Source organism: Polistes fuscatus, unplaced genomic scaffold (assembly GCF_010416935.1).
Source record: "Polistes fuscatus isolate 324 unplaced genomic scaffold, CU_Pfus_HIC Scaffold10, whole genome shotgun sequence".
Lineage (NCBI taxonomy): Eukaryota > Metazoa > Arthropoda > Insecta > Hymenoptera > Vespidae > Polistes > Polistes fuscatus.
The window spans coordinates 2,508,981-2,653,159 of record NW_025112998.1 but is presented as its reverse complement, the minus strand read 5'-3'; the positions used below and the strand labels follow the sequence as shown (position 1 = coordinate 2,653,159).

The 144,179-nt window shown below is 33.0% G+C and overlaps 8 protein-coding genes and 2 long non-coding RNA genes across 21 annotated transcripts; 5 read left to right on the top strand and 5 right to left on the bottom strand.

Annotated features, from left to right (window-relative positions):
- The first annotated feature begins 8,515 nt into the window (after positions 1 to 8,515).
- Positions 8,516 to 9,110, top strand: LOC122525344. 2 transcript variants are annotated; one of them, XR_006305762.1, is made up of 3 exons: positions 8,516 to 8,844; positions 8,923 to 8,983; positions 9,032 to 9,110. It is a non-coding gene; the product is annotated as an uncharacterized LOC122525344 (long non-coding RNA). The 2 variants fall into 2 exon arrangements; XR_006305763.1 differs by having other exon boundaries at positions 8,516 to 8,854.
- A 38,687-nt stretch (positions 9,111 to 47,797) lies between these two features.
- On the bottom strand, positions 47,798 to 49,492 carry LOC122525441. 2 transcript variants are annotated; one of them, XM_043648268.1, is made up of 3 exons: positions 49,407 to 49,492; positions 48,076 to 48,471; positions 47,798 to 48,000 (listed from the first exon to the last, which is right to left on the bottom strand). In XM_043648268.1, the coding sequence occupies exons 1-2, from the start codon at positions 49,413 to 49,415 to the stop codon at positions 48,106 to 48,108; spliced, it is 375 nt and encodes a 124-aa protein (XP_043504203.1). In that variant the 5' UTR covers positions 49,416 to 49,492; the 3' UTR covers positions 47,798 to 48,000; positions 48,076 to 48,105. The 2 variants fall into 2 exon arrangements, with proteins under 2 accessions (XP_043504203.1, XP_043504192.1); XM_043648257.1 differs by having other exon boundaries at positions 47,798 to 47,983.
- A 7,622-nt stretch (positions 49,493 to 57,114) lies between these two features.
- LOC122525435 (uncharacterized protein PFB0315w-like) lies at positions 57,115 to 62,872 on the top strand. Its single transcript, XM_043648245.1, has 6 exons — positions 57,115 to 57,333; positions 60,209 to 60,316; positions 60,424 to 60,633; positions 60,757 to 61,956; positions 62,033 to 62,200; positions 62,577 to 62,872. The coding sequence occupies exons 2-6, from the start codon at positions 60,250 to 60,252 to the stop codon at positions 62,762 to 62,764; spliced, it is 1,833 nt and encodes a 610-aa protein (XP_043504180.1). The 5' UTR covers positions 57,115 to 57,333; positions 60,209 to 60,249; the 3' UTR covers positions 62,765 to 62,872.
- A 5,147-nt stretch (positions 62,873 to 68,019) lies between these two features.
- LOC122524040 (serine/threonine-protein kinase meng-po) lies at positions 68,020 to 77,494 on the top strand. The gene is made up of 2 exons (XM_043646087.1): positions 68,020 to 68,592; positions 72,810 to 77,494. The coding sequence occupies exon 2, from the start codon at positions 72,810 to 72,812 to the stop codon at positions 73,971 to 73,973; it is 1,164 nt and encodes a 387-aa protein (XP_043502022.1). The 5' UTR covers positions 68,020 to 68,592; the 3' UTR covers positions 73,974 to 77,494.
- Positions 77,495 to 86,547: 9,053 nt separating this feature from the next.
- Positions 86,548 to 87,510, bottom strand: LOC122524516. Its single transcript, XR_006305562.1, has 2 exons — positions 86,715 to 87,510; positions 86,548 to 86,582 (listed from the first exon to the last, which is right to left on the bottom strand). It is a non-coding gene; the product is annotated as an uncharacterized LOC122524516 (long non-coding RNA).
- An 89-nt stretch (positions 87,511 to 87,599) lies between these two features.
- On the bottom strand, positions 87,600 to 90,001 carry LOC122524491 (mitochondrial cardiolipin hydrolase). Of its 2 annotated transcripts, XM_043646819.1 has the most exons (4): positions 89,756 to 90,001; positions 88,467 to 88,543; positions 88,117 to 88,301; positions 87,600 to 87,964 (listed from the first exon to the last, which is right to left on the bottom strand). In XM_043646819.1, exons 1-4 carry the CDS (start codon positions 89,834 to 89,836, stop codon positions 87,708 to 87,710), a joined length of 600 nt encoding a protein of 199 aa, XP_043502754.1. In that variant the 5' UTR covers positions 89,837 to 90,001; the 3' UTR covers positions 87,600 to 87,707. The 2 variants fall into 2 exon arrangements, with proteins under 2 accessions (XP_043502754.1, XP_043502745.1); XM_043646810.1 differs by lacking the exon at positions 89,756 to 90,001 and having other exon boundaries at positions 88,467 to 89,633.
- A 77-nt stretch (positions 90,002 to 90,078) lies between these two features.
- On the bottom strand, positions 90,079 to 91,615 carry LOC122524507 (ciliogenesis and planar polarity effector 2-like). 2 transcript variants are annotated; one of them, XM_043646826.1, is made up of 5 exons: positions 91,597 to 91,615; positions 90,973 to 91,097; positions 90,599 to 90,864; positions 90,375 to 90,511; positions 90,079 to 90,289 (listed from the first exon to the last, which is right to left on the bottom strand). In XM_043646826.1, exons 2-5 carry the CDS (start codon positions 91,067 to 91,069, stop codon positions 90,082 to 90,084), a joined length of 708 nt encoding a protein of 235 aa, XP_043502761.1. In that variant the 5' UTR covers positions 91,070 to 91,097; positions 91,597 to 91,615; the 3' UTR covers positions 90,079 to 90,081. The 2 variants fall into 2 exon arrangements, with proteins under 2 accessions (XP_043502761.1, XP_043502755.1); XM_043646820.1 differs by lacking the exon at positions 91,597 to 91,615 and adding an exon at positions 91,180 to 91,223.
- On the top strand, positions 91,330 to 97,491 carry LOC122524469 (heterogeneous nuclear ribonucleoprotein U-like protein 1). Of its 4 annotated transcripts, none has more exons than XM_043646783.1 (10): positions 91,330 to 91,837; positions 92,174 to 93,285; positions 93,382 to 93,571; positions 93,673 to 94,412; positions 94,491 to 94,619; positions 94,765 to 94,933; positions 95,081 to 95,371; positions 95,470 to 95,749; positions 95,879 to 96,161; positions 97,170 to 97,491. In XM_043646783.1, exons 1-10 carry the CDS (start codon positions 91,708 to 91,710, stop codon positions 97,314 to 97,316), a joined length of 3,471 nt encoding a protein of 1,156 aa, XP_043502718.1. In that variant the 5' UTR covers positions 91,330 to 91,707; the 3' UTR covers positions 97,317 to 97,491. The 4 variants fall into 4 exon arrangements, with proteins under 4 accessions (XP_043502718.1, XP_043502731.1, XP_043502725.1 ...); XM_043646796.1 differs by lacking the exon at positions 97,170 to 97,491 and adding an exon at positions 96,356 to 96,811 and having other exon boundaries at positions 95,876 to 96,214; XM_043646790.1 differs by lacking the exon at positions 97,170 to 97,491 and adding an exon at positions 96,356 to 96,811 and having other exon boundaries at positions 95,876 to 96,219.
- A 4,166-nt stretch (positions 97,492 to 101,657) lies between these two features.
- On the bottom strand, positions 101,658 to 111,953 carry LOC122523968 (histone-lysine N-methyltransferase ash1). 4 transcript variants are annotated; one of them, XM_043645971.1, is made up of 14 exons: positions 111,424 to 111,953; positions 110,555 to 110,928; positions 110,228 to 110,439; positions 109,844 to 109,966; positions 106,294 to 109,748; positions 105,881 to 106,213; positions 105,506 to 105,786; positions 104,940 to 105,436; positions 104,436 to 104,857; positions 104,025 to 104,351; positions 103,771 to 103,943; positions 103,494 to 103,660; positions 103,203 to 103,406; positions 101,658 to 103,109 (listed from the first exon to the last, which is right to left on the bottom strand). In XM_043645971.1, exons 2-14 carry the CDS (start codon positions 110,724 to 110,726, stop codon positions 102,966 to 102,968), a joined length of 6,510 nt encoding a protein of 2,169 aa, XP_043501906.1. In that variant the 5' UTR covers positions 110,727 to 110,928; positions 111,424 to 111,953; the 3' UTR covers positions 101,658 to 102,965. The 4 variants fall into 4 exon arrangements, with proteins under 4 accessions (XP_043501906.1, XP_043501914.1, XP_043501931.1 ...); XM_043645979.1 differs by having other exon boundaries at positions 111,449 to 111,953; XM_043645996.1 differs by having other exon boundaries at positions 111,857 to 111,934.
- A 1,112-nt stretch (positions 111,954 to 113,065) lies between these two features.
- On the top strand, positions 113,066 to 139,737 carry LOC122525909 (protein enabled). 2 transcript variants are annotated; one of them, XM_043648947.1, is made up of 9 exons: positions 113,066 to 113,291; positions 132,239 to 132,560; positions 133,570 to 133,802; positions 134,333 to 134,512; positions 137,308 to 137,369; positions 137,508 to 138,682; positions 138,771 to 138,959; positions 139,312 to 139,564; positions 139,660 to 139,737. In XM_043648947.1, exons 1-9 carry the CDS (start codon positions 113,287 to 113,289, stop codon positions 139,686 to 139,688), a joined length of 2,448 nt encoding a protein of 815 aa, XP_043504882.1. In that variant the 5' UTR covers positions 113,066 to 113,286; the 3' UTR covers positions 139,689 to 139,737. The 2 variants fall into 2 exon arrangements, with proteins under 2 accessions (XP_043504882.1, XP_043504883.1); XM_043648948.1 differs by lacking the exon at positions 134,333 to 134,512 and having other exon boundaries at positions 113,067 to 113,291.
- Positions 139,738 to 144,179: the final 4,442 nt, after the last annotated feature.

Below are 144,179 nucleotides of genomic sequence, written 5' to 3'. Positions count from 1 at the left end.
AACATATATAACGAGTTTTTTAACAACAATAGACACTTCTATCGATTAATTAACAATTATTATAATGTACTAATGCACTCTCTTTATATTTCATATTATTTAGACACATATATGTACTAGTATAGGTATTACATACTTATTAACATATTTTAAATATTAAATAATTTCGATCCGATATTTTATTAGATGCAAATTTTACCCCACCTCCTCGAAGTCATCACTGCGCAGGAACGTTAAAACAAATATATATTAGTTAAACAATTATATAAAAATGTAAAAATGCTAAAATCATAACGTTACAATTTAAATTTTATGTATTAGATGTATGACACCCTTTATACACATGCGTAACGTTCGGAAAGTCATATAAACAACTTTCAATAAAAGTAATTTACATAGAGGACAAAGGCCCAGTCTGAAGGGGAATTTCGAAGAAGACGGAGCTCCGAACATATATTACGAACTTTTTAACAACAATAGACACTTCTATCGATAATTAACAATTATTTTAATATTTAAATGCACTCTCTTTATGTTTCAGATTTTTTAACTACATATCTACTGTTTTAAACATTACATACATATTAACGTACTTTCAATAGAAATCATTTTAATATATTTTTATTTTATGTTTCTTTATTTGACATTTTTAAACTTAATTTCGTTACTGAGCCAATACATAAACATAAAATTTACCGATTACTTATATTGTTTTTTAATCAATTTTTGGGTCTTCGGAAGCGGTTACCTCCTCGTGGTTAGACCCGGGCAATGGTATTTTACTTTCAGTATAATGTTTAACATGTTTTACATGCTAAACATTCCATTGCAAGTAAAATCCAGCTAAAGACCGCTTACCATAAACATTGTAATGATAATTAGTTTCTTTCATTTTCCTAATAATTATCATTTCATTGTTTTCCCTTTAATATTCCCTTCATATTACATTCCACATTATAATACTCGATTTATTTTATAGGAATACTAATCATGTGCATTCTTTCAGTCGTTTTTGACGTGCAGTGCGGTCGGTAAAGCACGTCCGGTCGCGTTGCGTTCGCGTCGTGGTCGCGATAAAAAACTTTTTATAGTTTTTTATTTTCGTTACCGTACTACCATCGTCATCCTAAGGGTAGGAGACCCATCGGGCATTCATCATGAAGATTAAAAGTAAGTATAATTTTTCTATCACACATTTTCTATGATAATTTCAATGTTTTATTACGACGAGATATTAATGTTCTTTTTCATTTTCTGTTTCAGAACATCATTGCAATCGAGCGCGTAGGCAATGAGGTACTCGAGTGTTTGCATCGTTAAAAAAAATCGGAAATTTTCGGGTAAAGAAACTCCGAAAGTTTCTTTTATTCGGTTTATACGTGTGCCATCGTCATCCTAAGGGTAGGAGACCCATCGGGCATTCATCACTGAAGATAAAAGGTAAATTAATTTTTCTATTAAATATTTCTTTAATAATTACTTATAATTTTTAAACGATAACAATGATTCTAATCGTTTTGTTTTTTCTTTTTCTTTTTCCAGAAGGCTAAGTGTTTATGTTAGTGTTTGAACTGCGTGCAATGCAGTTGTAAAAATTAGAATCAGTGTCGTGGTCGCGATAAGAAACACGTAAGTTTCTGATTTTCGTTGGAACCGTCTACGGCATCGTCATCTTAAGGGTAGGAGACCCATCGGGCATTCATCAATCAAGATAGAAGGTAAATTCATTTTTCTATTAAACATTTCTTTAATAATTACTTGTAATTTTTAAATGGTAACAATGATACTAATAGTTTTCTTATTTTCTCTCTTTCAGAAAGGTAAGCGAGTGTTGGTGTTTGATTTTTGAACTGCGCGCAATGCAGTTGCAAAAAATTAGAGTCAGTGTTTGTACGAATAATTAAAAAACAATTTTTATCGCGAAGTAGAGTCATGTTTTTCGAATAATTAATAAAATTTTTATCGCGAAGTAGATCATGTTTGTACGATAATTAAAATAAATTTTATCGCGAAGTAGAGTCATGTTTGTTCGAATAATTAAAATACAATTTTTATCGCGAAGTAGAGTCATGTTTGTTCGAATAATTAAAATAAAATTTTGATCGCGGAGTAGAGTCAGTGCATTCGGTCATCGTCACCCTAAGGGTAGGAGACCCATCGTGCATTCATCAATGAAGATTAAAGTAAGTATATTTTTCTATCAAACATTTTCTATGATAAATTTTCAATAGTTTTTATTACGACGATGATATTAATCGTTCTTTTCTTTTTCTGTTTCAGAACATCATTGCAATTCGTGCGCGAAGCAATGTACCGGGAGTGTTTGATCGTTTATAATTATAATTTAAAATCACGGATTAGAAGCACGTTCGCTCGTTAATAATAAATTCGGTCGCGTTTCGCGTTCGTGTTCGCGTTCGCGTTCGCGTTATTTTTGAGATTTATATATTCAATTAACTGCGAGCAATGCAGTTAATTGCATTAGAGTTTGTTCGTATAAAATTATAGTTTTTTAATTTTAAAACAGTCGTACAGACTGTTCGCGAAGTAGAGTCAGTGAAGTGCATCAGTGAAGTGACCGCCTATCGGGAGTGAAATTTTTGTGTTTGCATTGACTGCGTGCAATGCAGTCTTTGAATTAGATTGTAGAATCAGTGTTTGTACGAATAATTAAAGTAACATTTTAATCGCGAAGTAGAGTCAGTGACCGGGCGTAAATTAAATTCAAATCGTATCGCGTATGTAGATTCAGTGTTGTTCGCCGTATAAGAAAAATTTCGGTTTCGCGATAAGAAACTTTTTTATAGTTTCTTATATTCGTTTACCGCGATATTAGAGTCACGGGAGTGCGAGGAAAAGTGCATCGAATTCTCCGATGGATCTGTGGACGAGGGATGCAGCTGGACCATTTGCTACGAAGTAGGAGTGTTTTGGAGCCACCGCAGAACTTCTAATGCTAATTGTTCATATTGCATACATGCGTCATTTTATTTTAAAATGCCACATATATGTAATATAACATTTAGCAGGTCGTGAGTTAAAATTTAAAGTCCCTCCGGTGCTCAATCATGCCGAGGATGAAAGGTCCCAATCGGCACGAGTTACTGGTTGTAATTATTCCAAAAAATTATTGACGAGCACATGAGTGATTCCAAAAAAGGATTAGTCCTTTTTTGAAATTGCTCATGAAAATTGTATATTTTATTGTATGTTATATTATTAGTTCAGGATAGGTCTTCTTGTCTCATCGGTTAAATTCATTTAATTAACAGTGCAATTAATTAATGCACTTTTCTTTTTTATTACGTGTTTCGTTCGCGTTTAGTAGTGGTGAAATCGAGTATTAATTTACTCGATTTCGTCCAATAAAGCATGTAATAAATGTCTTACATGCATTGCTTCGTACTTAGTTTATTTAATCGCGATTTTATTTTTCGATATAATAAAAAATGAGCAAGAAGACAAACCCATTCGCGACGGATAGACTCTGGCTGTTATATGGTGGCTCAAAGCCCAGTTCTTTCATTAGAACAGCCATTTAACGAAAGAGTCGTCCGAGATTTTTATTATTTTTTTAAATTCTTAAAATCTTTTTAAAAGTCATTATAAATGACTTGTAGAGTCATAGCCCGCTTAGATTAATGAGAGAACATTTTTATATATTAATCAAATCTTAGATTAGGATTTTCAGCAATTAATTACTAATCCCCGTTTCTCCCCCCTATACTTTCTGCGTTCTCATTTATGCGTGTGCCCAGGTGTTACACGTATGGGTGAGAAACGGTTAGTATGGGTTTAGTTTTAAGTTTTTCTCCCCCCATTTGGCGTCTGTCATTGTGCTAGTGATTGCACGGTGTACATTGCACATGTGTGTGCGGTTAGGAATGTGCATTGTACATCGTTTCGCGATACGTAATACCGCGCTTATTATTTTTAAAGTTATTGAATAAAAATAACTTGTAGAGTCACGCGTACGATACGAAATTTTCTTTTTTAACAATCGTTTTGCATAGTAGAGTTACCGCATTTATTTGTGGAAACTATGATATACTCGTATATAACTAGTATGCATATATACTAGTTTATACTTGTATTTTTGCATTAGTCATTTATGCAGTAATCACTAGCCTTTACAGACGATTACAGCAATTGGTACGTACTCCCATAAATTTAGAAAACGCGTTTGAACTAGGGTGTCGGAGGTGCCCCGGGGCATGCTCTCTAGTTTAGGCTTTTGCACCCTGGTGGTATGTGTGAGAACCGTGGAGTGTGTGGGTGGGTATGCATGTGTATTTTTTTGAGAGAATGTGAAACTTTAATTATAAGTAGGTAGGACCCCGGAATGGCACGTGGCATACTTGCACTTTTCAGTGCGAGTCCCCACCTCCGGGTTTTATACGGAATTGTCACAAAATTATTTTTTTTATTCTATCATGCTTGACTTGTAAATCTTTTTTGTGACAATTCTGTAATATGCATTATGTATCATGATTCAAAGGGATTTGCAACCATTTAAGAAATTCATTTCTATTTCGATTCTATCTCGAACGAGATAGAGTCGAAATCAAATCCGCAAAACCTTTGATGAATTGATACTTAGTTTTAAGTATTATAACTAGCACTTCGCACTATCGCGATTTAGTCTTTGAAATGTTTCATATAATTCAATATAAAGAATAATTAAATAAAAATATTGCAAAGAAATGCATTGCATTTTTAGTATTATTTTTATTTCAATTCGATTATATTACTCGATAGTAAAGTGCGAAGTGTTATTAGGTCATCGATTAGCATAATTAACTGCTCGGACATTCGATTAAATGTGCTCGTGTAATATGTGCACAGTCGATGAACTTTTAAGTTCGTTGATTGTCCACGAGCTAGGATAGCTAACGGGAAACGCGAATGCATTTTGTAATAATTAATAAATAGAGTCACCCCCTTAACGAACATCGGAATTATTTGCATAAGATGTATGATGAAAGAAAATAAATGGAATTATTTCATATATATATTGTAATGTGAAATGTATTTCATTTATATTAGTGTTATAAGCAGTTGAGAGTAATTGGGTGAAAATGTCTTGAAGTCGTTTCTAAATTGTACGACCATAATTTGGCATATTATAACGGTTTGGTATTAGAATAGAATCGATACTTTACATAGTTAATAATATTCCTTTCGGCGATGAGATATCTCTCGACCAAAAGGTAATAATTATTTTCAATGTAAAAAGCTCAGGATGTTTTACTAATCACATTTTTTTTTCAGGGTTGTGTTAGGGTCGGTTAGGTTTTTTTTATATATAGAATCAGGGACGATTCTAATTCTATATCATTAATCGTTGTAATATGCCAAATTATGCGAATACTTTTTGGAACGATTGACGTTTTTGGTCAAAGATTCTTTTCATGCTCGCACGTAGGGAATGTCCGACAGTAGGCTTGAAGAAAGAAGAGGCTAAAAGCCGAAGAGGCCCCCACTTAATTGTGGCTCAAGAGGGCAACTACAGACTTAATGAGTTATTTTCAAATTCAACAGCATGGTTGAATTTTTGAGAATAGCTCGTTGGTCATTTGATATTTTTATTGTTTTATTTTTTTGTTTTGCTCGTCAATAATTTATAATGGTTATTAAGAATGGTAATAATTAAAATAGTTTTCTTTTGTTACAGGTGACCATCGTTGGATTTGCCATGCCACCCACCAAAGACCAAACATAATTTTCCTAAAATAAATCGAGTATTAGAAAATTTGATTTTATAAATGATATTTCATTTAAAAGATAGAAAATACTTTAAAATCATGATAGAGTACAATACCATTCCCGAATTCCCGCCCAATATCATATCATTTTCTAATTTCCTATTACACAATTTCCCCACTTTTCATTCTTCATTCTTCATTTCATTCGTAGAAACTAATTATCTTATAATGTTTTTTAATGTCTCTTTTATTGTTTTAGGTATTAAGATTTAATCAATTATTATATTATGTATTGAATTAATTTTATTTTATTTTGTTTCAGGATATGATTAATTCCAATCTATTTGTAAGTATTGGATTTTGATCTAGAAAAGGAATATGCTTTCGATGCATTCATTGGTTCTTCGCAAATCTAAACTAATCTTTCTGTTTTCTTTTTCAGGTTCGTTTCCAGTATTTTTTTTAATGGGTAGCGGGTAGATTCTTTCTTTCCGAAGAAAGGTCTACTTCAGGGATGCGACCCTGCCCACGCGAGCCTTGATTCTATCTTACTCCCAAAGATAGAATCATGTCCTTACCTAAAATTCCACCCACTCCAAACGATCCTATTTTTAATATTTTATTGGTAGGATGAATTATATGAAAGGGGGACCAGAAGTCGACTGAATTATGGTAAACGGTAGTATTTTAATATGTTTATTACTTTAATATTGCATCGCTCTCTCTCTTGAGAAAAATACTTGTTAATGCACTTTCATGGTTTTACAGATACCATGGATCAGTGCAAATTATACTGTAATTAATACTATAATTTAGATGGATTGGAAATTATTAAATATAAAATATTCGTAACTTTTAATCCCCGTATGTGTATTTATTGAAAATTATACTATAGGGTGTTACTTTTCAGTAAAATCACCGATGTTACTTTAATTCTATTTAGATGCATTCATCGTTCTTAATTTCGTTATTTGGTATTCCAACTTTTCTCTTCATTATCGATAATTAATATAAGATTTTTTGGATGTAACTTATAGGGTGGGGCCTAAGAATGAGGTTCTTTAAAAACCGTTTTCTGTTAGATCATTTTCTTTCATTTCAATTTTATTCGGATGTAAAAAGTTTCACTTTAAAAGGCCCACTTTTCCTCTTCTTCCCTACTCCTTTGTTTTTTTTGTTGCCGGTTACATAGGAGGAGGACCACACGAAGACCAGCCAAGGACCAGCCGAGGACCACACGAGGACTTAGTGATAATAAAATATAATATAAGATAATTATTAGTATAATTAAATGTATAATTTTAATTTATTTATTCTTTTCCCTGTAGCATCGTACGCGTGTGATAATTATTTTTAATGTATTTTCTTTGTCGTAGGTTCCATGAAACGACCCATAATTTCATACTTTTTTTATTATTTTACTTTATTTTATGTAGATTTAAAATTATTATCTATAAAATATACAAAAAAAATGTAATTTTTGTATGTGCATTTATTGAAATTAAATTGCAGTGTATTAATTTTCAATTAAAATCATCGATGTTTCTTAAATTCTTTTCAGATGCATTCCTCGTTTTATATTGATGCGACAAAAATCATTGTTAGTGCATTTCCATGTTTTTACAGGTACCATGGATCATTCATTGAATCATTGCAAATCTAAAATAATCTTATCTTTTTCTTTTTCAGGTTCGTTTCAAGGCCCACTTTTCTCCTTCTTCCCTACCCCTTTGTTTTTTTTTTGTTGCAGGTTCAATAGGAGGAGGACTAGATGAGGACCAGAGAAGGACCAGACGAAAACTTAATTATAGTTATGGATGGTATTAGGAAATTATTATTTTAATAATTAAATGCATAATTTTAATCTATTTATTCTTCTCCCCTTAGCATCGAAGGCCTGTAATAATTATTTTTAATGTATTTTTAATGTATTTTGAATGTATTTTATTTGTTCACAGGTTTCATGTTTTCTCGATTCTATTCATGTTTTACTCCTCGTTTATCATTTTTTTATTCAGTATTTAAACTTTTCTTTTTATTCTCCATAGTAATTGTAAGAATTTTCCGAATAAAACTCTTAGGGTGGGGCCTAAGAGTGGGGCTCATTAAAAAACGTTCTCGGGGTTTTCATTTTCTATGGTTTCGACTTAATTCGGATGGGGACATCTTCAGGATGCACATCCCGGGTCTTCAGAAGCGGTTACCTCCTCGTGGTTAGACCTGGGCAATGGTATTTTACTTTCAGTATAATGTTTAACATATTTTATATGTTAAACATTCCATTGCAAGTAAAATCTAGCCAAAGACCGCTTACCATAAACATTATAATTGTAATTAGTTTCTTTCGAATCCCTAATTAATATCATATCCTTATTCCTTTTTCTCCTTTGTTCCTTTTATCCATTTAATATACATAAACTAATTACTTTATAATGTTTCTTTAATAATTCTTACATTTTTATAGGTATTCCTTACCTTTAATTTCCCCCACCAATCATCATACCTTCCCTATTTCTTTCACTTTCTTTCTTTTCCTTTATATTAAGTATGTTCACGTGAATTAGCATGCATTCAAGTGAGTTTACTTAACTTTTGAGGTGGAACAACTTTTAGATTTGTTTTTTATTCGCGATTTGATATGCATAAAATATGCATTTAGCATGGGGACCGAAGCGACACTTAGTCGATTCGGTCGCTATCCGTTAGTCAGGCCTCACCGGTCCTGCCGTTGGCACGATGGTCGGTCGTCTTGTGAAGCCTAGGTCCCTCGTAATATATAATATTAAGATGCGTTGTTTTTTAATTCGCGATTTGATATGCATAAAGTATGCATTTAGCATAGGGACCGAAGCGACACGCGTTGGCGATTCGGTCACTATCCGTTAGTCAGGCCTCAACCGTCTGCTGTTAGAGTAATGGTCGATCGTTGCGTGAAGCCTAGGTTTCTCGTAAAAAAAATTAGAGTCAGTGGATTAGTCCGATCGGGGGGAAACCACTTAAAACAAAAATCGTGAAAAGTTCCACCTCAAAAGTTCTACTTTTCCCTATTCTATTCCTATTCCTTTTAATATTTTCTTTGCAGGATGAACTATGATGCCAAATTCCGTCCAAGAGGAGGAGGAAACGAGTCCAAAGAGGAGTAAGTTATGGTAAACGGTAGTAGAATATAATTATTTTTATAAGTAAATGAACTTTTTTAATTCGTTTATTGTTTCAGATAACCATTCCGTCCAAGAGAAGGGGAAACGAACCGTAGGAGGACTGAGTTATAGTAAATGGTAGTAGAAAATAATTATTTCTATAAGTCAATGAATGTTTTTAATCAGTTTATTGTTTCATATGACCATTCCGTCCAAGAGGAAGGGGAAGTGGATTAGAAGATGACCAGAAAAGGACAGAGTTATGGTAAATGGTAATATAATGCAATTATTTCTCAAAGTAAATGAAATATTTTAATCCATTTATTGTTTTTCTCGTAGCATTGTACATGTATGATAATTATTTTTAATGTAGTTTCTTTTTTTTACAGATGCCATGGATTAACCAAAAATTATATACATTTATTTTTATTATATTATAATTTAGGTAGATTGAAAATTATTAAATATAAAATATTCGTAAAACTTGTAATTTTCGTATGTGCATATATTGAAATTATACTAAAGTGTATTGTTTTTTAATAAAATCATTGATGTTACTTGAATTTTATTCATATGCACTCCTCGTTTTCACTTTCTTATTCAGTTTTCAAACTTTTCACTTCATTCTCGATAATAATTACAAGGATTTTCCGAATAAAACTCTTAGGGTGGGGCCTAAGAGTGGGGCTCATTAAAAAACGTTCTCAAAATTTTCATTTTCTATGGTTTCGACTTAATTCGGATGGGGACATCTTCAGGATGCACATCCCGGGTCTTCAGAAGCGGTTACCTCCTCGTGGTTAGACCTGGGCAATGGTATTTTACTTTCAGTATAATGTTTAACATATTTTATATGTTAAACATTCCATTGCAAGTAAAATCTAGCCAAAGACCGCTTACCATAAACATTATAATTGTAATTAGTTTCTTTCGAATTCCTAATTTATATCATATCCTTATTCCTTTCGCCTTAATTCCTTTTATCCATTTTATCTATAGAAACTAATTACCTTATAATGTTTTTTAATAACTTTTATGTATTTACAGACACCAGGGAGTAGTCCAAAATTATTGAAATTAAAGTTGCGATGTATAAAACTAATTGCATTCGATTCATTTATTGCATCTTTACATTCGTAGAATAACTTTTTCTTCTGCAGGTTTTTTTTTTAAATCATAGCTTCAATGGATAGATAATAGGCCCTTTTTTTTCTAAAGAATCGTTAATAAGATATCACTTTATATATTATTGATAATATTGCTTACGAATTTATAATATATTCTTGAAAATTTTTCATATCTATTATCCTACTTTAAAATATTACATATCTATTATTCTACTTTGAATATTAATTAATTTTGATCTTATGTTTCATTATATAAAAATTTTACTCTGGCAAGAGATCGCAACGTAGTATTGTCGTCCTGTTAATCTCAAGTAATTAAAAAATATTTTCTAACGTGAATAATTTTTCTATTTACTAACCGATTCTTCTAACAAATGATTTTCAAATGATATAATCAAAAGATTTCGATAATGCAATCGCATACACCTGACTTAGCTGAAATCTTCTAATCCCACTTTACTGAAATTAAATTAAAAATTCTATCCTAGAGAGATTAATTGAGCCGTTTAGTTTAAAAGGGGCCTAAGTCTTTGCTTTTAAATATTGTTTTATTGACCGTAATAATGTGTACAACTGGAAATTATCTGTCAAAAAAAATATTTTGCGGAAAAAATGGACTTATTGGCAATTTCCACATTAACGAATCAATGAGGCAAAACACCTGTAAAACTGTTTAGTATAAGTCTTCGTTCGTCGAGAATTATAATCTATTTTAAATCCGTGCGATCATCATTGAGGTTTCACCAAAATTTTGTATAAATCAAAAGAGAAAGAAATCGGTTATCTTTTCGTGTCATAAGACAGTTTTCTTTTTCTTTTTTCTTCTTTTTTCTAGCTCTTTTTCTAGCTTTATTCTTTCTTTCTTTTTTCTACCTCATCGATTATTCTCTTCCATGACATCCATCGATTTGATAAAATATCGAACGAAGGTATGCATTTTTTAGTATTAAATTTCTTCCTTTCATTTACTTCTATATATATACTTTCCTCATCTATTATTTTGTTTGAATATTCTTTCTCTCTCTCTCTCTCTCTCTCTCTCTCTCTCTTTCCTTTCTTATTTTTACAGATATACATGCACATATATACTTTTTATAAAACATTAATATTCGAATGTAATATAAATATCAAAGCTACGATTAAAAAATATAGATATTATCTATTCAATACTATCTCTTTACTCGAGAATAGAATATTTGGTTTATTATTAGTTTAGTTTCAACTAAATCCGAGTTTCTTATAACCCGGTTTTCACATAACATGATAGGAATTAATCTGATTTGTATAATACTATAGTCAATTCTGAGTTTCTTCCAATGCGATACAAATTAATCGGATTTGTACTAGATAATTCTGAATTTCTTGTAACACAATTTCCATATAACGCGGTACAAATTAATTGCGTTATAGAATGGTTTATTTCGAATCTCAAATTTCCATCTTCACTTACTTTATTCATTTATTTCTCTCTCTCTCTTTCTCTCTGTTTCTCATAAAAATACATACACATAATAAATATTTTTTACATTTGAGAATCGAATATCCGATAATGTATGCCCATTTTGTGCTTAATTTTTTGTGTACTAAAATTTTCCCCTTTAACTTACTTGATTCATTTATTTTGTTCTCTTTCTCACTCTTTCTTGTACAGTTGCATACATAGACAGACACACACGACACACATAAACGCATAGACTTTAACAGAAAAGGCAGGTCTCGCCGGTACGCTCATTTTCTCTCATGTCAGCACGCGCCAGGCGTTGTGCCGACGGGCTCGATGGACGGCGACTATTTGTTTTTCGTTACGCGAAATTGCGACCCGGTATTTCTCGAGAGCTCGGCAAACTAAGCTCGCCATTGACCACCAACTTGCAACAAGCGAGAACGCTTCTGCTCCTACTCCCGCTCCTGAAGAACATATTTGTTCTTCGCACGCAGAGCACCATTCTGACATGAGATAGACGAAAAAGTAAAAAAGTAAAAAGGAAAAGTAAAGAAACGAAATGAAAGAAGGTAAGAAAGTAGTAGTAGTAGTAGGAAAAAGAAATAGAAATAAAATAGTCTCGATACGAAAATCGATAAAAGAAAGTCAAATTTCATTCAACGAGCTCGTCGTTCGTAAAAACGTAAATTCCTTCAAAAAATCAAATACGCATCGAATGTATTCGAATAACGTTTCGATGGGTATGATGATAGACGATCTTTTCATCTCTGTGATACCCGAAAAAAAGAGGAAGAAAAAAAGATAAGTAAAAAAGAGTGACAGAGAGAGAATCGATGACAGAGGATAAGACGTCGAGGATGTCGGCAAGGAAGATACGATTCATCCTTTTCGGTCTACTGGCAGCATCCGGGATCCTTAAGGGCTCGCCTCGAGCCGTCGAAACTTCGATTTACCTTTCGGAAGAGATGGAAACGATGCACGTGATAACGCGAATCTTCTCGTTTGCGAACTAGGAATTTTGAATTACGATCGAATACGAAACGCATTTTCCAAAATACGCGATACCGTTAAATGATTTGCCATTGACGAAAGTGAGATTGAATTTGTCGAAATAAATTACTATTCTTTGATTATGATATTACTCGTGTATCTAAGAAATAATAATTAAGAGTAATAATTATATTATGTTGTCTATGTTTTTTTTTTTTTATATCGAAATAAATTACTATATTTGAATAATTAAATGTTCGTATATATCAGAAAATAATAAATCAGATAAATAAATGTGTGTACAAAAATAATTATAAAAATATCTTCTATTCGATCTAAATAATTTCAAAAAAATCATAAACCTAACACACGTATTTTCCCTGTTAACGCAAAGACGATCCTTTATCGTAATAAATGACTATACCGTTCTAATTGAATGTGCATATATCTAAAAATAATAAATCAGATAAATAAATGTGTATATAAAAAGTAATTAAAAAAGTATCCTCTACGATCTAAATAAATGTATGTGTAATGCAATTCATAATAAGGGGTAGCTCGTATATCAGAGAATAGTTTTTTTTTTTCTAGTCCTATTTCCAGGAGACTGCATAAACTATGTTCGCACGATTAACGTCTGTAGGCTAACACGAAGAGTAGGATTAATGAAGCGGTTAATGAATATGCATTGAGTAGATTAGAAATGTAGTGGTAGCAAGCAGGTGGTACAGAAAGTATGCTCGTTTGAACTACGATATTCATAATGATAACTCTCGTATTATATACAAATATATGTATATTTCTATGACACATTAACGTTTCTATGTATTAAATTTATGTATTATATATATATGTGTGTATGCGTATATAAATTTATACATATCCGTCGAAGTAGCAAGTATCAGTAAGAGATATTAACTTTATTTGAGAATGAAATATTCGATTGTGTATATGTAGAAATGTCCAACTCGAACGAATTCATATATATTAATACATAAACGAACAAGGATTCAACGTTTTGGAGGACTCTTTAGAATCGACTTTAAATAAATATATCCTACCTTTCAAACTTTATCGGAATCATAATATCGATACAAAAGAGGTAATAATATACATATATATTCAATAAACGATCAATTCTTTTTATTTTTCTAAAGTATCAACTTCACTCTATAGGACTGAATTGTCCAATAAAATGATACGCATATATGTATATACATATGTATATTTGTATGTAGAAATATATATGGGGGAGGGTGGGGGGAAAGAAAATGTCAATAGATCGGTAGAGTAGAAGAGAGGATTGAGGGAAAAGTAAGGATAAGTGGTTGGGTCGAACGTAGAAACGGAAAAATTTTCTTTTGACGAAACGAAGGATGTAGAACGTAACGAAATCGTTGAAAATACCTGGAGAAAACGTCGAGTGCTCTGGCAGATTGCCATTGTCGCCGGGACAATTCAATCGCGAAGTTAGCTCGTTCCCTATAGAAATCACATAATGTGCGGTTACCTAACTTTGCTCCTCTCTCTCTCTCTCTCTCTTTCCCTCTCTTCCAACATTTCGACCTTCTCTTTCTCTTTCTCTCTTACTCTTATCATCTTTCCTCGTTCGTAGCTAACGTCGTCGTCGTCGTCGTCGTCGTCGTTCACAGACCTTTTACTTTCTCTCTCTTTCTCTTTCTCTCTCTGTTACTCTCACTTTCTTGCTTTCTTTTTCTCTCTTTCTATTTTTCGTACTCTATCTCCCAGTCGTTTCATTTTTTGTCTTCATTTTCCTTTTTTCTTTCTTTCTCTTTCTCTTTAGTTCTCTGTTTCTCTGTCAGGTATCTCGCGGGAGCTAACAAATCAAAAACACCCCCAAAGAGCCACCCGAAATGTCTCTTTCCCCTTTGCAAACTCGCGAAAGGTTATAAATTAAAACGCATCGCGGGACAAGCATCGTCCGCATCGAATTTATGTCACTCGACATGTTCGACGAACCCAAATTTTATTCTACGTGTGGGTATTTATAATTACGAATCGACGAGAAATGAATTTTTTTTTCTGTCCTTTATTCTTTTTCTATTATACGAAAGAATAAAGATGGATGAGATGGGAGTTAGACGATAAATTATTGTCGATCGCATACCATCGAGATAACAAAAATAAAGAAACGCAAAATGTATTTACTTTTCGTTACGGTTAGATTTTGTTATTTTGAATATTAAAATTCTCTAATTCCGGATCAAATAATTTGCAAACTAATTTATGGAAACGTGTGTTACGTACTTCGGATAACTACCGTTAGCGAGAAATTTCATCTACACTCAACATTTTCGCGTGTAAGTCAATAATTCCGAGATATAGGGAAAATAATAATTTATACAGAGGACGCCTCGTCTCTCCTAATTCCAAGTTGGTCAGTTTGTAATTAGTTGAAATTTCGTCGAGGGGGTAACCCGAACGAAATGCTGACCCTTTTGTTAACGTATGAAAACTGAGTTAATAGTAAACTGGGAAAAAAAGGTAGACGCGAATTGTATGAGAGGAAACTCTCGGTGTCGCCATTGGTTACGAATATAGTAATAAACCATTATGCAGTCGCGTTTAATTAGCAGCTATACGATTCGACCCCGTTTTCGATGCTGGAGAAAGGGAAAAGGGGAGACGGGGGTAAACGGGATGAGAGAGTTAATGGACGCGCTATTAATATCGAAGATTTAAATCGAGCTGGTTTGCAACAACTATAACAACAACAACAACAACAACAAACAAAAAATTATATACAGTTAATCAGTCCCCGGGAAAATAACGCGGACGAAATAATTTAGCAAAATTTATAGTTGTCGCTGTATTTCATATGCATTATCGTATCACTCTCTCTATCTCTATCTCTATCTCTCTCATTTTTCTCTAACTAGTGTCAAAAGTATTTTAAACAAACGGAGTATAGAAGAGTAAAGTATTATATGAAGCCATTAACAGTTAAATCGTGTAAATCTTTGCAAGTTGTATCGTGAAATATTGAAGACCCGTTCGTAATTGAAAATCGTTCAAAATTCTTGAGTAGTAAATTTGCATCAACGGTAATTTCAAAACTGACAACTTCGGAATGAGAGCGAGAGAGAGAAATTTCGGATATAAATCTATGGAAAACGTTATCTCAATCGGAACGTGTCGATAAAATATTAAAATATAATCGAGTATGACAATGAAATAGGATAAGAGAATTATTGTCATGTGTCAATTAAGTTTCATTTAATCGGCAAGATAATAACCCAAATATATGAGAAAGTATTTCTGATCAAATAATTCATTAATTCGTTAAAAACGTTCAACGTACAAAATCGTACGATTTCGTTTATTGCTTCGTAGGAAAAGAAATATCGATATGACAAAGAGAGAGAGAGAGAGAGAGAAACTATTTGGAAATGCACGATGCGTAAACCACTACTATCTTACCAGCAGAAAAGAAACTATCGTCTCTAATAAAAACTTGCTGCTATTTTCCGCGACAGTTAGAGAAAAACTTGGAGAGAATAAGTCTTAAGATACCATCTGGAAAGAGTCTTTGGGGAGTCGCCACGACCGTATCTTTCTTCGTTGCCTTGGCAAAATGTGTGCCACTGGAATAGGAAAAGAAAAAGATAAAAGAAAAAAGAAAGTAAGAGATTCTGTGAGTACCCGTCCAATTAAGCGAACCTAACGCGCTGAGGATAGAAGACAGCGAGAAGATAGGTGGATGAGATTGGGGGAGTGGGAAGAAAATGAGAACGAAAAGAGACTGGAGACAAAGAGGAAGGGTGAGTAGTGGTGGAGGAGGAGGAGGAGGAGAAAAGAAAAAAGTACAATAAAAAGGAAGAAGACAAAAATGCGTGCCGTTTGGAGAACAAGTAACAGACAGTGGAATAAGAACAAGACTAAGAAACATAAGAAAAAGTAGACGAAAAAGAAGAAAAGGAGAATGCAAGTTTAGTAGCGGGAGATCTGCAGAGTGGCCAGTGTAGAGATAGAAGACACTGTTTGACTGAAGCAGGTGTTTAATTTAGCGGTACTTCGAAGCACACAGCGGTACTGTAAACGCGAAGGAAGATATCGTGGGTAGTAGCATAGTGGTAGTAGCGGTGGTGTTGGTGGTCGTCTGTTGGTAAAGTGTATCATGGTAAAGGAACGAATAGTGAGAGGGAGAGAGAAGGACTAACAGTAGGAAGAAAGACAAGGAAGGTGAAGAGAGGAGAAGAAGAAGAAGGAAGAGGAAAAGGTGAAGGAGGAGAGGAGAAAAGGGGAGGGTGAGGTGAGCTCTTGGCTTTAGCGTGCAGAGTCTGCCTACTCATGGTAATTAAATGCCAGGCAATTTACAGGGTATGCATTTGCTAAAGGCCGAAGGAAGGAGCTCGAATCTACCAACTAAGAGTGAGAGTGAGAGAGAGAAAGAGAGAACGAGAACGTGAGTAAAGGTCTCTTTCTCTCTATTTTACTCTCGTACTAGTTACTATAACTACTCGTCGCACTAGCAAAGCAAGCTCAATACAGCAAACTCGGTTTGGCTCTACGCCTAACCGAAAGCTGACGCCGATAAAGCTGGTATGGCCGGCCACACGCGTTCCGTGCACACGAGCCGCGTGCGAGATACGCATGACTCTGTCGTTCTGTAGCTTATCCATCCATCCTTTCTCTTTCTCTCTCTCTCTCTTTCCTCTCTCTCCTAGCTTCCGTAGTTCTCATCTACGAACTATCCTCCTGTAAATACCCGATGCTCCTACCTCCCTCTTCTCCTTCACCTTCTCTTCTTCTTCTTCCTATTGCGATTAATCTAACAGAATTTGCCCATGGCAAAATTACCTAACCGCTAGAATGGACTATGTGGACTGGCGTTTATCTAACGTTTACCGTTTATACTAACCAAGCCTTTGGATTAATAGAATGATAAGCACCAATGATCGTTTCTTCTTTGCGATACCCTAACTTCCGTCTCCTTCGATCATCTATACTTATTTATTCGTATAAATGCGAATGTAATATACCCAACACGTTTTCTTCAATATTATCATTCCGAGTTTGTTTCTCGACATTTCTCGCGATCACGTTTTTGATTATATGGTCGGTCGCAAAAGTCCGTGATCAAATTTTAATTAGATATTCATGGAATGTCTTTCTTATTGAAACAGCCGGACGAGCAAGTTTATTTGATTTTACCGTAGCACGCTACCGACACGCCAACACTCACCACGCAACTCTATTAGCTTCTCGTACGTTAGCCCTTTCTTCCTAACTTCTCTCTTTCTCTCTCTCTCTCTCTCTCTCTCTATCTCTCTCTCTCTGACCCTTCCTCCTTCTCTTTCTCTCTCATTCCTTCCTTTGTCGGGTAGTTTCATCGATGCATAGTGCATACACATGCACGCTTCCCACGTTACAGGTAAATACGCGATAAGGAAGTTTCCGCGTAAAAATTTTATTGACGAGCTCAAAAGAAGAGATCTATCAATGATCGATCGAATAAAAACTGTTTACACGTCTGGTATAATCAAATAGAGATGCTCTTACAAACGAGTTGCTTTCGAAGGAAAAAGAAACGAGATAATAAACCCAGTAATATAGAAAATGTGACGACAAAAAATAGAAATAAAAAGAAATGAAAAAAAAGAAAAAAACCAAAAGGGAAAAGTATCGACAGGAGGTTTTAATAGAAGCCATAAACGATCCTTTTTACATTTATGATCCTATTATATTATACCCACTATTCTTATCTCGTACTTATCTCACTTCGATCGAAAGCACTTTCCTTCGAGTCCGTGTCACTTGTTGATGCACGAGAAAAGAGGAAATGAGTGATGGGACTCGAGAAAATGTTTTCTACCCTCTCCCCAACAACAACAACACCAACAATAATCACGTCGACAACTAAGATTGCACTCTAACACCGTTACTTTTTTTTATTAAATAATAAAAAATAATAAAAGATAAAAAAAAAAAGAATTGCGTTCGAAGAAAGTACGTTTTTCAGCTCGACTGGATTCGAAGCTTGCACACTGGGTAGGAAGTTTCGATCATCCAGGGTTGAACGTTCTTCCCCTTGACTCATCCCCCTTTTTTCCCAAACCACCTCCCTCCTCCCCACGATTCTCCAGCCAACAAGACTTATCTCCGCCATTACCTTCGGATAACTTTTCGAGACTCCTAGACGCGAGAGTTTGAGGCGGAAGGTTCGCCGATAACACGCACAGGAGGAGGAAAGCTTCCTTCGCACGTTCCGTAACTAGGTGTAAAACGCGCACGTGGAAATGCTGACAACGGATTCTCGAACATGATAAACTTTATCATTCGCTTTAACCAGAAATTATTATTATTTCCCTTTACGACAATGGTTATTACTCTCCACTCGTCCTCCTCGTCCTCATTCTCATCCCCGTTGTCATCGTCGTTGTGAAATCACGCTTACCGTGCAACATGAAATCGGAAAAAAATGAAAAAAGAACTTTTTTCAAAAATGAGGAGGAAAGAAAGAAAGAAAGAAAAAAAGACAGTTCGCGCGAAGAAGGTTGAAAAGTTAATCCACGTTATCGTGCACTTTCCCGAAGAAATTATTTCGAAATTTTTGCATAGGGAATTTTTTATACCGTCGAGACGATTTCAACGATTAAACTACTTACTTATAAGCGAATACGAAGTAGAAAGGGATGGGAAGGGAAGATAAGGGAAGGGTAGGGTAGGTAGGGTGGAAGGAAGGAAGGAAGAAAGCAATGTGCTTACCCCATAGCATCTATGCATGCATGCGAAGCAAATCGATTTAAAACGCGTATTCGACCAAATCTTCAATCTATAATGCCCTTTACTCTCTCGCCTTTTCCTTTTCGATTCGGCTTAAGTAGATAATACCATTTACATTACACGACAAATCAATTTCCTCTTTCCCATCCCCGTCCAAACCTTTCCAACTTTATTCACTTTTTCGTATAAATTTTGTTATTTATTTTATTTATTACATATACATATATTTGTCGGTATAATTTCGCCATTTTTAAATGACAATTTTATTCCTCCGTTTAATCCATTAATAAAACAATCAATCAAATATATTATTTCTAATAATCTTAAATATAAAATACTTTTGAAATCATTTGGCAATTTATTATACTGTCGAATGAATTTAAAGAAAAAAAAAAAAGAAAATTAATAATACGTTCCAATCTTGAAAGAGAACTTAACGGCGCGACGTATGGGATATCCAACGATAAACAACCACCGCATCCAATTCGATAAAATCGCAATTCGTCCAGCGACCACCGACGCGGTTTTCCGCATCAAAACGAAAAAAGAACGAAAGGGAATGAGTTAGAGAGGTAGGTTGGTAGTTGAGGTAGGGGAGAAGGGGGAGGGGGTGCGTAGGGGTACGAGAGAGAAAAGATAAGCGTATAGCGCAAGGTTTAGGGGAATGTAAAAAGAAGGATAGAGAAAGAGGATAGAGAAATAAAATAAAAAAAGAAACACGCGCACTTACACGTACACGCGCGCACACATTCACAGAGAGGGTTGGGGGGAGGGGAGGAAAAAAAGGAAGAAGAGAAATGGTGTTAGCAACGCCCTAAAATTCGATAGCGTTCAGCGAGCGTAACGAAACTGACGAAAGCATAGGATGCGCATTTTTCCATCGGACGAATTCCTTGCCCCTACCCGTCCCTCCCAGTTTCTAGAATTCCTGAAAGCGAAACTTTTTATCTCGTTTCACTCGTCGTCAACGAGAGGGATTCGACGTACGACGACGACGACGACGACGACGACGACGACGGTGACGGTGACGACGACAGTGACGACGACGGTGATGTCGAAACGAAAAAGAGGGGGAAAGGGTGAGGGTGTGTATGGGAAGAGGAAGAAGGAAGAAGAGGAAACGTGGCACACGCTTATCCTTTTTTCCGGCGCTTAGTCAGTACGGGGGGTAAAAAAGGAAGGGAAAAAAAGAAAGAGAATATTTTCACATAATAACGCTTTATCCATGATGGATTCCATGGCATTTCGCCGTAACACAATGCGCCTACTCGTCCGACGAGAAGCTTTTTTCGACCATTCGAAAAATTCTCGATACTTCCGCTACGTCGAGCACAAATTCATCGACGCGTGCTATTGACGACGTTTGGTTACTATATTACCTACTACTACCATACGATACGATATTTTTCCCTTCTTTCGAACGATTTTGCTAAATTCTCGATACTGTTCAATGAAATCAAAACTTATTAGATCTATCATCCAACTCTATATTCGATTATTTTCTTTATGGCAAATAAATATCTAGATCTACGTTATACGTCACTTTAAAAATAGAAAGAATTTTTTCTTAAGTTCCTTTTCTTTTTTATATTTTAAAGGTCATCCCAATATATACATTAGTAGATGCAACATATTCAAATATTAATTAAATCCTTATTCATATATCAAATATTCCTTTCACTTCAAAAATAATGAAAATAATTTTGATAAGTGTTAACTTTTTCGTATCGCATTTCTTTGAAAATTTCTACTCGAATAAGACGAGCGAGAATCACTTATACCGTATTAAATAAAAGTTAAATATTTTTGTTGTTGTATATTCCTTTTTTCCCAGGCTTAGAAAATAGCATGGTCAGTTTGAACGTAGTAACAACAATGGGCTCTCCCCTTTCGATTTCCTGGCCAAAAATGCGAGTAAAGCTGTTGCCGATTAAAATGACTCGACGCCGTAACAAAGTTAGCCGTAGTTTGAATAGAACCCCCGAACACACTGCTCGCGTGTCAGCATTTTCCAGAATGACACGCAACGCGTCGAATCCCTCCCCCGTCCTTCCCCCTTTTTCCTCGATCATCTCCTCTTCCTCCTCGTCCTCTTCTCTTCTTTCATCTCGAAACGATTGAAAATGGTCAAACGCACGTCGAACGCGTCTCATTCGGTGTCGATAATGTTCATTTTCTACGGAAGTTCATTTGAATTTCCCCTAACGCGAGAAATTTCGTTGGTTGGAGGAGTGTCACTTAAAATGCTGATTACAAAAAAAAAAAACAAGAACCAAGGAAAAGAAAAGAAACAAAATGTAACGTTGAGGAACAAAAAGGAAATGGTTGTGTTGTATTGTACAAAGGATCGCAAAGCTCCCAACAAAAATCCATCTACCTAAAGCGCATATAGAAGTGTGGGGAAAAGGGAATGGGGTAAATACTTTCTCATCCTCTCGCAAAAACGAACTAGCGTAAAAGGGAAAAAGATATCTCGAAGGATTGCCAGCGTCGTTTCTCTTAAACGTCAACAGCAGAAATGCTGAAAAGTCCAACGGTTTCTCTATCTTCCAACCAAACCACCGAACCACCAACCAACCAACCAACCAACCAACCAACTTCGCACAAAAGTTAAATTTCTCATGAAATTGTGTAGCGCGTCGTTCGAGAAAATCTTCTGACCATTTTTGTCATTGAAAACTTTCCTAGACTTATTTTTCATCTTTATTTCGTTTGGTAAGGTAAGGAAAAAAAGAATGTCGAAGTTTCCTTGAAATATTATCTAATGAATATACCTAATTTCAAAATATCTCGGACACGTTTGTTTGAATTTTCAAGATAAAATATGCTTACTGTGCAGGATGAATCGTGTGGTCCATATTTAAACAGTAGGTCGTTTCTTGAATTTAAAATAATTCATGAATGACCTTGAAAGAACGACAGATTAAGAATCATTAAATTTGTCACGTAACCGACTACATTTTTATCCAAATAAAATAATATATAATTTATTTGAACAAATACAATGCAAATATGTCCCCCCTAACCCCAACGAAAGGAAGTAAGTTAAAGCTTAAGCAATTTGCTCGAAAGACGGAAAATATAATAAATAGGTTTAACGTTTCGAATGAGACACCCTGTACATGTACGTGCATCTAGTCATCAAAATCGTCTGACGTTGTAAGAGAAACACGCCAGGAACATGGTACGCCTCGCGAGCACGAAAGTTCGAGCCTTTGTTGAGCTTTATCGATTTTCTCGAACGTTACATCAACCGTTGTACGTGCATGAAGAAACGATCAGGGGACTCTGCGATTTTCGTAACAAGATTCCACGAGAAGGAGAAGAAGAAGGGAGGGGGGGAGGGTCTGATTTTCTTTGGTAAGAATGTTAAACGTGTCAACGTTGTTCTTCGATCGCATTCTTGTTTGATATTTTATTAAAAACAAATTTTTTTGAAATAGTTCGAAGATATTTTCTATAGGGGTATACGTTGCGGAAGGATAATCGATTAGTCGAGCTAACGAAAGGTCGGGGTCAAGGTCGAACTCGAGAGATTCCGACAAAGTTGGAAAGCCGTGCACGCAGACAGGTATCAGGCAAGGGTGCTGATTGCACCCGAAGGCCAAAGCACACTCGGCAATTTCGTGTCCTTTCGTATCATTTTTCGTGGCGTCCTTCGTAAGAACGCCCACACCAGAACGCCTAGTTTCTTGTTCAACGGAAAGGAGGAACTGTTTGCCGCAGTGACTGCAGCGAGAAACACCAATTTGGCGCAGTCTACCTGTTTAGTTCTCCTAATATAACATTACTCTAAAATCCTGCTAATCGCGATGTTTCGTTTATCAAATACTTTTTTCTTCTTTTTATTTCTTTTTTCCTTCTTTTAACAGAACTTCCAAGAGACTTATCTGAATAATTATAAGAACAATAATATCCGATGATTATTTTTTTTTCTGCGACTTAAATATTTTCAATCACGAACGTGTATTTCTTTTCAATCGATCTAACGTGAGTTATTTTTACTTATTGTTAGTTTATTTAAATGATTGCCTTATTTCTATTATAAAACCTTAAGAAGATTATAGATCGTGACGAGGTCACAAGGTGAAGAGTCAACTTTTTCGATTTTATCCTTCCGACCTAGATCTTTCCTATACTTCGAAGGCTTTAAAACTTAGGAGTCTTAAGATCACGATAAAGGCGTCCGGCAATTTTGAAGATCTCCAATTTCGAGAGAATACTGCTCGAGATCCGACTAAAAGCCTGTAAGAGTAACAGTCGTAATACCGTTTTATCTCCAAAGGAAGCACAAAGGAAAGAATCAAATCGACGACTTTCGATAATCGAGAAGATATAAGAAGGTAATACAAAAATGGTTAAGATCGATTGTTCCCGCCAATAGTATTGGTCCACGATTTTTCCAAAAGCTCATTCATCTTTTATTTTCATCTGAAAGAAATAAAAATAGGAAAAAATAAAAATAGTAAGAAAATAAGCAATTCTAATTTTATAAGGGTACTTAAAAAGCTGAAATCTATTGATTCTCAACTTGGACTTCTTCAATCGCGAAATAATCCATTTTCTAAAGTTCACTGTTGATCAGAAATAAAAATAATCATATTGATCTTACTTTTGTATCTACAAGGCACAAAAAACCTTGAATGACAATCATTCCTTTTTTATTATATGAAAAACAAAAATGGCCATTTTAATAATACAAAGAATCACAGGAAAGGGGAAATAATTCGATTAACAAAAACGATTCTTTCAACTTCAGAGAAACACCCTTTATAAGCTTCAAGAGTATGGAAGTGGTGATGATCACTCGAACGAGGAGGAATGTTTCGGTAACGCACTCGACGTACGTTAACAAGGGCTAGGAACAGAGGGACAAGTGCAACGCAACGAGTAGGTAATCTCGAAGCAAGAGGCTACATATCTGAATCCTTGAATTCAGAATATCTCGTCCGAGAGAGAGAGAGAGAGATCGGTCTAATTCGTTATTCGTGGACTAGAATCCAGAGTTCCTTGCTGAACGGCTATTCAACGGTGATTAAGTTCTTGCTATGTCGATAATTACCTAAAAGCAGAAGCACGAAAAGATAGATAACCAAGATTTACCCTGTACGTACATTTGTGTTATCTGTAAACACGAGGGAAATATCCTAAGGTTTCCATTTCTGAACTTTTCATTCATTTTCGAGTACGGTTATTAATAATTGTGTACACGAAAAATATAACGCCAAGTAAAATCGAGGAGTTTAAGAGAAAGAGAGAAAAAGACAGAGGGGGAAGGAGGGGGAAGGTAGATATGCAGATAGGTAGGTAGGTAGATAGTTAGACCGAGATGAAAGAGGATAAACGTGCGCTGCTGTTATCAAGAACCGCAGCGCACGAATATTAAACTCACTCGCTGAGAAACGAGAAATCTTCGCTTGTATTGGTGTTGCACAGCTCTCATTCATTCTCTCCCTCTCTTCCTCTCTCTCTCTCTCTCTCTCTCTCTCACCCTCTCACCCTCTTTCTGCATCAAACGTTAAACTAGTCTGGCATTCTAGAACGTCCTATTCCTGACTAAAGGGAGTAAAACACACAGACCCTAGTTTGCACGGAGGCTTGTAAAAGCGATGATTCTCTTCTTGTATATTCCGGCCTTGCATGGAAAGGGCCTTAAGTCGGCTCTTAAAACGTTTTCTCTGGGATCGAAGGCAACGCCCGCGAGGAAATTAATTGACGCGGTAAAATTAACGAACGGTTGGTACAGTTTAAGAACGCCCTTTCTCATTCGAGCAGCGTTGCTTTCATCGTTTCGTCGCATGATTACTATCCCCACCCATTTAGCTTTTCTTCTTTCTGAACCTAGTCCATCGTTTTTATCAAAGTCTCTTATTCTTCATCCGTCTTTTCTCTATAAATGTCGTTTTTTTTTTCTTTTTTTATTTTTGCGGGATTATAATTTCAATGGTTCATCCTCCTTGATTAACGATTCTTAGACTTTTTAACGTGAATGAAAAGAAAAAAAAATTCAACAGAAAAGAAGACATTTTGATTATGCAGAATAAGAATAAAGAGGAATGAAGAAAATGACGGTAACGTAAAGGTTAAGTTCCTCATCCTTAACCGGTGGCACAAGCCGCACACGTTGCCGTTACGTTCGCGTAATCGAGCAAGAAACGAAGAAATTGAACGCGCTTGAACTTTTCGTGAGACCCGAGAGAACGTTTCGACGGAAATTGGTGAACACAAGAAAGAGTGAGTGAGTGAGTGAGCAAGAGAGAGAGAGGGAGAAAGAAAGCAAAAAGAAAATAGAAGAAAAAAAAAATGAAAAAAGGAAAGAAACCGTGAGCGCCTCCGGGTCTCTTTAGCGAGAACAGAAATTTCGTAGTTTCTGGATGCACTCGAGCTCATTGCTCCTCCCCGATGCCGTTATTAAAAAGGACAAAGCGGTCCTTTTCCTTAGAAGAAATAGTAGAAGAGAGAAAGAACTATTTCCCCCGACAAGGAGTTGTTCCGCGTAATTTTATAAGACCGCAATCTACGGGACGAGAAGGGACGAGATGAGAAGAAAACTGAGAAGAAAACTGAGAAGAAAACTGGTAAAGGAAGAGAGGAAGGATAAGGATGAAAGAAAGAAAGAAAGGACAAAAAAAATATGAGAAGAAAGTATCACGATACAGGTTCTTTCTTTGAAACCGGCAATAGTCTATGTCAGCCAACCGGAAAGCAACAATGTTGCCCTGGAAGTTCATTTCTTCTGCGCCACAAGATCTCCCTCCCCCTCCCCCCTAACTTCTACCCACCTTCCAACTCACCCCTTTTCGCTATCTACCTTCTGCTTCATTGTTTTCGACACTCTCTCTTCCCTCGTATAGTCATTAGGATATTATATTAGAACTAGAACGTTGTTCTCTTTCTTTTATTCATTTTCTTTTTCTTTTTCTTTTTCTTTTTCTTTTACATCACGTCACTAACTTTCTTGTCAACGGACACCCGGCTAGATCTCTTTGAATATTTTCCCTTTGATAATAGAAGAAAGAATAGAACAGGATGAATCGAGAATGAAATTTGTTCGAACAAAATTCTCTATCTTCTTTAATTTATTTTTGCAAAATGATTTGTTTGAACGTGGTTATTAAAAAAAAAAAAGAAAATTCGTTTGTCGTTTATTGCAATTTGTTATTAGTTCGTTTATCTTTATTTCCCCGTAATACGAATTCTTCTATTGTTCTCGTCAGCGTGAGCAGCCTAACCGAGGGATATAAGAACATTTTTTTAAATTTCGTATTCTTAAATAATTGTGCTGAAAATAAGAAAAATCTTAAGCGAGTTTTCGGCACTTTATAAAAATCCTCTTTAAATTAGTCGACCCTTAACGTGGTATATTGTTCGCGAACGAGTCCGAAAGAAACGCTGGCAGTGCCATTTTATGTGCACTTGTCATTTAAATGGACGTGCAGTCGTGGTGCTTAGCAGCGGAAGAACAGTATACTCTTTTTCCCCTTTTTTTTTCCATTTTCTCTCGAGTTCTTTTTCTCTCGGTCGACTTTGGCAAGACCACTACCAAGCATTGCCCTTTGTTCTCCAAGAAGAAGACAGAAACTTGGTTAGAGGTCGTGCTCGTTTCGAGCTTCTCGCAAATCGTCCAAAATCGTCGCGCGTTGTCCTCTTCAAATGAAATACCACTACCTTTTTCATTGTTCGTTTCATTCTTTCCCCTCAACCAATGGCTGCTTTTTCATATTTTTCCCTTTTATTTCATTAATTCACTTTGAATTTTCATTTTTAATCATTTTTTTCAGTATAATTTTTATATAAAACAGACAATAAAAGTAGACAGGCCACTGTACATTCAACGAATCAAGCTTTTCTAAGACAACACGAATATTTTATCATACCTCTTCCACACACACACACACACACATTGTTTTTTATAATTATTATACTAATACATTTATATTAAAAATCAACACAACCTGGCTTTATTAATTTTTTATTTTTTATTTTTTCAATAATTTATTTGTTTTCTATAATTCGTTTGTTATTTTTAGTATACTATAAAGCCGAGTATACTATAAGAGTATACTATAAGAGTCATTGTGATGCACTCAGCCAATTAAGCTTTTCTGAGACAATACGAATATTTTTCCATATCTCTTTTACCATTGTTTTTATAATTATTTGCCTCAAACTAACAACCAACTTGTACTATATTTTTCAATCTTTCAATAATTCATTAATCTCTTTTCTTTTTAAGGAATTTCTTTATTGAAACAACCAGGCACTGTACGTTCAAAAAACCAATACATTTATTCTCTTCCTTCTATTGTATTATATTTTCACATTTTTAAAATCGATATCAAATCTTGCAATATATCGATAGCATATAATGTTACTTTTTTTCCAATAACAAAATCTTTAACATTATTTATTTAACATATTGTATTACAATTAATAATGTAGAAAATACAAATCTTTTTCTTTTCACATACTTACTGTAGGAATACTGTCCCCCATTGTATATAAAAAAAGAGAGAAAGAGTTAGAGAAAGAGAGTATAATAACCATAACTAAAGCATATGTGTTCTTACAGCTTAATGCAACAATTACACGTGGAATGTGGAAAGCATTAAAGCCAAGAGCAAAGCTAAGTAAGACATTCCCTCGACCCTATCTGTATTCTCCTTGTCTTTAACAATTCGATGCAACCAAATATATTCCGTCTCTGTTTCGTGTTTAAGTGAGTTAAATGCTAACCTACACACCTGTATATAGGAATGTTGACGTAATTCGGACGATAAACGACGTAACTGTGCAAGATATAAGATGAAATTTGATTGGGGGTCTTCTTTACCACTTGATTATTATCTCGATTTGAACACACGCATACAATGACAATTTAATTTCCGACTGATGAACATTTGATCTGAATACGATCGATAGATAATTTCTGTCGTTTAAAACGGAAAACTAAATGAACCGAAAAATAAACGAAAGAACATAAAGAAAAAGGGGAAAATTAAAAGTATAAAAGTATCAATAATATTTTGTTTGTTATTGTCGACAAATTTGATAAACCATTGTGGAAAGAACAAACGGTAACAATGCGAAATGCGAAGTGTATATAATCGTACTACTCGTTAAACCGTATCGAACTTGAAAAAACATTGAAAATTAATCACGCTCTAATTATAAAGGTTCGCTGAGCTCAACCTAATCCCCTCAGCAGCCTATACCCTTTCACTCACTCACTTTCTCCCTTATACTCATTCACTCATTCGCTCGTTCGCTCCCTCTTCTGTTAACCACCCCACGTACCCACTATTCACCAAGTAGCACCAACCACCAACGATTATTTCTCGACCGTCGTCGTCGCCGTCGTCGTCGTCGTTTCCTCGTTATCGAACCCTCGAAAGGCTCCACGAGAAAGCTCTCTTCGAGAGAGAAACTTCAAGAGCGCAAACGGCAGAAGAAGCAGTTTTTGTCTGATTAATCGCCTAACAGTACATTTTGTGTAAACGTGAAATGGAGTAGAAGAGAGCTCGATTACTGATAACTTTCTTTCTTACGTATCAAGACACATTGAAGGGGCACCCTTCAACGTTCATTTAACGCTTACGTACAATATTAATAGAGCTATTATTTACAATATATCTTACGAATAATAAATAACAAACACGTTATTTTAATGTCACGAATTACTGGCCTACCACTACAGGAAGGGGGTTGAAAATATTCTAATATTAATTTGAGAGCATTTCCTTTTTCTTTTTCTTTTTATAATTATTAATAATTAAAAAGAAATATTTCTATCAACAAAAATATGTTTATCGTTGTTCTTATAGGAACGACATTATTCATTTCTTTTCAAAATAATTTATTTGATATATTTATATTTCAATGAGACAAGCTTTTCTGTCTCACGTTATAAATTATTATTATTAAAATTATTATTCGTCGACATAAGGGGTTACATCGTCTTGGCGGTTGGAAAAACAAGCATAAAGAGAAAATTTTAATAATTTTCAAGTAGCGTCAACCTGCTCCCTTCGGACCTCACCTTTAATCCTCAGACCCAAAAGTAAAAGTGACTTTGACGGAAAGAAAAAGAAAAAGAAAAAGAATGGTTTCTATGTCAGGCTCAAAACTTTTCAACCCACCCATATAATATATCTGAATCCACATTTACACGCGCACAAACCATATCGATAAATAAAAATTGATGAGAACTTTAGCTTGCTACAATATCTTTATTCATTCAACTATTTCCTATCGATTATTGATCTATTCTACTTACAGGAAGATTCGACTATATTCTGACTTAGGTTGTAAGATAAACGAGATGGAAAGAGTAAAGGTAGGAAAATCGTTAGTAGTTGTGTTGGTGTAGTGGTACATATGCCGTATATACACCTACGTTGGATAGCTTTCACACCCTCTGCGACAACGTAATGTATTACCATTTACATAATAGAGAAAGAGAGGAACGGAAAGGAACGAGGTTGGAAACGTGGAAAGGCGGCTGGTGGTTGGTTTCCCGAGGAATAACGCAAGTACACAGAACTACTACTACCAAGAAGCTTCAGACTTCTAAAACGCGCTGCCTTCCTACCTACCTACCTACCTACCTACCTTCCTTCCTACCTACCTTCCTTCCTCCCTGTTCGTTTCCCCTCCTGGGAATATTCCCTACGAATAAAGGGGTAAAAGGAGAGAAGATCCTCAAAAGCGAATGGAAGAGAGCGCCTATCGAGACCGAGCCGAAAACTTAAATTTTATTTAACCTTGTGGTGGTATTAAATTTTCTACCTAATTAAATTCTGATCAATTTTACCTGTGTTTATAATACCAAAGTGGGTTGAATAGTTTCGAGCCTATTATTTTTAAATTGTTCTTTTGAAATTGTTCAGACCATGTCGACAAGTGATAGTGAGTATGACCGAATAAGAACACAATTGTTTCTATGTTAACATTTAAACAACCGAATGGAGAAATCTTTGAAGTAATTATTAAAACTTTTACCTTAGCAATGCGTGACTTTCATTCTGTTTTAATTTTTTTCTTTTCGTTGTTATCAATCAATCGCGAGCTGTAATTCTTCGCAATTCATTGAATACTTTTTTCTGATTTTTTATAAATTGATACATTCAAATAATTTATATACGTTCTTTGTATTTTAAATAATAAATATTAGTCCACGTTTTACATACGAAAAACGTGTGGTGTACAGTGTCTTTTTCCAAATAAATTTTGAATTATTCCCTCCATATATTTTCCTTTTTTTTTTATAAAATAACAAAAGCTATTTCTAACGAAATATATCTCATGGTGTATAATTTTACAATTATTTTTAAGACATTATCATTATAAAGTATAATCACGAGAAAGAGCTTAATGAAGTACATATACTCTTTCTTCTTGCTAGAAAAAAAAAAACTAAAATAAAAAAAAGATATAGTACGAAGTTCGCGAAAGAATGAGAAAGTAAAAAAGTAAGAACCATGCGAATCTTCCGCCATAAAATTCCAAACACGTACGCATTGCGAAAACCCACGACGACTTCCAGGATTTCTCCCTCTCTCTCTCTTTCTCTCTCTTTCTCTCTCTTTCTCTCTCTCTCTCTCTCTTGCATCTTGAAATACTCTCGTAAGGCAACAAATGCCTAATGGTGCATGTCTTAGAATTGTAATTCTAATCGTCCCGTGGCGATTTCCACGCGTATTTCTCCCATTAACTTAAATTCCCACGCGTTCTTGGACTACTAAACGAGAGAGGCACACATTATTTTATTATTATTCATAATTTGTCGTTAATTAAAAGAAAAATTTGTTAATACGTTGATTGCCGCGTGAGTTACTTAGGAAAAACATTTGTTCTTTCAACAGGATCATGGGAATCATCCGTGACCGGCATTACTATATCATTTTTACATTTAATTTGATAATTGTGGCATCTACAAGAAAACATAAAATTTATTTGACAATCGACGTGTGTCAATCTATTCTTTCTTTCCTAATTTGATAATTTAAATCGTAGATTCTTATGATAAATAATCTAATCGAAAGTATTTTCACGTGAAGAAGATTCTTCAATGAATTTCGTAAAGAAATGTTATGCGAGTTTTGAATAACTGTTTTCATTTGCCAAATTACCGATCCCGTTTCCTCGGTCGGATTATACACTCGATAAACCAGATAGGCAGGGCGACGTTGCAACTGGCTAGCGGTGCAATCTAATCTAATCACAGCTATAGCAACGCGAGCTTCGGTCCTTCTCCCTTTCCCTTCCCCTAGATTCTCGTGTTGGATTATTGGTACGAGAATCCTGGACATTCCTACAATCCTTCGCGATCTCCAAGAGATCTCATCTCTGTACTCCCCTCCTTCTCCTTCTTCTCCTTCTCCTTCTCTCTCGATCATCTACGTACAGGGTGTCCTAATCAAAAATGTTCGACTGAATTATTACAAAATCTAATGATTTTACTCCCCCACAATGCTAAGGAAAGGAAAATGGGCAAATCTTAATTTCAATTATTTTTCATTTATTCGTTAAACGGGCTTTCAATCCCATTAAAAATCTTAATTAGTAATAAGAGTTAAGTGGCATACCATTTGAAAAGTATTTTAATTTTCTTTATAATGGTGTAAGTTCTTTTTATTTTTTCTTTTCTTTTTTTTCTTTTTTTTTTTCATTTGATTTAGTAGTTTCCAAGAAAGTCAGCGTTAAAGTTTCGGGTACAATAAAATGTTAATTCGGTTAAAAGAAAACAACAACCCTCTTAGGAGGTTAACTACGAAGTTTGTAAATTTATGACAAAAAGTATTCCGAAAAGTTTCTTTAGAAAAAAATGTCTAGATCTCATAATAATTTAAGTAGACACTTTTCCTTAAGACACCCTGTACATAAATTTAAGGTTTAACCCGTTCCTTTAGGATCCTCCGGATGAGCGATTATTTCCTTCGTGCGACAAACCAACGAGGCAAATATCTCGCCAATGAATGCACTTGACGTGCAGATATCTCACCGCGTTAGTTATATTTATATATTTATATTATTTATATTTGACAATAGATAAAAGAATGAAATGAAATAAAAATGAAATCAAGATTAATTTTCTTCCTAATCATATTAACGTCCAAGCTAGTAACAAACGAGGTTTAACGACCTATAACATTCATATAGTAAATTTATTAGGAAACTCTTCTAAAGAAACTATGAATCTTGTTTTTTCTCCGATCCTAGGCAGCTATCTCTATGAAAGCCGTTCTTTATCCCGTTCATTTTATAGTAGAAGGTAAAGAACACAGACACGCGAATTCACCATCGTTCACACTTTTTTCTCTCAGGTGCAAAGTGTAACACGTAGAGAACAGAGAAAAGAACTTTTTTCAACTCGGTCTTCTTCTTCCTATTCTCCACTTCGAATTTTTTGTTCGATTAGAACAATAAAGGGACTTCTATCGGACTCATCACAGATCGTTTTTACGAATCGATTATCAACTCCTGAACATCTCTTAATTTTATCTATTTTAGATCATTTTATTGTATTTGTAATGAGTTCTTACACATTTGTACGATGTTACCGATTAAATTGACGAATTCATTTAGAACCGAAGTAATACAAATTATTTGAAAAAATCTATAATAATCTGTTATACAAAGAAAATTAAACACTTTAATATTCTTACGAAATTTCTTGTATAACAAAAAATGTGGTCTGTTGAATTTTTGTTTCGTACTTAAAGACTGAGTTAATTAAAAAAGAAAAATAAGATTTTTCTAATTTGGTATATGAATCGGCTAATTATTAAATAAATTTATTTAAATTGTCAAAATTAAAAATATATCGAGTGTACTATAATAATCATATTCTTTCAAAAATTCTAAAATACGAATTAATTGCTTGAACATATGACTGGTTCTAGTATTAAGTAAGTATTACGTGTTCATCAACTTAGCAACAGTATACAATCATGTTTAAAGCAACATGAAATAGTATTAGAGATTGAATAGATTTCAAATCCTTGTGATCCTGTGATGTCAATAAGTAATACGAAATGGGAGGATTTCCAATTGTCGAATCCGTTAATAGGCTTTTCAATCATTGACGTAGGCATATTCGTGGTTCATTGATGCGTTCAACGTTGAACTGCGGTCAAAGACTGAACGCCATTCCGCTAGTTGCATCCTGTAAATCTATGGAAAACCATCTCACAAACAGAGAAATAACCGTCCATTTCTTTGACCCATGGTAAGAACCCTTTTATGACTTTTTTTACGATGCCCTCCTTTCGAACTACTGCTGAGAAGTAAAATATGACCGACAACGAATTCCCTCGCGACGAATCAAAAGTAATGATTCTCTTACACTTTCCGATCTGAAGGATATAATAAGATTCTCTCTCTCTCTCTCTCTTTCTTTCTTTCCCCTTTCTTTATTTCTTTCTTTTCTCTATTATCCTCTATGAGCCCCATGTAACTTTGAAATCATATATCAATAAATATAATACTATCTTTTTAATTAAATTTTCTTCCCCAAGAATAAATCAAAATTTAAATCAACGTCCGAAGTGTCTGTTGCTAGAACGTTAAATGATTTTTTAAGTTTTACAGACAAAATTTTACTAAATGCTTGTACGAAAAACTTAGTTAATTTCCGAACAAATTCATTTGCAATATAAACGTATCGAACACTGATTGATATCTTAATAAATAATCAAAAATAAATTTTTAAAAGTAACATAACTTCTTTCTCTTTCTTTTTCTTATTATCTCATCTGCAACAAATATTACATATACAAGATTGTAAAATAAATAAAACCACATATAGATCGTAAAGAAAATTTTGTAAATATACTTTTATCTAATTCAACGATTGTTATATTCAATAATAATCAAAAATAAAATATTCCAATTGATATATAGGGTATCATCATTCCACGTTTTCTTGATCATTTGATCTTCAAGAAAGTATTATATATAGATATGCAATATAAGAAACATTCTGTTTTCTTCTTTTTCTTATTATCTCATCTGCAACAAATATTACATATACAAGATTGTAAAATAAATAAAACCACATATAGATCGTAAAGAAAATTTTGTAAATATACTTTTATCTAGTTCAACGATTGTTATATTCAATAATAATCGAAAATAAAATATTCCAATTGATATAGGGTATCATCATTCCTCGTTTTCTTGACCATTTCATCTTTGGTAACGTAAATAAATATGCAAGATCGTAAGAAAATGAAATTTTATACAGTTGTAATCGATATATTCTCTTATCCATTTTTGTGAATATAGCCGGAGCTAGGAGAACGCGTACGTCCATCCTAACATGAACGTAAACTACAAATATTTTCTGGCCACTTCTACTCCGTGCCGTAGAAACGACAATTTTATCGTACTTTTTACGATTACTACTCTCCGTTCCGAGGCGACGCAACGTACGTTCAATAACATAACGAGAATGTTTCGTAGACGGTAACGCGCAAATATCGTCATCGAGGACACACAAGAGAGAGAATGGTCGAATGAAAAATTGAAAGAAATGTCTAGAGACTGTTTTCATCCTCTTGATGTTGATTGAACGTTTCTTTCTAAAAAAAAAAAAAAACTGAAACAAAACAGCAACAAAATTATAAACGAAATAACAAGAAAATATCCCAACATCGTTGAGAACGTGAAACATTTTTATACAATTCCTTTGTTACCTTTTCCTTCCTTTTTCTATTATCAACAAGTACGAATAATACATCAATCAAATATTCGTACAATCAATTTTTTTGTTCCTAAGAGATATGAGATAATTTTAATTTGACGAACACCATTGACCATCGAATTTAATCACTAACAAAAGGAAATAACCGTTGAGAATAAAAGTTGGACGTTTTTAGCGTTATTTCGGTAGATAGGATAATCCATGTACTGTTTCATGACCGTTATTAACGCAATCATTATCACTTAGAAGTAGGAAGGTAGACGTTCCTGCCGTACCTAGGAGTCTAATTATGACATATAAACGCGGTTCATCATACGAAACGTGAAACTACGCAGCGTGTGTAGCAAGCTTGCAGGAAGACTACGCGGCGGAAAAGGGAGTAGCAAACGTAGACCCAGGTGGACAAAGAAGGAACAATGAGAATGTAGAAAGAGAGAGAGAGAGAGGGGTAATAGAAAGAGGCAACAGAACGCAGGTGCAGGATGGCGAGAAATGAGCTAGTTAAGCAAATTAACCGACTAAGCTCTAGGCGACTAACTTTTAGCCCGAAAACCCTGAACCTCTGGCCCCCGATGCGGCCATTCTGTTGCACGGAGAGGACAAAAAAACTTTTCCCTTTTAGTTCTAACCTTCCCCATCTGTTTTTCCTTTTCTCTATTCATTCCTTTTTTTTTTACTTTGTTTTTTTTAATTTGTTTTTTTTAATTATTATCGTTATTATCCCCAGGAGTCCTCAACGAGACCGAGGCTCCTCCTGTGCACGAATGAGGATGCGTTCGCACTGGGGACACCCCTCTTCCTCGTCGAGGGCTCGGTAACCCTCCAAAGTGGACTTTTCTCCTATTAACGTCCCTCTGCGATCAAATTTATGATTTTTTAATAGAATTTTTCTATATAATGATCGCGAAAAAATTGTTCGTTCAGTTAAATAACAAATGAAATGGGACCAAAAAAAGGAAGGGCACGAACAAACGGCGGAAAAAAGTACCGAAAAAGAAGAAGGAAAAAAAGAACAGTAACTCTGATTCTCGCTGCGTGCGTGTTTTTTAATTACACTCACGTGAAAATTGTATTTTTCCCAAAAATCGATGATCACGCAAAATGACTGGATTTGTTTGCTTCAAAAACCTTGCGAAAGGAGAAACAACGTCTCTCTCGATTCTTAAAACAATGGTAATTTAACTCGTTTAAAGCAAACCGGGGGGTGTTCGGGGGAGAGGGGGAATAGTGGTATTCCTATTCATCGAGAACGCTCATTTTCATTTTATTACAAGTTGCAAATGCAGTAGAAGAATAAAGGAAACTTGAGAATCCGAGTCAGCTCATTTTAAGATCTTCAAGGGTTCTCTCTCCTTTAAAACTTTCACCCTTCGCCTCCTCCTTTAACTTCTAACCTTTCGCTTCTTCTTCTTCTGCCTTCTATTATTTATTTTCTTTTCTTTCTTTCTCTTTTTTTTTTTTGTATTTTTTATTTTAAACTTTCTTACCTTCGTCACCGCCGCAGTTACGAGAAACTCGTAACTTCTTAGCCCCATGTTGCATTTTATTTTTACGTTTCGTACCGCTAGAACGCAAGACTTCGCGAAGAAGTCGTCGTCGTCGTCGTCGTCGTCGTCGTCGTCGTCGGTAAAATAGAACCAACCAATGAACCTTAACTGCACCTTCTTCTTCTTCTTCTTCTTTTTCTTCTTCTTCTTTTTCTGCTTCTTCTTATTCTGTTCTGTATGAGCATCATTTTTCTTTAACTTTTCTATCTTTATTCTTAACGACGAAGAAGATGGAAAACTGTGCGTTACCGAAATTTACTTAGAAAAAAAAAAAATGACGAGATGCTTAAACAGTTCTATGAACATTTAACGTTAGTCACGTTATATTCCGAGAGTTATAACGCTAAACTAAATGGGGAAACTTGCTTAATTGGTTAGCAAAAGTATCGGTAACTCTTGGAGAAAGTACAGAATACATATATATAGATATATATATAGATATAGATATAGATATATATAATAGATAGATATAACGAAAATTTAACTTTCCTCGAGTGGAAACGTATCGCGGAACAATGGACGACTTACGCCAAGTCGTACGGCAAAATCTTCAACGATGCGACAAGTATTACGTTTCTGTTATTCGATGGAGTGTTGAATCCTTCAGACGATGAGATAGAGAGAGAGAGAGAGAAAGAGAGAGAGAAAAGAGTGGGTGGAGGATTTGGAGGGTTGTACGTGGAAAGATGGTTTCCGTGCTTCATTCAAATTGACAGATACGGAACGACAATTTATCTTAAACAATTGACGGGAATACGACTGCGAGTGGTAGAACTCCTTCTGTTCTTTAAAGATTCATCCTGCTTCAAACAATACCAACGGGAATTGACTCAAATTTTATTCGTATATGAATGCATGTATGCGTATAACTTTCTTCCAGCCGTACTATTCAATTATTCCAACGTTTCTTTGACGTATCGTTTGAAATAAACGTTTTCTTTTTTCGTAAAGAATAAGAAGAAGAAGAAGAAGAAGAATACTAATACAACTTTACAAAGGTAATTAAAATGAATACAAATTCTCTATACCAACGGGGAAAAATAAAATTAAATTCTATCTTTTTGACACGAGAGATGCGAGACGGTTATAAATAAGTGTAACATATGTACGTACATAAGCGTAACGATACTCGAATAAGTTCTATCGCGTAGAGAGTAAAATTCAAAGCGAAAGAATAAAAAAGGAAGAAAAGTGTGGGAGGAAGAAGATACGCTATCGGTAGAAATTATTACGATGTATGTTTCGCGAGAGGTTGCGTTACGTTGCGTTGCGTTACGTTGCGTTGCGTTACGTTGCGTTGCGTTACGTTGCGTTGCGTTTTCGAAAAAGAGGAGATGCGTGTCGCTTAGAAACGACAAAATTTTCTCCACTTTCTGTCAACCTGAAAAGCCCATAAGCGTCAATAGTTGTTCGGTAAACAAAGCGGTGGATCCCATTGTTCAAGCACAATCATAGCCCGCCCACTCTCAGCTTGAATACGCGAATGCACATAAATACCTACGTATGCATAATAACCCTTTGACTGTCACATCCATTTGCATACTCGTGAGAAATACATACATGCATACATACATACATACATACATACATGCATACTTGTCTTTCTACCAAACTCTATCTCCTTCTCTCTGTCTTTTTCTCTTTCTCTTTCTCTTTACTTTACCTTTCCCTCATTCCTTCGCGTATATTTATCTTAAACACTACACGGTAACGATCTCATTAGTCGCATACGATACTCAAAATTATAAATAGATTTATACACGAGAGAACGCTAATACGAATCCTTCGATATTTTGACTATTATAAAATATACAAATACTTAATTATGCTTGCATCGATTCATAACAAAAATTAACGATCTCAATTATAATTTATAAATATCTTATTATCTGTAAATTTTTCAAAATAATATCTACGATTTATGTTCAAATGAAAAATTCCATTTTAATCTTTTATAAATCAATTTTTCGTAATTTATTTTATACAAAATTTATTTAATGTATTCATTTATAATATTATTTATAGGAATTGGACTCTAATATATTGGCAATGAGTATAACTCAAGAAATATTTAACTTTTGAATCGTAGGACAATATGGGATTATTTTTTTAGTATGGTCACATCGGTTAATAATTTATTTTTAAATATCTTTACAAAAAAGAAATCAAATACACCTACGATCAACAGGTCATCAAGATAATAAAGAAATGGTTTTAAAAATTGATAGAAACCTCATAAACTGAAACTTAGTCAATGATGGTGTGTTATTATGTAAGGTCCACTGTTCCTTATCATAGTAGAAAATGATATTATGTTTAGACAGATATTCATAGAAATTACCATAGAAAATCTGTATCTTTTGTTCCTTATCGTATCGAAAGATAAGCGGATTTAAAACGAAATATTTTATATTTTCTTTTTTACTTTACCTGTTCCCCATTTGTCATTCTTAAGAATTTCTAGAAAATGTGGGAAATATGAATACATTTTCGACTTTGTCAAAAAACGCTTTGCATTGAGGACAATGCCGGGGTATTGCTAACATTGCCAGATTTCCCACTATTCCGGTAACATATACATATATGACGATTAAAAAATGTAACTCACCGACTTTCTGTTGCCATCTGTTCTTATGCTGTTTCACGAGAACGCACTTTAGATTCTCAAAAAGTGCGAGAGAAACGTTCTCCTTTTCAATGGAAAATAAAAGTCGAGTAAGGAAAGAGAGTGAGACAGAGGGAAAGAAAGAGGGCTAATAGCATGCGAGAGGAACTCGTAAACGCGTACAAAGCCTGGTTTAGAACGCGGCACAGTATACGCGTGAGCAAAGTATACTCGGTGAAACTCTCCTATGGTATAATACGCTAGCGGCTTGATAATACGGTGCATTGTAACGTTTTCCTCCTAACAATCTCTCGACTGCACTGTGCACACGCAGAGATGCAACGAAACTTCCTGTACCTTCTACAATCTATACAAAGACATATGTATATTTCGAAACCTCGATCCTTTATCCGATCTTTCATCTAAATCGTATCCTCTTTCTTCTTTTCTAATTCCAATCCACCATTTTTGTTCTAATTTTTTTATTTTATTTATTTACTTTCCTTTTTTTTTTTAATTCAAACGATTTCAACGAATTTGGAATATAGAAAGTGAGTTTGTATTTTAGATTAAAGCTGATATATTTCATTGGATTAGTACATCTTGAAATTATTTTTTGTGTAAGTGTACGTATTTGAGAAACAAAATGATAAATATTACATAAGTTTTTATCTTTACGATCTTTTGACGGCACAATGCACGTGGCAGAAATGCAACGATACTTCCCGTACCTTTCCTGTACCAACCATGACAATCACATTAATTCGGAGAACTCGTCACGTTCGTCAGACCTTCATTAATTTGAACTCAACACTTTCACGTACTAACCCATAAAACCTGACAGAATTTATTTTAAAATAATTATATATAATTATTTAATAAACGATAATAATGTATTACTTTAATAGAATAGAAAATCTAGAAAAAATATGAACACGGTTTTATATCAACGACGCCGCAAGATCAACTGACTCACCTTTGTCGACGGTTCCTTTATCCTACGAAAAAAATTATAAAGAAAAAAACAACTCTTGTGTGTACCGTAGTATATCTGAAACGTAATATATTATAGGATACGAAATAAACATCCAGATTAGAAATTCTTTCTTTCTTTTTTCTATTTCTCTTTCTCTCTTTCTTTCTGGGACGCTTCCTATGGTTGTGAATGCAAATAATATAAATATTATCCTGTGTATGTTTGTACGATCATGAAAGGATCTTCAATTTCCTTATTGCACACTATAAGAATTTAATCTTCCAAACTTCCACGTATACTATGGGGAACGGCAGCAATGAATCATATAAAAAAGCTAGCATCAATGCAATCAAAAATATTAAAAACCATAGTCGATGCATCATACAAAATGAAGATGAACGACAGTAACGAACGAAATTAAAAATTTCCCATAAAAATACAAAAAGAGATTATATACATTACCTCGACAGTAATACATTGAAAGTAACATATATAACATCAACTTGGATTTGATTATTATATTATTATATATATATTAATAGCACACACATACACATGAGTGACAAAGTTATCGAATATGGCTAGATTAGTTGTTGTTGATCTCTCATAAACAAATCCATGTTAATGAGGAAATATATTATAACTCTTGATCGCCGATGACAGTTTAATCTTAATAATTTATTTCATTCCTCTCTAATTTATTTACTTATTTTTATTTTTATGCAACATACAGATTAAAAATACTGAACGAACGGGAACAACAATCTTTTTATTGGCAATAGTGATACATCGCAATCGATGTAAAGCAATGAAAATTAGGCACAAGAAACGGTCGATAATTATTCGCATCGAATATATTATTTTATCTATTTAAAATTATTTTTATTCGTAGGATTAAGTCGTATGTTTGGTATAATTAATAATATTTCAATAATAAATCGTATTAGATGTATTTCATTTTTTAAATCATATTCACATATCGTTGTTCAATCGAAGGTAATCTAATAACACACAAAGTATAAACATAGTGTTCGGTCCTTTTCGAAATCCACCATTAGACTGATTCATTGTCTTCTATGAAAATAAATCAAATATTTTTTATGTACTCTCATTTGACTTTCCGAACGAATAACAAAAAAAAGACTGCAGATTTTTATACGTTGCCATATGTTTTCAATATTTTTATGGATTTTCAGGAAACAAACAATCAACAAAAGAATTTCAACTGACTTTCATAGAAGACAATAAAGCCAATCTAACGATGAATTTCGAAGAGAAAAGCGCATTGGACTTATTCATCGTGTTTCTAAATTAAAAATAAAAAATTTCATTGAATTATTTAACAATCATTTAAAATATATCGAACGTTCTCTATAATATTATCCACTAATATTTAATATAATTAAAATTAAAATACATTTGTTATAAAGTTCCTGACCAATGAATCGAATTTAAAATTTGCATCTAATAAAAAAAAAAAAAAAAAAAAAAATCAGACGTGGAAAAACCAAATAACAAATAAAATTCATTCATAAGTATTGACCATTGTTAATAAATTAAAGTATTAGAATCTGCAAATGTATTATATCGGTACACGTTAAAGAGTACCGATAACATGATAAAAGATCCAGATAAAGGATTTCCCTCCCCCTCCTCCTCTCTTACTCACTCTCTCTCTCTCTCTCTTTTTTTTCTTTCTGGGAAGCTTCGTATGGTTGAATACAATGGTGAATAGCTTAACGGCGTGATTCAAACGAGACTACGTGGTAGTTTTGAAAGGTAGAACGTTGCAGATAGAGAGTGTATATCTAAAGCGATCTATTCTTTTTGGTTGGTAAGCTTCAACGCTGCTGTGGAATCTATCGATACAATACACTTTGTCCTCTCGTAGGCGAGATGAAAGCATTGATTACACGGTCAAAAAGATGTTTCATTCGATACCGTGTTTCTCTGCCGTGTTGCCAACGTGACGTGTCCAAGTATTTCGCGCGTATACGCATTCGTGCGTATTTACCTGGTCTAGGCAATTGCATGAACGAAATTCGATTACTTTTTATCACTGAGACGTTTCACGGAAGACGAATTACTTTTTTAATTCGTCCACGTTTTTTCCTATTATTATATTCCTTTTTTTTTGTCTTGTTCGATATTGAAATATCATAAAAGCATTATTGGAAAGTATTATTAATAACGCGGTATTAATTTGTTTCGTAACTTTGTGTTCGATTTTTTTTTTTTTTTTTTTTTTTTAATTAGAGAGGATGAAATATAAATATTATAAAAGATTTATTAATAAATTATATTCCTATTTTATTCGGTAACTATTCTTGTCAGAATAATTTATGCTAAGTATAATTTAAAGTAAATGAATAACATACGCTTATGAATATTTTTCTCGATATAGATTATCGAGTTGAACGGTAATTTTAATTATCAAATTTTAATATTTTAAAATATTATATATAATACATATCTATTTGTTCGGGCCGTATTTGTATTAATTAATGATAAATATATATTCTCGAATAAATTGTCGATATATTCGTAGGTATATTTTGTTAAGTATAAATAATTAAGTATATTAGAATTTCGTCAATTTATTTGATTATTAAACAATTTTTCTATTAATCTTCTATAATAATGATAATTTATTTAACGCTTTTTTCGTTACCATCGACCACTCATGCATGTCCCCAATGACCCATATAATAGTTGTATACCATAAAACATCTTGTTTACGAAAGAATTAAAGTATAAGATGTAGTTAAAAAATATTAAAACGATAATTGGCAGATAATAAGTAAGTCATGCGTCCCGAGATGATCTTATTTATTTAAACGATTAGAATAATTTTTGTATTTTTTCAAAACGATAAGAAAATATTGTACAACGAAGATAATTGTTTAATGATACGGTATTCCGTCGCACTTACTTAGTAAAAGAGTCATTTATAACTTTCGCCGAGCGATCTTATGCACCTTTGTATTTATACGGTATATCGCATAATCGAGGAAAACGAGACGGTATCGTCATTAGCTCATGTTGCAATTCGTGTAGCGTGGTAAACGCTACAACGCCATATAAGCGATCGATCATCGACATTGTTCAGTCCTGGCTTTCATAACAATCCGCGGAATTATCTGAACATACTGATAATCGCGCCAGGTACTTCATCAATTATTCCTCCAGTAGATGCGTGTGCAATTAAGGTGGCTTTATGTCGAACAATGATCTTTCGATAAAATAGAATGAGATGTAGGAAAACAGTTAATTAAACAATAACATTTGTAGATACCATTGTTACTATTAATATTTATATCGGGAATCGAAAAGTAATGTAAAAAAGGAAGAAAAAAAGAAAAAAACAATTAATATCGGTAAAATTAAAATATAAAATAAATATGAACAATAGTAGGAATATCTGTAGAAACGAATTTGAAAATAATAGGAAACAAACGGAGGATAAGGATGGGATTATAATCATTAGGTATATAAAACAATCGAATGCTTGTGAATTTAATCGTGATAATAAATTCTCATAAAATTCGTTGCGAGGATGAGTAGTTTGCTTGTTTAAAATGCTCGATTTCTCTCTCTCTCTCTCTCATTCAGTCAGTTTTTACGCTTGCTGGAATAGCAACCACTGAATCGTACAAGGATCGTTATGACATGCGTGTTGTTCAAATGAGTGCTTTTTATTTTTCCACCAAATGTTAAAAGCCAACTGCAGGAATGTACGAAGGTTGGTTGGTTGGTTGGTTGGTTGGTTGGTAGATACTACATTCTCCAGAGAAACTTTTTGCTTGTTTAACGGAAAATTGGTCCCGGTCGTCGCGTTTCGAGCTTCTTTTAAAACCGTCGACAACGGAAGAAAGGAAAAGCTCCTTGTTGGGCTATTTGAAATTTCTTTTTTCTCTTTTATTTTCTTTTTATTTTTATTCCCTCTTTCTCTCTCACTCAATAGGGAAGAAAAAAAACTAACAGGAGAACAACAACATCGGTACAATCCCTGTATAAAGGATATCGGTGAAAAGATTAGGAAAATAGTCCAGAATACCGTTGAAACGCAAATCGCTATTTTAATTTTATTATTCTTCGTTTTTTTTTTTCATTCTTCCTTCCTCACACACACACACACACACACACACACACACACACACACACACACACACACACACACACACACACACACACACACACACACACACACACACACACATACGTCTTATCTTTATACTTAATAAGACGTAAGAGAAACGATGTGAAACTTTAAATGGAGGAGGTGAGATGGCAAGGGTAACTTCCAACGACGCCCGATGTAATTTCCATCGCAATTTACTTTCGAAACGTTTTTATATTTTTTTCTTCTTTTTTTTTAAGTAGAAAATCAGCAGAGAGAGAGTAGGTGCGTGTACTTACTCGTTCCTCCGAGCGCGTAATTCCTAGCCCAGGAAATAACCGTCGCTTAAATGAAACTCGTAATTTATCGGAGGATATGCAAATGTCCTCGTTTTTAACTCTCCTCGTCTTGGCTTACCAAGTATTATACAAGTATGTTCTCGCCTAAGAAATATGATTTTGAATTGGTTAACCTCGATGAATATAAGCACATATGTATGTATGTATGTATATTCGTCCTTTTAAAAAATCTACATTTTTAAATTTAATATGTTCTTTTTTAATAAATTCATTAATGAACTTGTAACATTCACGTGTAACATTCAAATGAAATTTCACGTTAACTCTTTATAAAGAAAATCTGTTCTTCTTCCTGTGTCCAAAAAGTACAAAATTTACTTGCGATCTAAATTTCTAACGTTATTTATTTTCATTGAATTATATTACACACCGATAATGAGAGAATAACTTAAGAGATAATATTAATTATTCGTATATTAATCAAATATCGAATAAATCAAATATTTGATAAAGTACCGACTTTATAAGTACGCAACTTCAAAATTATAATATGACGTTAATACAAAGGGTTAATGAGAAATTTGATGTTGAAGAAAAGATCAAAAGATTTTTCCCCGATAAAGCGAAAGAAGAGATCTCTTAAGCTAACCGTTCTATTCTCTTATACGAAATCGTCTGTTTGTTCTCCAATGTATCCAAAATTTGTTTCTCATTACTGCAAAGTAATCACCGAGATGTAATTAAGGAGAAATATGTTGGCGCGGAGTACGCGAAGCAGCCGTTCGGTGAAAAGAGAAGCACGTAATACTACATACACGTACACATACAAAAAGACATATATATATAAATACATGTATAAATACATACATATAACGATACATATAACGATATATATATATACGTATAACTAGTACGCGTTCGGCATTTTACGTAATCTGATCGTAATAATTAATCGTCCCAAGTTAATTGCTATTGAGAATATTCCAAGCGTACTACCCTCATTTCTAACGCAAAATGCTTTGTAGTACTTTGTATACAAATTGAAAGGCGAAACTACTTAGAATAAAAGATAAAAAAAAAGAAACGAAATAAACAACTAAATGTGTCTTCATTATCACGATTCTCGCTAATTATTTCTTCTTTTTACTTTATCTCACCGGACTTTTTTACTTGTCTCTTATTTATCCTTAATCTATGCGACAAAACAAAATGATATAACGATAAAAATATGTATTAATGATACAACAATTCTTTTGTATAATTATATTATACGATCGAATGAATAGGAAATTTTGTATCGAATTATCAAAAGGCTTGAAAACAAAAAAAGAAAATGAAGTAAAGCTACGTTTTAAAAGAAAAGTCTGAATTATCCTTAGAATAAATGTCAAAAGATCATTTTAATCGTTACAAAGGTAGTACCCATCGAACAGAATAAGGATAATACATCGATTATAATACGTTTAATCGAATTTCCTTGTACGAAAGAAACAAAATGAATTCGTTATATGGCTTTGTCATTCGAGAATGAGAAAAAGATAGTGTGTGAGAAAGTAAAAGAATAAGGGAAATAGGAAAGAAAGGAAATGGCAAGAGAAAAAAAAGGGAAGAGAAAAGAGAAAAAAAAAAGGAAAAAGTATCTCCTCGCACAGAAAGAGAAAAGAGAGACCAATGGAATGGGTATTAAAACGCGTTTCTCTTCTAAAAGAGAGAAAATCCATTACCTTCGTACTTCACGATCTGCATTTTCCGGCTCATAAGATATAGTAGCACCGTGTACATCAAACTTATGTGTATGCTCTTTTCACGTACATATACATATATATATATACGTGTGACACGTATGAGTTCCAAGTTCAATTAATTTCAGTTTAAAGCTTCCCTAAGCCAGAGAAATGCGACTAAGCTTCCTATAATTTCGTCGTTAATCGTTTGCTTGTATTCAATTTCATCGTTGGGGGATTGGCTTTAACTTCGAACGCATCTATAAAATTTTATTATAATTTTATGCAACTTGCTCAGGTATACATTCTGCTCTATTTTTCTTTTCTTTTTTTAACTTTAATTATAAAATATATAAATTATAAACGCGTGAAAAAGAAATATTGCAAGATAAGAACTGAATACCAAAAATAATCTATTTTTTATATGTAATAATATTGTATAGTCTTTTTTTACAATCGCAAAACACCCAAGCACAGAAAGTTGATGGATGTGCTATTTAAAATAAGCTGTTAGCCCTGACTGATTAACATCTTTTTATTCGTTATATTTTTTATGTATATCTTCTTCAGAAGGATTATGCAATTGTCGCGATATAACAATAATAAAATATAATAGAAGTTAATGTGTGTGTGTGAAGTCTGTTATCAAATAGTTACCGTATATAAAAGCAATACTTTACTATCTAAATGTTTTAAAATTATCAGCCGTATATATATAAAGTTCGTATGTTTTATATAAAGATTTCTTAATGATTAAATCATAATTTTTCTTAAAAATATATTGTATAAACTTATACTTCAACATTTCACTTAAATATGAATGACTATGAAGACGATTATTTAATTTAAACATTGAGTAATTAAGCTACTCGAGTGAGCCACTATATTGGCTCATCGACCTAGAAAAAATAATCGCAAAAGCCACTATAGTGGCAGGCCGGCTAAGGCGCATATCGGTAATTGTAGTGCTCTACCTTTATCTTATTGAGCGTCGGTAACTGCCACTGTCGGTAACTGCCACTGTCGGTAACTGCCACCGTCGGTAATAGACTTAAAATTTTTTTTACTCTACGTCGCTAATATTTTGTATTTAGGTTCCTAACGGTCAATATTATTAAAGTACAAACTCTCATTAAAAACGGTCGATGTTTTAAAAATAGTAATCTTACCGACGGTAGCAGTTACCGACAGTGGCAGTTACCGACAGTGGCAGTTACCGACAGTAGCAGTTACCGACGGTGGCAGTTACCGACAGTGGCAGTTACCGACGCTCGTCAAGATAATGGTAGAGCACTACAATTACCGATATGCGCCTTAGCCGGCCTGCCACTAAAGTGGCTTTTGCGATTATTTTTTCTAGGTCGATGAGCCACTATAATGGCTCACTCGAGTAGCTTAATTACTCACTGTTTAAATTAAATAATCGTCTTCATATTCATTCATATTTAAGTGAAATGTTGAAGTATAAGTTTGTACAATATATTTTTAAGAAAAATTATGATTTAATCATTAAGAAACTTTTATATATAGTTATAGATAGTTAGTAGTATAGATAGTTATAGATAGTTTAAGTTCTATTCCAACTTTTTTGTGCTATCAAGTATAGATCATCATTTTCTTTCGTATATTCGTATTAAGGCGCAATCAAAAAAATATGAAAAAACATATAACTGTATTAAATATTTTAATAAAATACGAAATATATCGTACATTGTAAGGAACAATGATAAAATCATTCGCTAAACGTCTTCGTGTTTAATTTTAATTTTTTTGTAGTCCTTGTCCATCTCGACATCACTATTATTCTAACAAATATTTATAAATCTATAAAATCCTGGTTTATCTAATTTTATCTAAAACATAAATATAACTATATAAAACATATTAAAAGAAAAAAAAGAAGAAGAAAGAAAAAATAAGATAGAAAAAAATAAACTATACTCACTAAGCAACAACAATAATTCTTTTTTTCCTTTCATTGAATAGGAATTTCTTCAAAATCAGGATGACTGGAAATTCGACGATTTGTTGGATTGGCCATCCGTTTGAGCACATAATCAGGTATACCTTTCTCCTCTAAATTTTTCGTACCAGGTAAAGCCAGCCGTATTTGAGCCCTTTCTTCTAAATTTTCATTGCCAGGTAAGTTAACTGGTTCAACAACGTAGAGTCGAGAAAGGGGTATAGATTTTTCATCTAAATTCGCCGAACCGGGAAGACGAACTTCGTCGATTTCGATGTCATCGACCGCGTCATTGCCCAAAGTACGAAATTCGCGGTCCGTATGGGGTCTGTACGGAACGGCGAGGGTTCCATAAACGCCGAGGAATAATAAAATGATCTGCGAATGGTAAAATAAAATGATTCAATTCACATGAAAAACAACAAATATCAAGAAATATATAAATAACGATTACGATGAAGCGAATAAAAAAAAGAAGAAAAGAAAAAAGTACGAAAAAATATATGAGGAAAAGAAACGAATATGTTTGTCTCTCTGACCTGTTTTCTCGTCTTTCACAAATGAAAGAATAGGTAGATACATGCATACCAAATGTTTATTAAAGAATGTTAAACTTGACAGAAATCTAGAAAGTCTGAAATAACTCAAATCGCGTCGCACCCACGCCGACTATTACAATAAATAAGTAAATTCTCTTCCATTCCACTTGACCCAAATAGATCCCTTGCCGAATAAAAGATCGACCAACCGACACTTTCTTACGGATTCCAACACCGCGATGTGTTTTTCTTTTTAAACTATCAGCGAAATAAATTATCATAATAATCATTTTAATCCAACCACGCGCGATAGGACGCTTGGGAAAATTTAAAACGTACTTTATATAAAATCCGTAATTTATCTTCTTCCCGAACTTGACCCTGTTAAATTAAAAAGATAAAAAAACAATGCGACGAATTAATATCTGACTAAAAAAGAAAATAAAAAGAACCAACATATAACCGAATACAGAAGAAATGAACTCTCAAATATATTTTCCCAATTCCTTTTTCAAAATGAAACGGGTTCAATTTGTTTTTTTTTTTTTAATATACTTATTCCTTTTCTTTTTCACTTATAGTAGTCGAGAAAATAAAAGAAGAAACTAAAAAACGCGACGCACAGGATTTTATACACTTGTTTATTGTAAATCGGAATCCTTTCCTTTGTATTTATTTGTTTCGTTTCTTTTCTTTTCTTTTCTTTTCCTTAAATCCAATCTCACAAACGACTTCGATCAAAATACAGGATTCTTTCTTTCGAGATTTCCTTACCTCGATCATGTTCGTTCGAAGCTTCGAGTCCAACTATCCTCCGCGGATCGCACGATGACACTTTTATATGAGTGTATACGTATTCGAGTATATACAAGCTTAGACACTGGTCTTACAACATGATCAACGTTTTATTTTGATGAGTCAAGCAGTTTCTCCCCCATTCCCCCTTATCCCTACCCTGCTCAATCACCACCACCACCACCACCTCCTCCACCTCCTCCACCTCCTCCTCCCCCGATTTTCAGATTTATTCTCTCTAAAATCGTTTTTCTTACTACTTATCAAACATAATTGGCTACCACTTTCATTAACGTACCTCTAATTAACTTAATAAGTTCTCTCCCAATGTGTTTTATCAGTTTTTTTCTCAATCTTCTTATTCTTTAGCTAAAAAATTTAACTCCTACATCAAAGCATTGAATACTAACGAGCTAAAAACGACAGAAAAAAAAAACGGTATAATCTATTCGATCGTATTTTAATTGAATCGATAATGTGAAAATAAAAGAAGAGGAAGATAAGTTGAATTTTTCATTATAAATTTATTCAAATAAATTGTAATGACTATGTAATATACTTAAGGAGAAATTGAGTATATTTATCGATAATGGCAACGTATTTGTGTTATGTTTACAAAAATAGTCAGATGTGTTGGTAAGGTTCTCAAGAATTAACATATATGCGTGTGTGTTTGTGTGTGTGTTTATACCTGTATGTTTTCGTGTTTAGCAGAGAACTGTAGCAGATCCTTTGTTTTGTTTCTTATGATATTTTTTATATATTATTTTACGTTAAGAACGAATGAACCAATAAGAACGTTCGATTATCGTCTGTTTCCAACAGTTATCGACAGTTAACGAATACCAAAAGACGTACGAACGAGACGAAATTACACTTGCTTTGGTAAAACGTAATTCATTATTTTATTGAAACGTGTTAATTTGTTACAAATATTTATTTGATATTAGTCTTATTGCAAATTGGCGAAATCGTGCATTTTCTTCTTCTTCTTCTTGTTATTATCATTATCCTATTGTTTATTACCCTACAATCGAGTGCTTATTAACTGCATGCATATCGTACAGGTGTATGCATTTTAAGGTGTTACGAGACGAGTCAAGGTCATAGAGACTGAAGCATACCAAATGTAAGTACGATATTTTAACACGCTGATAAATGCTCGAGAGACTTTCCAATTGAATACAATACGATACATCGTTTACTATAGTTCAATTTTAATTTATAGTCCTCACGTGCGAAGCTTTTTAGTGATCATTTTAACCCTCTCGCTATAAAAACGTTCGTAAAATAAAATATTAACTCTGTTAGTGGTAGGCATCGTTCACGAAAATGATTGAAATTCGAATATTTCCATCTCAAAACTTTCCAATTGAATTTGATTTCAAATTCTCGTGTTCCTTCAAAATAACATAATTCGTATAATAATTTATGCTTTTTTTTTTTAGAAATATATATGAGACATTCGATATTGCTTTTACTTGGATTAGCATACAATCATTTCGCCTAAACGAAAATTATTTAAACGCGTGCGTATACGTACGTCACTTTTTTCATTTTCAAATTTGCATCCTAAAGAGGTAAAAGTGATACATAAAAATGCTGCTGCTTATTTTGATTAATGTTAAAAACCAGTAAAAAAACTTGTAAGAGATAGAAATAAAGTTTCTAGACAAAAGTTAATGAAAATTAGGTTTATGTTACTTTGAAAAAATATTTCTAAATATTTGTTCCATGATGAAAAGAAATTTATAAAGAAAAATAGTAATCCAAGTTTGTGGATTGGAATGATGGTCCCTGGGTAAATTAAAATTGGTATCGTGTCTTACGTTAGTTCGTTCATCAAACCGATAGAGAATACTAAAATATTTTTCTATTTTCAACTAGTCGAGACTAAATATAAAATCAGTCAAGTCCGAATTAGCAGCAGGATATCGATCAACGTATCGTTGAGGTCTTCGTTTACGGTACGTCGACCGATTATTGGTCTTATTTCGTGACTGGTATAAAAAAAAAACTGCCTATACATATATCAATCTAAATTTTGTTTATACAATTTTAAGAACTTCTTGATATAATTTCTTTTTTAATTTATTATTATCTTAGATCTAATTTATTTTCTACATAATTATTAATCAATATATATTGAATTGGATAAACATATTTTTCGTATTTTTCTAAGAAATAAATTTAAAATCCCATAACTTCGATAATATTAATCGAGTCTACCAATACTTGTATGTAATTTGAAAATTGGCCACATCGTAGAATAATTTTCTAAAAATTAATTACGATACTCGTTCATTCGATACAAAAAATTATTGTCTCTCGAAAACAACCTAATTTTTCTCAATGACGTTGTAGTGATCTGCGTAATAATTCGATCGAAATTCTAATACCAACATTAAATACAACCCACACACAGACACACACAAACACACAAACACACATATAAATGTACCAACGTTGAAAATCAATCGTTTCCAATGAAATAAATATTATTTCACGAAAAGAAATAAATTTAATGGATTGGGTGGGGCCCCCATTGGATGGTCAAAGTTAGGGTTATTTGTCTATTTGTCGAAAGTCAGACGATGACGATCGAAAAGTTTATTGAACGGATAGTTCGGATATTATTCGCGTCATCGCGTGCCTACGAAATTATCCTTCTCTCTCGAAATTCAATATACGTATGGGGGTTTAAGGGGCGGTGGAGGGTGGTGGAGGGGAAAGAAAAGCGAAAGTTCATGCTAGCATTTACGAAAAAAGGGAAAAGATCCCTTGGGGTGAAGACGCGACTTTGTTCACGATCTTTTCGATGTCAGGGAAGAATGAAGTAAGATGACGTCACTCGTATCGAAGGATGACGTCACCCAACCCTATTTTGTTTCCCCACCTTTTTTCCCCAGCATTTTTCCACTTCGATGCCTATAGACGGCGGCGCCTATGCAAATTATCGACCTACCCTCGGCATTGAACGAATCTCTAGTAGACATCAATGACGTCATTATTATATCCTTCGTAAGGTATATAATGCACATGTATATGCATGCACAGTGCATTTGTGCATATGCACATACGTCCTCGTCCTTCTATTCACTCACGCTCGTTGGTTACATCACATAGTCGAGCATGAAGGAAGAAACGTCAATATGTTTCATTGTAATCTTCTATGTTCGTTTCATGCAAGCGTAAAGATAAAGAACACAAGTGAGAAAAATACAAAAATAAAAAAGAGAGAGAGAGAGAAAATAACGAACAGAAAACTCTGGATGTTGTGTGGGCGCGATGAACTTGGCAATAGAACGACGAGTATAGTATTCTTTTCTTTCAAGGATAAATTCATTTCTGATAAAATCAATCGATAAAAAATACGGAGATTAAAGTGTAGTATTTATTTTTAGTAGTTGCAAGTAATCTTTAGTGGTAATAATTTTTAGTCATTTTTTAAAGTAAAGTATTTATTTCTCTGGTATTTTTTCTTTTGTTTTTGTTTTTTTAAACAAGCACTATAAAAGTTTATTTATTATTGTATATTTGTATGCGATAAGTATTTTTCATAGGAAATTTTTTTCGATCGATATGACACTGCAACATTACAATGATTTCTAGGGTAAAATATTTTTAATCCAAATTTATGCAATTTTTTAATTGCAATCTAATTCATTTAAACGGGAATTATTATTTGATTTAATTATTATCAGAGAAAGAGAGAGAGAGAGAGATATAACAGTGTATTAAGATCATTATATAAATAAACATATAAAAGATATAGAGGTGGAATTATTTAACTAGAGGATAATCGAGAAAATAAATGGAAAAATGAATAATTCACTTTAGATCGAAACGCGAACGCGTTAATATTGAACCTTCTCAAATTGTATTTGCCGAAAGTTCAAATATCAGGGGACTCGCTTTAATCTCATTCTAGGATCGTTATTTAAATGATTATTTCTGGATATACATATGTATCTATCCATCTGGCGTGAAAGAAGGAACGTTTTTAGATCGGGCAAAAACACAGCACATCGCTAAGCGAACTTGCCGAACAGGTTCCACGTTTATTAATAGAAACATAGTTCATTCTATGTGGTTTGTGAACTTGTTCTAACTAAGAGAACGAGTCGATGTACCATCGTCAACACCTTTTCCCTTCCCCTCCTCCTCCCCCTCCCCCGCCCCCAAACCTTTCTCTTTCTCTCTTTATGATCTCTATGGGATATCGAATAAGATTAGGTACGTACAAGGTGTTTCATTTTGATCATACTTTTAAAATGTTGAATACTGAACCTTCTAATAAGATAATTGCATTGCACACGATTGCTTTAACTTATAATAATATTTCTCTAATTAATATTTCAAAATGTAATATACATATTTAACGAATAATAACAAATTAAAAAATATTAAAAAATAGACCCATGTAAAAATTAACGTTCCACATTCAACTTGATATATACGAATGAAAAGAAATATTACACAAAGGGTATATAATATAGGATCATAAACAATTTTTATTACGAGGTTATAAAAACGGAGATACTAAAATTAGAAAATAAGTGAATTTTTTTTTCTTTTCCTTTCTATTTTTTCCTTTGATTTTTCGTCGTTAAAACGTTGATAATATTTGACTGTTCGAAATAAATTGTGTTTATTATTAACGGTCATTCTAACCGAGCAAGTTGCTTTTTTTTTCTTTTTTTTTAAATACGAAAATCTATAACATATGTATTTATAATTATTTAAGATCTTTTCTTTTGTTTTCGTACGAATTGATCATAAAATATTTGACGAGTTTATATGTCAGTATTTTTGTTTATTATCGAATATTATATTAGTGTGAAAATAATACACCACATGATATGTAGATACCATATACGTATACTTAACGTGTTTGTAAACGTATGTTCGTATATAGATAGGTATATTGTGCTACATGGTTTGCAGCAAACGACATAGTGGACTCTCTCGACAAACTCCTCGGCAGGTTGCCAACGAGTCAGTCCGATTGTCAAAGCAGTTTCTTTGTTGACCGTCTTTTGACTCTCATGTTAGGCATCCATCTCTTTCTTACTCTTTCTTACTCTTTCTCTGTCTCTCTTTTTGTGACCATCGAACTAACAAACTCACGTGCCATACACCGACACGTTCAACCGCGCCGATTTCAAATCTTTCAAAGAAACCTCCTCAACTCTCAAGAAGATAAAAAAGAACAAGAAATTTTCGCAAATAAATCGAACGGAATAGAATTTTTCCAAGTTTCTTCCGGGTACATATTATTATATTTAGAAAATATTTCGCAACCGACGTTCAACTTCTGACGTCATGCATTTTTGTTAAGAAAGAAAAAGAAAAGAAATAAGACGAGTATTATTTCTCCCCATCGATTATTATAATAATAATAATAATAATAATAATAATAATAATATGAAACGAATAATATATTCGAAAGATTTGCTTACTCTTATCCATTTTCTATTTTCAGTTTTTCTTTTTTTTTCCCACCGAGAGCATTAATCGCCAATTGAATTATCCTAGAGTTATTTTCTACCTATGAGAGAACTATTATTATTTACCGGAAAGATTTGACTTATCCGAAGATTTTCGTAGTATCGTCTCCGGTTACGAACTTTTGATAACCATACTGATTTCAATCTAAAAAGAGAACGATTCGATATTAGAGAAATTCGTGAAAATTCTAATTCTATAACGAATCCTCAACGTTCTATAATAGTAATTCACGCGAACCCCATTTTGCATTTATAGAATTCGATTTTCTTCCAAATTCGTCCGACTCTACTACCGACGAATAAATTCTCTTTAATATTTCTTATCGGATGAAAGATAGAACGTTGAGAATTTGTAATTTGTCCCATCGACGTTTTTAAAAAAAACGTTCCGTTTTCTATTATTATTATTAAACGGACCGGAAAGTCTTGTTATTTTTACTATTATTATTTAACTTCGAATTAGAGTAATCGATAAAGTCAAAGAATAAGATAGTTTCGTAGTTGCTAACAATTTTATATTTTTTGCTCTAAATCTGTTTCATAATTTTAATTATTTTAAAAAAAAATTGATATTTATTCTCTGATAACTGGCTTTCTTCTATTCTTTTATAACTTCATATGGGGGTCATATTATTTTTCATTGCGGAGAATTGATATGTCTCAACTGGCATTAAGTTTAAAATATTTCTATTTTTATAAAATTTTATAGAATTTAAATGTCTATTAATAAATATGGAATCTGCGAAATTTTGTTTCAAAAATAAAATATCCAACGGCTTAACTTTTTTTCATTAAAAAAATCTTCTCCTTTTTTTAGGATGAACCTAAAAGCATTTTTCACGTGAAATTTTATATTATTTGTGCTTATTATTATGAATAGCCAATTGACGCAGCAAATGACATTGAAGGATATGTTTTTCAAAATATGGAAATTACGAGTAGGCCGAATTACCAGCAGGTGGTCATAATAACATCCTTCCCTCTAAATATATTTTATCAAAGCTACCGACCACCGTCATTCTCATTGACCTTTTCCTATTTTTTAATAATTTTTCCCAACTTTGAACATTGGAGAAAATTACCTTTTCCCGACTTCCAGTGACCTTTTCCCATATATGAAATACAACCTTTTCCGGTGATTAATACCAAAATATATAATAATGGTTTTAAAGTATCGAATTTTAAAAAACATAGTTTTAATGTCTAATAAAATAATAAAAAGCTTAACAATTTTGTAGAATCAACTGAATATTACAATCCAGCAAAATCCTATTAATCAAATATAAAAAGTCCACTCTGCAAAATGAAGTTAATATTCGAAAGGTTAGAAAAAAATACTCCAGAACTCCACTTTACGTAAACTCGTAAAGCGTATATATCGATCGATATATCGTAAAAAAAAATCCAAACAAACATTGTATCAAATCCAAGTAAAATCTCAATAGTATGATTTGTCCGGTCAGTGGGTGTATGTGTATCGAATTCAAACGCGCATACTTAAGTATGCGCTTTGTCACAGCGTCATCCGTTTACAATCCTAATCTCGAATAATCCCGTTACGAATGGATAAAACATTTCCTTTCGGTATTTGACACGTCAATCATACGTTCAATCGAATGTAATCGAATCGAATTGAATTTCTGTGTTTTCCCTTTTCACACACACACACACACACACACACACACACTTTCTTCTCTTTCTACGTCTCTGATTTCTGAACACGCGAGGATGTGATAACAAGAAAACCGCTGACGTATGTAACGTACGTTCGGTAAGCCTAAAATAAGCACGCACACATTGGTATATTTACGATAATTTACTAGGGGCAATAGCGATTTCTGTCCGTAGAAACGTTAGAATGATTTCGCGAAAATTAGTATATTTTTACCATATCTATTTTAAGTCGAGTTGCCCTAATAAAATAAGAATTACAACTATCTGTACGTATACTTATGTTGCGCGATCAAAAGCGCCGAAAAACGCTTTAAAAGCCTCCGAAAATTTGTTTTTCCTTCGACCGACGAAGAGCAATCCATTATCTCCGTCTCTTTCTCTCATTCTCTTTCTATCTTTCTATCTCTCTCTCTCTTTCTTGATACGAGACAAAACATTTGCAACTTGCCAAAAAGATTTTCTTCGAAATCAACGATTTTCTCCTTAAACTTTCTTAGAAATCATCTTTAAACGTGCGAAATCATCTAAAATGGCTAATTCTGCTCAAGATGAACAACGTTTGAGGGAATCATTGCATTTGGGGGCGGATAAAAATGATAATCCTAACGCAAAAGAAAGGATTTCACCTTTTAAAATTTCACTGAAGGACGATGATACTTCTACTGAATGGGATAGTGATTGTTCTAATCTCACAAACACGGACTCAGAGTCCGGTGTCAATTGTAAGTAAACATAATAAAACGATATTCTATTGTAGATATTAGTTTATGCATTGAAGAAACAAATATTTTTATTTATTTATATATATATAAATATTTTTATTTAGAAAATACAATCAATTCTCAGTGAGAATTATAAGTAATTTATGCTGACGTGATACATTAACATGAATTTTAAATAAAAAAGACAATTACGATAATAAGTGTAAACATATAAATAACTCTATTAGAATACGAAATTATTAATCAGTCAAATCTTGTTTCCGGATCAAAAGTGTAGAACCTTTTTAATCTACGTACTAAATCAGTATTTTCTATTAAATTTATTTCAAAATACTATTCAGCAATATTTCTAGACATTAGACAAGTATTTTATAAAGTATGGCATGCCGGACTACTGTATAAACTCAAAAAAAAAACACTGCCTCATCCTTTCTACGTTATCCTTAAATTTGACCTTACTTTACAGAATGTTCATAGTCAAGTACCAAAACTAATTCACCACAACTTTTCCAATCTTATATCCGAAAAAAAATCTTACGAGTTTTTCATTAAAATTTTCTAACCAATTCTAAAAGTTTAGATGTGCAATATCTCGAAACAATATAAACGTTCTAAGAACAAACGTGACGTTGATGGAGCGTAGGTAAAACCGTGACGTTAATAAGTAAACGGAAATCGATAACTCGACCGGTTAACTTCTGGTCGATCTGATACAAAAGAAAATCATTTTAACATTGTTGTTAATAAATTCACAGTAACGGAAATCAGAAAATGATAAAGAAATAGGAGAGACGATGATTTATTAACAATAAGATGTGATACAATCTAGTCACACCTGTTTATTACTTATTCTTTTCCTCCTCATTTATCTCTTTCTCTCTTTCTCTTTTTTTCTTTAACGTCTCGTAATAATATTAACAACTTTTACGTAATCAGCATTTACGTAATAGAAAGTGATTTCTTTCCATCGCGTCTTATCTTTGTCTATCTTTATTCTATTCATTTTTCTACGAATTTTCCCCAATCGTTTTAAACAGTCTAACACCCACGCGCCTACTTTCCTTGAATCACGCAAACAATAATCTATTTTTCTATTTTTACTTGAATTTTTACTCGAGATAATAGAATTCATAGTTTTGTTAGTTAAAAAAATCTGAAATAATACAACACCTTTTATGACCACGCAAATTTTAAATTGTAAAGTAAAACATGTTTTATTCGTAATAATCATTCGAAGGAAATATTTTGTCTTAAATTAATTTAATCATATTTTTTTATATCAACATTAAAATGAAAAAAGAAAAGGGTAAAATTAAAAAAAAAAAAACCTACAAAATGTAATTAAAAATATTTTATATTTTTTATTTACAATACATTAATTCCTTCCCAATTTATTTTTTTTCTTTTTATATTATGTTTTTATTTATTTGTTTTTCTTTTTTTCTTTAAGTAAACGGAATCAGAGACTTCAACAGGAATGAGGATTTAAATAGTTTTTCAAGGAATACATCACCCATCAGCGAGTTCCTAAATACAGCCAGCAGTAACGATAGCGAAATTGATCATTACGAAAACGATAATTCTCCTTTAATTGTAACGAATCCATTATTTCATGATACGTATGATGCGGATTACCAATCAGAAGACGAAGTCGATTCCGAAGTCGATTCCGAAGATGAAATTCAAAACTATAACTTTTCTATCGAAGAATGATCAAGTTTAAACGTTAATTATTACATTTTCTATTTTTTAAATATATTATCTTTCATTTTTTGTGTAATTTTATATTTTTCGTTATTATATTTTTTCACGTTTGATATTATATTATCTGTAATAAAATATCTTATTATTTGTTGTTATTTCCTAATAAACATTTTGATTATTTAAACAACAAAAGTAATCATCATACCTTGGATTTTTTTTAATGTTGTTTAAATTTTTTTAATGTACACTGAAAAAAAACAAAAAAAACTTTCTTTTGTGTTTTGTCTTTCCATATAAATAATAGATTCTATTGTTTAATCCTTTCGTTGCACGGTACGATCCTTTTATGGTCGTAAAGATGTGGTTAAATATTATGTTTCTTTTTTAATCTTGTTTTTTTTTTTGTATTGTCTTCTTCTTCTTCTTCTTATTCGATGTTATTTGTAACAATAAATAAATATCCTATTGTTTTCTTTGCATCTTTTAAAAAACATTTGGATTACTCATAAGAATAATCTTTATTTACACGATGTTTTTAACGTTTTGCACAAAGGAAGATGTTTTTTTCTCTGTTTCAACTTTTCATAAACTGCTTTCAAAAGGCGATCATCAAACTTTCGAGATTTAATAAACAATCGACCGGTAGAGGTTGAATTAAGTAAGTCGTAATACAGAAGTTTTCGATTGTGATTAGATGAATTTATTCGATATACGTATCTCGTGTTAAATGGTAATATTAAACTTAAATTTGAATAATTTGACAGCTTTTTAAATTTCGATTTTTTTTTTTTTTTTTTTTCAACAAAAAAATATATTTTATTCGATACTAATTACTTTATACTGGTGGATGTACAAAAATTAATTACAAATAAAAACGTTCTCCGATTAAAGTACTTGGAGGTAAGCAAAAAAAAAAAGATACGTTTTCTTTTATAATTTCTCATAATCATTCTTCTTATTCATCTTAGTTAATAATTTTCTCTCATTTTTTTTTTCGATCAATTTTACGTTAATAAAAATTTCAAAAGTTTAAGCAAATTAAAATTTCGTAAGACAACACAAGTTTAACCTTTCCACTCGTGAAACAATCGTATTTATTTGTAATCTAATCGCTTACAAAGATTCGTTACATTCGTTAAATATGTTATTTTACTATCCGTTTGTTTTGCAGTGAAATATATCGAGAGAGAGAGAGAGTGAGAGAGAGAGAAAATGAGTTTAAATGTTATACCAAGAAGAGATAATCAATCCGAGGTCGACGAGATCGACAAATTTATTGGTAAGAAATATTAAGCTTTCTTTTTTCCTTTTTTTTTTGTTTAAGAAAGAGAGAAAAGAAGAAGAAGAAGGAAACAAAACAAACATTTGATTTGAATTATTTCGCAGAAGGTAGCGTTGATCGTGAAGAAATCAGTTGGTGGTTAAACATGGTATTAAATTTTAAAAGTCAAAAAGAAATCACTCAAGATATCGCGGATGGTGTTTTTCAAATGGCGGAAATAGAAAATATTTTTCCACGGGAATACGTGCAGGAATTACGTAGGGGTAATTGCGAATCTACCAAGAATTATTTGTACCGGTTCAAACATATGACTGGTAATTGGATTAATTTTTTTCATCGAAATGTCAAACTCGTTCGTTTGACTAATTAAATATTTTATTTACATATTTTGTATATCGTTTATTTTTTTCTTTCGTTTTATTTTTTTTTTTTTAAAGGTGAACGAATGAAAGATGTTTTGTGTTCTTTGTTAGGACAGAATAAGTATAATAATCTAGTTAACGAGATCAAGGATTGTTATCTTAGTTTAGGTAATTCCAATCTGATAGATGGTGTGAAACATTTAATAAGAATTACAAAAAATACGAATTCCCAATCAACGTTAAATACTATGTCAACGGTTCCTGGTGAACTCGAATTGTGCAACGCTTTAGGAACGAAAAAGAAAAGGGTTGCAAAGAAAAACGTTAACGTGAATTCGAATAAAAAAAATGAAAAGCCGAAGATCGTTAAAGAAACTGCGAAAAAAATCAAAAGTGTGAAACTTACGAAGAATAAATTAGGTGCAAACGTTGATAATGGAAATAACATTAAAGAGATGATACCGTCGAAGGAGAATGAAATGGACAATGAAAATATATCGAACGATTTCATTTATTCGTCGTCTTCTCAAACAGAAAAATCGAAGGAATCGTCGTTCGATGATCAAGAAAAAAATGAAGATCAATCGATTGAAGCTGGGTCAATAGTCGTTCAAAATTCTTTACAAAAAGATACAAAAATTGGTACGAAGAAAAAGCCTAGACCGAAAAAATCCAATGTTCCGATTAAAAGTTCTTCGCCAATAATAGAAGACAAAATGGAGGAATCTGAAAAATCCAAAATTAATGAGAACGCGACGAACGACGAAGAAAAAGAATCCAATTTAACGAAATCAAACGATTGTTGTGAAGATTTCCTTCTGGAAACAAGGAACAATTCATTGTTAAATTTGAACAAATGCGTATTAGACAAACTCTTCGTAGACGAAGCTACGAATATTTCCAATTCTAAGAATGGTGATAAAGAAATCTGTAGCAATCATAATCGAGAGATTCCTGAATTTCAAAAATATATACAACTTGATAAGAGTACGTCGAAACAATTAAATATCGATAACAACGTAATTAAAGTCAAAACTGAATTCATAGATTCCGATTCTTGCGAATCAAATTCTAATGGATTAAATCATTCTATCAATCCAAATAAAGAAAATTTGTCAGTAAAAAATTTAAAAAGATCTTCGAATTCTAACAAAACGCGTGTGCCAATAAATTTTAAACAATCAAAAAATATTCCTCAAAAAAGTGCACTCGTTAAATCTACGCTGACTTCCAATTGTAAGAAGAAGAATAAGCCAGATCGTAAAGTTACAAAATGTAAGAAAAAAAATTGATCCCGACAGAGAAGCAAGCAAGTATCAAAGAAATTCGTTTGATTTGAAATTATTTTCAGATGTTACAGATAACAGGAAAGAATCGTTGTCACGGAAGAAACAGAATGAACGTGAACACGAAGAGATGAAAATTAAGCTACGATTACGTGTAAACAAAATGCAAAATAACTTGGAAGAATTTAAATATGAGATGACTAAACTCTTTAAAGATATGAAACACGTAGGAGGTATTTAAATTTTTTCGATAAACCGCTTTTTCGTTAATAGAGACCCATATTCGAGTCGTCTATAAAAAAATCCCATGAACAATCTACTAAACGATGATACATGCCAAAACGTATCGTAATGAAAGGGTTAAATACTTTTTCTTGTTAACTATTTTATCTTAATAATATGCAATAGTATTTTATTATAATATATAAGAATTATATAATCGATTAAATATTATTGATTATATCCCAAAAAATAATAAATTAAATATTATTAATTATATATTCCAAATTATATACTATATTGTAGATTTTTAAGATAAAAAAATAATATTATCGTGCATTAATTGTATTAGTAATAGCAGTTAATTTAATACAAATTTTCCAAATACAGCAGACGAGGAGGAATTTTCCGACTCTTTTACCGACTACAGTTCCGAAGAGATTTCATCAACAAGCTCATACACGGAATCTTCCTCGGAGTTTTCATCGGAATGGTCCACGGACAGTTCGACGGAGGTATATTCCTCGGGAAGTTCCGAGGAATGTTCCTGCTGCTGCTCGGAGTGTGATTCTTTTTAGCGAATAAGAATCAGACTAAAACAACTATTGCCAATATAATAGGGTTTATAATCATCCCAAAAAATATTACAGAAATAGGATATAATTTTTTACTTGGCGTTTTAATATCAATTGCATTCCATAAACGTTTAAAACATTTTTCATATACTTGCGCTCGATATTTTTTATGATTATTATCTTATTTATTTGAAAAAAAAAAAAGAAAAAAAAGAAAAAAATTAATTTTTATTATTTTTATCTCGAATTCGTCTCAAAATGATTTAAATATTTATTAATACATTAATTATTTATTAGCTCGTTACATTTTTATTTATAATTAATTGTCAATCCGTGACTATCATCATGGCTTGTAAAAACGAATGAATTTTTAATTAAATATTCCACGAAATGTTCTTGAATTGTATCTGTGTAATGTTATAGCAATAACGTTAGATAGATTTATCCTTGTATTTATAATGAAAAAATAATGATTCTCAATTCTTTCAATATCTTATCCTTAAGCTTGATTATCTTTTTTCCAATAATCAATCATTCCACATCGAAGGTCGTATTTTTAAAGTTTTATCCGTCAAAACAGAGTGAAAAAGCTAACACATCTACTATGTTGGATTAAAAAGAAAAATAATCCTTTAAATTATGCCAGTATATTCAAAAGAAGGAAGAAAAAACGAGAAGCGAAGTAACCGTCACGTGCAATTTTCGTAGTCGCCATAAATACAAATTATATTAGACATTATTGCGTTTAACGAAATACTCGGAAAATATAACTTCATCTAAAAAAAAAAAAGAACAGATGTGGCATTTCATAAAATTTATAAAAGAATACTGAAAACAACGTTAAAACATTATTTTTATGAATTCCGAAGAATTGATACACACCAGTATAAAAAGCAATGATTTGTACAATATATTCAATCGTGTATCAAATATTTCGTTCAAAATGAAAAAGGGGTGTGTGATACGCTAGTTTTGATCTTTTATTACTCATAAAATTGAAGAAAAAATACTGAAACAACTCGAAAAACATTATTTTTATGAATTCCGAAGAATCGATATAAACCGATGTAAAAAGCAATGATTTTTATATCCTATTGTGCATCAAATATTTTGTTCGAAATGGAAGACGGTTATATGACACGCCAGTTCCATCTTTTATTGCTATCACGAACAATCAATTATTTGGATATTCCTATAAATTTAATGAAATCCATCGTAACGTCCATCTTTCTTCTTGAATTTTTTAAACGCAAAAATTATTTCTATGCATTCTAAATAAACGAATACGTACCAATGACAAAAAGAATCATTTTTACATCCAATATAGTGTTTGCAATAAAATAATTTTATACGATAAATGAATTTCTTCTTAGATTATTACAACCAAACAATGATACGTTCTTATTAAACGATATCAAAATTTAATTAGTAAAAATTTATTCTTCGTAATAAATATATAAATATAAATAATAGTAAAAAAATTTAGTCTAAGTAAGAAAATAATTTTATACGATAAATGAATTTATTCCTAGATTATTACAGCCAAACAATGATACGTTCTTATTAAACCCTATATCAAAATTTCTAACAATAAAGATCTTTCATTTGTCACGTTAGACATCCATTATAATTTCCCACACATTTCCCCGTGATTCGTAAGTGTCTACTTCACTTCAGTGATTTACCTATGTAATAATTTATCATTCCCCCTTTTTTTTTTTTTTTAAGTTAACTTTTGTACACCTTGCGCACGATTCTGCACCTAATATCGTAGTTCTGGCACATGCGATCGATTCGTTTCTTCGAGAACGAAAGCGTGGGCGTTCTGACTAAACGCTTCTGCGTCTCTCTTTCTTCTAACTCCCTTCTTCTTCTTCTTCTTCTTCTTTTTCTTCGTCTTTTCCTCCCTTCCTCCCCCTTTACCCCCTTTCTTTCTCTAGATTTCGTGTTAACGTAAAACGGGAGACAACACACATCTCACGTTTAGACGATTTCAAAGCAACGATATAAAAGCTGACATCATCATCATCATCATCATCATCATCATCTTTCGTTTTGTAACGTACGACGAACCGTAAGTTTTTCTGATTATTTTCTCATACGTGACACACATTATTTTCAAATATATATTTACACATTTCTTTAGAAACGATATCGTGTAATATGTGTTTCTTAGACAAAACTGCGAGACAATCTTCTCTATTCATTTCTTTTACGCAAAATCGGGGATAAAATTTATCGGAAAAATGATGACAGGATCCCTTCCCCTAATTCTGAGAGTTAAAGAGAAATGTAGAAAAAGTAGAACACCAATTTGACAATTTTCGTAATCATCTTTATATAGAAAATTGTATCAATAGTAATAAATAAGAATCAAGAAGAATTGTGACTCTTCTTTTTTTCTTATTTTTTTTTTCGAAATCTATGAAGCAAGAAAGATTAGAAGATCATTTTACGAAACGATACTCGATATTTTCTTATACGAATAAAACTTTTGTGGATATAAATAGAAATTTATTAAAAATAAGTATTAGAAAGAGGTAAAATGAGTCGAAATGTCGTTTAATAACAATTTTGACGAGAATAATTGTTATCAAAACGGAAAGACCATATCAACGACGTTGATGACAACAGGAAATATCTCTCTCTCTCTCTTTCTCTTTTTCTCTCCGTATATCAAAGTTCTTTCCAACGATATCACCTTTACGCTTTGTAAAATCAACGGAATTGTCGAGCTTACTGTTTCTATTTGCATTTCTGTAACATACGTGTACTATACCTACGCTCTTTTCCGAGCCCGGAAATCGAGCACCAGCGATGAATGCGATTCGACGCGTGATATATGTGCTTTAAAGCTTGTTATGCACAGCTTAACGAACCGAGAAAACAAATCCGAAATGAGGAAAATGATGATGACGAGACAAAGACGTGGTTACACAATAGCCCTACTTGCATTTAAACTTTGCAATCGTCACGCAACTAACTCTCCATCACGACTACCACCACACACACACAAATACACAGTTTCTTCTCTATTTATACTTTAATACCAACGTGTCTATACGACGTGGTTACGGTCCAGCGAACTATGGACATACGTATACTTGACATAGATTTTATAAATACTTACAGGTGCTAATTCAATTATCAATTTTAATTAAATTCATTTAAAATATTATTCATTCGAATTTTATTTTAGTGTGTTTTTTCATTTTTTTTTATTTTATATATATAGGTCTTCTTTTTGTTATAGGTGATTATCGTTGGATTTGCCATACCAGCCACCAAACATAATTATTCCTAAATATAGGTAAATCGAGTATTTATGATCGTTTGGTGTAGGTCCGAAATATTAATGTAATAAGAATAAATCTAAATATTCGATCTTTCACCGACGTATTTGATATATGTTGACATTTCACCATGTGAATCTTAACATTCTCCAATTTCGATCTTTCGCGATAATATATATATTTAATATTTTGTTAAGTAGAAGAATGTTATATTTCATAGAATTTATAAACATATTCGATACATTGGTCACTGTTGCAATTCAAGAAGAAGCCACTTTGATAAAATGATTGTAATAGAAATTATTTCTATGAATTTTGAACCAGTTTTATGTTTGCAGTTATAATTATTTATTTTCTTATTATTAGATTATTATTTACTTTTTTTCAAATGAAATAAAATTGTACGGTAAATCAATTTCTTCTTGAATTATTTTAATCAGCAACGATACTTATTTTCCTATAAAATTTTATCTCTCGAACATTTCTTTTATTTATTTTCATTCCTTCTTTTTTTAAAAATAAAATATTTTCTCCGCGATCACACGCGAATCGTTTCGATTTTAAAAACAAACGATTTATAATGCATTTTTGATCTATACATTTATATCATTTTTGATGTGCGTATGACGTCCATTTTCTTTTATATTTATTTTCTCACGGTGTGGATAAATTTTTGGATTAAAAGAAAAAAGAAAGGAGGAAAATGTAACGAAAAGAAAAGAAAATCAATCATCTTTGATTATTGTCAACAACTGTAAGGCAAATGCATCGCTATCATGTTCTAAAATCGAATTTCGATCTCTCTTTAGATATTTTCTTTGGCTTGGTACCAGTCTAAGCCGCAAATTGTCAATATCGAAACGTACGCCTAGAAGAAGCGAGTTTCTATCGAATCGGTTTACTTTGCACAACACGTTTCGATTATGAAAATATCATTTTGGATTTCGAACCGTGTATAAAACTTCAGACCAACGCAAATCTTTGAATGTGAGTAAACTAAAAATGTATTTTCATTGAAGGATTAAATATCACGAATATAAGGTAAATAAAGGGAGAAAGAGAGAGAAAGAGATAGATGTAAATAAGCGTTGTCAACTGATAGACAAATTTTGTAGAAAATGTTTTCCTATTTCCTTCATTAATTTGTTTACTCACAAGTTTCCTACAAAAAATAAATCAAACTTCTTTTAACGAACGCAAATTGTCTAATTTGATGAAAAAAAAAGAAAGGAGTACTTTAATTAACTGAGAGAGAGAAAAAAAGTTTGATTTATTTATTAAAGAAAATAATTTTGATTTATTTGACCAAACTTTGAAAGTTCAATAAATGTGAAAAGTTATTTATTAAAACTTATTTACTTAAAAATAAATCAAAGAATTTTAATTCTCATCAAAGAACTTGAAAATGTTTAAATTGTTCTAAAATACGTAATTGATAAGTGTTACACTTGTTTGAAGAATTTATTATATCTAAATAAGTTAAAAAAAAATAAGAAGAAAAAAAGAGAGAAAAACATCTTTGGATCTGAAATTATTTACAATGTAGATTAGAAGAAAAAAAAAATGAAAAAAAAATACGAAAAGAAAATACGAAAAGAAATTAAAACCAATTAATAGGAAGATTTACAAAAAAAAAATAAGATAATAAGTATTAGTAGATTACAAATCACAAAAATGTGAATACAAAGTATTCAAGTTTTGCGAGCGATAAAAAGTGAATGGACGATGAAGTTGATTAAATAATTAACTGCCATATACAGAAAGAGAGAGAGAGAGAAATAAATAAAGAGAAATAAAAAGAGAGAAAGAGATAGAGATAGAAAAAAGGAAGAAGGAAAAGAAAAAAAGAAAGGATAAGGGTAACGAGCGTTAGACTTCTTACTTCATCCTCGTAGATAGCCTTTCTCGATTCACGTCTGCGCGTTATGGCAGTGCGTCTATAAAAGCGACGCTGGGCGTCGCGATGCCTTCAGACGCGAGATACGCGCACAACTGAAAATGTGATCGCACTTTTCTCTTCCTCTCTCTCTCTTTACATATATATATACATATATATATCTTTCTCTGTTTCTCTAACTGATTACCGGCTTATAGATTTATTCTGTTATAAACATTTATCTCATTAACGCAACGTCGATTTGTTTTCGTTGATCTGATCGTTGATCTGTCGTTGATCTTATCGATCGTTGCGATCAAACAACCTACGACGATCATCAAAGTGCTACTACGAAGTTCATTTACTTTGTTTTCTGTTACTTAAAAAAAGAAAAAAAAAACTCTGTCTCGTACGTTCGATCTCGTTAAATAAAAAAATAAAAACATGTGGAAGATGTAAAAGAAGATTAAATATTAATCGGTGACAATAAATAGTGTGATAGGAGGAACTATTCGAGTGATTCTCGATATTATTATTATTATTATTATTATTATTATTATTATTATTATTATTATTATTAAAGAACAATCGTATTATTTTTTGGTGCAGTGAAAAATTATCGATTATCTTCGTGACAATTCAACCGAGCCTTCGATATCGTGGTAAGTTTGACGAAAAAATAACAAAAAATATCTCCTTTAGACGAACGTTTGAATCAGATTATGCAATGAAAATCTCTGTAGATAAAAAACGAATTGTTTGTTGCCAATGATCAATCTTTATTTCGAAATCTATGCATTTATATTCGATCATATGAAAACATTAGATAAGTTTAAAAAATTACTTTTACGATTACTTGAAAATATTCGATCACTGTCATCCCTAATTATGCATATTCGAGATAATGATTTGAATATAATAGATAATAGATAATCGATTTTTCTATTTTTTTTTTCTTCACTCTTTCTCACCTTTCATCTTATAGGAATAATGACAATCGTGGAACACGAGTGGCCCTAATTTTAGCCACTTCCCATGAATCCTTCTATTTTAAGTGATGCGCTATTTAAACGCGAAAGATACCAACTTACCAATAATAGAATCATCCAACGAGATATATAATAAATGAAAATTTTAATAATTATATTTATCACGGAAAATATTTTTCTAATACGCGTGTGTGAATCTGACATTTAATTATCGACAACTGATATCTCATTTCCGAATAATTAGAATAAATTTATGGCAACGATACGCATGGTTAACATTTTAAGATATCGATCTGGGGAAAGAAGACTATACACGAGATACTTAAGATAATTCTTGAAAGAACGCGGAAAGGATACTAATTGGTTTACATTCTCTCTCTCTCTCTCTCTCTTAGGTAGAGAGAAACCTTTAATTAAATTCCTAAGAGAGTGGGGAAAAAGTATCATTGAAGAATCATCGATCATCGGCTCGTTCGAGCAGTTTGTTTGAAGATAAATTCGTGGTTAAAAAGAACGATTAATCTTCCTTCTCTCTTCTTCTAAAAAAAAAAAAAAACAAAAAGGAAATAAACTTATTTCGTCGAGTATCGATCGATTAGTTCTTTCAATAAAACGTTTCTATTACACTGTTCTATATAAACACACAGACACATACACACATATATAGAAGAAAATAGATAACCGATATTTAATTAAAGCGAATTGTCAAAAGATTCATCGGATTATTACGAAAATAAACTCGACATAGCGTCAAATCGATAATTATCCATTTCTGGGACACATTTATCATTCGAATTCAACAAATAAAACTTTAATGGGCTATAATAACTCGTATAAAATAAGATTGTATGGTATGATTTGATAAAATCCTTTCGGCGAACGTTTCATTCGAATAAATTCGAAGAATATAAAAGAATACCAAAGAATTTTGTTCTCGATTCTGTCGCATATAATTACATCGCGATTGTGTATCGACACGCTTAGTATTTTATTTTTGTTATTTCTTGAAAAAAAAAAAGAAAAATATAAATATAAATCAAGAAAGAGAAAGAGAAAAAGAGAGAAAGACTTAGTCATTCGATGGCGTTAGACGGTCTGCTGATTCACTGCGTGGGTTGTTCCCATCCACTTCGTATCCACTTCCAATAATTTTACAATAAAAAAAGAAAAGAAAAAAGGAAACGTTTAAATATTGCGAAAAAGAAAAAAATTTCAACTTTAGAGCGACGTTGTTTAAAATGATATGAAAATATTTCATTTGAAACAATGAAATAATAATTGTTTTTTACAATGAAACGTTAACACGTGCGTCCTTTTCCACGCTAGTCAACCCTTTCTCTCTCTTTCTAGAGTTTCATTGGAGACACGCATTCACGTCAAAGAATTACTCTCCCTCTTCTCTTTCTCTCTCTCTCTCTCTCTTTACTTCCCTCTCGTAGCATTAAAATAGACTCGGTAAACAGAAATGCTAAATATACTTGCGCCTAAGGCTTGTCAGGCCGAGGAACCGGTGTTAACTGGTGTAGTAAAAATAAAAAAAGAAAAAAAAGGAAAAATAAAGACAAACGTTAAAACGAAAAATAATAGAAATGACTATTATTTTGCAAACAAGAAAAAAAGAAGTATCCAATTTAAAGCTCGCAATAAAAATTGTTTCTTACGAAACGAAAATACTCCGTAACCTGTCGAGACTCTTATTTACTTGCAATACTTCCGGGTGCATTTAAGACAAAATCGAAGATCGTTGGGATGATTGTAAATCGAGTTGGAGTCGATTTTACGCGAGCGTTGTTATTTGAATCGATGCCAGGAAGCTTTTTCGATCTTACATTAGTCAGGTTTCTCTGGAAAGTCGCGAGTGGCCGGGGAACGAGGGGGTTAGGGGGGAAAGGGGGAGAGGAAAATCTAGTAGCAGTCATGTAGCCAGATTGCATTGGCCAAACCGAGGTCCTTGCTATTGATCTAGGCGGCTGTAAAGGTTCTGGGTTCACCCGGGCACACCCCTCCCCTCCCTTTGCAACATCCCATCCTAAGCCCAGCCCTCTCCTTCTACTCACTATGCAATGCTCTTTTCTCTACCCCAGGAATTCACCTCCTCCTCCTCCTCCTCCTCCTTTTCTATATATTTCTTACCACCCATCCGTGCAACTCTCGCGCGGCCCCGAAATTTTTCCTTTCCTCGTTCGCTTTTCAAAGACGTCAGGCACGGTTGGGTCGACCGAAGACTTATGCTTACACATATTCGTGAAATTTTATCATAAAAAGGAAAAAAGATAAACTTTTGCTTTCAAAATTGAGGACAAAAGTATCGTATAATCTTTTTAATCTATTTTTTGTTGTTTTTTCTTAGAATGTATATTAAAAAAAAATCAACGTAAGTTCATTTCAATCCGGAATAATTACGACGCTGTTGATTGCTTCTGAAAACTAAGAAAAGAAGAAAAAAGACAAGAAAATTTGAAAATAATATTTTTTATGTTTTTTAATTTTGTTAATATTATCATTAATTACCAGAGACAATTAATTATTATTATTATTATAACAATGTGACATTTATTTTTCGATCGAAAATCAATACTTTCTTATTAGATATTATTTCTTTTTGTTTACTTCTGATCTTTCCTCTCGCACTTTCGTTCTACCATTTCCTTTTTTTCCTCTCTTGATCTGCCTCCTACGAAGATGATTATCGAACACACGCAGACACACTAACACGAACATAGACAATTGACGTAAATCAACAAAGTTATAAATCGTTCGAAAAGGAACATAATAAATCTCCCTAAGAGATCTCCCGACGATTTCGACGGTAGGTTTACATCGCGTGCGCGCATACATACAGCTGGACGAATGACGCACGTGGAAACGTGCATTCGAGTTCTCCTCCGATTCTTCTTTCAAGCAAAAAGAAAAAAAAAGTCGATATTAAATGTCACTCGGCAAATTTATAATTGCGAATAGCAAACAATTCGCGATCGTCGAGGAATATTTAAAATCAAATCCTACGTGTTAAAATGGCGTCGCATTATTTTCGAGAAAATGAAATAGACCAAATTATTTTGTTGAATTAGATTATTGATTTTAATTAGATATGTTTTTTCTTTTTCTTCTTCGACTAAATCATTTTCCTTTTGCTCTTTTTTTTCACAAATACTTTTATTGTATTTACGTAGACAGAACGAAGTAGTAGAGTCGTGTTCGAAGCACCAAACGGACGTACTTATTTTTGAAGTAGGGCAAGCTTTGTCACTGCATCGGAAACGTAAATATACTCTTCCCGAGCGTTAAAGAAGGGAAGGCATCTATCAAACACCCCTCGCTTTTATTTTATCTCACGTATGTATCGCGTCATTGACGTGTTCATCGTTTCCCTTCGTCGGTGGTGTCTCGACATTCATATATAATAAAATCGATACGTCGGTAAGCTTACGACACTCGATCTAACGAGGCCCGTTCGCACGAAGAAACTTGTGACAACATCTAGACAGTTTCCTGCACCCCTACGTAAAACGATCCGTTCGTGCGTTAAATCGCATTGCCTCCGGGGGGCTGTAGAAATCCTACCAACCGGAAATCGCTGACGTAAGGATGACGCTGCGACTATAAACTTCCGGAAGATCGATTAACACTATTTGCGTAATTAGTTTAATCCCGCTGATACTTGAGAATGAGCAATTTTGCAAAGGTTCAACGCCGGTGTCCTGTTAATGTCAGATTGTGTCGGAATGTGTTAAATAATTAAACGGTTTACGTATTTCCTTCGTAATATCCTTTACTTGCTACTTGCATTGACGTCAATTAAATAAATAGATTGTTAGAAATATTAAACTATCCCCACGGGAGTAAACGATCGTTGGAATTTATAAATTCTATTCCTTATGATGTTACAGATGAAGCTGCACGAGAAGAAGGAATCGGGTATCCACAGGATACAAGAGGTACCCCTAGAGGAGTTGGATCTTGCGAAAGAGTACAATGTGGAAAAGACTTTAGGGGAGGGTAGTTTTGCTAAAATACTTCTTGCAACGCATAGAGCAACTCAAACGAGGGTGGTTTTAAAAGCGGTCCATCAGGAACTCACCACCGAAAAAGATTTCTTTCGGGAATTCCATTATTCTTATCACCTGAGTCCACATCCGAGTATACTCTGTTCTTATGCGGTTGCTTTCAAGGCCGAAAAATGTTACTTCTTCGCTCAGGAATACGCCCCGTTCGGAGATTTATCCGGAAACGTAAAAGCCGGTGGACTCGGCGAAGATGCCTGTAAGAAAATCGCAGGACAATTGGCTTCGGCACTCGACTTTCTTCATTCCAAGCAATTAGCACATCGAGATATTAAACTCGAAAATGTGTTGGTATTTGCCCAAGACATGTCCAAGATAAAGCTCTGCGATTTTGGTAGTACCAAACGCGAGGGTAGTCTGGTGAATAAAATCCGTTGCACTTGGGTACCATTTCAACCACCCGAAATTTACGAAGTGATCAAGAACGAAAGGTACGCCTGCAAGAGGAGTGCCGATTGCTGGCAATTCGGCATAGTTCTGTTCGTTTGTCTGACCGGTAATCCACCCTGGCAGTGTGCTGACCTGATCCAAGACCCAGACTATTCGGGTTTTCAAAGATGGCTCAAAAGACGGACCACCAAGATACCACCGACTTTCCGACGTTTCACACCACGTCTGTTGAGGTATTTCAGGCGAGCCTTCGAGCATAAACCTGAAAAGAGACCGCACGTTACGGAGATCAATAAATATTTAAAGGATTCATGGTGCATCAGTAAAATCAGTCACAGTGCTACGTCAACGTCGGTAGACGTGAACGAGAGCCTGGCAAGGAGAGGAGACAGTCTTTTGTATTTGGACACGATCGTTGACGACCGTCACAACGTTGACGAGAACAAAAACAAATTGAGGAAACTTCTCAACAGTTACGGTCTAGAAACTACGGTAGATCAAAAGGTTGTTACCAAGAGGATCTGGGAATGGGTAATGCAATGCGATTCAACCATCCACGATCCCAGTTTCATCAGTGGATTTGGTACGGAGAATATGTGAGAGATGGTTAAATCTTTGAGCGAACCCTGCTTGAGGAACATCAAGCAGGAACGCAAGTTCAGCTTGGCCGAGCTCGATCTGCAAGTCGAGTGTGCGAAATAATGCCCCGTGCCGAATAAGCTTAAGTTAGTAAGGCCGGTAATGGTGGTGGTGGTGGTGGTGGTGATGGTGATGGTGTAGTAAGCGAACGAACTTTTTCGTTATCCAATCGACTTGGCGGACGTCTCGAGTGCAATTTTCTGCATCGATCGGCCCTTCCAACGTGTTCAGTAAAACGTGTGATAAACTTTATCGAACGGAACGATATAATCGATTAAACTCTCTTCGCATTCTTTCGAAATCGTTCATTGTGAAAACAATGACGAAGTCGTAGGTCATGCGACTGCAATAAGAATCTATGACTTTCTTAAATATGTTAGTAATATAACGAGAGAAACCGAAAGAGGAAGAAAGATAAATATAAGAGAATGTTTTAAGTAGTAAGTACTACTTAAGTGCGTTACTTCAAACGTTCTCTCTATATTTTTCTTTCCTTAGGTGTACGAAAGAGTCTAGTATGTAGATAATTAAAAAAAAAAAATATAAAAAGAAAAAAAATGAATGTGATATAGAGGATGTAGTGATCGTGACACACACACAGTAATAAGGATAACCAAGTGTCAGTCAGCACGTCAGCCCCAAAAAGAGACAATAATAAATGCCAGACGAAAGTTTAAATAGTCAAATACACGTGTCTTTGTAAATCATTAAAACCGTAGAGAAATGGAAACGCGAAAATTTTCCGCGATTTATCGTAGTACGAATTTAATCGGTCTCGCCAAACTTTTCTTCTTCTCTTTTAGATTTTATTTATCTCGCGTGTTCGTCCCCCTTCTTTCTATTTTCCACGAGATATCGAGGTCGAGATATTAATTACTATCTTCAAATTAACGCGATAACTTGACGATGCTTCAAAATATTGGATATAAATACTTAATTATTATTCGAGTATATCAGTAGAGAATGAATTCTTTTCTAATGTCAATAAAAAAAAAACAAAATAAAAGAAAACGATTCTAATTCTAGCGAAAAATATTTCAAGAAATAATTAATCACTCGAATATTGAACCTTTTCGTTTCGACGCGAATATCGTTCCATACTTCGTATGAACGATCCGTATATGGGTCAACAGTAATGAAAGGGTTAATCAACAAATTGAGCACGAAAAATCTTGACTAGGCAATCTTAATCTACCGAGTAAATACTTTTAAAACATTCGAGAGAAAAAAAAAGCTTGTATTATTAGATTAAATTACCAAACAAAAAGCAAAACGGATGCTGCGAGATCATCGACATAGGAAGTTTGATTGTTGTATAATCAATAGAAATGAAGATGCATTATGTATATACGATATAATATATTATATTATATATACACACACACATTATACATATATTCTTGTAGAAATTTATAATAGGATGTAGAGAAAATTAAGAAAAAAATAATGATGAGAAATTAGATACGTCGTTCTTTAAACGACTAATGTAAATAGAAAAAAAAGAAAAAGAAAGATTTAAATCTAGAGAGTAATTCTGCCTAAAGAGAAATAACAAATAATTCCGAATTCCGAACGTGTGTGCACCGAGAAAAAAAAAGGAAAAAGAAAAAAAAAAAAGAAAAAGAGAGAAAAAAGTACGAAGAATAAGAAAAAACGTGAACAAATAAAATATAAATCAGGATGTAATTCTCGGTAGTGAGAAAAATTCGCGAGAAAAATAATGATGAACGGCATTTATTTAGGTGCCAACTATTAGTAGTACTTATCGTTCCAAGATTAAAATAATACTATCTTTTATACGCTATTTCCATTACCTAGCTATACATGCTAATCTATAATAATTGGATTCTATATTTTATCGTAACGAAAATTTGTCTGTTGTCTCAAGCATGCATAACTAAGAATTTATTGTCCCTTCAAATATTTCTACTCTTTAAATACGATCGAAATAATCGATCATACTTGACGCGCGTCATGCAAGAAACAATTTCACAAAGTTCATTGACCGTTGCAAATGCATTTCTACATACTTTCAAAAAAAAAAAAAAAAAAATAAAAGAAAAAAAAGAAAATGGAAAATTTACAAAAACAAGCTTCGCGTCAATTCGTTCCTCGTTGTACTTCGTGGGTCCAAAAGTGAATCGGGAATAAGACGTATTTGTGATAATAAAAAGTACGTGGGAACGATTTTGCATGAGGCTAAGGATAAAATAACGTTCGGTTTTCGGAGCACTATGAAAAAAAAAAAGCAAAAAAAAACAAAAAAAAAATACAATACTTCCTTATTGCTATCGATGAGCTATAGACTGGATATTAGAAAAGCTGTAAGAAAAAATAAAAAAGCCTCGCGATACCATCCATCGTTTCAATTTTCGATGCTCGAACAGGGTGCGTATTTATGCGTGTGAGTGCGTATGCGTATGTTTGTGTATATATGTATGCGTGTGTGTGTGTGTGTGTTAATGACAAATGGTTACGAGTAAACTTCGATGATGAACCTCCGTAATAATTAATCGGTTCGATATCTTAATCATTATTAATTGTCATAATCCACGATGATGTATGTTCTGTTGTTTTGTTTATATTCACGGATTACTATTATTATTATTATTATTATTATTATTATGACTGAAACAATAATTGAAATTATGCAACTTGCAATTACACAAATGTATAAAAAGTCAGAGACGTAATTAATAAACTTATTTAACGTTTCGTTAGATCATTTCAATGATATTAATGACACGTTTATATAAATATCACCGGACGTTTGATTACAAACACTATATCTTTATTGGCACGACGAGTTAATATATTTTTTTGAATTTAATGTGAAATTTGCCAATCTTTTAGCGCCAAGTTTACAAGAATCAAGACGTTTCTAAAGCCAGCCTAATTTCGAGAGGTTCAGACGTCATCGATTTTACGCAGCGCGTACCACGCGTGCGAAACGTTGCAAGAGCACGATTATTGTAAAAAAGAAAAAAAAAAAAGAGAGAAAAAAAATAAATGTGCGTGAGAACGAATTTACGCGTGCCAAACGCTCGCTCGTGGATCTTCGAATGAAAGATTTCCGCGAGTTTAGTTTGTACGCTTTTTGAACGACGAAATGATTTATGTACATGTATTACAAATAATGAAAATGATGAATATGAAAAATAAGAATAATAATAATAAGATGAAGAATAAGATGATGATGATGATGATGATTAAGAAGAAAAAGAAGAAGAAAGTCGAAAGTTAGCGTACACGCGTTTCTACATTTGTACGTTCATCCTTCAGAGATGTTTCAGTAGGCATAACTCTTTGTAGATCCTTTCTTTTGTTAGAAAAAAAAAAAAAGATATAAAAATAGATATTTTAAAGAAGACGAAGGAAGATTTAATTAAAGTTCGGACGAAAAGTGCGTGGCCTCTGTTTAACGTCAAGCAATGTTTTTTTGTATATATCGAAATAAACGTTGAAATTGTATAAAACAGTTATACCAATTGCATTCGTTACATTCACATCGATCCCCATTCTTTCCTCCAATCTTTTTCCAACGATAAATTCAAAGTTATTCACAACTAACTTCCTACCTTCTTTAATATAACATTCGATGTATAAATAAGAGACGCGATGTGTGACCCAGAAATACAAGTCGAGTAAAATATTGAATCGTACTTTCAAACCACTCGGAATAAAATATCCGACGACCTTGTACTATTTGGAACGGCATCCAACTATTTTTACGTGAATCATGTTTCAAGATAAAACGACAATTTACCTTTAGTTTTCTAACACTTTTGCGGTAATTGATAATAAGTAGGAATCGTCGAACTTGAATTTTTCAATGAAAGCTTTCGCTTACTTTGATCCGATCGACGAACGATCGAAACTACTCGAAACTATAAAACTGAAATTAGAAGTAAATGTAAGCGATTAGAATCATTAATATCTATTGCATACGTTGGGGTTGTCAATCAATAATAGAATAAACCCTAATTCGATTAAAAGTCGTTATAAACAATGAAATTAATTAGAACACGCAACGTGATGTTTCCACCGGTTTACAGCCCTTTGCAGCCCTCCGCGATTCCGTCCTGGTGCTCGAACAGCAGAATGCAGTGGTCGTTCTTGGGGTGGAGGGTGTGTTGTCATGACGACGAAGCCCGGATGCCCGGGATAAGGGAAATCTACGGAAGACCGTGCGCATTCCCACACAACTCACCCACGCATGGTGCATCCCGCAATATTGAGGCAAAGTGAGAGATGGGAGAGAGAGAGAGAAAGGGAGATATTTGTGGTGCCGATAATCATAACGTATGATTGTCAAGTATCCAATAATGCAAAATAAAACAATGAAATGAAGTAATCCACCTTATCAAACGATCCTGACTATTATTCGTTACGTGATATTTTCCAGAAACTCTTACGCATTATAAATCCCAAACAAATTAAATATACGTATTATACAATATTCAATTTCATTCGATGTTGTTAATGATTATCGATTCATTCGAACGAATAAATTACACACTTATAGAAAATAAACGAAGAACCACGAGGAAGGATTACTTCAGCTCGACCTTCCCTTCTAACGGAAATATACCGTTTTTCCTTTATCGAGCTTAAATAAAGCACGTACAAAGTTCAATTAGCGTCAACTAATTGCGCGAAGAATCTTGATTTCAACCTTGAAGTTCTTGCTAACGGAGAGACTCGAGTGGCCCGCTAGCAAATATCTACCCTTTGACCTTTCTACTTTTCCAACGTGCCAACGTTTGGAACGGTCCGCTAATGTTGTTTGGAAGAAAAAAAAAAAACATAAAAAAAAAGGAAACACAAAAATACATCACCACTATCTAAATGGATTAATTAAATCTTCTCTTCGGACGGTAGGGTATATAGCGTTGAGTATTTTAAATATTATCTCGAATAAAATGTTTCGGTTATTGGATTAAACGCTGGCGCGATAAAAATATCAGGGGATTTGTAATTTTTATATGAAAAAGAACAAAATCTCGAATTTTTTTTCGTTTACAACGAGGGATTAAAATTTGATGATATCCTCGCTTGAAAATTGAAATTAATAATATTCAAATTTGGTCTGATTTTTATTCTAGAAACGGAACAAACTTTATCCAAATTTTCCCTTTCGTTTTTCCCATACTTTTTATCGTGAAATTGTGAGATCCAACGACACTCGTGGTTACGAAAAATAAACTATAGCGACAGGTCGTTTCGTGGAAACATTAAAAACTCGAGAAAGTACACTGTCGGATAATAAAAGATTTTTCTATCATCATTCGTGATATTCCTCTTTCCTCATCCGCATACTTTATTCGAGCACGATGAACTCAGAACGAAACATATGTTCACGATTACTCGCAAGTTATCTCACGTGAGAATCTTACGATTTGTTGCCATCGTGGATTATTTCTTGGCAACGATCATGGCTCCAACGAAATACTACACGTTTAAGTGCGCACAAATTTAAGGGGGCAAAAAAACTTTTCCAAGAAGAAAGTTCACCGTGTTGTCGCGACGTACGTGGGGTTTGCAATGAACTTAATAATCATTCGCGAGTCGAGAAAAACAGAAATAATTTTCAACGTTAAAAACGTAGCACAGGAACGATTGTTCATTTTAATTCAACATTAAACGGTTTTATATTGCTTTTCTCTTTCGTGTTTTTTTTTTCCTTTTCTTTTTGCCTAACGAAAATTATAATTAGAATAATTTATTAATATCCTTACCTTAACACTTAAAACGTCGCTTTGCCTAGGAAATATGATCAAAACAAAAAATAAATCTTGTCTTATTAATAGAACTCAAATATTATGCTTTCTATTTCAAGATATGAATCTTCTTCAGTCATAGGGTTGTTAAAAAAAATATTAACCCACTATACGACGCTAATTGAAATACTTGCCAAAAAAAAAGAAATAAAAAGAAAGATATAATTAATCAGTTAGTTAAAGCGACTATTGGAACACATTGTATATACCCAATTGTATACACATATATATATATATCTAAGAAAACTTTTAGATACGTATGTTAGATACACCTGTGTGTTGTGTATGTGTGTGTCGCAAGAACGATCGTTGATCGGTCTATTTCCTAATCATATTCGTTTCTGAACTATATCCAGGGATTCCAAACGTCATTAAGGGGAACGTATCAATCGAGTGTTCGACTTTAAGCTAGCGCTAGAGCTCCCACTCGACGTCTAACAACGCTTATGATACGGTGCCAAGTAAAGTCGAGTGGCGACACATCGTCCAGAGAAGCTCGTCTCGTCTCGTTCGTGGTGTCATCGACTGCCGCCGCCTTGCCACCACTGAGGCTGAGGACGTAACACCTGACGAGGGTATGCATTCGACATATGCCAACATCCGGACCTCCTTCCCTTCATCCTCCTACTCCTCCTCCTCTTTCATATTCATCTTCATCTTCATATTCATATTCATATTCATCTTAATCTTCATTTTCTTTCATCTTGGTCATGTTGATCGGTGGGGTAAACTTGCGTCGGTACTTAAAGTTAGGATGCACCCGCGTTCCATTATCTTGCGATTCGCTTATTTCGGTCCATCGTCTTGCTATTTCCGATCACGATCAACGTATTCTTAGGCTTATGTTTTGACAAGCTCTCACGTTCGGCGAACCAACTCAATACAGACGATTTTCTTCGTCTTAACCGAACATTCGATCGGCCAACCGACGGGTCCAAACGACCAACTCTCTCTCTCTCTCTCTCTCTCTCTCTTTCTTTCTTTCTCTCAATATAGTTGTATACTTGTAGATATAACACATGGCACACACGAATGATCTTGTCTGCATAGTGTTTACGCATCTCCATCGGATGAGCTACGGCCTCCCTGTATGACGCAAATGTCTTTATCGTCTTTATAGTAGAATCTGCGAATCCCTTTCTTCTTCGATCTTCTTCATCTTCTTCTACTGATTAAAAGACTGTTCTATTTCGAGAATTCTTCGAGGGATCTATTTATAAAAATAAACAATTATATTTATTCGTATCTTCAATACAACTTTTGTAGACCATTTCTGATCAGTGTTTATAATAAAACTTCCTCAACGTGTGTATCAATTTATAATCTTGACGGTGTCTTACTTAAAAAATACTCATCCATTATTATATATTTACACCAAAGAAAATATATATTAATGGTATCAAAAGACTTTTCATTTTTATCATAAGACTTCTAATCAAAATAATAACGAAAGTAATTAAATTTAATCAACAATACGATCGTCCTAATCATTTAATCCCTAAAACTGACCGTTTGTTTTATAATATACTACTGACTTATAAAAACGTCCTATCAAAACAATATGATTATCCAATCAAGAAATGAATTAATGGTCATAAAAATGATCAAATAAATAATTGAAGGGATCGAATCAATGAAGGAAGCAAGGATAGATGGTTAATGGAAAGTTCAAAGTAAATTCAATGGAACAACAACAACAACAACAATAACAACAACCAACACCATCCGGTATTCTTTCGACGTTGGTACCAAATAGACGAGCTCGTCGCGTTTATCGTCGACGAGGATGAGAAATCGCATCGATCCTCAGGTCCAACGCCCCGGTGACTATTTTCATACTCGCTAACCCATTTATACATCGTCATACGGACAATGTTCTACTTCTATCAGTCCGTGCCCTGGCGTGGCATCGGTCACAAGCAATATTTAACCACTCGACGTTACCTTGCTAACGTTAAATACTTTACCTGGATGCTAGCTCACAAGTCACGCGTGGCCTGTGTAAGATTTAAAAAGAGATGAAAGAAGAGCCACGAATTCGCAAGACATAAAAACCCATGTCGTAAAGTATGAGCCGAGGCAAATCACAAATGTATGTATAACTCGCCGATTGCGCGTTGTTCAAGGAAACACCGAGCAAAGATAGAACGCTAGATATGCAGTGCTAGAGAAAATAATCAACATTTTGCCCCCCTGGTTGTCTGTTCTCCTACCAATTTGCTTCCAAAGATTTCCCTTCCCTTCCCCCTTCCCCTAATGTAATATCAATAAATTTACCCCGACAGACGAGAAACACTGGAGCGGAAGAGAAAATTCATAATACATTGCGAAGGATCAAATGAAAAGATAAACCTAAGGAAAGCCTGTCCTCTGTTCTAGGATATAATATCTTCTTAAGATAGAGACCATCTTGAAGAGAGTAAGCAAAAGAGCGGTGGGAAGAACGGGGAATGGAGGGGTGTTTAACCCCAACTGACCCCACCCTGATTGGGATAGCAAACGTGGCATGCAAGAGAAGACGACGGGCGAGTTCTCGCGACGTGCAAGACTCGCGGTGTATTTCGGTTCGGTGGCTGTGGTCTCGTTTTACGACGTTGGCCGATTCCCTCTGACGTCAAAGAGCCGCCTCTTTCAGGACGCGCTCGTGCCAGGTTCGGGGAAGTGGTGGGACGTTAGGGAGGAGCTGCTAGAGGTAGAACGATACTCGGCCAGGACTCGAGAAAACTTAAAGGCCGTTCAACCACGGCCCAGGGTTCAAACACCCTTCTCTTTCTCTCTCTCTCTGTCTCTCTCTTTCTCTATCTTTCCCTATTTCTCTTTCTATCTCCTGCATACAACATGGAGAAACGTGATCGTAACTACGAACACGACGTCAGTCGAAATGGTGGTGGTGGTGGTGGTGGTGGTGGTGCAGACTACGATGACGACGATGGCGACAAAGACGATAATCCAACGGCGTAAACACAAGCTTTCTCTCTCTTCCTTCCTATTTCTTCAAAGCATTGAACAAGATAGAAGACATTCTTGTTCCCTTCTTTCTTTCTTTCTCTCTCTCTCTTTCTTTTTCGTCCTCGCTTTTACCCGAACAACTTTCAGCAAAGCAAAAGATAAAGTTCGATGACCAAACTGGTTATCTCTCTACGACTGTATGATTCTAAAAATGTACAGGTCCACTCAGTAAACGAACAAAAATCGAAGGCAGGTGGACCGGTACGTATTCTTATTTTTGGATCTGGGAAAGCTTCGTTGTCTGTGCTAGCTCGTTACGAGAATGCACTCGTAACGGATAAAATCGTACTTACTTGTTTTCAGAAAACTCAATTTCAAATCATTAATGAAGTTCGAATACCGAAGGTTTGATTTTATCTTTATCCCCTGTTAGAAGTAAATTTTGTTTAAATTTGAAAATATGATGTGGTATCGGATTATTCTTTGGATCATGAAAATGGTCAATGACCTCCTGAAAATGAAATGATTAAGTTGCTTATAATCTTTTCGATAACTTACGAGTCCAGTAATCATTCGAAAATCTAAAAACGTCGAATCCGTTTCAACACCTTTCGATAACTTCGACATAAAATGTAAATAACGCACGCGGTGCTCGCAGGAAAGAGGAAACATAAACCGGAACGTATACGGACGGGGGTAACGTTTATTGCACAATTCGATGTTGAAGACATCGCCGTGCTCTTTCTCTATCTCTCTCTCTCTCTGGATCTGGTTATATATTATCGTGTTTGGAAATTTAATGGCCAAATGTATTTCTTCGAATTTCCTTGCAATACTTTTCGTAAATCTTTTAACTTTCTACGAATTTGTTGTTTACGAGTTCTAACTTTTCCAAGCAAATGTCCTGTGCGACAAACAATAAACGATTAATTCGCGATATTTCAAATATGATTGATATTACCATGAATTAAAAAACTTGTACAATTCTCAGCTATCTTCCTTCCATGTCGTATAGAAAACGATAAGGACGACTGTGACTCGATACAACTATTGAATTTAATATTATAAAGTTGCCTGACGAAAGTGGGCCATGTGAGTACTAAAGCATGTCACCTGTCGTTGGTTTAAAACCAGTCTGGAAGAAGACGAGGGTGGTAACGCACGAGTAGGATTATTCGCTGCCAAAATCTTCGAGTCATTCGTGACCGATGGAAATGCCAGGAAGATTGATAATCGTTCTTCGGAAATCGTTGACGTGCGTAGGTGGATGAAAGGTGGATTATTTAATAGAGGAGGACTTCCCTGTCACCAAACGATCTAGTTTCTTGATCCTTAAATCATTTATCTGTAAATACACGTTTGAGTAAATGACGTAAGGAAAACGTTCAACGTTCGTTTGTCAACCCTCTATAACCCCCATATAACTTTCCAAGTTATACACTTTAGTATATATGTATGTATAAATATATAGATATAGATATAGATATAGATATAGATATAGATACAGATAAAATACAGATATATATAACACGGTTTTTGTAAGAAATATTATTCAGAAATATTATGGTATTTATTATGTTCTAAAAATTAACTTCGTTATTTTAATCTTTTTACTATGGAATCTATATTATTTAAAAAGAAAATAAATGTCTAAAAATCTTTTTATTTAAAATTCGAAAAAATAATTCAATTATAGAGAGTTAACATCATCCCCTATCTTGTAAATATTTTGAACTATTGTCTTTGTTTAAATGAAATCTAATAATATCAACAAAAATCTCTCCTAGAAATAATATAAACATCTTACAATAATTAATGTTGATACTTCGAAAATCTAAATTACGAACGCCAAGATTCGATAGAAAGTTTCGTTACGCATGTAGTATTCTTCGAAAGTTCCTTAGCGATTTTTCCCCGTTGGGAAAAGAGAATGGAACGGATTTGTCTTGGCGTACATATAAATCTCTGTCTCCTTTCTCTTTCTCTTTCTTTCTTTTTGTAACTCCCAGGTGACGCACTTGAAACTCCATGACTTCCGAAATTAGCGACGACGTAAGGACATGAAATTGCATTTTCGCACGTTCCTGTATTTACATGCGCACATGAGCGAGCGTGTACGTGTGTATGTGTGTATCAAACGTGCCGAAAGAAAAATAATCCGATCCTTTTTTTTTCTTTCTTTAATACGAAACGAATTAATAAGAGTTTTCCACCCTTTCCTTGAGTTGCAGTTGAACACTTGAGAAAAAGAAAGAGTGAAAGCAACCCTCACACATACGTCCAACCCTCACCATCTTCCCCCTCGCTCTTGATCTTTGTGCTGTCTAGCAAGAAGAAAGTAAGGGGGTGGGGAGAGATATATGTATAAAGGGAGGGTGGGAGAGGGTTTGATTGGGGTGGGAGGTTTTCTGCCGCTTCTGATGCCGGGGCGAAGTCTATTTTGGGAGTCGAGTTAATATTTGACGACGACAGGGTTGCCGCTGGCAGATCTAAAAATACACAATCAATACGCGCGAACCACGACGGAATTAAGATCGCAGGTGTAGCGCGCTCGTGAACCTATATAAGTAAGTATATATATGTATATTTACGTACACACGTTCGAAAGATTCAACCCCCGAAGACAAACTTCAGTGTAACGTTACTCTATTACTCCCTAAGATCTGCAAACAAAAAATACCTTCTGAGTTACTGACACTTATTTGTAACCGATATCATGTTTCTTTCACATCAAACCTTATATCTATTAAATATTACAAAATTATAGATAAAAATATATATGAACGACATTTAACGCAAGATTATTGAATTATCGATATGATATTCGTTCGATTGCTTCGGAAAGTTTGTGCCGATTTATAAATTTATACTCCATTAATATTTATCATATATATTTATATACCTACACTTTTTTTGGCAATCCCCAATGCTTATACCATTAGTAAATTACCCGAAAAATTTTGGTGCCGATTTTAAGAAATATATATTATACAGTAAATTTAATAATCGACACGAACTTCCTGATCAAACAAATAATTCGTTAAAATATTATTGACATATGATTGAATTAAATTTCCAATAAGAACAATAAAATATATAAAATAAAATATATAAATAACCCCAAGAACATTGATTGTTATTTTTAAACGAAGTTGAGCTAAGTAAGACAGTGGAGGCTGTTGTTGCTTCGCTATTGTATTTGAACCATCAACTAAGGTTGATTTCTCACGTACGTGAGTACAGTACATACTAAATAAAGTACCGTGAAAGGAAAGAAAAGTGTCGACTTGTGCTTATTCGTGTCTTCCTCTTACCAATGAGAAGACCTCGGACAAGGTATAATAGAACGTTAAAGCAATGTCAAGAACGTCTATTCCAGGCCTTGTGAGATTGCCACCCCACCACGATCTACATATACATATATACACAAATACATGCACATATATACGTATATATATATTTCGAGAACGCACGTGGTTTTATCAGATCTTTCTCGATCTCTAAACTTCTTTTAAGTCCCACAGTATCCAATCGAATATTACGGTACGGTAATTCCAGAAACATTACAAGTGCACCATCAACCATCATTTTCAGTCAGAAAATTTACCTACATTAGACGAGATTTACGTGACAATTCCAAGCTTTTTGTTGATAGTGTATGCATTTAGTATCACAAGTCTGTAACTCGTAAAATATTGCAAGCTTTGAAATACACTTCTCTTTGAATATTCAAAAACTTCTCAATAGTCCAAACTGGTCAATGGTTCAAAATCCTCCCTCGTTTCTCCTTATTTTTCTTCCTTTTACATATTTTTTTCAATCTTCTTTTATGTTTTGAAACCTGCAGAATATACACAATTCTTTTTCGCAGTTCTATTGTCGACGACTGCCCACACATTATAAAATTGCTACTACTACCACTATTGCTATTAATATTACTACTACTATTACTACTACTGCATTAGAAACGTACTTTTTATAAAACAACTTCCCGTCATCTGACAACTTTATGATCCCCTTTTTATGAATTCACAGTTGAGCACGGCGTTAAACTTCATCTAATATTAGATTTTAATGAAAATGCAAACCACTTAGCTCGACTCGTTTCACTTAATTCGCATCCTGCTTTCGAATAAGTATAACGAGACGCAATAAAAAGCCGAGAACTTGAGAAATATTAAGTATGAATAAGTGCGTAAGAATTACTCGCAAATGAATCATATGAAAAGAAATGATTATTCGGTAATGCGTATAAGATTATGAAATAAATCCTGTTGTAATGTCATTAAATTCCTTAATGAATATTATCTATAAAACGTTGACTAACCTGCGCATGACGTATAGTCCAGCTATGGCGTCACGTTTAAAGTTAATCGAAGTCAAGTAATTAAACGTCTACGAAGATTACCTGGAGATATTATTCGTTTTTTGCTCATAATCGGAAGCAATACTTTTAAAACTTTTAGATGTTCATTTGATTTGATCTTTGGCTCTTATGCTCTTTGGTATTAATTGTGATCATCTACAACCACCTTAAGTAAGAATAATTCAATTAACGTGGCGACTAAAGCTTACGTATTACAAATACGAGAAGAGAAAGTATAATGCGAATAATAACGTAGGGTGATAGCATGTGACGTCACGATCGTCATAGTAACTCCCCTAAAGATTACTTTGGCTTACAATTAGTACTGTAACGAGCATAAAAACCCAAGATGTTTGTACAGCACATATAAACGAATAAAGATTAATTCAAATATTATATTAAATGTAACAACGTGAAATAAAACATTATTAAAAATATATGTATTTAGACTCTGTTTTCATATACAAAAAATACTTATACTATTCATTACAAAATTAACAAAATTCATATATTTCTTTGATAAAACAAACTAAATTTAATCTTAATACTATTAGTATTCTTGTCATTGTTATGTTTCAGTCACTTTTAAACGTCACTCTTTTATACTTTCCAAGTGTTGTACAAATTTGGTAGATTTGTAGCTGCCAGATCATTATCGTATATCCTCCACAGATTTGTAAATTCATTGACAAACCGTTCAACCAATGCGGGATGATTAGTTACTATAATATTCTCTGCATTTCCAAATAATGCCTGCATAGTCCAATTAGCGCTTCCAGTTATAAGAATTTTATTATCGATAATGGCAAATTTATGATGCATAAGGGTACCAGAATTTCTAGTTCTAACCTTAATACCTGTAAATGTAAATGTTTTAAGTTCTTAGTTTATTCAGTTGTTATATGAAATATATAAAAAACATAAGATAGGAAGCTTTTCGTTGCACAATACTTATCGATTACTTGATCGATATTTGTAAGACATTCCCATTACCATACGTTTAACTTACATGCTCTACGAAATGATAAAACTTGACTATGATCTGACATGTTCACACTAGCATCAGCTATAACTTTAACCACAACTCCACGTTTATGTGCTTGTAAAATAGCATTGCCCAATATTTGAGAAGTAAATAAATACATGCAGACATGTATAGTGTGATTAGCACGATGCAAATAATTTGTTAGCTTTCTGAAAAATTAATAGAAATAAAAACTTAGAAATTATTTTGCCAAGGACAATATGAAAATACAATATACATTAAAATTTGTTGTTCAGTATAAGCATATACTTAAAACTAGGAAACTATTAAAAAATTATATATTAAATTATATATTAATCATTCTTTGTTCTTACTTTAAATTAGCCACAGAGCAGTCCAATTTGTCACAGCATTCATTAGCACCTAGATGCATTCGACATGAAACTGAGTCCTCCGTGAAAAATAATATTTCCATTATATATTCATTATTACGAGAAGAATTCAATTCAAGAAGTTTTTCTTCTAAATTAATAGATTTATTATAGTATTTTTTATATCTTTCCCACATCAATTTTGAAGTAAGTAAAACACTCGATAAGATAGAAAATGTCACCAAATTGGCAATAGATAAAGATTCTTTAACTAATGTTTTATAGTTATCTCTAATCAATTTTGACACAGTAACACCAGCTGTGTTCATCATCACTGATTTAATTTCGGATATAGAATACATTTTATATCCTTATTATTATAATTAATACTGATCGTATATTTTACTTCTTATTTCTGACGCTTTTTATGTAATTAATAGAATAAGTGTTTTTTTAAACTTTTTCCAGCTAAAATTCACATAATAATATCTATCCTCAAGAATATAATCTTTTATTATGCTCACAATACTTATACTTAATTAAGATCACTAAAAAGAATTATCCTAACATATCTTTGGATATAAAAATCATAGTAATCTAATCTATTTTTAAAAAAAAAAGTAAGGTTATATACGTATATCTTTCTCCTTAGGATGTGTCATAAAGAGTGATAGGTATTACAATGGAAGACAGGTAACTATCGATCGATTAGTAACTATCGATTTATATTTTTGTTGTATCAACTGTTCAGATTATAATTAATCGAATATTCTAGTAAAAATAAAAATATTAAAAACACAACAGAGAAAATTAATCTAAAAATGTAATCAAAATTATATCGCAAGTAATAACGATTGCCCGGTCTTAAAACTTAAAGGTAGCTTCTTTTAGAGATCAAATTATTTCTAAAATTATAATAAAAGTGAAATATTATATTGAACATAATATGACTTAATTGAATTTGAACTAATAATCCATAGCGAGTATGATGTACAATCTTAATCATTTATATTGTTTACATTCATGATTTTTGATAACTTCTACGTGTAAGATAACTTTTATAACGATGTGTTTTTATTACATATTTAAATATATACATATACAAGAGAATACACTTTTCATGTACAGTGTATATATTGCGATCTATTATATAATATATAAAATACCATATTTTATCAAAGTATTAAATTTAAGTCAAAATTAACCTTCATTATATATTAATCAGTCTTTAATTATATCTTTAAATTATATATAAATATATATAATTTGAAGGGAAAAATTTGTAATCTTACGTTTAAAAATACAAAACCATCTTGAATTATACACTTCCGTACACTGTTGCTGCTTCTACATAAATGCCAAAATGTAGTCATGATGACTACGATCTGATTGGCTCTTAATTTCTACAAATCATGGTCGATCAATTTAACGCGCGATAATTGTATGACTTTGAAATTATTTCGATATATTATTTAATATCATATCAGTTAATAATTAATTAAGATTATGAAAAATGAGCAACATTTATAACGACGTATTGTAAGTAATCAAAATCAATCGATTAAAGTTAATTTAAAATATTTTATAAATAATGAAATAAAATAAGCAACAACAATTTTCAACTTTGAACAATTTGTTTGGATATAAATTCTTTATCTCTATTCCACAAAATATTGCAAATAGTATTAAGTTGGTAAGAACAGTCAAAGAGTTCTGATCTGTTTGTTAATTTATTTGAATCAATTTTAATAATCTTCACCTTCCACTTATCTTCGAATTCTTTAACTTGAGTTTCTTCTACCATTGAATTCGACCATGGCTTAAATCTGTTAATATTGAATACAATGAAGTAATGATTGTTTGTACTTAAATAATTACTATCTATAATAAATATTGTTTGTATAAGCTTACTTTGTGCCAATTACTATATTCGCTGGTTTTTCTTTGATCGTACTCATTGTGTTTATCAGATAAGGTATGTCGTTAAAACTCGTTACATCATCGAAGGAAAACACAGAACATATTGCATCTACTTTATCTTTACATGCCTAAAAAAATATATATATATATAAATATATTTTTATATATAAACTAATTTTTAATATTTTTATTAGAACGCAGAAATAAAGACGTACTGGTAAAATATGATTATATTTTTTAATACTGCTCTCTGATGTATCCCAGAATTGTAATTTAAATAGTATAACTTTATCCCAGATTTTCACCGGCCAAAAAACATTTGTTTTTTTGATACCATTAGTTTCGATATAATTATTGGGTTCTGGAAAACCAGCTAAACGTGTTATGACAGAAGTTTTTCCTACGCCTGATCTACCAATCATAAAAATTTTGTAAGTAACTTCCTCGATAGAAGACGGCAATGATGGTTTTTCCAAGATACCTAAAAGCGTAAGATATTTTCTGTAAAATCTTGAGAATCATCGATAGAATTTATACTATAAAATAAATGAAAAGAAATTAATATAAAGAATGTACAATAATCATTTACCATAAAATCGTCTCTTCTTTGATGAATTAATATAAAAATGATGCATTAAAGATTCACCCTCAGCTGAGCTTAACCAGTTCATATTTATTGCATTCATGTTGATATTAAATAGTATAATTCAATTCCTGAAAAAGTATATACATATATACATTAAATAATATAATATCACATATTAAAAACTTATAAATTAAATTCTGTATCAATTACATAAAAATACAAAACGTAAATATAGTAAAAAAACATCACGCTGGCACATATGTATGTATATATATATATATTAATATATATAATTGTTATATACACATATGTATCAATTATAATAATCGACAAGAATCGATTTCGATCTTTGGGATTAAGTTTATTTATCAATATATCGAACGTATAACGATATCATCTAAAATTTGTTGCTTTGTTCGTTCTCTTTCGTAGAAAGGCGCAACCCAACGGTATTGCCCAATAGGAATAAATCCCGCCTTGCATAGACCAATAAGAGTTGGAGTTATCCCGAATATTTGAATGACAAGCATTTCCATTAGCCGTGAAGTTAGCAGTTGTATGACATCTTGTGTTACATTGACCAATAAAATCCACTGATCATACGTAACGCGTTGTTTGCAGTCATACCGCCATATTGTATATGTAGCGCGGGTCACTGGCGCGTGTATGGGACTTCTTGTGAATATTTAGTGAAGTAAAAGTGAGTCAAACGTCTAAATTCCTAGGATAATACACGCTATGGATCCAGCTAAATTAAAAGTCGTTGAGTTAAGGGTACAGCTGTCTCAGCGTGGCCTTGACACGAAGGGCAACAAAGCGGTTCTTGTTGAGAGACTTCGGAAGGCGTTGGAAGAGGAAACGGAAAACAGTAAGTTTTGCCTTTGAAACAGTAAACAACTTACATCTACAAGCTTTCCCACCATTCTCCTCACCCCTTTCGTAAACATCCTTATCGATTAACTTATAACGTACATTACAATATCTTATTATTCTTATATTACTAACAACATTTTTATACTGAATAAATATCCTATTTCCTATTATTTAACATTTAATATTAGTCATTGTTATAGCCTAGTCATTTTTAAGTTGTATTTATTAATATTGTATCGTTTTTAAGTGTAATATTATTTACATTATGCAAATATTTATTTATTTTCTTTATTTTAATCATTAATTATAAAAATATTTATTTATATTTTAGAACCCGAACAAAAGATGATTGAAAGTACAGAAAATGTAGATGATACCGCTTTGAAGGAAGCGAGTAAAAAATCAGTCCAACTGCCAAAAACACCAAGTCGTTCTTCTAGAAGTTCATCCCTGACGCCAACAAAAATTAGTACTAGAAGTACACCAAAGCATCTAACGACAACAGTATCTACTAAAACATCTATACCAAATAAAGATATGGAGAAAACTAAAGATTTATTGACTACGATGGAACAAATTCCAAAAGATGATACAACTGCTGAAAGAGATTTAAAAACTCCTCCTCCTCAAAAGGATAATGAAGAGGAAGATGAAGAAGATGAACAAGATGCACCAACAACGCTTCCACAGGAAAAAGTACAAATATCTACTTCAGAAGATCTTAAGGAAGACTCAAACGAAGATAAAAAAGAACAAGATAATTTATTAAAAGATAATATAGACGAAGATGCATTATTGAAAGACAATCCAGAAGATGCATTATTGAAAGACAATTCAGAAGATGCACTATTGAAAGAGTCATCAGAAGAAGCGTTACTGAAAGATCCATCAGAAGATGAACCTGTAACAGATTCATTGATGCAAGAAGCACAGGAACGTGCTGAGGAACAATCTTCCGAGATACCAGTAGGTTCTAGTGAAAAATCTGAAGATAACACAAAACAAATGAACGAAAGAGAACAACCTGATGTTGAGATGGAAAAAGAAGATGAAACTGTTGATAATGAAAGTAATTTGAAGAATGTTGAATCAACAAATGAAAGTAATCAAAATACATTGAATGAAGAATCACAAGAAGATATAGAAAAAAGTGTAATAGATAAACAATCAAAGGATGATGTTTCTGATATGGACTGTGATGTCGAAATGAAAGAAAATGTAGAAGCAATAAAACACGTAACTGAGAAGGACAAAAATTTGTCAATTACAGGACAACCGATTTCAGTTATTTACGAAAATCAAAAAGAATCTGAAACAGTACAATCAGAAGATAACAAAAATGTTAAGGATGAAGAAACAAAGGTAGATAAAGATGATCGACAATTATCAGATATTAAGGTAATAACTGAAGATGCATCTAATGATGCCTCGGTAGGTGACCAGGTAATTTCATATGAATGTTTAATTTCTTATTTTATTTTCTAATGGATTATTGGTTTGTTGATAATTAAATTTTCATTTTTTGTCTTTTTACTAAAGGATATAGAAATGGTAGAAGTTAAACGTGAAGAAAACACAAAGGAAGGTAGTAAAGACTGGAATATGGACCATAATGACAGAAAACGTAAAAGATCTTCTAGTCCTCAAGAAGAATTACCAAAATCTCCTTCATCGCCTTTATCAGAAAATGAACCTGAAATTGATGATACTGCTGTAGTTCTCTCTTGGTGTAAGTTATTAACATTTTTAATGTTTTTAGTACATATAATATTAAAAAGCATTTTTAATATTCCATTGAAAACTTAATTGATTATCTTATGATGTTTGCAGATGATTCAGATTTAAATCTACTTATTGAAAAAAATAGTTTCCTATCTGCTACGCCGATGCACAACGATGGTTTTTGCTATATATGGGCAGGAGCTAGGGCATCTCATGGCTACAAAAGTGGAAAAATTTATTATGAAGCAAAGATCGTTGATCACTGTTCCATTAATGCACAAGACGAAGAATATTCGCACGTACTTCGTGTAGGATGGTCTGCTTCTCATACTTCTATGCAACTCGGTGAAGACAAATTAAGTTATGGTTATAGCGCGACGGGAAAGAAATGTACAGAAAATAAGTTTGAAGATTATGGATCTCAATTTACTAAGGACGACATTATTGGATGTTACGCAGACATGTCTCTTGAAAATGACGTCGTATTATCATATACACTGAACGGAAAAGATTTAGGAACTGCATTTTGTATACCTAGAGAAGAGCTTGGAGATAAAGCATTATTTCCACATGTTTTAAGTAAAAATTGTACTTTTACTTGTAATTTTGGTCAAGAAAAACCATGGTGCGAAGATATTTTGGAAGGATACAATGTAGTGGGTAGTACTGATCTCAAAGATAGAACTCCAGGACCACGAAGACCGGAAAAGAAAGAAGATTGCGAGGTTCTAATGATGTGTGGTTTACCTGCAGCTGGAAAAACAGTATGGGCAACAAAATACGCAGCGCAATATCCGGAAAAAATGTATAATATTCTGGGAATAAGCACGCTCGTTGATAAAATGAAAGTAAGTTCTTTAAATATAAATATTTTATTCGTTGTTTATCATTCATAAGATTAATAATTGGAATTTTTTTTTATTTAGAACATGGGTCAACCACGGAAACAAAACTACCATGGTCGATGGGAAGTACTTATTGAAAAATGTACTCGTACATTAAACAAATTATTAGAAATGGCATGCAGTAGAAGACGTAATTATATTTTAGATCAGGTGAGAGATAATATTGTTAAAATATAAACATACATCATTGAAATTGAAAGATTTAATTCATATATCTGTATTTACAAGACATTATTACAATGTTATAGATTGTAACATATTTATATTTTATTTCTTTTTTATAAAACTTTTACAGACAAATGTATATCCTTCTGCGCAAAGACGAAAAATGAAGAATTTCAGTGGATTTCAACGTAGGGCAATAATTGTAGTACCAACAAATGAAGAATTCAAATCACGCACTGCTAAACATGAAGCAATTGATGGAAAGGCTGTTCCTGATTCGGTAGTCATGGAAATGAAAGGTTTGTTTCTAATTGTTCGTAATAATTTTTCTTTTACGATATCAGAAAGTACTAAATTTTAAGGATTGTATAAAATTTGAATGCATTATCGAATAATGTGGATGCATGTATGTATAAGTTGTCTAATTAAAATGTTCAATTTTAAAGCCAATTTCAGTGCTCCAGAGGTAGGAGAATCTTTCAATGAAGTTAATTGGGTTGAACTTAATAAAGAAGATGGTAAAAAATTAATAGAAAAGTATAACAAGGAAGGAAAGGAAGCTGGTTACGGACAACAATCAACCAGTAAACGACCAAGATTCGAAAGAAGTGATGGTCACAAAGACAGCCGTGATTCACGAAATAGTCGTGATAGCAGAGATAGTCGTGATAGTCGAGATAGTCGAGATAGTCGAGATAGTCGAGATCATCGCGATCATCGTGACAGAAGAAATAATTGTGAGTAGTTTTGTTTTTATTCTTTCCCTATTTTCTCGTATAATAATAATAATATAATTTGATTATGCATTTATATATATACATATATACCTTTGCAGACTCAAATAGAAATCGTAATTCCATGTGGCGCGGCGGTGGTGGTGGTGGTGGCGGTGGCGGTAGTAGTAGTATGGGAAGTTGGAGAGACAGATCTATAAGAGGAGGTCATATGAGACATAGTGGTGGATATGGTCCTTCAAGCACTTGGAGAAGCAGGGGTGGTATGCTTATCCCACCACATCGTGGAGGAGATAGGAGAGGTGGAAATAATGACAGAAGAAGTGGAAATGATAGAAATCGATCTGTAGCACGACAAAGTGGTGGATGGGGTTCAGCTAGGTATAAGATGTTTTTAATTCACACGATGTATCTAACCGATCATTTAATTTCGTTGTTGTTATACCTTCTATTAAAAATATATATATAAACGTTAATTGCTTTATTTTTACTTTGGTTTATTATTAGTAGTTACCAAGGATCACAATCATCAGGATGGAATCAACCAGGTGGTGGTAGTTGGTCAAGTAGCAGCCAATCCCAAGGAGGAGGTGGAGGAGGAGGATGGGTACAAGGAGGATGGGCAGGTCAACAGCAATCAGGCAGTTGGAAGAGTTATGGACAAGGATCGTACAGCCAGTGTAGTTACAATCAGCAAGGTTATGGTAATGGAAATTGGAACCAACAGTATTATAATCAGTATTGGGATCCGCAACAGTCAAGTGGGCAGACAACAGCAGCTGGTAGCCAAGCTGTAAGCAAACAATAATCCCCAGCACAGTAAATGTTACCAGAGTGGAACAGAAAGTAAGGTATAGATGCCTTCTTTTCAATACTTCTTGTTTCTATACTGTTTTGTGCTATTATTCACATATTTACTATCTTATATGTAACTAGTTTAATTAGCTGAACAAAATATTTCGTCTTACACTGACGAATTACTTTTAGATTTCTAAACATGGAGTTAAAGGAGTATGCTAAAAAAATAGCATAATTCGAGACGTTACATATTGCACATTACATATAAAAAATTATTAAAATGACTGTGATAAATACATCAACGAAGAGAACGATCGCATATCTAAAACCTATTTTCTTTTCTTTTTATGTTTATATATGTATAAAAGAAGTTGAAGAAGTTTTAAAAAATAATATTGATATTGCTACACGTATTTTGAAGAAAAAGAAAACAAATAATCTGAATACGTTCACAATATTCTCTATACATTATTTTCTAGAAAAAGGACCACTCGCTCTACCTCACTTTCTGATTCTCATTTAAAATACAACAAATAAAACTGTACAAACACTAATGGTATATATTATAGACTAAATAATCTTGTACACACACAAAAATTGAACTCATGAGTAATGAGATATTTTTTAAAAATTATACTTTGAAAAGTAAGTGTTTTATATGCATAAAATAATATCCGTTTTTAAAATGTATTAAGATTATTTGCTTATAAAAACCATGGTGGATATTTTTCAGTAAAATAATATATTGTCTTTGATATTGCTTTCTTTTATTTTTTAATTTTTTTTTCACCCTTTTTAAATATTTTGCTTATTATTACGAATAATTAATTTCTCTCGTAGACGATAGTAATCGGCTTTACTTAAATTTATCGTACAAATATAGCGTGCGTCGATAATGAATTTTGGATGTAATAGACTTGAAATGATATACTTTAAATATACGTATATATATATCTATATATATATATATATACGAGATATGTATGAATATTCGTATTTACAGATAAGCACAAGTGTAACAGAAATCTCTGAGGATTCAGAGGCTAAGTATAATCATCCACAAAGATGGCAAGGATATACACAGACATATTCTTTTCCCAATCAGAATGCTACTACAGACGTCCAACAGTCGTCCCATCAACACAAGTAGAAAATATATATTTCTAGATAAAAAAAATAAAAAAATAACGAGTAGCAATAATACATTCATTTATTTTTTATTTTATTTTTGTTTCATTATCTTGCAACGTATACGTTTTTGTAGGAAATATTGCATAAATAGCAATAAATGATATGCTTTCGAATGCTTCAACAATACAATACAATAAAAAAATTTTAAAGGTTTTACAAATGATATGGTATCGAAATTCTAAATTATCTATTATACAATATGATGGTGCGTTGAAAGTTGTGCAGAAAAGTAAAAAAATCATTTTACAAAATTTAATTATTATATCATAGATAATAATATCACTAAATATATAAATATATATATAATATATAAATATATATATATATTTATTTACATATACAGTAATCCCTCCATTTATATGGATACATTTTAACGTGTTTTTTGAACTACTAAAGCATTAATGTCTTCACGATATTTTATAGGTAAATATAAATTTGGATAGTCATCAGTGTATTTTATTTCCTAATTACGTAAACTTACATTTTTACCCTAGTAAGAACTGTATACATAATTGAGAATGTGGAACGGGTCCTTATTTTAAATGAATTTTTATGGTTCCGTTTACGCTATTTCTGTATACACACAGAGGGATTACTATATATATATATATATTTAGTTATCAATTAAACGTAGTTCTAATTCTGCAAGTGCATTAACATAATTACATTGACATATAATCGATATGAATAGTATAATTATTACTTTTATAACGGGTTTGTAACAAATGTTTAAAGAGGAATATTACTATCTATGGATACATTACATGATTAGCTTTATGGTAACAATCTTTAACCATTTATTATTATTATAATTATGATTATGATTATTATTATTATTATTATTATTATTACTATTATTATTATTATTACTATTATTATTATTATTACTATTATTATTATTATTTTATTATTATTATTATTATTATTATTATTTTATTATTATTATTATTATGAAGGAAACAATGTAAATATGTACATATCTCATAATTGAGTTATGCAAAAATAATAATTGGTAATAATCTATATTTATATTTTAAGAGACAAATTTTTAAACAAATATTGTTGTATTTTGTCACACAGAAACAAAAATTAAGGACTACAATACCCATTTTGTTTAAACTTTCCCCATATCACAATACTGGTGTACAAAGAACATGGCAATGAATAAATTATTCTTGGACTTGTGTTTATACAAAATTATTTTTTATTACGCTGGTGTGTGGGGGGTTGTAAAAAAACTATCTTTATCATTGTATAAAATCTAGAAGAAAAAAATTTAAAAAAAAAATAATACAGGCAAAAATATAAGCCTCTTATAATGTTCGGTACAAATGTCATAGAGAATGATCAGAGTTGCGAGAAAAAAAAAATATTTTTATTTAATACCATTTTCTATAAAGATAATAAAAGTAACGATCGATTGATTTTGAAAAATAAAAAATATGTAAGAGAATTAATTATATATATGACATGTATAATAAATTTACAAATTATGATAAAATAAATAACAAGAAACAATATATACTTCAGTTGCTTATGTAGCATGTTAAATGTATCTGTAATCCAGTGTAATTCCTCTGTCTATATATTCAAAAAATACTAATAATATGTTTTAAAATTATACAAGCATTTTCTGAATTTTTTGTTTCAAGATAATATATTATTAATTATATGATCATTTAAAATTTTTTGCTATAGAAAATTTAAAAGGTATCAAATTAGTTATATAAAATAATATATATAAGAAACTGAAGCAAACATTTTTTCATTATTATGATGAAGTAAAAAATGTCATGTAACTAACTGTGTTGTAATATAAGCACTTGCATTTTAAAAATATACGTGAATAATTAGGGTTAATATAAGAATGATTGACCCTATTATAATTAAAACATAAATTTTAAAAGATAAAAGATTGGTAAGGCAGATAACTTGGCTAATGTTTATACTTACTATCAAGCAAAATTAAAATTTATAGTAAAGTGCATGATTCTTTTACTATTGATTATCAAAATCTTGTTATCTGCTCTTCCTTTAAAAAAAAATATTGTACAGCGAAAGACATTTCTAACGAAGAAACGTCTTTACCTGATACATAAAGTTGATTATAAATTAGAATTTAGATGATTATATATTCAAATTGTGAGAATGCTAAAAGAAGTATGAAGAGAGAGTGTGACATATTTTATAAGAAATAATAAGAAAAAATCTATTTAAGCTAAGCATGGGATAGTATAATATACCATATAATGTTACCACAATTCAAAGTTTCACAATATTTGCAATGCCTTCTGTAAAATCACCCAAATGCGTCATATTCGAAATTTTTTCTATACGAGAAAGATTATATATAGTACATAATCGATAAATTTAATTGTTAACGAAAATATGTACAAACTTATTCAAAGAAATAAAAGATTTCTTCTACCTAGTTTTATCAATAATTATTATATTATAAACAATATTAGTAATTAGTGTATATTTTCTAAATAAACTTGGATATAAGAAATCAAATATTAATTCGCTATCCTTTTAGTCCTATATCTTTGCATTAATAATTAAAATTATTACTATAAATTATTAGATAGAAAAAAGATTACATTGTTGCTAATATTTTGTTATATTTATATTCATCTTGTTAATGTAATCTTTTAAGATATATTCCTTTATATCTATATATATGTTTATACAATAATTTAAATTTCTTCATTTCTACGTAAAAGACAACGTTTTATTATATATTTACACAACGTTTTATTAATACAATTATGGTATTGGAGGAAAGGAATAAAATTTTCGAATAAAACGCATACGAGTGGACGAAGTATAATTCGATTTTTATGTGTATATATTTATCTTTTTCAGAAAGAAATACAGGAATCTGTACATAATATTCTACTTATACAATTTAAAGAGTTGCCGCTTGTTTGTAATAATCGCAAAAATTTGTTTGTATAATTTTAATGAAATATTCAATTATTCGAAGAGTAAAAAGTATAAATTTTATTACCACGATTCTTGTAGAATATAACGACAAATATGTATTATTTTTAATCGAGATTACTTTGTTTGTCTCCACGGGCTTATTTGAAATAATCATCTTTCTTTTCTTATTGTTTTCAACGATTTAGTATTTCGATCAAAATAATTTAGACGTAAGACGAAAAAAATATTGGGCGAGATAACCGATTACGTGTTTTTAATTATTATACCCATTAATATGTAAGTATTTTTGTAATATTATAATAAAGTGTTAGAATAGATATACTTCGTTGATTTTTATATTTGCTAAGAAGAAAATTTGTAGAATTTCAAAACGATTGCGGTATAATATTTCAAGGAAAAAAAAAACGAATATAAACGCATAAACGATTAAAAAATAATTCTTAATTTAGAATTATCTACTCGTGTAGATGTATAGGATTTTTATATATTTTCATTATGTTTGATGACGCATTATTTTAGTTACTTTTATAGAATGCATGTAATTCTTAGATAATGAATATTTGAAGGACACTTAGTATAAAAGTTATATAATACAAGTTTATATATTTGAATATATCCGTGTCGATATTTTGTTGTAGATTGCGATAACATAATAAACAACGTCATGGTACTATTTGTGTTTATATATATGTAGCAATAACGAAAGCATTCTGGAAAGCCTAAATATACATATTATGTGGTGGTATTACATATTTCCAAACGATGATCCATGTTACACTATTACGATCATATAAGTGCACTGTATACTTTATACTATATAACTGTAAAATTGTGAGCGATACTATTTGAACTATTTTAAAAAAGAAAAAGAAAATTATCTGTCATGGATAATATAGCTCAACGGTCTGTATAACTACGTGTTATTATTAAGACTTTTTAAGCTTCTTAAATATCCGATGTTTAATAAAATCACCACTCGCTAAACTAATTTAGTATCCACAATACCTCCACCCTTTTGTTAGTCCTCCTCTTATACAAATATTTCTTTTTTAATATTCTCCTACTAAAAATATAATTAAAAAAAATCATTAATTATAAGTGTAAAACAAAATCATTATATGTTAAAATATATATTTAATATATTTTGTTAATCGACCGATCTATAAATATATATATATATATATATTTTAAGAAAATGCACACAATTCGCACCGAATACTTTCGCCTTACGTCAGCTCAAGATGAAATGATTAATTTAATGATAATTAGAATTATATCAGGTAGTACGCTAGAGTTAAAATATAAAATAAATCTTACGCATATTAAGTTTGTATGCATATTAAATACATTAATGTAACATGATTACTATAGATTTTAATCCAGCAATAAATAGTAAATTGTGTATGTGTGCATGCAGCAGCTAGTGTCTTGTGTCCTTGTATCATATGTGTCGTGTGTGAATGTGCTGTGTGTAAACACTCGATACCTCTCATGTGTATAGATCTGTGTGTATTTTTATTTACAATTCATAGCAATGTTTAAACACTCTTGAGTTATAGTAACTCATATATATATAGATAAATTAAATACATTAGTAAGACTTGCTCTATTAATTGAAAAATCTACTATACACTTGATTCAAATGACACTGGAAGTTTTTATGAAAAATATAATATTAATATTTTGTGCAATAAATTTTCACAAATTCTCTCTCTTTCTTTTTCTCTCTTTTTTCTCTTTTTATTAATCTATATATTCATTATTCTCGTTAGTTCCTTCATATGATCTCATTTCTTTGTGTAATTTATTACCTTTGTACATTTAACTACATCAACTATGAGAGGATTTACAAATAATTCTATACAATTGTTCAATATTAAAGTAGCCTGCTACATCCAAATAGAGAATAACACGTTTCTTTTGCCTGTTATATATATGCATTTGAAATCGTATATCTTCAGATAATTTGTATTTATATGAAAATCATTACTAATAAGTTAAAACAGTTACAAACTGTACGCGATATACTATCTGGGAGATTTTATTTTTTATTTTTTTATTATTATTATATTTTTTTTTATAAATATAATTAACGACCGTATCTTCACTGAAATTCGAATCAGAACTAATATTTATTCATTAATATACATATATCAATGTGCTGGCAACATATTATGCCAGAATTATTGGCAAGATTAAAGCCAATCGTCGTTTCATTTCAATTATTATCAAATCAGTTCTCATAAAAAAGTACTATACAAGAATTCACACACCAACACATCAGTGAAAATACAGTCCTTCACATAAAAATACGATAAAACTATAGAAAATAATTTCACTTAATTGAAAATATTTTCTATAGTTTTATGTTATACGGAAACAATATTTATAAAAAACATCTTAGTTCGCTTAATTTATATCCAGGAAATGTAATGCATGGCTACGTTTCCAATATAGATTACATGAATGGACGGGTTGTATGAAAAAGGAAACGCTTTTTCAATATTTTCTTTAAGAGAAGGACAAAATAGTTACACATATTTACGTATTGCTGTTCCGAGTTATTTAAAGATTATTAACCAGTTTATCTATTCTCTCGAATTTTAATAAGAGTTTGTTACCTACACATAACACAATATTATTGTTGATGTATTATCCAATGTCACGGATTAAGTCCGGTTGGTCTTTTACGATTTCGTCTGTTCCTTTCCAGAAGGAATGATAAGTCTAATGGATCTTTCTTATTTGGCATTTTTTGCAACAAATTAACCAGAATGCTATTCAGTCTCTTTCTCTGTTCTTCCCTCTGTAAAAGTTTATTTCGATAGAGCTCATGTAAGGAGAGAACAAACAGTTTTTGAGAGAATTAAACAATTCAAGCTGTTATCTTATGTATTACCTGAGCATAAGATGTAACAGATGGTGCAATTGTTAACATTTCACTAGATCTCCGTCTAGTTCTGCTGCTAGATGCTTTTTCTTTATTATTTGCTTTTGTATTGTCAGATGACTCTACTTTGTGATGATTATCGGTATCTTGATTATTTTTCTTTTTATCTTTACTCACTTTACTCCCAACGTTAATACCATCAAGACTGTGTGGCTACACATAATTAATATTATTAGATTGTATTAATCTGTATTTTAACATCGTTTAATAAATTGTAATGTTAGAAAGTTAGGACATTACCAAGTATGTGCGATAATGTTTGATCCGTTGTGGAAATGTTTCAAATGCATAAGGTTTTGTGCACACTTGATGTCTGGCTCTTGCTACTTTAGTAAAAAGACGTGCAGCTCGATCAACGCGATATTCACAAACATAAGTATGTTCTGGTGTAGATCCAACTGGTCGGCCTATGTTTATAAAGGAATAATTTAATAAAAAACAATAACAAAAATCATTTTTATACATATATAATATCTATATTATAATTATTATTGATAATATGTAATTATTGTAATACCTTTACAAAAAGTATGTGGGTCAAGAACCCAACAACGTTCAGCAACAAGATCACATGGTACTGCTTCATACAAAGGTGCGCATACTACTTCGTTTTCATAAAATTTGCGTGTTGGTTCATGATAAGTTTCATGAGGTCTTAAATAATGGTGACCAAACACAAATCTTTCTCCCCTGTAAAATAATTTAATTATTATCAATGCCTTGCAAGCCTCTTTTTGTTTTATTCGTGTTCAATATTCTATAGATACTTACTCTGTATTTTTCCAAAGTCTTTCAATTCTGAAGATATCCATCTGTTCATAATCTGGTTTTTGAATAGTTTTATACGTATGCTTTTCAGGTGTATCTCTTAATACATATACCGTATCTCCTTGTCTAAGTTGTAAATCTCCTCGCAACAATGTTACAAAATGTATCTTGCCTTCTTCTTCTTCCTCACCTTCCAGTGGTATCTCTAGATCAACTGGTCTTGGCAAACACCTTTCGCACAAATAAGATTCAATATCTACGTCAGCTTTGACACAATCACAGTGTTGCCAAACAAGACATCGTTCGCATTGAATCATTAAGCCCTCGTCCCTAAATATAAGATCGATTAGTTTTATTATAAGAAAACAAATGTGAACAAAATTAGATCGTCCAAAGCATTTGATTTCAAATTACCTATGCAATCCACATATACATCTAATAACATCTTCTTCTCCAGAAGAAGATCCTCGAGGAGGTAAAAATCCTTGAGACGGAGGCGAACCTGTTGCTTCCGTTATAGCTTTTATAAAATCAGGTTTACTTCCCAAATACAATTTTCTAAGTCTAGCAGCTGCTATTCCAACTTCGGATGTTCTGCCGAAGAACCTCACGTTATTATCAAAAAGTCTTATCATGTCTTGATCAAATTGTTCGGCGGTTTTGTAATGACCAGTACCAATACATTGATCTATCATACTCAAATCTACAGGGTCTGATATTTTTTCATAATAATCAGGTAATTTTCTTTTAGCTGGTAAATTCACGAATGGTGTGCACAATAATTGGTTATTTTCGTCATTAGCGTTAGCTACTATAGAGTATAAATCTTTTAGCACCTAGAAAAAGAAATGTATAAATTGTAAGTATAAGTATGATTAATAATATATGCGCATTTTAATATATAAAACAATCGTGAACCTTAGCTAATTTGGCAGTCTTATGCACTTCTGGATCATCCTGCGCTTGTGCAAGTCTTCTTGTACGTACGGTTCTTGTATTGGTATTCGTCAATGCCGTTAATTGTGAATAGAATGCGTCCGATTGCGTCTTAGAATCGCCAGAATTTTTGTCCTTTATATTATTCGTACTACTAAATTTTGTTTTACCATTTTGTACTTGCACTTGATTAATTGAAGATTTAAGTCGTCTTACTTTCTCTAAGTTTCTTAACAGGAAGCAATGATGTTGCTGGGCGAAACAACGTTGCTGGTGAGACATTGGTTTAAGCATGGGTGCATTAACAAGACTAGAATCGCCTACTTTACGCGATTTACAAATTCCCTTAGAATTAGTGGATTGCACCGTGTTGGATTTACGAACATTTTTACGTGGCCTACCAACCGATCTTCTTTCCGTTGGTTCTACTTGCGAAGGAATCGAGGTAATAGTTCTTGGCACTCTTTGACTTTTTCCTCCTGATAAAATAAAAAACAAAATTAAGTGACAGGTCTATATCTTAATTAAAAATATTATTTATTATTTACCTATAACTCCTCTACAGGCGCTACTACCACATTTACACTGTTGACCTTCCGATGGATTAAAGAGTGCAAAATTGTAATCGTATGTTAGTTCTTCATCGGGTTCTATATCTCTGGACGCAAATAAAGCCATTCGCGGTAGTCCATGTACACTCCATTTTTGCATTTCGCAATTAGGTTCACACGAATGATTAACAAACCTACCATTACCACCCATACGGTGACCATCTATTACCAAACCTCCGTCCAAATGTAAACAATAATGGTGTATATCATCGGCGTATCTAAATGAATAACAGGTCAAGAAAAATGATTTTCTTTTTAAGACATTGAAGCAAAGCTCTAATGCTGGATAATATGTTAAGAAAAATAGATTACCTTGTTGCCATTCTAGATTTAAATTCTCGTTCTGAAACAACTTCACCAACGTATTCTAAAATAAAATCTCCTGACTTAATGAATTGATGAGTTTTTACGCCCCAACCTTTGTTTTCGGTCATAAACCTTTGGAGTCCTGGTGCCCATTCATGTTTTTGAATTTTTTGATTTTGGCATTTTTCACCACAAGGACAGAATTGCGGCGAACATTCGCTAAATACCATACGATTGATGCAATCGTCGCCGCAACCACTTTCTGGTTTACATTCGCAAGATTGCGACTCGTACAAAGTTGTCGGTTTGACATCGTAATAAACATTCGTTTTTATTTTTCTGCAACACAATGCATATATAAATAATAAAACAAACAAATGAATAATTTAAATATTATCTAAATAAAATATTTAACTTACTTGTAATTCCAAGATGGCACATAATCCCTATCTTGTACTCTTGGATGAGCATGTAACCACCATAGATCATAAGGCATTTGAAATTGCATTTTTCGTTGACGTAAAAGTTTACCGCATTGATATGAAGCTGGTAATAACGCAGACGAATGATCGTTAGTATCACATAACAGTTTATTCTTCCCAGAATTAGCTTCAGTATTTGAGATTTTCTTAGAATCATCTTCCTTGTTATATCCAGAAAAAATTCCTGCTTGCAAATAACGCTGTTTCCACCTAGATTGTTGCTTTCTAGTATGTGGTATACTCAATTGTTTTCCAGTTTCGTGTTCCTCGCTAGTTACATCACTGCCAAGAAGAGCATCGCTTTCTGTATCATAGCCTGTACCTCGTAGACGTTTCGCATTTCTCAATGTTAAATTACATGGACTAGACGATCCTCTTCTCTTTTTATGATTATTATTAAAACAACCAGATAATTCCATTTTCACATTGGCATGAGCATTCGCACGTTCTAACTTCTTTAAATTCTCCTCATTAAGTTCGGCTATTCTTTGATTCTGAGTATATCTTTCAAGAGATTCTTCTAACGATGCATTCTCATCATAAATTCTACAATCTTGAAGTTTCTCAAACTTAACTGGGTATATTTTATCAGAAGGAGTACTACTGTCAGATTCAACAAGGTCTTTACGTACTCTTAACTGTCCTGGACAAGAATCTAATATCTCATCAGAACCACTATGACTCAATGGCATATTGCGTCCCGAATTAGAATCTTCAAAATCTTTAATTTCTATTTGATTTTGTGATTTATTTCCATTTGTGACTTTAACGTCATCTTCAATCGGAGTGTCGTTTGAAATTTTGTCACTTGACAAGGCAACTTTACTATCCAACTTACTTTCTTGGATATCTTCTTCCATACAATCTTGATCCTTAGGTATTACATTACTTCCAGGAACAACAGTCCCCTTTTTAATTACACTTGTTTCAATAGGAGGTAATACTTTCTTTTTCTTTTTTTTTAATGTTGGAAAACCTGTACGATTGATAGTTTTACGCCTTCGTATTTTTTTCTTCGTAAGGAGCAATGCTGCAGAAGGATTTACTGGATTTGGAACGTTTAACGCATTATCTGATTTGATCTTTTTATCGAGTCCACCTATTTGCATGTTACTATTATCAGTTAAATTTTCCTCTGCATCAACTTTTATATCCTTTTCTAAGTGCTCATTTTCGATCGTAGGGTCAACTTTTTCTACTTTATCCGCTTGATTTTTATCAGATTTTACAACTTTGTCTGCAACTATTTTTTCTGATTTACTCGATTTATCTGTATGATTTTTTACATTTTTCTCGTTGGTAGATTTTTCAGATTTATCAACTTTATCCAATAATCCATGATTTTCGGAGGATAATTTTGTAACTGTAACTCTAAGATCTTTTACGATCTTCTTTTTTCTTCGAGGTTGTACTTCCAATTGATTTAAAGGTTTATCTTCTAAAGATTCACCAGCGTTGTTTCCTTGTTTTTCAGGTACTGCATTTTCATTATCTTTAAGTTTCTTTTTGGGTGTATTTACGACATTTTCTTCATGAACAGAAGATGCTGAACTTCCACCATACCTATTAATAGTAGCTTCGATAGCTTCCTCTATATGGTTTTCAGTCGAATTAGATTCGTTCAAATTAGTATCAGTACAACTAGCATTTGAACTCTGGGAGCTATGAGGACTAGACACATGATAATGCCTTTTTTTTAATGGCAATCTTTGTTCATTTGGATTAGAATTTGTACTCGTGTTCATATTGCTCTTTGAATCTGCATTTGAAAGTACTTTATCTTTTTTCAAGCGTCTTTTTACCTTCTGATCATCATTCGAATTTAAATCACATTTCCTCTTCTTCGTAAGCTTTTTTACTCGAAAAATTTGTGGTAACTCCGTATGATTAGAATTATTATTATTTCTTCCTAAACTACAAGATCTAGTAAATTCATCGATTAGCTTTTCTAATTCTTGTATAATACATGGATCGACACGAATTGGATGTTTTGGTGGCGTTAACATTCGCCGGCGATGTTTATGATGATGGTGTTTGTGACAATGAGTATGTATTGGTTGTGTCGCTTTGTCACATTTATTAGATACATTTTCTACATTTTCTGTTTTTAACTCCCCAATGGGTAAGGATATTAATGTTTGGACACTTACTCCATTGGTTTCAAACGTTGAATTACTCTTTTTATTACACTTGTTTTCTTTTAAAACGCGTCGTGTAGTTTGTGGAATAGGTTTCTTTAACGAGCTTTGCTTTCTGGTTGTTGTACCCGCATTATTTCTATTTTCTTTCGAACATCTCTTATTAGGATTTACAGTTTTTGGTTCGCTTGCGTTACGCTCGCACGAAGATTGTTTTTGACGTGTTACCGGGACCATACTTTTGTTAGATACATTAGGTTTCTCTTGTTTTAATTTCTTACAAACTTTGCTATCACATTGTGTCGTTTCTCGTATAGCTTTATTCGCTACCGTTCTGTTTAGGCACTTAACTCTAGCTGGTGATGCTTTTTCGTTTACTCGCTTACTCGCTTTCTCCTGTAAAACTTTCACTGTACTAGACCGTTTATTTTGGAAAGGTTTCTTATCTTTAACTTTTTTAACTACAGATGTATCTTGTTGAGCTGTTGTTGATTTTGGCAAGGGTTTGACTTTACCCCTCTTTCCGGTTGGTATTTCTTTCTTTACAACCTTTTGTTGCAATTGCGTATTTCTTTTTTCATTTTTCTCAACTTTTTCTATCTTCTCAATAACTTCTGGCTTTAATCTGGGCCTTCCTGGGCCACGGGGTTGGGTAGATACTGCTTTTGCAGGTCTACCTGGTTTTCTTTTAGGTGGATATAAAACTCTATCCACGTTAACAGCTGGTTTTGGAACAACAGGCTGTACAGGAGATTGCGTGGGAACTGGCGGGCTTACTGGACTAATTGCTAAATGCAAAGGACTATTATCTACAGATTGAATGCCTGAATCCGGTGATACGTTTGATACGCAAGGATATTCGGTATCGTTAAGTTTCTTTCCTAACTTGCTACGTCTTTTTCGAGGTTCTGACAAAAGTGCCGTCTTTTCAACAAATTGTTGTAAAAGCGTCGAACTATATACAGGTATAGGATTTTGATCACCATTTTCACTATTGTCTGAGTCCGCTCCTAACGACATACGTTCAATAGCTTTAGATACCAAACGACCACTTTCAGAGTCCTCAAATCCGTCGAACGGAGCATCTTCGTGTTCTTGATCCGGTAAAATAGCTGCCAAATCTTCTTGATTTATTTCTTGAAGCGGCTGATGTTGTTGTTGTTGTTGCTGCGATTGTTGAATAGATGCTTGATGCGTTTGTTGTAAATTCTGACTTGTTAATGAATCAGAGTCATCGCTGCTACATTCTGAAGACTAATCACACAGAATAATATAATTGCAATTATGTAAGTTTCAATAACATAATGTGTTGTACTAAATAAGCTTACGTAGTTAGAAAAACAACTTACTTTTACTCCGCGATTTGTTGCTTTAATCTTTTTAGTCATGTTTCTTCGATTTTTATCATGTTTACTTTTATCCATATCTTCCTTTTTTGGACCCTTCATGCTGATCTTTAATTTAAGTGCTCCCTAAAAAATTAATGTTTCTTATACAATTTTAATTACAAGTAATAAATATAGATCTTATTTAACCATTCAAATTCCAAGCGATGCAATTGTGTTGTTAAGATTTCTTATTGAAAAGAGTCATTTTATTGAAATGCAATGTTCAATTGTGGATAAAATTTTTCCACAGACCATTGGTATTCGAATAGTTAATACTTACTATTTATTTAACAAATATTTCCTATAATACCGTGCTTTCGCAGAAGCACACATTATAATGCATACCGATTCAAAATTAGCTTCTTGGATTGAAAACGTTTGCTCGCTATGTTCAGACGTACAATCTGAATTAGATCCGGTATCTTCCCCTTCTTCCTCTTCGCTACTTTCGTCGTCGGATTCTGAATTTGAATCTGAATAAGAACAGCTGCCTTCGGTTCCACCAGAACTTTCTTCGTCAGAATCAGAATCTTCTTCGGAATCAATAGAATCAGTTCCTAAGTACAATAAAAGAATATGTAAAAAGGTATTCGCATCTTAATTTTTATTCCTTTATAATAATTTATTTGTAATTCAAAATCAATAAAAATAAAATTGAATATTAAATAGTACCATTAGCTCCATTAGCAGGATCCCAGCTACCTCCACCTTTTATGGCATCCATATCAACTGTAGAAGGAAGTTCTCTTTCCTGTTCTCCATCGTTTTCTTCCCAATTCCAATTCTGTAATTCTAATTCTGAAGGATGATGGATAACAGCACTCCATCCTGAATCACCAGACATTTTTCAGCTTATCTGACATCCAGGGAGAATACAATTGAATACCATTCCTTATATTTTACTTCAACCATTAATCTTGGTTAATATCACATTTTTAGAATTTTTAAATATAAGCCGTTCACTTGATTTAACCATACATTTATAAAGTTCTTTTCTACATGTCGATACGTTTTTCTTTGAAGGATACACAAATGGAGGAGGAAGACTGAAAGATAAATAAATTGATTACAAATACAAAAATAAACATATTGACTTACATTATTATCCATGTGTTTATAGTGGCTAAGATTATCCATAAGCATATAATTCTCCACAAATATTAGAGACAAGCAAATAATAATATACACTTGTTGTAGCATGTAATTTCTAACACCTTTTAATCAAATCGATCAGATATTATTTATAGACAAACTAATTTATATAATAACTTGCAAATATAATTACAATTTTTATATGAATTCAACTGACGAAAAATAAAATCCAAGAAATTATTATACGTTAGATTTCGTCATTGGAATTCGTGACTAATTTGGAATTAAGGGGAGGTATGAATTATAACCGACGTTCGTTTTAAAATGTGATGCAAGTGAAAAAACATAAGGCGCATTTTATGAGAGAAGAACGGTTATGGAACAAGTTGAAAATAATATTTAGGAGAAAATAGATGAATAAGAAAGAAAATCTTAGAAAAAGGATCTACCTGGTTCAAGGAATTTCCTCTATACCTTAAAATCAAGGACCGATCTAGGATATCGTAAAAATTGACGAGAAACAGGACAGCTGTTTGTGGGCCTGTTAACGCGCCAGGTGCGTTCTGCCGGATTTGGCGCGAAACGTCTTTACGGAAGGAATGAAAAAACGTTAACTTTTCTAACGGTCATAGATTGCAAACGATCGAACAAAGTTCGTATTCGATTTTTTTCATAAATCAACGATTAATCGTCTCAACGTTAGGATAAACAGGATTAGAAAGTTTTGATGTTTACGTCGCGATGCGTGCTCACAAAATGGCGTTTTAGATCCAAGATAGACGTACACTCGCGTATTTAATTAACGAAAGTTAGACTTAATTTCCCTTCTCAAGAGGAATGTTATAGCTTGGAATATTCCTTCCACGATCCTTAAACTCCTACCAATCACTTCCTCGATCCAGGGTTATTCACTCTCGGTGAAATACATATATTTTTGTGGAAGAATCTGAATACACGGCGCGTATATCGCGTACCTTGATCGGTGCATTACTAACCCCTCCTTACGGCAAATTAAAGAATCTAATTTTTCATCACAGAATTTTGCACGATTGATATTATTTGCAAAGTCGGTAATATAGATTAGACCAACCATTTATCTAATCGAGTTTCTCATATGACTAACAGGTTTTGTATGTTCTTTTTTCCCCATTTCAAATGTTTCCCACCTAAATTCAAATCCTTAGGAAAACAGATAAATGGTTTTATCTCGGCTTAAATTTTACCTGCAGGATTAAGACGTCAATTTTAGTATTTTAAAGGTTGTTATGATAGAGATCGAAATAACAGGTAGAAATACAAACTGTTTATGAAGGCGTTGTAGATAAAGGACAATTGGTCACAAATAAATTATATGAGAATACCGTTCACCAATTTTATGTCATTTTAAAGTACGTATACTAGCAAATGTTTTCTATATTTTTATTTATCTATAAGATCTAACTAGTTTTAATATTTAATACTATAGTATTATAATTGGACCGTTTATTGTGAAAGTGGTGTAAGTCTATTTTAAAAAAAAATTAAAAGAACACATAATCTTAATATTTTATTTATAATTAATACATAATAATTACATTTGTTATTATATATAAATTATTTATACAAATAAATGATTTTTGTTACAATATACGCGATATTTTTAGTTGTTAAGTATTGTTTATATATTTTTTTCAAATAAGGACAAAATCACAGTCGGTGCACTTTCGGTCGAATAAGCGTGTATGAAACTCGATTAATTAGAGCATTACTAATTAATTCAGTAAATCTTTTTACGCAGGAAACTCGATATATAATGTTATATTCTGAAAACCAAGTAAATATTCTCGAAAGTTAATATAGTTAAAAGTAAACAAAGCTAAATAAATACAATCGAATCTATTACATAATAGATCATTAAATAAGGAATATCTAATCTGATAAAGATATAACCCAATGAACGATAAGAATTCAAAGAGCGGCGAATAATAAGAACGGACCAATGAGAGATAAGGATACGCGAAAGAGCGCCATCTGGATGGCGGAACAATTTGTTCGTAGTAAGTTCCCCCATCTATGCGTGCGCACATCAAAGGCGAAGTAACGAAGGCGGCGGTGGTGGTAGGAGTAAGGACGAATCGAGAGTCGGCAATATGGCCGGCCAGATGTGCAGTAGCTGGGTGTCACGGTGGTGTTAGTGCCGCGCGTTATTTATGTCGAACTACCGCAAGTCTTGTCCGAATCTCGCGTGTTTTCATGGGATCGGTGATATACTGTGTAGAAGCAGGAATACCGCTTGCACGAGGGCATAGCACACGCTTCCCGGCCAGGCAAATATGAAGTGAGTACAAGAGACTTTTTTTTTTACTCGTAGATATATAGACGACAGAGAGATGTACATACAGGATCCTCAAATACACAACGAGACGACGAAGAAGATATTATGTTACTTCCTCTGAATACGATATTATTTAAATCGATTATTAGCCGTTCGATATTTCTTATTATTTAACCCTTATTTATTTATTTCTTTTCACCACTTTTTCATTTAGCTCGTTTGTTTTTATTCAAATCTTTCTATCTCTTTTTCTCTTTCTTTTTTTCTTACGTACACTTTATTCCTCTGTTTTGCCTTTTCACTCATTCTCCCCTTTCAAGGCCTTACATGGGGGGCCTAACGGACTGTTTACGGCCCTTGACCCTCTCTGGCATACACGATCATCCTGCCAATCCCCCGTGTGTCACGACGCTCGCGAAAAGGATTCTTTCCATTTCTCTCTCTCTCTCCCTCTATTTTCTCTTTCTCTTTCTCTTTCTCTCTATTTAGAATCTCCCACACCAAGTCGTAGCTTCTCTTTAAAATTCTCCTAGAATCTAACAAAGTTAAAGACTTCCTTTTTTCTCCTTGTGAACGTGCAAGGATTTTTTTTTTCTTGTTTTCCATCAGGGGATGGAATACACGTAAAGAGAAAAAGAGAGAAAAAGATAAAGAGAGAAAGAGAGAGAGAGAGAGAGAGAGAGATGAAATAAAGGAGCGCGTATGAGAAAGAGAAAGACAGAGAGAATATAATAGGGAAAGGGCGAGGAAGGATGCCGGGGTAGGAGGAGAAGGAAAAAGAGAAAGAGAAAGAGAATGAGAATGAGAAAGAGCGTAGGAGGAATGCGGGGGGCAAGTAACGATTTTTGACAGAGCATCGTTTCGATCGAGCATCATCGCGGCATCGTGCATCGTGAAAGCGAGCAACGCCACCAGCTGCTTTCCTGCCCTTCTTTACGTCCTCGCCCTTCGACGTATCCTCTTCCATCTCCCTCTATTTCTTTCTTTCTTTCCTTATTCTCTTACTCTTTTTTATTCCTTCTTTTTCTCTCTCGTACTCTTATATTTTCTCTCTTTCTTTTTCTAACCATCTTATTATCTCTCTTCGTCTCTTTCTAACCTTTTTATTATCTCTCTTTCTCCCTCTCTCTCTCTTATATTTTGCCTTATTCTCTCTCCTTTTGATTGTTTTACTGTCTCTTTCTTCGCTTAATTCTCTTATTGTCTGCAAGTCTCTTTTTCATTCGACATCCTTGCATCGTCCTTCCCTTTTCTGAGTTTGCCAGTTTCTTTTCTACAGTGTCTTTCTCATTCTCTTTCTCCGTTTCTCCAATGAGAAGGTTTCTTATATGGAGATCTCGCGATACTACGCACGTACGTGGTGGCTTTAAAATGCGATCGATGTCAAGGCGAGTGCGATGACTTTTCGTTCGGACTTTAGCGAAACGCGATGCGCGTATCCTGGACCGGCTGCTTTAATGATTCCTCTTTTATTCCTTTTTTTTTTTTTTAATTGCCGCCCCCAACCCCACCCCCATCCCATCCCACCCCACCCCGCCGAATATTAGATTTGTTTCTAAAAGTATTCTGGAATAATTAATATTCTATTTGCTTTCGTAACAATAAAAAATGTTCGACTAGAATTATTAAATATATGCGATAGATTGTTAAATTGTTTTCAACTGCATTCGTGTTCCAAACATATTTTTCTTTATTTAGATTTGGATTGCTTTTAACTTTCTGGGATAATATTATCGAATTGAAAGAATATTTTTGGTTATTGGTTTTTAGTTTCACAGTTTGTTTGCACTTCTCTTCGTATTGAAGGATTTATATTTTAGTTAGAAAAAATACAGTCATAACATGGAGAAAATACGAGTTCCCGAGAGATATATGATAATATTTACATTTTTGCTAATGAAAAAAAAAAGTATCGAGTTTGTTAAAAAACAATTATTAAATATACGTGATAGGTCATCCAACTCAATTGCATTTATTCTGAATATTTCAATCTTCATTTAAATCCCATTTTTCATTGTTTTAACTTTCTGAAATGATATTATCTAGTTTAAAAAAGTTGTATTTATTATCATTAGTAAGATATTTTTGCTGGTTTATCCTATTTTGATATTAATCGTATATAATTGCGTATAAATATTTATTATCTAGTTGGAAAGAAATTCTAACGAGTTAAAGACACGCGTCTATGATAAATATCGTATTTACGCTTATGGTAATAAAAAAAGATATCGAGTTAGTTAAAAAGAAAGAAAGAAAGATTATTAATAAATGCGATAGGTCATCAAACTGTATTCGTTCTAAATTTATATTCACATAGTTAAAAAAGCTTCAGGTATGACTATAGTTTTGGTTTATCAATACTTGTTCTATTTAAGGATTTATTTTCTAGTTAGAAACAAATCATACCGAAGAAATGATCTATGATAAATGTCATATTTATGTTTGTAACAATAAAATAATATTAAACAAATTTAAGTAAAATTATTAATAACAGGACAGGTTATTTAATTGCATTCGTTTAGAATAATATATCATCTTCATTATAATTAATATATTATAATAAAATATATAATTTAATTTCCGTTCTCTCTTGCAATTAAATTATATTATTTAGTTAATATAACTTTAAGGTTATACAGCTATAATTTCTATTTATTCATACTTGTTTTGTAGATAAAGATTTATATTTTAATTGGAAAGAAATCGTAACGGGAAATACATAAGCTTTGCTGTGAGATCTACGATAAATATCACATTTACGTTTATAGTAACGTTTATAAATAAAAATTGATCGAACAAGTCTAAAGAAAATGATTAATAATACGATGAATTATTCAATCGTATTTATTTCATTTTTATTTTTTACATTTCAATACTTTGTTCTTATATAATATTATTTAGTTTAAAATCATAGCTATGATTTAAATTTATCCATATACTTGCGTACATATAAAAATATATTTTCTAGTTAGAATAAAATGATTACAGCAAAAAATATACGCGTTATTTAGAAATCTATTATAAATAATATTTTATTTTACGCTTATATAACGATATAAGAAAAATGAAGTTGTCGAAGAAGTTGGAAAAAAGCAAAAAAAAAAAAAAGAAATGAAAGAAATAAAAGAAATTATTCCTATATATGTAAGAATACTCGTTAGAAATAAATCATAACTAGTAAAAGACACGCGTTACCGAGAGATCTAACTTTTCGCTTCGACGATCTTTGCTTTCCTCTTCGCTAATCAGCTCCGTAAATTTGCACTGTTACGCTCGTCGAAGAACGAGAATCTAAAGAAGTTCTTTCGTCGTAGAAATACTTATGACCTACTTACTTAGTTGTTAGAAAAGGATTAAAAATGATTTGAAAAGAATTGGAAAGAAAAAGAAAAAAAAAAGAAAAGAAAAAAAAAAGAAGAAGAAACATGAACAAATCGTAAAAGAAGGAAGGAAAGAAATAAGGAAGGAAAGAGGGAAAAGATTGATCGAGAAACGTTTGGATTCTCGACGATAAATACCTACGATCATGTTCCAGGAAATTTAACGTAACGAAAAACGGATTATCGATGATTTCATAGATCATTTGAAATTGCAAAATGATTAGTCAGTTGTCCTGAAACTTATTATCTTTCCATACGTTCTTAGAAAACTAACGGTAAAGGTGTTTTTTCCCCTGCATCCGATAAGAAAATGATAACTCTTTCATTTATATATTGTTACGACGATAAAAGATATCGACCTCTTTCGTATGAGTCATCGAAAACTTATAGTATACGTATGTGTATCTACATATATAAATGTATGTGTGTGCGTATGTGTGTGTGGGAACGTTTCGAATATCTCTTGAGTTTCGTGTACGTGGCAAAGAAGGGCGAAACACGATCGATATTTTCTTCCTAATTTCGCTAGGATATTTTCTCTTCGTCATCGGGAACCTAAAAGCTACGAGAAAGAATGAGAAAGAGAGCATGAGTAAGAGAGAATTAGATAGAAAGGGAACGAGTCTAACGAACGTGCACCTGGAAGTCACATGTAACGCGAAAGATGACGCATCTGCGCGTTCAACCAAGTAAAGCTCTCGCATGTGTGCGCCTTCTGTGCTTTTTTTTTACTCGTACGTACCATACATGCAGCTTTATAACGATCTCGCTATACATAACACACCATTCGGATTAGTTGACATTCAGGTAAATACAAATTTTGTCCAAAGATAATCGCAAAGTATAAGATTTTTTTTTCCTTAACCACCACCCCCTCTTTGCCTCCATCAATAAACATAACTAGGATTTATATACGAGATAAGTTAACAATTGTGAATCTTAATTGTTTTGCTATGAAAATACATTAAAAGTATGCAAGAAATATATTAGAATATGCAAAATATGTTATTATATAATAAGAATAGTTTTTAAACAAAAATCTAGTAAGCGTAATGTGTTGTACGATTTTAAAGGACACTTTCACTGTATATATATAAATTAAGTGATTATTTTCCACATGATAATAGGAGTTTCACTTTTATCGCGCGCGGAGGCCACACATATTTTTTTCTTTTATTTTTGATTCATTTAATGTCGCATAAGCAGCTTGTAAAGTTATAACTAACAACCAAATGAAAACTTTACAATTTATTTATTGTAATAGATATTTAGTATGGAATGGAAGGATTCGATACGATGTCGTTTATTTCTATGTCAGATTAAAAAATTTTCAACACACCCATGTATGTGTACTGATAAATTATGACAATGAGTCAGAAAAATTGATTTTAATATTTGTTTTCAATCATTCAAATTATTTGATATTTATAATTTGTAATGAATTAATTTTTGGTGATTTTTGGACTTACGTTACCGTTATAATTTTAGGCATGCATTCACGTTCTCCTTATCGTTTTTTTCGAAATTTTTTCCCTCACTGACTTTGAACGTATCCATCCCTTGACTTTTTACCCGTTCATCTGTCTTTCTGTTGTTTTTCTTTTTTGCATCTATTTCTTCTTCTTCTTCTTCTTCTTTTTCTTCTACTAAAACTCGTTCTTTTTCTTCCGTTCTGTTCTCCGGCTCGAAAACGCTTTGCGAGTTTTATGACCGGCAGGAAACAAGAATTATCCATAAAATCCGATTTCCTTTCGTATAATCGCCTTACGAACTACCGGACAAGTAGAATGAAAGAATGAATGAGAGAAAGAAAGAACGAAAGAAAGAAAGAGCACGCTTTTAAGTCCACCAAACTCTTCTATAGAACTACTACTACTAATACTACTACTATTACTATTACTATTACTGTTACTACTTTCGCTTGGTCTTCTGAAAGAGAGAAAGCTTCTTCGATGATCGATAAATTTGATGCGTTCAGGTGCAAGCATTATTTTTGTCTCTATCTTTATTTGATTTGATTTTATTTTATTTGATTACCTTGAACAATTGCAATGAAATTTCTTCTTACAATTGTACTTGGAGTTCGGGCAAATTCTTATCGTCGGTCCGTTAGACACAAGAATTCATGCAGAGAGAAAAATAGGGGGAGTTTCTTCAATAATCAATACATTTTATGGGTTCTATTGTGCATCTACTTATATATATATTATAAAAGATTTTTTAGTGGACATCTTTTTCTAAAAATCATATTTAAAACTCCTGCAAATTCTAATTTTCGATCCGTTGAAATATTATGCTGAAAGAGAAAAAAAGAGATTTTCCTCGATGATCGATAAATTTCAAAGGTTCCAACGCACGCATTTAATTTTTGTTATATTTTATTATATCATTTTCTTTTCTTTTTTTCTAAACGCTATCCGAATATAAAGATCTTTTACGATTATACTCGGAACTAGCGCGCGAATTTTTATTATCGTTCCGTTAAAACGCGAGAATTTATGTAGAAAGAAAAAGAAAAAGAAAAAGAAAAAAACAAGTTTTTTCGATGATCGTTAAATTTTAAAGGGGGTTACGTTAAAAAGCATTTCTTTTTTTTTTCATCATCTTAATTTATTTTTTATTTTACTTTTTCCTTGGTTTTTTTTTAAAAAAAAAAAAAAAATATTTGAATGAGATTTTTTCTTACGATAATACTTGGAGCTGGTCTTAAATTCTTATTGTCGGTCCGTTAAACCTGAGAGTTCATGCTATAAAGTTCATGCATATATACGTACGACTGGTTTCGGTAAAGTGCTCAGCAATACTATGCGGTAGCAAGAAACAAAAGGCTTGCAGACCGGTTGAGAAAAGAGTTGACCGCACGATGACGACTAACGACGTTAATAAAGGAACGAATCAATGCGTTTTCGTACGCTCCTTGCTGCTGCGTTGTCCTTCATATTCTAAATCAAAAAATAAATAAAGCGAAGGATGAAAAACGTTAGGGGGGGAAAAAAAATTGCGGAGAACAAATTTACCGAGAAATTCAAACTCTCTTTCGTACGTGTGCGTATAGGAGGGTCAACGTACCGCAGTTATTTGCATCGTCAGGTTCCTTCGTCTCTTAGCGAAATAATTCGAAGAAGCATCTCGCGACGATCGAAGCACCAGACAACCGTGGGAAATGAATTTCTGATAATGTTTTTATAGTTCGAGATATTAATCGAATAATTTTGCGAATACCTACAAGAATATTTGATATATACGTAAGGTTTCATTCCTTTTATAACATTTTTTACATTTTTAATATTTCAATGAAATATTTGTAACTTTTTCTCATAGTTACGTGTACTTCTTCAAAGTTATTTTTTAATAAAACGTAACTATTTTTAATACGTTGCGTACGGGTCACGAGAATTCTCTTATATAGCAAAACCTTTCGTTTTGTTATTTTCTTATACGCGTATATTGACAATAAATATATATATATATATATAGTAATATTATTTATAAATTTATAAATAAGAATTCAAAAAAAAAGTGATTTATACATTCTATTAAGCTTGTCTTGTTGCATTTTAAAATTTGCAAATTTCAGACAACACGTTGGACAAATAGATTACAGTGTATTGATATAAAATCGATAAATCTTCACGACCATTTTAGTTAAACGTCAAAATTGATTGTACCATTGTCTTCGTTTAATCGTACAGTTGAAGCTTATAAAAAACGAAAGCTCGATAAGAAGAGAGACAGTCCCGGTTGAATTTCAAAGGAATGGTCGAGGCATAATCATTGTTCCAATTGTGGCACACGGATAGTAACCACTGAAGATTCCAATGCTAATGGGATTGCGCATGTTAATGATGCGCAAAGCGTTGTAACAGGACGATGATGCCGATCGAAGCAGAAGAATAAAAAGAAGGAGAAGAAGAAGAAGAGAAGTGTCGTGCCATTATCATGTTGCATTTGAACGAAACTCCTTTCCCTTTCTCTCTCTTTCTCTTTCTTTCTCGTTAGGGATCGTCGAAGTTTCTAACAAAGATGCTTTTGTCATTGAATTCAAGATTGAACTATTTCTGTTTCTCTTTCTCTATTTTACGCTTATACACAAATCGTTATTCTTGCCAAAAAAAATCTCTTCCTTCTATTCTTCCTTCCTTCCTTGCTTGCTTGCTTGCTTTCTTGGCTCCTCGATTTCTCATTTTCTCATCGTTATTGTTCACTCTCGAAGGAACCTATTTACTTTGAAACGAGATTCGTTGACGTTCTTCTCTCATTGCCTTATATATGCCTTTGTTACGAATCGTTCCACTTGTCTAAAGCTGTTTCTTTTTTCTTCTCCACATTGCCAGAGTCTCCTGCTCGCTCATGAGTTTAATTAAGAGGTACGTGCCAAAAGGCACAAACGGGGTCGCTTTTGAGTTAGTTAGCAATAATTGCGGCTTACCTTGAAAAGGTAGAGATAGAGAGGAAGATGGAAAGAAAGAGGGAAACCAAAGAAGAAGAAGAAAAAAGAAAAAGAAAATAAACGAATAATTTCATGTTACTATTTTACCTGCTTATCACAAATATTTCTTTTTATATTTTTTAGACCGAACGCAGGATTCTTATTTTCGTATTTTATTTATCAAGCTTGTATTGCTAAATTAATATTTTTCAATATAATTAGTAGAATAATAATACATAATAATAAATATCTGAAAAATTCGAAAATAATGTTCGATGTTGTACGAGAATCGAGATTCCTTGCAATCGTGCTGCTCACAATTTGTTGACTTTTCGATATTGTGCGTTAAAACAAGGCTACGTACACGTAACAGCATGCAGTTTAATCTTTTTATCTTTTTTTTTTTTAAGCAAATAAAATTGATTACATAATAATACGTGACTTTAAAACGATACTTGAAAAATATCGATTTATTTTCTTTATCAAAACAAACCAGGTATACATTTCATAGCCGTCGAAAGCTCCTGTCAAGATTTCGAATTTAGTTTCCGTATATTTTCGTGACATCCGATCGACAGGGAGTTGAAGAAGAGAGTTTGAGAAAATGAGGTTAGTGGAAACCGAAACGGGAGGAGCTTTTCTGCTTTTGTCAAACTTTTCTGGCTTCGGGATAAAACGTCGATGTATTTACTCGTCAAATTCTTCGATGATTTTAACATCAAACAGATCAATCAAATGTAATCGATTTTTACATTCTTCAATTATGATCCTAAATTCGATATATATCTGCTTTGTTGTTTCATTTGATTTAACGATTGTTTAAAATTGTAAATATTTTATTATCATCTAAAAATTATTTCAATTTAATATTAAGGCCACAATATCCAATTTTTTTTTACTTGTATTAAATTAACAAAAAAGTAACATTCGTTAAAGACCGGTTATGATGTTACAAATGGGTAAACACAAACTACGGTAGGTTTAATGTTGAAGATGTTAAAGCTAAGGTGATTGTCCAATGGAAATATTAGATGAGTATACATTGACAAGTATAATCTCTCTCTCTCTTTTTCTTTCCCTTCCTCTATTTCTCTGTCTATCTATCTTTCTTTCTTTCTCTCATCATTTGACGAAAGAGATCATAAAGAGACTGAATACGTCATCAGCGTTATAGTTAGAATTGATAGAGCCTCCTACACTTATTCTTCTTCTACTATTACGATCTTGAACTAAGAAAAATATCTTTGAACATTGCATTGACGCGTTGACTGCCATGCAACTATTTTTACATATATTGTAACGTTCGGATGCTGGTAAAAAGGACACATTGAAAAAACAAATGTCGGTCACAGATGACACACATGACAGCTAAACCTGTTTTGAAATTTGGTCGATTTAAAAAAAAATTCTTTGAGGAGATCAGCTTACATAGTTAACACTGTCCACGTCCAAGCTGTGTTTTGTACACAAAGGACGAAGTAGAAGTAGAAGAAGAAGAAGATGCCACCCTGTAGGTTTGTTCATCCCTCGTGTCTTTCGAAGGTTCGTACTTTTATTTCGAAGCCGGGTGATACGCGAGACTAGTTCATGGTCCCTTCGTGAAAAGATGATACATTGTACGTTCACAGGGGGTAAAGAGAGATGTGGGTGGTTTAGGAACCAAGGGGAAAAGTGTATACAAGGTGTTCGAAAAAGTCTACTGTCAAATTTTAAACTCAATAATAATAAAACGAGACAATGAAGAACACTAAACACAATTCGAATCAGATATTTTGTTGCTGACTATATTCAATTTTCAGATATATTTTTTTTTTAATATAATATCTGATTGTCGGATATTTTTTTTAATGGATTACGAGTAACGAAAAATGATCGTCGTGTTAAATATTGATTTTCCAAAATCTTTTAATTATACATATATTTCAACAATGATGATCGAACACATTTCAAATGACGTTTAACATATCATTGATTAAATATAATATTACCTTTTTCTTTTTTTAAAATTATTATTTTTATTTTTAATTTTAGTATAAAATTAAAAATACATTACACAATCAATACACCTAAAATTAATCGAATTATTACCATAAACAGTGGATAGATGTTTAAGTGATCTTGTTTTTAATCGAAACACCTTGTATAGACAAACACATAACATCGTATTGATGAAGGAAGAACTACTCGAATGTCGGGTCTTGACTTACCTGTCCAATTAATATTGCTGTTCAGCTACCATATGCCGCTTTCGGTGATTGTATTGGTTGTCTTTGAAGACAAAGCCAATACCTACCTACCTTTCCTCCATTTTAAGAGCAGGTATCCGTTCTACTAACAGCTTTCAACGAACAAACGAACGAACGATCACCGAATAAGTTAACCTGTCTTGTTTTTCCCAAACTGACATACGCCACTGTCAGGGACTTTTCTACCTAGACATATCCTAGACTTTACTATCTTTTGCTAGATTACAACGTCGAGGTTTAGCCTTGTAAATCTAGACTAACATAAGATTAAAGTCCACGTTGGTGTGAACGAACTCGTTGACCTCCCTCCCCTCCTCTTTCTCTCTCTCTCTCTCTCTTTCTCTCTTTTCTCTCTCACTCTCTTGTATCTCTTACATCGTCTAAGAATTTTTCTTTTGAAAAATATTTCACGTTACTTACTTCGTAGTCACGTACTTACATCGATACTTTTTTTAGATTTTAATTTTTTTTTTTTTAATTTAAGAAACACGAGATAAACATTTTAACCTTATAATCTCTTTTTAAGATTAGAACAAACCCCTACGAGATTTTCTTCAGCAATTATATACTCTGTATTACGAAATAATGATTCTTAATTAATTTTTACAATTTGTATTTAAACATAAATTTGACTTATTCATTTTTGAAAGTTTCACAAGGTGTGTTCATACATTTATTATTAATTAGAGTTAAAATATATAGTTGTGCAAAGTAATCGATGTATTCTAGGAAATCAATGTAGCCATTTATACGTCATCGTGTTCCGTCAACGATAAAAGAATGAGATTTATGTTTGTTCGGTGCAAGGTCGAACAAGATGTGCCGAGAAGGCTAATAAATTATTATACAAGAGACAGTAGTGGATGCGCGGTCTACCGGGGAAATGGCCTTAGGCAATATAAATTTGTCGTACGGTGTTCTCAATAGCGTTCTCTCGCGCACATGTTTGTTACGCTTTGCAGGATGTTGTAACTCTCAGAGCATAAAGCATGAAAACCTGGTATCTCGCGGAAGTAACTCGATGCTTCTCCGGACTAACACCGATAGCCCTCATACTCCCTCCCCCTGCCCCCTCACTCATCCACTCCTCTCTCGTGTTGAATAAATATGCATATGCATATGCATTTTCTGTTTCCTCTTTTCGTCTCTCTTTTCTTCTCTCTCTCTCTCTCTCTCTTTTTTATTTATCTATCTATCTATCTCTTTCTCAATCTTTCGATCAAGAGAAAGATATAAAGAAAGTATACTTGCATATCAATCGATTCCCCCCCCCCTTGCATATTATTTCATATCCCGTTCATCTTTAATATTCGAGGACAACAGCTGAGAACTTACCACGGCTCATTTGCAAAACGAAACGATGAGTTGTTCAAATGCGACAACATTTTACATTGTTTTAAGTTCGTAGAGAGAAAGTTTCGAGATGTAATAGTAGAGTTGCAGAGCGGAACGGTGCATGCATCACCTATGCGCGTATTTATGAATGTATGTAATACATGCATACATATATACGTCATCGACATCATCGACGGAAACGAGAGAGAATACAAAAGAAAACTGGTATTTATTTGTTCTATTTTATCTGCTTTTTTTTTAAAGTTATTTTCCTTTTTTAACCGGACAAATCAAAAATAGTTTGATTAAAATGAGACGAGGTGTTTCTCGTGTGTGTTTCTTTTTTTTTTTAATTTTTTTTGTTAGCTACCTATTGCTAATAAGATTATTATTATTATTTGATTGGTAATTAGTGGGCGTGAAAAAATAGAAGCAGAACGAGGGATCAATGAATGCTCTCGATATTTTTTGTAACTGGACATTTTGTCTTATCGTTTAATCTATACGTGTCTGTGAGTATGTGTAACGAGGAAGAAATTGACGTCACCGATCGGTAATTGAAAATTTATTGATAATCGATCGGATAAATTCGTATCAAATGGTTGCTTATTTCCTCTCGCTATCTCGGATTCTTCTCTCGGTTTAATATGGAAATAAAAAAATTCAGTTTTGTACAATACGACCGAGGCTCGATATTTCAATTTTATTCTGAAGCTCTTCCGAGAGTTATTATACTCGAACAATTAATTAATCGTCCTAATTCTCGACACTCGGCGACACTGAGAACACTCGCACGTGGTAATAACCAAGGGGAGATGATTGTTATGACCTGAATTTCTTAACTATTTCGTTCCTATTCGCAAACGGTCGAATGATACGGAAGAAAGAAAGAACAAAATCAACACCAAACAAATAATAAAGATTCATCAAATCTGCGATTATTTTTCTAGCATAGTTTTATGCAGTTGACATCACGTTGGTCGTGACGGAAAAATAGAAAGAACCGAAGAGAGAGAAAGAAAACGTTCTTCTTCGACCAGTCGTCGTGGTATTACCACCCGCGGAGAGTGTAAACAAAAATTGGAGAAGTTGGAAATATTTGGAGAATTTTTTTCCTATTTTTTTTTCTTTTTTTTTCATTTCTCTTTTTGACAACGTTGATCTTTACGCGCACGTGCACGTTTTGTATAGAATAGAAAATACGAATAAATCTGTTGGGAATGATTGTAACGAGTATTTACGATACTCTCGAGAATATATTTATTCATTTTTATATTGTAAAATCTAAACGCGCAGCAGGTTCTCTTATGTTAGAATACTACAATCATTTTTCTTATTTCCATTGGAAATTATAATCGTGTCTAACGTAATGTAACTTGAAGTGGCTCGTTCATTCGATTCAATGGTATGTTGGTAAATATCGGTGTAGTTTAAGTTTTACCTTGACATTTTGAAGTACTATAATGGTTACATCTATCCATGTATAGTCATATCTCGTTGCATATATTTTACGTTTAACCCTTTTATAGATCGAATTTTTCTTCCTGATCATAAAATAATTGATATCATTTGAAATTAAGAAATATTAACTTCGAAATATATAAATTAACAATGTTCAGATATTAAATATTTTCTTCTTCCATCTATCAAGCTAGAAAGTTGATGATGATCGATAATAGAAAATAATTTTTGATTGATTACGAAATAAAGATTACGAAATATCAAACGTACGTACGCCATATCGAGAGAAGAAAATTAGTTATAAATAGATAATAATAATAAATATAAAAATAGATAATAATAGTAAAATTAGTTAAAAATAGAAATAATAATTTATTACTATATGTTACTTAACACAAAGTTACACGAGTTCATGGAGTGTTAACGATTAGTACGAGCAAACTATGAAACTGTTTATTACCGACAGCAACGACGATAACAATCACAATTCGAATCGTCTAACATACTCGAAGCGAGTCCCGAATTCAAAATAGCGTTAAATCGATAATTCATCTTCGCGATTGAATGGGAAAGAGCTTTCTTCCTTGCAAATAATAGTCGAAACGAACGTTTCTTCTGATAATAAATAACCATCGACGATCATCATCGTAATCGTGTCTTCGTCTTTAGAAATCTCGAGAAAAGCATGCATGCACCGATCGTTATATTACACAAAAATAAAAAAAAATAATAAAAAACAAAATTATGAAAATTTCAAAGCCATTTTTTCTTTTATTACTTTTTTTTTCTTTAAATTTATATTTCGCAGAAGTCCGACCTACTAAAGTTCTTGATTTATATCATACGATATTTTTCTTTCTTGCGACGAGCGTGCATCGATTCGTTTGTTCCACGAATCACCAACCACCACCACCACCATCACCCTTTCTTCACTATGATCTTATCTTTAGAATTTCATCGTAAATTTCGTCAAAGCAACACAACCAACTTATTCTTGTAGACGATATCAACGAGTTTAAATGAAATATGTACTGGCTACCTGCCTGCTGCTATATAAGCATATCCTTTTCTTTTTTAGCTTTTCTTTTTCCTATTGTTACGTTCCACTCCACCACGTCATTCTTTTCCCTTTCCATTGCTACCACCATTACTAATGGTAAGCCACTATCATACCTAATATTATTATTATTATTATTATTATTATTATTATAGTTATTATTATTTTGATTGCAAGTATTGTACACATTGTTAGTATGTTAAACCAAGATACAATAGAAATCATTTTGATCTACTTTTTCTCGATTATTAGAGGTAATATTCTAATCTTTAAAATTTAAACGTTTATTCGATTTTTCTTTTTTCCTGTAATATATTACAGATACATTGTTTTTTTTCTTACCAGATTTAATACCATTTTAAATTTTATTTTTCTTTATTTTACCTATCATTTGACGAAATTTAAAATACACTGTTAAACATTTTTACATACAAAATTTTCGAATGATTTATTGTATTCGGAGTTGAATTCATAGAACGTTCTGCTTACTTCTAAACAAGAATAAAAATCAGTCGACTTTGTTAGCGTTAAATTATCAAGTGTCGTTTATCAAATACTCGATCAGTTATTTAAAACATTCGTTGGTCAAATTTCAGAGTTGGGGAAGTCGCGTTATCGTGAATTTTAGCTCAGTTTATATCTGCATATGTATAGTAACAACAATAACAACAACAACTGCAGCAGCAAGGAAGTTGTGGATGATATGGCAGTGGATTGTATTTTGCTGCCACATCCTATCAAACTCGTCCTGTTGTCGTTTCGCGAACTTACAGAGACTCGTTTTAACGATCAATGGCGGTGAAAGTATTAACACCATCCAGGAGTTCTTCCGCGAATCGATGAGCTAATTTTATCATACTTAGGGCTTTGAAACCACCTAATCCTCATCCTCCTTCTCGTCATCGTTAAAGTTTACTTTCCTTTCATTTTTCAATCTGGAGGGGAAATCTTTGAATCTTCTACTGGCCAAGCTGGATTATGGATGTTAACGAATAGGTTTTACACGATTAAAATAGAAAATTTGACTATCAAAGTCGAGCCATTTTACGTTTGACTACGATGATTTTAATTACTTTGAAATTTGATATTCAAATCATTCGAAGAACGAACATAAAATCGGTTGTTAATAATGTACAATATAATTAAATGAATAAATTAGTTAAATTGAATAATTTAAACGGTGATACAAATTTTTATAATAAATTTTTGTATACCCCTTATTTATTAAATTATATGTATAACTTGAATTTTGAAATATATTATCTTTTCGTATAAAGATAATTAAATACATAAATTATTAAAATTAGAACCGTGAAAATATTTCAATCTCGTCCTTCAATTCGATTAGATAAAATAGGACAAAATGTAACCCACTCGTTTGCCAAATCAATTACCCTCTCAATACAAAAATTAAAGAAAAGTATTATTAATAACCCAACACCATCAACAACATTGTTGTCATGTATCAATATTTAAAAATCAATTTATAAAACAAATTAATTGAAATATCAAAAAGTATATAACATCGATCAACTTACATTGACGGTTAAAATTAAAAACAAAAAAGAACAAACAAACAAACAAAGAACAAATTCTACAAATCTTATAAATCAATTTAATCAATACTCGTACGGTTCTCAGTTTATCAAAAAAGAAAAGAAAAAACGAAGAAATAAACTTGATCGATTTGGGCTAAAAGCTGGGTTCGCAGTGTGAAAGCTCTATTCGTATAAACGTGTCTCTCGAAGCAAACGTTGAAATGTCATTTGTGATTTCAAGCGGAAGAAGCGGATAAGAATAATAATATACGTTGATCGTTGACAGTCCCGTCGATTATTCGAGTAACAACGATACGTAATCGAAATGTATAGTAGGGTTTAAACCTATACTAGTTACGAACGACACGACACGAGTTCGAGTTTGACTTATAAACTAAAAATTGTCAAGTACCGTTCTCTCTTGTTCTATCAGAGTGTAATACACATATCGTATGATATATTAAACAACTCGAAACCGGCTAGACGACGAAGGAAGGAAGAAAGGACAAGAAGTTGGAATAGGAGAATAGTAGTAATAGTAGTAGTTGGTAGTAGTATTAGTAGAAGTAGAAACAGAACGGGTGGGGCAGGAATTGCAGGAGAGAAGAAAATCAAAGAGAAGTGAAATTGACATTAGACATTAACGGGATTGAAAATTTCAACGCGAAATAATCGTAACGGTTCGATGGATAGCTAGAAGTTAGTCACTGGACGCTTCAGAAAATCTAAAGTTCATTCTGGACTAATGACAAAGTCATGAGGGGATTGGTTGGTGGTAACAGGTCGAGGAAAACTTTAAGAAAAATGATGATGTTACGGTATATCGTTCTGAACGAAACATGGGACATGGATAGGACATGGGATAAGATGGAAAGTAGTTTTCTGTATCGAGGAAACCATGATTCGAAGTGGCAAGCAAGCAAGGAAGCAATGTGGTCTCATACAACATGACAACATACACATACACACGCACGCATATACACACACAAAACAAGGAAGAAATCGACGAGTGTTAGCTATCTGGAAATATCACTGGACGAACATGAAGATGATAGTAGTAGTGGTTGCATGCTAATATCGGCTTTTATCTCTCATCCTCTATCTGGCCGTTTTTTTCCATCGGGTATCCTCGACAGGCGCCGGGTCCGATACGGAAAAGAGAGAAATAGGAAAAGTGGGAGGAAGGGGGAGGGTGGAAAAACTGTTTCACAGGAATGGATACGTGTATGAGGAGACACCGTCATTTTGGATCTTTTTTTGTTTCCTATTTTTTCCCCTCTTTTTTTTGGCAGTGTGGGGAGTGGGGGGAAATTTCGATCAAGTTTTTTTCCCTCTTCCTCTTCGCATTAATATCACTCTTTCTCTTTTTTTTTTTCGTTCTTTTATGCTTTCTCTTTCCGTGTTTATATATTTCTATACACGTAGACGGATTTGTATAGAAGAAAATCAAGAAAGGACAGACAGACGTTTTATGTAGGACGATCGAGGTGGAAGATACGGTTCGTGTCATTTTCGGAGATAGCCCGGTCTGTTTTATTCTTTAAAAGGCGATCTCTTCCTAGTCGTCGTGAAGTCAAGGAAGCGAGAAAAATATCCGTCTACCAACCAGCAACAGCAATAGCAACAGCAGCAAAAGTAGTTGCCGTAGCAGCAGCAGCCAGCAGCAGGCAACAGCATCGTTTCGTTTCGTTTCGAATGAACGTAGTCTGTTGAAACAGTTCGCGTTCTCAATCTCTCCGCGAACCGAAAGCCTTGCGGATTTATCGTCGGAAATAATCTCTCGCGAAACTTAACCGAACCTTTTCTTTTCTTCTCATTCCTTTTCTTTTCTTTTCTTTTCTTTTCTTCTCTTCTTTTTCTAGTTTTGTATTTTTCTTTCTTTCGTTTCTTTTTTTTAATTACTCTGAAAGGTGTGTTTTCAGAGATTAAATGCGGATTATTGCTTTGACATCGTCATCTTCAGCATCGTGCAACGGAGAGAAAACGATCTAACCGTCATGTTTTACAGGAAAAAGTAATCATAAACGCTAAGAAAGAGAGAGAGAGAGAGAGAAATTTTTCATCACTTCTATTTCAAACGCTACACGTATTATTTACACCCGCAAACCTTAAGTTTTTTCCTTTTTTTTTTTGTTTTTTCTCTTTTACTATTTTTCTATTTTTCGAGGAAAAACATGCGATCGTATCGAGAAAACGTTTTTGAACTTACAACCATTTTGATTATTTTTTTTTTCTATTTTTCTCTTTCTCTTTTTCATAAGCCGGATTTTTTGTTAACTTTATTGTCATTCAAAACGATCCTCCTCTTATATTTTTCATTCAAACGTTTACGTAGGATACGTGAGGAACATTTTCAACGAACGTTCAATACGAACGTTTAGGTATAACGCATGCTTTTACTCCTATCTCTACAGATTTTGATACGCGAATGATATTTCCAACTGGACAATGTTTCTTACCATTCTGATTACGCAAACCAATTGAATGACTTGGACTACTGGTTATACGTGTATATAAATACTATACTTGTATACGTCAATGGAGTTTTGCATTCTCACTTTTACGTCGACCTTAAGCGTCGTTTTTCAAACTACCTGATCGAGTCACGCTACTTTCACGCGTAATGTTCTAGAGAAAAATAAAGTTGCATACCGTGTAGAACTTGCGTAGAACATACTTTAAGTAATCAACATGTGTGGGTATTTGTGGGTATTTGTGTGTATGTACAGGGTGAGATAAAAGTCGCTTTCCACCAAGAGATTCGTTTATGTAAGTCATTTGTTCATGCCATGATATATTATATTGGTTACAAATGTACAAGTTTGCTGATAGTTAACATTATATACGATTATTGCCTGTAACGACATATTATGGTTAAATATTTGTATTTTTATTTTTCTTATCGTGCATCTTGCGTTTTTAAATCGTTCGATAAATGTATTGCAAGTTTTTACAAAGAAGAATGAAAGAGTTGTCGCGTTGCAACGTGTGTGGAAACATGATAAAAGTCAAGAATTTGTAATAAACTGATTTTGAAGTTGGGAAAAGAACTTTTATCTCACCCTGTACCACCTCACCAGCACACTGTTGAACACCGTCTCGCGTGCGATCGCATTTGCCGATTAGAAACCTGTGAACCGCCGGTATATACCACGATTAAACATTACGAGAGAGAGAGAGAGAAAGAGAGGAAGGTTATTAATTAATTATAGAAGAATTATCAAATTATAGCACAAGGGTCGTCGACAGTTTTTTTCTTTTCTTTTTCTTTACACGTTTCTTTCAGTCGTTAACGAGCAAAAGATAAGTTATTATCTAATTAAAAGTATCTACCTATTATCTCTCAATCACGAAAGATTTATCTAAACGAATATATTTCGTATATAATCTATTTCTTTTTTTCTTTCTTTTTTTCATTATCTTTCAACTTTTAGATCCCCCAACTGTTGAATAAATTTCTCGTCATAAATTAAAGAAGAACCTTTGTTATTTTGTTGTTTTTAGTGAAGTGAGCATATCATCCGCTCGGGCGGCGGTTATGGTCTACGACGACGTGAATAAAAAATGGATACCGAGTGGTACCTCGGCAGGACTTTCCAAGGTCCAGCTATATCACCATCAGGTGAACAACACCTTCCGCGTCGTTGGGAGAAAGTTACAGGATCACGAGATCGTTATTAATTGCGCCATCCTTAAAGGACTGAAATATAATCAAGCCACGGTCACGTTCCATCAATGGAGAGACAACAAGCAAGTTTACGGACTGAATTTTTCTAGTAAGGACGATGCTGATGCTTTTGCGAGTGCTATGCTTCAAGCCCTTGACGTAAGTTTATTTTTTTTATTCAAAGTCAATATATTTTTCTTACAATTAGATTTTTTATTACAAAGTTACGATAGCGTCTTACGGTACACACGTTAAACGTCAGTTCGTTGTACGCAATCGTACGAACGAAAAACATCTTCGAAGGTTTACAAATTCGAGAAAAATCTATGACAATTTTCTACCATGATTTTTATCTCTCAGACCCTCCTCTTTCACGATTACACTTGTTATATGGTTATTCTATGTGTGTATTGAGACAGGACGACGACTATTAGCTGACCGTTATCGTGTGATTATTCAGACGAAAAGGGGGTGGTCTATTAAATTAATTTCGGTCACCATCCTCCTCCTCCTCCTCCTCCTCCAAACACGGTCTTGCATCACTTTTTCGGCAAATGGCTAAAGGCACCGCTTTGTTATACAATCGTTAGTGTAGTATCGCGATAGAAATAGCTGGCAGTGGGGATGGAGTGGGGGGAATCATTAATTTCGTAGCAATTGCAATTAGAGTCACATGACCTTAGTTAGAATCGATCGTATCTCGCACAGACCATTTTACGATGATTCTTTTAACCGAGTGTATCTTCGTTAATTATCTGGAAACTTTTTCTTACGTATTAACAATAGTAGTATCTCGGAACATGGACAAGACAAGGTTGGAACATTTCCAAATAAGTCTGATAAATTCTTTTTCCTTTTATTTCTTTTATATTTTTATTGTGCGTATTATTTAGTAATTATTGCGGACATTATTACACGTAACTTTGGTAAATCGTTAGATAAATTAACGAACGTTTATTTTTTTTCTTTTTTTCTTTTTCTTTTTTCTTTTGTTATTTAACAACGACGTCCTATTTGATAATGTTCTTCAAAATGAATGTAGGTGCGAGAGTAAACGTTTTTTTCCCTGCATTTACGCTTACCCTCCTCGTTGCCGCAGTCCCAGGACATTTAACAAAGTATAATTCAATTCAATTCGATTCAATTGTTCGGGTCCGTTGTTGCGTAGGTGCTAAGCAACGGAAGCAACATATCAAGAAGTCTGGGTCCGGCAGTCGCACCGACGACTCAGCAGCAACCTGTTTATCAGCAGCAGCAGCAACAACTCCAACAACAACAGCAACAGCAGCAACAACAGCAGCAGCAACAACAACAACAACAGCAACAACAACCGCAGCAGCAACAACAGCCGCAGCAACAACAATTGGCGAACGCTCAATACGAAGAGGACATGGGATACAGGTCGGTGATCTTTTCCTTCGTAAGATTTTTTTCTTTTTTTTTTTTTATCATTTTACTGATGATCAGGCTAAAAAGAGCGTTAATACCGTTTCACAAAATTAAAATCATCGAACGAGCTACGAAATATTCATAATTTGTCATCAATGTCGATCTATCACACTGTTGTTTTGCTCGAACGAACTTTATTCTCTTGAACATTCAAATTAATAAGATATCATTTTAACCAAGCAAGAAACAGTCTGATTTATTCGCACTTAAAACGTACCGATTATGAGCTCGTTCATTTAGCATCAGCTGGATGATTACTGCTACTACTACTACTACTACGGTTACAAAGATTTGAGGCTCTGCTGTAAGAACGTATATGTGTTTGATCTTTATTATTATTTTTTTTTTTTTTCATTTTATCAAAACGTTAAATAATTTCGCGAATCGTGTAATATATAAAACTTGCGATAAACGCGTAGACGTTCAATCAGCAACCCTATTTGGGTTAGAGAGCCTTTGTCGTCATAGTTGCGTGGTTCCAGTCAAGGTCATAGCGCGCGAGTCTCCTTGTCATTGGGCCATCTTCCTGCCGGGGGTCAAACGGGTATCTCCGTGGGGCCCCCGACACCAACCCCCAGTCATCATCCATCCGTTAGTAGCGCCGTCACCACCGTCATTCAGGTGGGCTGTTCGCGTGGCTCACCGGCCGAGGGACTCACGAGGTGATTTTGGGCCTTCCTTTATAAGAGACGATATAATAATACCATCATTCATGTAACAATTCGTCACTTACAACTTTATTCGGGATATTATCTTCTTATGTCTGTGATCGTTTAGAAATTTTGTGTCAATTTTTTTTCGATAATCTTTTTTTAACCCTTTCGTTAAATAATTTCGAATAAATTCGTGTAAATATAATTTTTAAATAAATATTGTGGGATTCGAGTGCCTCGAAGCCAAACACTTAAATAGGCATTCGTGAGGAGATTGGACGGTGGGCTCTGGATAGCTCAATGGTTAAAGAGCAGTCGCCCGGAAAGCGGAAGATCCGGGTTCGAGTCCCGGTCCTCCAGTCAGTCCAACGGTCCAATTTTTTCACGAATCCTTCACAATATTCGAATATAAATTTCGTTAAATAAATATGTATCGTTGCATGGTATCATACGATTTTTTAAATGGATCGGACTCAACATGAACGACCCGTATATGAGTCACCAGTAACGAAAGGCTTAAATACAGGTACAGTGACTTGCGAAAATATTTCAACACTTACAACATGAATTATTTTATTAATTATATTAAATATATTCCGACATATTAACATTGGATGGAGGTATAACTATCTAGATTATATGGTCATGTGTCACCCATCCAATGATAATAATATGTCGGTATAAGTGTTATATAATATAATATACTTATTATAATTAATAAAGTATTTCATGGCTTGTTCAAATACTTTCGCGAGTCACCATATGTCTTTTCGAGAATGTATTATGAAGTTAATATTTAAATTCGTACATTAGTTTTTCGAAATAATTGACACAATATTTCATGCGATACCATTTATAGATATTTTTCTACATACACTTACAATTAGTTAAAAATATCATTCTCTACTTTTTAACGATCATTCATTTTATCCCATTAGATCACGAATAATCACATTTATAATACACGATGCAATAATAGCTTTTGCATTATTCTGATTGGATAGAAACATTTCTTTGAATATTTTTTTACGCTTTTTATTTTCTTTATTATCATTATCCACTTTTTCACAGTATATTTTGATTAACGTAAATATTACTCGTATATAAATGTACGAATGTGAAGAAAAGGAATGAAAGGAATGGTCTTATTCCACAAGACGTTGAAAATAAAGTTTCGAGTTATGGGCGCGATGGTCGGACCGTCACGACGAAAATAACTTTGAATCGCTAAACGCGTAGGGTATCATCCTATGCTCGGTTTGATTTTTCGCGTTACGTTTCGTCGTATACCTACGTGTGCTTGTAAAAAATAAAATCAAATAAAATAAACAAAATAAAAAAACCCCTGAGCGATAAAGAGAGAAAGAGAGAAAATTAATTAATTTCGATCAGAGATATTGCATTTTCGTGTAATATATCAAGCAACGTTGTCAGCGATTGTGAATGTGTTCGCACGAAGTTCCATTGAAAATAGTAGTCATCGTTCGTTAATGCAAACGAACCATTCGAGAAGCTCTGTGGCAATTCGTTTTTCTACTTGTCTCGCCATTCACCAGCTCGCCCAGTATCTCTATATTGAAACCATCCATTCCGAGAAATGTTTTTTTCGGTTGAACGAACGCTCTCTCTTTCTCTCTCTTTCTCGTTATATATATATATATACACACACACACACACACACAAAAACAAAAAGGGGAGAAAAAATACGACACAAATATTCATCGTATTAAAAACTCAAACGGGCAGAGATGAGAGACACCACCCCGTCTTTTCGCGTTCGCGTTGATTCTAATTTTTTCTTTTTTTTTCTCTTCTTCTTTTTTTACTTTAACACTATTTTAAACACTATTTTACCCCTTTTAACTTATTTGAAAAAAAAGGAAAGTGGGAGGACACGAGAAACAGGGGAAAATGGGTTCGTTCGACGGGTAGATGAAAATGTTTCATAAATTCATCGAATAAACCATGTTGGGGATATTTCATGTGTGTGTTGTTGTTGTGTTGTGTGCTGAGTTTACGCAGGATGCAGTCGACACGACAACAACGACGATGACGATGACGATGACGATGACGACGACGACGACGACGACAGGACAAGATTAGAAACGGTACTCGGGTACTCAGCTGTGTTTACTCGTTCTCTCCACCTTCTCTTTCTATACCTTTATCCACTATAGCTTTTTTCCCCCCCCGCCCACACCCTCCGACATACACGCGCGCACACACATACACACATACATACTCTCGTTTCCCGACGAGTACTCTGGTTTTCTTGTTAGATGAAACGCATAAAATAATAGTAATAGAGATAATCTATGTAAATAATAATACGAGTATCGATAAGTTTTAGACGTTTAGAGTTGACATTTTCCAAAAATGTGTCTCCCTGCGGGTTTGTAATCACGTGATATATTTAATGTTTAGCCACCTTAGCGGTAGTAGTCTTAAGCTTAATCTAGAACAAATATTCTAGACAAATATTTCTAGAGATTACGACTCTCTGAATATTGTCATTTTGTTTATTCGTTATCTGTGTGTGTGTGTACAAGTTTAAAGTGTATTTGTTTAGAGAGATATATTTGTTTCTCGATAAGCTTGTACGTGTATAAGCCATCGCTAGAGTGGTTATAACGAAACTTAGATACCATTGTTCTCTAGATAGCTGATCGCTCGAGATATAATATTTTTCTATTTGTTAGTCTAGTTGGCTGATCGAACACGCTTTGCACTAACCATACGTGCATCATTCTTCTTATGCAACAATGCCCATGATCGTATTATAATCGATTTTGTTCTGAATTTAGGACTATGACCAGAGAAGACGTGGCGATTATTCAGGAACGCAGAATGTCTCAACAGAGTCAAGGTATGTTATTTGAAAGGGTTATTGAAATCTATATAAGCTTTCTTTTAAGTTATAATCATTGTAAGAACGAATCCTGTATGAGCTGCAAGGATTAAGATTGCAATTTGTAAAAGAAATCAATCGTAAATGCTTGTGCAGCAACGAACAGTCCGAGTGCAATTTCACCGAGTTGTCCGCCAACGACACAACAACAGCAACAACAACAGCAGCAGTCGGGTCATCACAGAACGTCGTCCGCTCCTCCAGCCCCCCAACCTCAACAGCAACAACAAGCCGTTCAACAGACGCAACCGCAACAACAGGCTGCAATTCCGGGAATGCAAGGACCTCTAGTTTCTTCGGCCGTTCCTTTATCCGCCAGTGGAGGTGGACCACCAATACCACCACCGCAACCTCCCGCGGCACCACCCGCTCCTCCGTGTCCGCCTTCTATGATAAACTTCAATGCACCCGTACCGCCACCCCCAATGATGATAAACCAATACGCACAGTCGCCATCTTCTCAAACGCAATCTCAGTCGCAATCGATCTACGCGGCACAGAGTCAGGGTAATCAGTATGGCGGAGGAGCACCCGGTAACAATCAGTATTCGAACCCTAATGTTACCGGGTCCGTTGTGGTCGTAGGTCAGAATCCGAATCAGTACGCGTCTACCGGGCAGAACAGCTTTTACGGTAACAACGGACAAGGTAACAACGTGTACGGTAGCGGTGGTCAAGCTGGTCAGACCAGTCAGACCAATCAGTATGCTGTGGTCGGCGGTCAGGCCACGCAATACGGTGCCGGTGGCGGTAGCGGGCCTAGCAATCAGTACGGAAGCAACAGTTCGATCGTTCAGTACGCCAGTGGTCCACCTTCGGCGGCTAGCCAATATGCTGCAGCTGCCGCTGCCGCGGTGGTAGCTCAGCAACAAGGCCAGTCGCAGTACGGTGTCGTCTCGCAACAACCGCAGCCACCGTCTTACGTTACCGGACAAGTGCAGGCAGCTGTCGCCAGCGTGAATCCTTATGGTACCCCCGCGAATTCGGTGAATCAGTATGCTACCGGAGGACATCACGCGGTTCCTGCTACCGCTTACGCTCCACCACCGCCTCCTATGGTCCCATTGGCGGCTGGTCCCGCTGCTCCGCCTCCACCCCCGCCCCCACCCGCGCCTAATTCGACTAATAATTCCTCCAATCTTTCCGCATCCTCTTCCACCGTCGTGGTATCCTCCACCTCTTCGTCCTCCGTAACCAACAACGATCCACCGCAACCAGATGCCAATTCTCTCGCTGCGGCCCTGCAGGCTGCCAGGCTTAAGAAAAAACAGGTTGGTATGTCGGTTAACGATGACAAATCTATATACTATCATTCGTATCGAATAATATCGAACAACAACGTTCATTTCTTATCATCAGCAACAGACGCAGCCTGTGGAAAATAGCGGCTCGAGTACCAGCAGTAGCGGAAGCGGAGGAGGCGGTGGCAATTACGGAACATTGGGAAGAGGCGGAGGTGGCGGTATGGCTTCTATGATGGACGAGATGGCGAAAACGCTGGCACGTAGACGCGCTGCCGTTGAGAAGAAGCAACCGGAACAACCACCGGTTCGTTTAAATGAGACCACCCTTTTTAACAACCCCCATTTGCATTTGAGTTACCGCATGTATTAATGACTTCATAAATTCAAGACGTTCAACTAACGATTGGCCCATATCACTCTACATTTTACAATCAAATTTGTTTTTAAATTTTAATCTTAAAATTAAAATTACCAACCCCAAGCGTTACCGATGAACAAGACTCACAAAACATGCGTGAAATTAATTTGCTCGCAGCGATAAGTGGAAAGGTCATTGTAAAAGATCTAAATGAGGATAAATCTTCCCTTTGACAATAAAATTTGGCTATAAAATGTGTGACTTTTTACGAACGACGCGTGTTTGTCGGTTATTTTAGGAACCCGAAAGTTCACCGGACAAGAAGTCATGGGATAAAAGCAGTTCGTCGAACAACAAATTTTCCAATGGAGCCGAATCACCAAAGTCGGTTAGAAAAAGGTTTGGTTCCGCTTCCGAAGATACGCTTCTCAAAGTCAATGGCGTTAACGATGGCTCCTCGTTGACGGCACAAGAGATGGAGGCGTTCAAAGCTGAGATAATTAAAGAAATGCGCAAGGAGTTTCAAAAGATGAAGCAAGAAATAATCGATGGTAAGATTAAGTTGTTCAATACAATCTAATTATTTTAAACAATGATCCAAATATTATAACTCTTGTTACTTTATTTTTTGTTTTTATTTTCACAGCGGTAAGAACAGAACTGAGTAGAAGGTAAAAGACGAACAAATTCATTCGCATGACAAAAGGATGCGAAGACACGAAAAGAAGAGATATTTGAAGTGTGGAAGAAAGGAAGAGAAAGGGAGGAGGGAGGGTGGTCAAAAGATGGAGAGGGGGAGAGAAACGAAAGATTTGATTAGATAGCTCGATCGAAGCATTATCGACTACATTCACACACATACACAATACACACATACACACACATCCTACATATATACATGCACACATACAAGTTTTTATTACATATTTGCGAGAACGCAGTGTAGTTATACCATGTATATCGATCATTTGTGTGTAAGTACGTTATCCTAGCTTAGGTATCTTAAGTGATGATCGTACTCCCTTTGTTACCTATTACAACAAACAATAATCGTCAATTGCCGTTGGATCAATTGAGCCGCACAAATCGTGATTAGAATTTCAATTTAGGATTCACTATACGCACATGAAGGCGATACACCGATGTCATTAAATTTAAATCTAATATTCACGCACATCTCCGTATTGAATGTAAATTACATTTACATTCCTGCAATATAATATTTAATCAATTTTTTTTTTATAGAAAAGAAATGTTTCTTGTTCTTTTCTTTTATCTCTTTTTTTTTTTAATACATAATTACGATGAATTATGTAATAGAATCGTCTTTTTAAAATGTTGATTTTTATTTGACTTTTAACATTGACGAGTTTTCACGATATTATTTTAATGAAATTATATGAGAAAAAGGGGGTAGCTCAATTGACGCAACGCGACGCGGTTCATTATCTACATATATTTTTTAATCTGATATATGATCAAGTAGGATTTTTAAAACATTTATAATAACGTTAAGGCGACAGATAGAAAAAAAAAAAATAACGGTCTCGTTATATAATATACACACAAACACACGCATACACAGGTATAAATGTACAGAATTCATTCACCAACGTCGTGGCACATTTTTTCCAATCCTTGACATAATTACGAAAAAAGTGAGAGAGTGAGAGAGAGAGAGAGAGAGAAAGAGAGAGAGAGAGAAAGCGATATATCAGTTAGTTTCGTCATAGATTTTCACCGAAGTTTCGAATGAATCTTAATTGCAGTAACGCATCCTATTTACGTCAGGACGACGGTACATTCCAAATGCGAACAGAAGACCGAAGTGAAATTCGCTTTTGTTCGTCATATTTTAACCCTTTTTTTACTTTTATATTTTTTTATACAATTATCGTTTTTTAATTCTCACAGTCCATCGCTTTAAAAAAGAAAAAAAAAACAAATAAAAAAAGAAAAAAATAAATAAAAAATAAAAGTAAAGAGAAAACAAGCCACGACTTTGGACAATCAAATTCGCAATATATTTCCTACGTCTTGGGCGCGAACAACACGCATATATATATAAATATAAATATAAATATACATAAAATATAAATGCGTTATAAATAATATTAATAATAATATTAATATTAATATTAATAATAATAATACTAATAATAATGATAATAATATATACTCGCGCGAAAAAAGTGCGTGTTAAGCTTTTTAAATAACATGAATAAGAACGATTCTTACTTAGGTTACTACTATTACTACTACTACTACTACTATTATTATTATTATTATTACTACTACTATTATTATTATTATTATTATTATTAATATTATTATTATTATTGAAATAATCTAACGAGTAAAAAGTCGAATCGTTCGGGGCTTTCGAACAAATTCTTTTTTCATTAATTTCTTTCTTTTTTTTTTCGATATATGCCGATACGTTACATTGTACACTGCGTGCCCTCGAGGATGCAGTAAAATAACGACATCGTCGATTATCGTCGTAAGATATTTGATTAAAAAAAAGAAAAAAGGAAAAAGGAAAAAAAAATAAAAGTGAAAGAACATTGTCGAAGTTCTTATTGTAACAAATCACGTGGTGGTGGAAAAGAAAAAAGAAAGAAAGAAAAAAACGTACCGCAAAACGATAACGTACTTTTTACACGCGTATAAAAACCTATGTAAAGTATATACATGTACGCTAAACGAACGAACACGTACACACACTTAAAACACGCGCGTTCATATACTAACTATTATTATTACTACTACTAATTACACTAACACGATCGTTCGAACAGTTTTACCTTTTCTCTCGATATTTTTTTTAAATATATATATAATATATATATATGTATTTTTTTTTGTAAGTCATCATTGGAGTAGCCGCATTCGTGAGAAAAAAAAAAAAGAAAAATCTTTTTATACAGCGGCACGATGACTTAGGCCACTCGAGATTTTACCGAGCTAAATTTTTATCCGATTGCGACCTACATATACATATATTCATACAAATCTGCATACGTACATACGTCTCTGTACATCGTGTATGCGCATACATACATACATACATACATACATACATACATACATACATACATACATACATACATATATACGTTCGTGCATGCATACGTGCATGCATAAATATGTATGTCGTACACACATAAAAACATATATATGAGACACACACACACATACACACATACATATGATATTCCATTTGCCAAGGAGGCAAATCCATGAAATTCCATTTTATACGAGCACAGTCTGAATACGCATCATCCATAATCCATCGTATCGCGATTTAATATCGATTATATGAAACCAACATCCGTCGGAAGTCGCGATACGACGACTTGGGGTTTCCTTTTAAAGGCTGACGAGAAGACAGGAATAAGTTTCGCGCATATGATACATACGTAAAACGATTTCTCCTTCGAGAGGCTTTTTTTAAAGCCGATAAATTATAAACCTAATTGTAATCTCCTCGTACGTATTATTGTGTAAGTAATAGAAATAATCTCTTTAATAAGATTCGAAATTTTTGTCTAATGTACCGAAAGAAGAAGAATAGAAGAAGAGGAAGAAGAGGAAGAAGAAGAAGAAGAAGAAGAAGAAAAAGAATAAGAAGAAGAGGACGAAGATAAAAAAAGAAGAAAAAAGAAAAAACGCCGAAACGATTTCTAGTCTGTCGTCGGAAAAGTGAAAAATTATTATTAAATGAAAGAGTGGTGGAAGAAAAGGGGAGGGGGAGGGGAGGAGGGGTTGACGGCATTATCGTTTTTTTTTCTTCGGTGTTTAACGCGCCAAAAATATCAATTTTAATTATTATTATTATTATTATTATTATTATTATCATTATTATTATCATTATTATTATTATTATTATTATTATTATTATTTCTATTATTAATATTTTATTATTATTATTGAAGAGTCAAAAAAAAAAGAAATAAATAAAAGGAATAAAAGAAGAAAAAGAGGAATGAATTATAATTACGAACAAATAAAGAAAACGGTGCGGGGGAGAGGAGAAACGGACGAATGGAAGTAAAAAAAAGGGAAAGGAAAGAAATGAAATAAAAATAATGATTAAAATAATAATTATCACCGATCGATCGCTCTCGTGGCAATGCACTTTTTTTACAAGGACGACATATACATCGTGATAATATATGTCTAATTAATTTTATATATACATACATACTTACATACATACATACATACATATAATACATATAATACATATATATGTACCTCTTTTTATCGATAGAGAATATTTAATACATAATATCGATGCGTAATATTGATGATACATAAACAAAAAAAGAAAATACTTTTCTTACGCACCATCTTAGAACGGCTAAGCTTTTTTAATAAGAAAAATTTTTAGATTCGACTTTCGTCCAAATTGTGAATGGATTGAGTCGTTGATTCTTGATTTTTTTGTTCTCTTTCTCGAAAAGAAGGAGACGCATGATTGATTATAGTAAACGGTGAGATTGATAGAGAGAGAAATATAGAAAGAGAGAGAGAGAGAGAGAGATACTCAGATGCATAATAATAAAAAGAAAAGAAAAATAAGAGAGAGAGAGAAGAAAATTGAAATAAAAATAATAAAAAAATTAAAGGGGTGTTGCTCGTGCGTGAATTCGCGCAATAATATGCGCGATCGTCGGATACGCAAATGATTGATGTGCGATTAAATATGCGTACAATTGTTGTACAACATAATCGGTATTTTGAATGTTTATATATATTTTCTTAAGAAAGTAAATATATATACTTTCTACAACGTTTTTCTCTCTCACCTTTGTAAATATAAATTATCTAATAATCGCGCATATGGTTCTTCCAAACACGTAATAATAATAATAATAATAATAATAATAATAATGATAATAATAATATATTTATTTTTCACTTTCTTTACGGCCAACGTAGAGATAGGATGACGCGAATAAGAGAGAAAGATTAAAAAACAAGAAAAAAAAAGAAACAAAAAAGAGAAAGAGAATGCACGTTTATCGCACATAATTATAATAAGCGAGTTTAACGCGAAAGACGTATTTAGTGAGAGCGAGAGAATGAGAAAGAAAGAAAGAAAGAAAGAAATAGAGAGAAACGCACGCTGCTGAAATTACAAAGGAAGGTTTTCATCTT

Excerpts from the sequence above, each read along its gene's own strand:
- LOC122525435 (XM_043648245.1), top strand. The coding sequence starts at position 60,250 with ATGAGTTTAAATGTTATACCAAGAAGAGATAATCAATCCGAGGTCGAC. Across the intron at positions 60,634-60,756 it reads CCGGTTCAAACATATGACTG|GTGAACGAATGAAAGATGTT; the intron begins GTAATTGGATTA and ends TTTTTTTTAAAG. Across the intron at positions 62,201-62,576 it reads AGATATGAAACACGTAGGAG|CAGACGAGGAGGAATTTTCC; the intron begins GTATTTAAATTT and ends TTCCAAATACAG.
- LOC122524040 (XM_043646087.1), top strand. The coding sequence starts at position 72,810 with ATGAAGCTGCACGAGAAGAAGGAATCGGGTATCCACAGGATACAAGAG.
- LOC122524491 (XM_043646810.1), bottom strand. The coding sequence starts at position 88,825 with ATGTATTCTATATCCGAAATTAAATCAGTGATGATGAACACAGCTGGT. Across the intron at positions 88,302-88,466 it reads TGCTCTGTGGCTAATTTAAA|AAAGCTAACAAATTATTTGC; the intron begins GTAAGAACAAAG and ends TTAATTTTTCAG. Across the intron at positions 87,965-88,116 it reads TTTATCATTTCGTAGAGCAT|GTATTAAGGTTAGAACTAGA; the intron begins GTAAGTTAAACG and ends TTACATTTACAG.
- LOC122524507 (XM_043646826.1), bottom strand. The coding sequence starts at position 91,069 with ATGAATGCAATAAATATGAACTGGTTAAGCTCAGCTGAGGGTGAATCT. Across the intron at positions 90,865-90,972 it reads AAAGAAGAGACGATTTTATG|GTATCTTGGAAAAACCATCA; the intron begins GTAAATGATTAT and ends TTACGCTTTTAG. Across the intron at positions 90,290-90,374 it reads AATATAGTAATTGGCACAAA|ATTTAAGCCATGGTCGAATT; the intron begins GTAAGCTTATAC and ends CAATATTAACAG.
- LOC122524469 (XM_043646775.1), top strand. The coding sequence starts at position 91,708 with ATGGATCCAGCTAAATTAAAAGTCGTTGAGTTAAGGGTACAGCTGTCT. Across the intron at positions 94,934-95,080 it reads GGTAGTCATGGAAATGAAAG|CCAATTTCAGTGCTCCAGAG; the intron begins GTTTGTTTCTAA and ends TCAATTTTAAAG. Across the intron at positions 96,162-97,169 it reads CAGCAGCTGGTAGCCAAGCT|ATAAGCACAAGTGTAACAGA; the intron begins GTAAGCAAACAA and ends TCGTATTTACAG.
- LOC122523968 (XM_043645971.1), bottom strand. The coding sequence starts at position 110,726 with ATGTCTGGTGATTCAGGATGGAGTGCTGTTATCCATCATCCTTCAGAA. Across the intron at positions 104,858-104,939 it reads AGACTGCCAAATTAGCTAAG|GTGCTAAAAGATTTATACTC; the intron begins GTTCACGATTGT and ends TTCTTTTTCTAG. Across the intron at positions 103,661-103,770 it reads CCCACATACTTTTTGTAAAG|GCCGACCAGTTGGATCTACA; the intron begins GTATTACAATAA and ends TTATAAACATAG.
- LOC122525909 (XM_043648947.1), top strand. Across the intron at positions 137,370-137,507 it reads AATGTCTCAACAGAGTCAAG|CAACGAACAGTCCGAGTGCA; the intron begins GTATGTTATTTG and ends ATGCTTGTGCAG. Across the intron at positions 138,960-139,311 it reads AGCAACCGGAACAACCACCG|GAACCCGAAAGTTCACCGGA; the intron begins GTTCGTTTAAAT and ends CGGTTATTTTAG.